Source organism: Cryptomeria japonica, chromosome 5, assembly GCF_030272615.1.
Source record: "Cryptomeria japonica chromosome 5, Sugi_1.0, whole genome shotgun sequence".
NCBI lineage: Eukaryota > Viridiplantae > Streptophyta > Pinopsida > Cupressales > Cupressaceae > Cryptomeria > Cryptomeria japonica.
The window spans coordinates 533,193,620-533,337,798 of NC_081409.1; positions in this window are offsets into that span (position 1 = coordinate 533,193,620).

Consider the following 144,179-nt stretch of genomic DNA (forward strand, 5'->3'; position numbering starts at 1 on the left):
ACACATTATCTATTTTTGTTATGCATAGAGTCTCTACCCAACACCATATGCATAGCCTCATTGGTGAACATCCCAACCTCCTTGCAGACTTATTGGAGGATTGGGTCTTTAACGGAGCCTAAAAAGGCCCTCTGGTCCTCTATAGAAATGGTTCTCAAGCGGATAGGAGTGTCTATCTTAAGAAATCAGATTACCAAATTAAACAACCTGAGCCTATAGATCTAAACCAAAGGTAGAATTTAAATACCGCGAGCTCTGATGATTTATCTACCAAATGGCAAAGGCTAATTGAAGATGAAAGAAGCAGAGATAGTATATAAATAATTACTTCTCTAACTTTATTAATTCCTTTAAATCTTTTTAAATCTTTTGTATCTCTGCAAATCTTTCCCATAAATGCACTAGTGTGAGAAATTGGAAATGGCTATAAACCAGTACCAAGTTGGCAAGTACCACATTGGAAGTCATGGGGATAGAGTGAATTGCAGTTAGTGATTAGAAATATATTAAATGACCGAAATTATTGATCGTGACATTTGATACATGTCTATTGAATCCAATTCGATTTTGGGCACTTTCTAGTGAGCTATGTTCTCTTCAGAAATTTAGGCCAAAATAAAACTTCAGCCATTGATCTACGATCATTGAACGGTTTAAAATCATTGATGGATTTTAGGTATGTGTCAACCTTCACGTGTCAAAGAGGTCACGCTTATTGATACATCATGCAGAGTCCAGACTCAATGTGATATATTGATGTGAAGTGATGTGTCTTGTCTATTAATGGCCATGAATTCATGAAATCACCAATAAATTATATATTTTTCCATAAATAACAAAATATTAGCCAAAACAAATTAAATAATTTTCAAGCGGTGGATAAAAATAGCCAATACATTTAAATAATTTTTCCTTCGGAGTAAAATTTTTTGCCCATACAATTATATATTTTTTCCTTTAAATGAAAATTATTCACCTCATACAATATATATTTTCCCCATAGAACAAGGTATTATTCACCAGAAATTTATGGAATTTTCGTACACTAGAAAAAAATCGGCAATACAAAATATTTTTTTTCCCTATTTTGAAAAAAAATTTCGCCATCAATATGAAAATTTACCCCCCAAAATAAATTCTAATTCACTAGGATTTTACACTTTTGCCCGGGAGGTGGTTTCTTAAAGTTATCCTTGCATAAAATTCAAACAAAAGCACAAAGAACCTTTAAACCTTGCAAGAAGTCCTCGTGTTTCTTGGTTTGAGCCTTCGGTGAAGCCAAGGATGCAACCCTCCCCAGCTTGATTAGGTTGGCCCCTTGTAGGTTTATGGATTTATCTGCACACACAACAACACAATGGTATATGGATGGATGATTGATAGATACAAATTGATAACTAAGTATGGTTGCCGAAATTTGCCTATAATGGTGATGCTCTTGGATATAATTCTAGCTCCATTTAAACAACATGAGATTGTACTAAGAGGAGATGAAAATGAAGGGGAGGAGACCCCAATTTATAGTTTTGAGAAGAAAATAATGGAGGGCTAGGATTGATTTGAGATGAATGGCCAATATTGAAAGAAGGAGGTGAAGTGGATTGAGAGGACAAGGTGAGGGATCCAAGAGATTTGTCATAAAGGCATTTCTTGTCCCCACACTCTTCAAGGTGCATAGGGAAGAGTACCCAATGCACTTTGGAAGAATAAAAGGAATTTAAATTCTTTGGGAAGGGGCTAAAGAATATTAAATTCCAAAATAGAAGATTGCATGGAAGAAAGGGAAGAGAAAAGGAATTAAAAATTCCTTGGGAGATGGGAGTGCATAGGAAAGTGGGAGATTTTGAAATCTTTGAAATGACCAAAGTTGGTGCATTTAAGGTTTGGAAGGTGGGATGAGAGAAGCCATTTATGGAAAGTAGTTGACTTTTCTCTAATCATGATTATGAATGTGCAAATGATTAACAAGACAGATTAGGTGAGATCAGAAAGCAAGTGGGAAAGTTAGGAGAGTTTTATAAGAGGAGAGAGAATGAGTGGAGGAATTAAAAATTGGAGAATAATGATAATGAGGCTTCTAGAAGAAATAATTAGGTTAAGTGGGATTAGAAGAAGTAATTTGTAGGAATTACATGAGTTAATTTAATTAATTAAAATTAATTAACTTAAGGGAACTTAGAAGAATTAATTATTTGGATAACTTTAGAAGAACAAGGAATAATTAATTTATTTGATAAATCAATTATTGGACTCTAGTGACGGGATTAATTAAATTTAATTAATTTTAAGAAGAATAAGAATAACATAATTAAATAATTTAATCATGTAGAAAGGATAAATTAATTAAATATTTAATATAATTAATTTTAGATGTCTACAAGAGGCTTGCATCCATGTTGATTACATGATATATATGTTTGATTTTGTCTAAGAGACTGAACAGGTTTGGGTGTTGTTATGGTTTTTCTTTTCGGTTTTTATGGAGGATATCATACTTGACATAGTTGTCATTTAGAGGTTTATGTATAAGGACATGGTACAAGTTTTAAAATTCACAATGTTTCTATCTTTAATCCTGGTTATCTTCTTGTATGTTCAATTTCAACTTACATTGGATTTGAGGTTTTTTGAAGTTATGTGATCACTAGTTTGTGTTCATGTGTTGCCATGTGGGAGGTGACATGGAGGTTCCTTTATCTCTTTCTTTTTTTGGTTATGGACAACATTGGAGAGCATTGGAGACTTGTTGATGAGGGAAGAACCTGCGACTTGGAAAAAAACATAGCAATAGAAAACACAATATGTTATTTATTATTGATCCAAAAGCACAATCAAATCAAATCTAGAAGCACATTCAAACATATTTATCATTGATTGAAATATATTTTCAATACATGCAATTACAATCAGGAGGATTAAATCCTCATAGGATGCAACACATTACAACTTACACAATTTCTAGAAAATTCCCTTTCTCACAATCCAACTTTTCCCTCCCAAAAACTAATACAGGTTTCCCTAAATGGGTTATAAATAGCCTCCCTATAGTTTGGAGCCAAAAGTACAATTTGAAATTTGAAATTCGGCGGTCTCGTGCCCAAAAATTGAAATTAAAAATTTTGAATTTTGAACCAAATTTGAAAATTACAAACTTTTCAAAAACATGTCCAACTTCCCGAATCCATAAAGTTTGATCTAGTGGTTCAATTTACACATCATTTGAAGCATTGGAAATCTCTCAGAGTGAAGTATGTGCTAAGAATATGCTCTACAAATTCTTGCCATTTACAAGGCTATACGAGGCCATTTAGTGCCTCAAATATATGACTTGGAAGAGATTTCAAGAGATTTTTGGGAAACTGAAAGTTGAATAAATTTCAAATCGTAAATGATTTTGGCCTGATTCCTTCGCTGAAGTGCTTATGTTCCCGTTCTAAAGCTTCCCATAAATTATTGTCTCCATCTTCCTTCAAATTAAAACTTTCTAAAAATAGCAGGTTGGCTAGAAAAAACAACAAAATAATTCTGAAAGAATTTCTTATTTGCCCAAATGGGTATCGAGAAATGCAACATTGAAGGAAAAACCAACAAAAGGATTTTTTTTGGGTGATGCAAGATTGCCCTTACACCACTAGATGCTCTTGCATCAAACACCCAAGGTAGTTTGAGATGTAATGCCCCGCCAGGAACCCTAAAGGATAGCAACACAACAAGGCAACTAAAAGGCGCAATAATTTTTTTTTTTTTTTTTAAAAGATTAAAGGAAATAATCATAACTTTGCTCAATAATTAACATAAGCGGAAGACTAACATTACATCCTAAAGGGTTACCAACGAAGATTACTTCTAAATAAAACCACATCACAATATTAATCCAATCATCCATTTAAATTAAGGAAAGCCAATAACGATTGAATAATTCATATTAATAAATTGATCTCCAAAAGATAGGCTTAAAGAATTACAACATACATACTTCCAAAGATTCATTTATACATAATAGGAAAGATAATTGAAACAATATATATCCCATGAACTTAAATTACAATATTCCATAAATTACATGGCTTCCATAGAACAATAAAATACAAAGGTTACAAGTTGCTGATACAATGACCACATGGGCCTCAAGGTACAAAATCAAGAACAAAGTGCTACACGAAGAAAGAACCAAGATGCACCGGCGAAGCCAATCCTCGCGTGAAGGTAGGAACAAGATATCCGATGGGAAGTGGCACTACCACCCGACCATGTGATCCCATAATGGAACCACCCCACCGTGCTAGGAGATAGCAGAAGACCCTCAAGCAAGCAAGTAAAGTACAACAGTACACATGACTCCGCAGTACACAAGTGACTCGACTCACAAAACACTAGCGACCCTAGAGAGAGAGTGTCATCACATGGCTTAACATGGTTACCCTAGGTAGGTCTCCATAGGTCCCGGCCCCCATCATGGGTTATCCTGGTAACCTCTCCCGAACCCCCGGCTCCATCTAAGCATCATGCGGACCCTACCATCCTTTCGTGAAGACAAGGTGATAGGTTTGCCATTCCAGGCCTTCCCAAACACCTTGAGCCTATACAAGCACTCAACCGTGTACGGGGTACATTATCTTAATTAAATTAATAACTACCCACCCCCTAAACAAATTATTAGGTTATCACTTAATAGCTGACTTTCGAGGGGTTATCTTGCCATCCACTTTGGGTGCGGCCCCCGCTCGAAAGCCACTCTCTCTACTAGGTCACTAACTGGATAAGACTATCTATGAGAACTCTATGGTGGACTAACAATCATAAATTATCCAGACATAACACAGGTGGAGGACTCACAGCCACAAACCCAGGGTTGGCCATTAAGGACATAACACATAATAGCTCACTTCCTCAAGGTTTGAACATCGACACCTGACCAAGGGTAAACATCGACAACATAATGACCATTTTAAACATAATGCGACGACATTAAAACAACTAGACTGCAATTATTAAAACATAAGATCCTACACAAGCAATCTTTCTTTAAGCAGTCAACATTTAAAATCAAATTAAACAAATGTATACAAGCTAATATAAGATAATCCCAAAATAACATCTATTCGACGAATACAATCATCATACGACTATTTTATAATACTTGGATAACAAACACTAATATTAAATTTAATCCAACTTCCCCTTTATTCCAACGTTAATGCTAACCTCCAGATTATTCTATTTATTTTCAAAATATAAAACAATTAAATGCTAATCACTAAGACGAGGAATAATTAATTAATCTTAAACATCGTTATAAACTACAATTAACATATTATTATTATTTAATATTAAATAATAACATATTGTTATTATTGTTTAAATAACAATACATTATCACTTAATATTAAACACAAAATACACTTATTGATTTTATTTAAACCACTAACCAAAATTATAATATCATTTTATTTTTTTTTAAACTAAAAAAAATAATAATAAAAAAAAAGACAATTTAAAAATGCCCAACGTGGGGCCCCCAAGCACCCACGCAGCAAGCCTGCTGTTCCCAGACTGGGGAATGCAGCGCTTGCTGCATCCTCAGTCTGGGGAAAGCAGCAAGGCTGCTGGGAGAGGGGAGTAGCGTGGCTGGGTTGAGCCCAGCTCCCCGCCACCGCCCCCAATCCCAAACACCATTAAAATTTAATTTTTGCTTTCAATTTTTTTTTGTTTTAATCACAATTTAAATTTCATTTTTGGACAAAAACGCCTGAGACAAAATTAAGAGAAACTAATAACAGAGACAGAGGTGAAAACCTCTATTAAAACAAAATTAACCATTAATTTCCCAGCCACCATATTTTTTTATCAAACATACAAACAAAAGATAAATTAAAAGTCACTGGTAATGCCAAATTTTACTAGCAAATACAAAATCTTCTAAGACAAAACAGGGGCAATAAAATTTCATTCAAATCAGCCCAGTTCACTCTAAAATTCAAGTTAAATGGGAATAGAATTAATCTCTAACCTCCAATTGAATTTCTTGGCTCCCAACAAGCATGAACAAGGGAAAAATTAACTCATAACCATCATTTTAACTAGAAATTACCAGGGAGAGGTATTTTATGAATGCTTGGCAAAATTTTGCTAGCATAACACTACTAAAACCCAACAAAATTTCCAATTACAAACAGCATAACAAACCAAGAAATTTCTTGCATAAACAAAGATGAAACAACATGGAGAAAGCTTAAGTTTGGAATTTTGATAACAAATTGATAGAATCCTTCTTCCACAAACCCATGACAAACAAACACTCAACATCCAAAATTCATAAATCAAGCTTTTAAACAAATAACAGAAAATGGAAAGAAAGCAAGGATTTTTTTGTTGAAATAAACAAGGATTCAACCAACCTCTATGATTTCCAAGCAGGAATGGTATGCTTCAGCAGGAATCCCAGCTAGTTCAAACCCAAATCCACCCTTCAAGCAATTTTTCCAGAATTTCTTTCTCCTCCTCCAAAATAAGCATAACCCCCAAAATCTCCTCCAAGGTAAATTAGTAAGACAATCTCTTTAACCTAATTTTCTAGGTTGCAATATTTCTATTTTTTTTTAAAAACATTAAAATCCCACAATTGACTTTCTTTTCTTTTCTTTTTCATATTCCTCAAAACAAATAAATGAAAATTCCCTCTTTTTGAAAATTACATTTTTCATAAATAGCAATTAAATCAACTTTTCTACTAAATAGGAAAACAATGAGTTAGCTTCATTTGCATATATTAAAAGCAATTAACTAATTTATTCTATTTCTTCCGTTGGATCTAAACACGATTACTTTGCCAAAATAAGCAACTAAAAGTTAAAATCTAATAACTAATCAATTAAGCTTGATTCAAGACATAAGGCATAATAAGAAATAAATCGCTCAAGCCGACAAATAATGACAACTTATACTTTAAATAAATAACCGAACCACTATGGCACACAAATCGAGGAAAAGTAAAAAGACTCAAAATTCAAACAAAAGGGATGAACGACCGACTGACGGCACTCACAAAATAAAGACTGAGGTAAGGACTAGGGTCAAAAGCTATCTCCTCCACTCCCATCGGACATATAAGGCACGCTCAGACCTGTGAAGCCAGGTGGAGACGATACCCCGTACCTACCCGGTACTTGTACCTGCAATATCCTGCATCACCGAAGCACACATCCATGCATATAAATATAGAATACACGGCACACACACCGATGAAGGAGAATCGTGACGTTCCCTGTCTCATCGAAACGAGTGAAGGAAAATCGTCCCCTTGCATCCAATACAATAGCAAACACGCAACATATATATGACACATCGCCTAGATAAAGTAAGATGTCAGTACGAGCAATAATCCATGAAATACTAGAAATCACCAATACTGAAATACTGAAAATAACTCATGCATCCAATATCTAGATAAACATGAAATAATATCAAATACGTCTGCAAAATGATGAGCAATAAAGTGCCAACTGAATAGTAAACTGCAACACAAAAACAGTCTAATAAGTCCGATCGAGAAGGGGTACTACATGAGAAGTGACCCTATCACGTCTCAGCTAGTTGAGAGAAACCCAAATGGTCAACCTTTGTCTTAGATGACCATGATGAATCTTCCATAGGCCTTCCTTTCCATTTCACCAAATGTTTAGGTTGTGCTTCCTATTTCTGGTACTCCTTCCCACACGGTTATCCAAGATTGCTTCAATCTCCTCCTTCTCTAAAGTAGGTGCAAGGATTTTACATTGTTCTATTACCAATCCCTTATTTGTGCCAACTTCATAATATTCTGTTAAATCTATAATGTCGAACACATGGGAAATATTGATTCCATCTAACAACTCTACCTCATATGTGCTCCCTAAATCATGCTTCTTCAAAATCTTATAGGTACCAAACTTTTTCATCTTCAACTTATTGTAGGTTCTAGTTGGAAACCTTTCTTTTCTCAAGTGGACCATCACTTCATCCCCAATATAGAACTCCTTTTACCTCCTCTTTTGATTTTCCTTTGCCTTATACTACATATTCATCTTGTTAATGTGCTTCCTCAATTCTTCATGTATGTTCTTAATGTGCTCTGCAAGGTCTTCGACTTCAACACTTGTATTCTTCTCCTAGCCCATCTTCCTTAATTCCGAAGCGGTCCTTGGACTGCCTCTATATACAATTTGGAATGGTGATCTTCCAGTGCCCCTATTGACAAAAATATTATAAGAAAATTATGCCTATGGTAAGATTAGGTCTCATCCCTTGGGTTTATCTCCTACTAAGCATCTCAATAGGTTACCTAGACTCCTATTCACTACTTCAATCTACCCATTAGTCTACAGATGGTGTGTAGAACTGAACTTCAACTCTGTTTTCAATTTCTTCCACGAGGTCCTCCAAAAGTATCCAACAAACTTGGTGTCACAATCTGTCACATCCCTTATTTTCATAATTATTATTTAATAATGAAATTAATTGTTTAATTATTTAATCATGACATGATTTCTTATTGCATGATTTTAATATTTTAAATAATATATGTATTGATTTTTCCTTTAAATCCTAAATATAAATTATATTAATAATATTATAAAAACATGTTTGAAACATATTTTAAATGAACATAATATATTTTTAGTTGGAAAACAAAATTTTATTATTATATTTAATGTTTTATTTTTCATTTTCTTTTAAAAAGCTATATATATATATATATCATGCATGAAATTAATTAATATAAATAAATTAAAACAAAAAAGGAATCTTTTTAAGATAAAAAGAAACTTAAAAAAGTTTATTTTAAAATAATATTTAGAAACTTAACTTATAAAATTCATCTTATATATTAAGAACTTTAGTAAGAAAAGGTGAGAAAGATATGGAATATTTTTTTAAAGAAAAGTAATTTAAAAAAAAAAAAACGAGAGAAGAAGTTTCTTTTTAAATTCTTTTAGAAACTTAAAATACTAAATTCATATTATAATTGTTTTTATGTAAATTATAAAGATCTTTTAAAATATATTAAATATTTTATTAGAAATCATTTATAAATTAAATAGAAAGCATAAATAAAATAGAAACTCTATCTAAATATATTAATATTAGAAATCTTTTATTAATATAATGAATACCTTTTCTAATATATTTAAAAAAGAAAAGAAGAAAGAAGAAAGATCTATAGTCATAAATAAAAGGTTTTAAATTTTAAATTTAAAAAATATTTATAAGAAGATAAAGTTTCTACATAAAGGATAAGAAAAGGTAAGATAAAATAACACAAATAATTATTAAGGAATTTATACTTATTTGGTTTCTATTATGTTTTAAGATAATTAAGATAATATTATTGGAAGGATAAGTTTAGGTAAAGAAACATGTTTTTCTAAGGATAAAAGATGTCTTCTTGAATAAGATAAGAGGAGATGCAATAAAACAATTTTAAAAAACAAAAAAATTCTAATCTTCTACCAAGTTTTCTATTTAAACAATGAATTGGTTTTCATTTGGGTATATAATCTTTGTTTTTTAAGTGCATCAGTAAAACATAGTCTAGATGGAGAAATTAGTAATTAGAGTCTAGTTTTGTTGGTAAAAGGTATAAGCTATAATAAGAAAAATATATTTTTCTTTTCTTTGTGAAGACAAATCTAGTATATTTGCAGGCATAAAATAAATTGATTGCAGAAAGGAAACTGGAATTATTGCATTCAGGGTATATTTAGTGCTTTAAACCTCTTTTAATGAGAGATGTCTAAATTGTTACTCTCAAGAATCTGCATTTTTTTATTATTTTCACTGTTATTTTCAATATGATTGTAAGTGAATAAATAGCCATTATTAAGCACATGCTCTTTTCTTGATTGGCCATTATATGTCTTCATGTTTGATATCCTTATATGCTTTTTATGAGACTCTTACATGCTTTCTTATAGATACTCATATGTATGCAGAGATGTGTTGTAGTATCACCTATGATTCTAGTCTTGTATATTTCTTAAAAAGTTGAGTAAATTGAATTATGGTTCTAATTATTTTACAATTAATAGAGGTTTGGTTGGAAATAAGATACTTGATAAGTTATAAAGTGCATGGATTGATGATATTACATGCATATATAATAATGTAAGATAGGTATGCTTAATATGCATTCTTATGTAACCATGATGTTGTTAAAATAGCTTAAAAATAGGTAAGTCATATTAAACTATTCTATTACTCTTGTCGGATTTGCATTGTTAGTCTACCTCATGCTAGGTCGAGTATCTTTCATATCATTAAATATTCCAAGGAAGTGTAACTACTTCGTGGTAAGGCGGATACACACTCCAACAATGTTCTCACCCGTGATGTGCTTAGGTAGATATATGTTGGGAGTTCCTACCAGGTTTGCCTTCACATTTGGTGCATTAAGTGTTCATTATAATTAATAAAGGTATAAGTTTCCTTACGATTGCCATGTATTTGGCTCATGTATTGTATCTTTATGTCAAAATATAATTTTATGTCTCAATCTTGTATATATTTGTACATGTGGCATTAATGTATGCTTGTGAGATTTTTCCAAGATCAAGAGCTCAATGAAAAGTACAATAGAGAGACAAAATAGATGATAGGAATAAACTGTATTCTATCAAAATGAAAATACTGATCAACTGGATCATCAAAAGTTTTTACATACAATGTAGATGAGCTTTCTTATAAAAGCAAGGCTAAAAGACAAGAGAGAACACAAAGATGGCATGTGGCTCAATGAAATGCGAGGGTAGGTAGTGGTAGGTAGGAGAAATAGTAGAATATTCCACATGAGGTGGAGCACCCACCGAAGGTGGAATTATCGCCCCACAAATAGTGGATATGATAAAGTAATAACAAGATCATACCATAAGAGGTGGAAATTTCCTACAACACACTATCCCAATGTGGCACAAACACCCAAGTGTCTCATATGAAAACTACTATGATATGGATGTACCTAAGTAAACTTAAGTAAGGTGTAATAATATCCAAGATGAATAAATAATTACACCAACACCCCCCCTTAAGTGAAACTTAGGGGAATGCACTTAAGTATACAATGCAACTAAGCAATGCAAGATGGGTCCTGACTACGAGGCCATGTTAGGTACCCATGTACAAATGCAAAATACACACAAACTAGTGCAATCTCTCATAAAGTGGGGAAAGAGAGAAAAACCCAATGGGAAAAAACCCTCCCCCAAAAAGAGAGCTGAAAACTATATACAAAGGAACTCTTAAAGAAGCATGTGAAGGACAAAACCCCATGTGAGGAAAAAGTCCCCCACATATGAGAGAAAAAGAAGAGAGACTAGGTATCTCCCCCTCAATATAGAATCTGCACCAATAGTAGAAGCTTGATGTTTAATGAAGAAATTGCTCCAATGTTCCTCCCCTTAGGAATAAACAAAACCAGAGGTGTATCCATGAAATATCCCCAATCATGAAGGGAGGATGTAGGAAAAAAACTCATGATGAATGAAGTCTTTAAAAACTTCTCAAGTGTCCCCATGTCAATGCTGAAAGTTACCCCCTCCAAAGGTGGTGAACTGCTCCACACTTCAAAAATGGCACCCCAAGATCTAGTGGAGAGGAATGTAGAATAAGTTCCAAAGACTCGCATCTATCCTCTAAAGATAAAGAGACCTCCTCCAACTACTGTACAAAAGTATCCACAATCATGTCAACCTCAAAATAATGATCATGTAGAGAATGCACAAGAGGGTCAGAGTGTTCCCTCGTAACAGTCAAAGAAGGATCTTCTTCATCAAAGATAATATGAATGTCATCAAATATGTCTCCCAAATATGCAATGTAGGACTCCACAAACAAACCTCCAATGTCTTTCAAGTAGTCATCCCAATCAACTAAAGCTAGAAGACATGAAATATCCTACTGCACTGAATCACAAGAAGGTAAAATTGTCACACTAGTTGCATCATTAGGTGCAATAGGTGATGTGATATCAATAGGAGGAGATGAAATACAAGGCTTAAGAACAAGGTCACATGTGAGAATCCCCAAGTTCAAGTACCCAAAGTTCTCCTCAAAATCTGAATCATCAACATAGGAGGAATCAACCTCATCAATAGGACCAAAATGTGAAAAGGATTACAACCGAGATGCATGATCAACCACCCCAGTCTCAATGATATCTCTAGTCTCCAAGTCTCTAATGATAACTAAATCGGGTGTGAACTCCATAGTTTTCCTTGTTGCCCCATGTGTGATTTGATAGATGGAAAGACTATTGTTTCTCAAGTGGGGTACACACAACACATCATTGAAGGAGTTATCCCTAATGGCAATAGATCCTTTCCAAATCACATCCATGTATGCATGTTTGCCCATCAAAATCAGTGGCATGTGGCAAGGCTCAATTGAAGAGAACATAGACTGCAAAGATACCATATGATGAGAAGCCCCTGAATCTAGAAGCCATCTCCCTTAATCATGACTTGTAGTAGCACAAAGAGCTTGTCCATTTCCTTTATCTGTCCCAAAAGAGTGATCCCTTCCTTTATCCTTTTCCTTCAAAGAAGAAGCCAATGTAGACATTCTAGAAGGAAAACTAATTTTGTTCTTCTCAAGAATATGTTTCAATTCATCAATATCCTTCTTGTAACATTGATGTTCATCATGTCTCGACTTCTTGCAATATGCACAAAAAATATTGTCCTTAGATTTCCTCTTAGGTGGGGATGTAGAATCAACTTGTTGTGGAGAGGAGGATTGTTCTCCACCTTGTTCTGGTTTAGACTTTGGTTGCTTTTAGTTCTTGCATTTTCCTTGATTGCTTTGATTCCCTTTATTAGCCACCAATGCTTGTGACTTTGAAGATTTGAGAATCCCCATCTTGGTCAACTTGGATTGCTCAAGTATCAACATCTCCATGAATGCATCAAATGAGGGAGAAGTGTATGAGGAATCTTGAGCTAACCTATAGGTGTGAAAGCTAGATACAAAGGCTACATACTCTGATGGAATTTTATCCAACAAGTTATAAACCAATTGAGAATCCTTCTTGTCAATTCCACAATCCTTTAGCTTTTCTCTTAGATCATTTACTTTTGTGACATAATCTTGGATTTTATTAAAATCCTTGGGATCCAATGTTGTGAGTTCACTATCAAGCTTGTAGCCCTTAATCTCATCAACTTGTCCATATAATTTTTTATAAATATCCCAAGCCTCTTTGATTGTTGTACACTTATCAATGTAAAAAATGAGGTCATTTGATACATACTTTCTTAATGTTCCAAGTTCCATAGCATTCTTAGTGAGCATTTCAATTTGAGCATTAGGATCAGCCTTAGGATCAGGTGGTGCTATAATTGTTCCATTTACATAATGAATGAGTCCTTTTCCCATTACTTTACTCCATGGCTTTATCTTCCATGATGCATAATTATGAGGAGTTAAAAGCATACATTACTTTACTGGCGAATATTCGCCAATGGCAAATGTTTCACGTCAATGACCTGGGAAATGGCAAATATTTTGTCCCGACTGGGGGTGGCCATGTCGCCAGAATATTATCAATTTTCATCAAATTCATGGCCCGATCACCATATGTTTTATGTAATTAAATGTTTCTATGTGAGGATTTCACCAATACAATATATGATGGACATGCTGTAAATTTAATTTGTTTCGCCTACACTCTCTAAGGTTGCCTTAATAGATGATCATAATTCTCCTATAGGCATGTGAAGATTTGTTAGCCAGGAGGACCCAATTCACCTGACATTTTGTCAATGCATGTCTCCATTCACCCCAACTTTCACCAACTATATTGTATTTACCAATTATTTGGATGACCCATAATCACCTAAAAAATTACATAAGTCGTGTTATAGTTACGCGAGATTCACCAAATATTTGTATACCATATAAAATTTCCAGGGAATCAACCATATAAGGATTGGTATAAATACATGCAAAGATCAGATCTATCTCTACACAATCTGGTGGGTTCTAGGCTCTGAATTTTGATCAATAGCGAAGTTTCAAACCAAGGAAAATCATAGTTGTTGACAACATTGGTGACTGCTAGTGACCTAAAGGTGAGCAATCATATTTTTGAAGTGTTATAATATTATTCTAAATTTATCTATATTTGTTTGCACTGTTGAATTCATTTTTATTCAGTAGCGACCTGTCAGTGCCAAGTGGTTAGCTGAGACATTCAAACCTCAGACATCTAGATTGTAGATCCTAGGGCCAATGACATATATTATACTTTATAGTCTATCATTGCTTCTTCAACAAATTGATATTTTTTTGGCAGCCTTTAATTCGTTGGAGATGTTGAATAGGAAGAAGGGTAGGAAACCTAAATGTGGGGAAGGCCATGAGAGGCCAACAAAAAATAGAATGTTGTCTTCATACTTTGGCTTTAAAAAAGATTCTGGTGAAAATCAGGAAGGTACATCATCACAAGTACAAGTACAAAATTTGCAGACTACACTGCATGTTGAAGATGATGGTGAACTTGATATCTCAGATTAGGATGATCTTGAAGAAGATAATCTGGTAGATGCCCAAGTTAGCCAGAATGAAAATAATTGACTTGGATGATAATACCATTGATGATAATGCACGAAAGGGGAAAAGAAAATATAGATCAAAAAAAGATCAAGAGTGGGATATGTCATTGAGGAATTTTCAAATAAATTGGGCATCAAAGTATCCATTCATTCAACTAGTGGAGAATCCAATTGAAGGTGAACCTCCAATAGAATGTAGGTGTAAGATTTGCACTTGGAAACATAAAAAGGAAATTAGGTTGCAGATAAAATTTGACACCATAGAAAAACATATGGGTAAAGTTTATGAAAAATATATGATAGACAGAGTTCAGAAATCAGTGATAAGATGGAAAATAAAGGAGGAATGTAAGCATGTGAGGAATGCCGAAGAGTATTATTTTCATGAGAAAATACAGATGAAGCCTACTGAAGTTAAAAGTTTTATTGAAGCTAGTTTTGGAAAAGCAATGCAAATAGAACAACTGGGAAAAGTTGTTCAGTTAAGTGCTATTTTTTATATTTTGAGCAAAGGGTGTTTTATGATAGATTTCTCATCAATTAGTTGTTCATTACACTTTTTAAAAGTTCCTAACTATCCTAATAGACACTGGTCAGTAAACAGTGGATGGGAATGGGCAAGTGTTCTTGTTGAGGTTGAAAAAGAAGATATAAAGGAAAAAATAAGAGTCAAACTTTATTGCATTTTCTTTAGATGATGTTACGACAGTAGACAATACTTCATGGGTATGCATGCATGTTTATACTATACAGAATCATGCCCACCAACCTCATCTACTATATGTTGCTAAAATGAAGGAGAGTGCAACAACGGAAAATTTATTTCAACTAGTAAAGAGAAGTGTAATTGAATATGGAGGTATAGATGACATGACGATTGCCAAAAAAATGGTGTGTGCTGGAGCAGATGGAGCTTCAATAATGCAAAGTCACAAGAATGATCTTTGTACAAATATTGAAACTTCATTTGCACTGTGCATTACTGCAATTCACTGCATGGCTCATAGATTGAGTCTAGCTTTTTGAGTTGTGAGCAAGTATGCTTCGGTAAAAAAAATTGAAATTTTAATCAGAGAGCTCTACTCACACTTCTGTCAAAGTCCCAAGCGATTATGGAATTTCAACACTTTGCTGATGGAATAACTGATGGGAACAAGCTTCTCAAGGATAATGATACCAAATGGATCTCTTTAGATGGTCCAGCACATCAAGTTTTTTCAGAATATCCATCCTTTATTGGACTATTTCACACAACTCGTGATGAATCAGAGCAACCAAAATTTCCTGACCTTCTTTGGAGGTTAAGTAATCTAGAGACACTCTTAACTTTAGTAGCTCTTCTACCCATGATAGAGGAAATGAGGAATATTATGAAGGCTACCCAAAAAAGAGCTTTGTTTATTGTAGAATATGCCACACTACATAAGATGACATGCATGACCCTCGACAATCACTATTGAAATCAACCAACACTATCTAATGAAAAATTTGTTAAGTGGCAGACACTCAAAGATTTAAACAATCCTGATAACTTTTTACAAATCAGTGCAAATGGGGAGGTATGTGCTAGTGTATGGGGAGCTGAGATACCAATGCACTTGTATGCCACAATCGACCTCAAGGAACCACGAAAGCACCCCAGGAAACAACTAGCAAGAGTTAAAAGGGAATATTTTGACAAGATTGTTGAGACTGTAACTACTTTTGTGAAAGAAAATTGCCTACGATCTTTCCTCACAAATTAGAAGTAGATTCCCTCCTGACAACCTACTCGAAGCCATGTCTATTGTGTTTCCTCAATATTGGACCCTCAACGGTGCAATTGATTTTTGAAGTAAGCAACTGACTTTGATAAAATAATTTTGCATATCCAGAGAATTGAATGGAGTAACTATAAATGGAATATTAGATGAAACTCATCTTTGAGAGCAATCATCTCTTTTTTCATACACTATGAGACAACAATATGGCACAATAGAGAACCCCCATGAAGAAGGATCAGTAAAAAGGCTTTGAAAATATAGAGCTCAGAATGCAGCATTGCATGATTCAATGCTAGAATATTTGAAGCTTGCTGATTTATGTATTACCATGATATTGGGTTCGGTGGAAGATGAGAGAGTTTTCAATGCTTTGGGGTTCCTAAAATAAATCTAAGAAACAAACTAGACAAAATTTTGGAAAATTGCTTGAGGCTTTATACATCTAGGTATGATGTCCACACTTTTCCTTACGATAGGGCACTACAAATCTGGAGGTCCAAATGTTAAAGAAGAGGTTTGGAAAACACTTAAAACCAAAGTGCCAGTGGGACTATTGACTCAAGTACTGGACCTACTGGTAGCATTGAGATGCAGGTCAACAAAGGTATGCAGACTCAAAGTGAAGAAAACACAGACAAGAATAAAGAAAGCTCTGAATTTGATGAGGATGAATGGCAACTGTAAGAGATTGGTATTTATTAATCTTATTACTGTTTCTCAACATTTATATTACAAAAGAATATTATTATGGTTGATAACTTGATGATATTTTATGAGTCTATTAACTTTTTGCAATTAGAATTTAATATTGATTTGTAATTGTATTTTTAAACCTTTTATTTTCAGATTTAAAATAGCATAATAAAATATCATAATGTGTTTATTGATATAGAGATGTTTATTTAGACATGTTTGAGAACTTAGATTTTCATTAATTGTTTCAAAATATAGCCATATGATACAATTCATTCAATACACCACTCTGTGTGATTCTCCATGCAAAAGTCAATACAAATATTTAGAACCCTTTGCAAATGACCTTGAATTCCCTTTTATAGAAACAAGGGAGCAACAACAGCTTCAGGTTCAATTGCAACATGTGAAGACTCAACATCAAAATCACAAACTCAACACAAATTTACATGGCCATCATAGGCCGGATTAGCAATTTAACAACTGCTACATGTCTAATGTCTCCTGTTCAAAAAACAAAGTTCAAAATTAAATATTAATTCAAGCCATGACAAATTAAATATAGATAATAGCAGTGCCCAAAACCTAGTAATCAGAAATAGAGAAACACAGAAATGTTAAAACTTGGGAGAATTTGAGAATACAAATTTACAAGTTGAAGTTTTGCACTATGCATCATAGATTCATAGGATGGATTAGCAATTTAGCAATAGCAAGTGCTGGTTTTTTCCTATTCATAATACAAAGTTATTTCAAGCGATGCCAAATTCCAAACAGAAAAAACATAAAACCTTGAAATTAAGAGTAAAAGAAGAAAACTCTGCAATATATACTATGATTCTTAAGATTTTTGTGCCAGTTTTGTAAGGTGCTCCACTCTTCATCTGATGGAAGGTCAATATTCTATAAACTATGGAAAGTCAACTGCAACTTCATCAACAATCCATATTGAGAAGAGTGTCTTGACATCACTGTTTCACCCAATACCACATTCAGAGTTGTAAATGGTTGGATGAATTCTTGAAATCTTTGGGGAGTTGTGTTCTTAGGAAGCAAGTCTAAATCAGACTTCATTTTAATCTCCATTTTTTTTTTGTACGCTTCTTTTCCAATGAATTTATTTGATGGGTCAATGGTCTTAGGAAAACCAAGTTTCATCAAAGTAGTTGTCTTTTCTTGCATCTTCAATATCTTTTTGCCACATTTCTCCCACTTCTGATGTTTCCCTTAGTTTCTAGCATTTTTAAGGATAGATGATGTCTTAACTATGGCATCAATGCGGCTCTTAATTCCCTTGGATGCCAAGTAGCTGTCACTGGTACTATAGACTACTTGCAGAATCTATTTTGCCATATCCTCTTTTGAATAAACATGTATGCTCTTCTCAATGTGCCCTTTGATTTTCATATAAATTAATCTCAGAGTTTCATTCAATTCAAACCATTCACACAACTTGTCACTCCTCTGCATTATTTGCCACCAAATATTTTCATGTATATACTTCATTGTATTTTTCATATTATCTTTCAATCTATCCTTCGAAGTTTTAATTTTATCATTTGCATTGTGCAGGTCTTCTTTCATTTGTGCACATTTTTTTCTTCCTCTACTTCCTCGTCCAAATGGTTTTCTTTTTCCTTCTCATGCTCCAATAGGTCCTATATTTTTCTTATTTCGACAGTAGCAGACTCATAACTTTTGTATAATTTTTGAAAACTGGCTCTTTCTTCATCAATTTTTTTACTGCTTTTAGCCAGTTTTTCTTTCAGATTCTTCAATTCTGCATCCATCTTTTCCTGCTTTGTAATTTCTACTACAGAGCCTAAATTTTTTATCGTTTTACATAAATCATTGCACTTGTTATCTACTACTTTCCTCTTTGATTTTTCGTTTGCTAGGTCTGCCTGTAACTTTTCTATTTGTTTCTCCAATTAATTTTTCTCTCTCTCCACCTTTAGCAGTGAAGTGTATACCACTTCGTTAGTCCTTTTTGGTGCACTAATTTTGTCCACATTATGAACTTTGGAAAAATCCATTTGGAGGGTGCTAACTTGAAATTCAGAGGGATTTATCTGACTATGTGGTGAATTTTTATCTTTAGTTGGGGGCATAACAACCATGAACTCCATCATATCTTTGTATGGGTCATATGTTGGAAATATCCATTTCATTACAGGCTATTGGTCTAAAACTCCAGTCAGGGCAACCCTATGAAATGCTCTCTTTTTTTTATTTGCATTTGTTGTGTGTTCAAATTTTGTATAGTAATCACAAAATTGAAAATATGGTCTTGCTAAAGCAATTCAATGTTTGAAAGGTGAAATAGGAATAGCAGAGGCTCCAGCTCCACTTATGCCTATGGCTTTAACTAATACATTAGTAGGATTACCAACAACCATTCCTAACCCTATCCCACTATCACTTTGATGTGTAGCTTTTATAATCTTTTGAGGTGTGTGATCTGAAGCTGCAAATGATTGATTTGTAGAGTTAGTGGCACTTGATATAGGATTCTGAATAGTATGAGTATCTACCACTGGTGACCTCTTGTGAGAGATATTTTGTTATTACCCTTGTCCAACACCAAGACAACTAGTATCAGTAGTAGTATCGATGCCAACCCCACTAATCACAGTGGCACTTAACTAAACACTAAGAGGAATACTATCCCCAGATTCCCCACTAGTGGCAGTGGCACTTGATTCACCACCAATGGGAATGCAAGTGGACCCCCAGGGTACAATGAGTTAGTACCTTTCCATGATGAATCTTAAGAATCAAGTCCAATGATAGGTTTAACAAGAGCTTTTGATTTTGAATTTGATGGAAGTTGTACATCAAGTGGATACCAAATGCCTTCTCCTCTAGGACCTAGACCACCACCCTCAAAACCCATTTTTTCCACAATGTTTGCCCCTTTGCTATGTTTTTCTTTCATGGACTCATTGACTCCACCTAATATTTTAGGGACTGTAGTAGTTGTTGGAGTGGGATCAACCTCATACTCATCATTATCTTCACTCTTGTCATATGTTATTGTGGGATGCTCCATATTCCACAATTTTCTAAACTCTTCATTATCGTCAATGGACTCAAATTCTGCACTAGTCTTTGGTTCACCGAGATTCTTCCTCATAGTCTAAAAATCATTTATTTTGGTTTGAGTTCAATAACTTTCTTTACATTCTTGCATAATTGATTTGGGAATAGATTTGTTGGATGGATTAGCAGATTTTTGGTAGAAATTGTAGGACCTCCTATTTTGGATGCCCTGGCCCTCCTCTGTTGTCCTCTATGTGTGTAATGCCATAATTTGTGATGACATTTCTTCTGTTGAAATGTTATTATCAGCAGTAATTTTCACCATCTCTTTTTTTACCTCATCCTAGGAGTCCATGTTTCTAAGCTTTTCTAGCAATGGTTTACTTTAATGTTGACATAACACTGAAGAGTTCCCATTTTTCTTAAGCCTTTCTTGAACTACACTGGTTGGATCATACTACCAGAGACCCTCATCACCAAAGCTAAAAACTATCAAAAAATCATGTGCCACATTGAATGCTTTTCTCTCAAATGTGAACCCTCCACATGAGAAAGGAAAGGAAGGAAATATGCTCTTCTTTTGCTGACCATGGAAGTGCCTATCTGTGATCTCCAACTATCGTACATATTCCAATGCAAATACCCTCTCTCTCACATGTATTGGAAGTTTGTATGGTTTTACTGTTGATCTGTAAAACCTTAACACAGTGTATTCTTCCATGAAGAACCAGTCAACCAATTCTATTTGACTTCTAAGTTGAATGCAATATCTACAAGACACATGCAATCTAGGCATTGGAGTGCTTGTAATTTCATTATACATTGGTGCCAAAAAGAAGTCTACAAAATGTTTGTAGTTCTTTATGTTATCATGCATCCTTATCTTTGGTGTCCATTCATATATTGGACACTATATTCTATTTTGAGCCTTCTCATCAATCTTATAGTTCACAATTTGAAGTGTTGGTCTCGAATATTGCATGATACTTGGATAGAAGGAGATAGCACAAGTAGGATGCAAACCTAAATGTCTTACAGGAACCTTTTTTTATCATTAGTAATTGTTTTGCATGGATTGAACAATGTTCTCAATAAAATTATATCTTACTGGCTGAGCTACACAATGGATATTATAAATCATTTCAAGAATGCTTGCACCCACTTCCCTATCATTTTCCAATCCCATGCAAAATGTCAGCAAGGAAATAGTATCCCCAACTGATGGAACAAAAATGTTAGAATCATAAGGAGGCTTATGATTCTGATCCAACAGAGTACCATGCTTTATTAGAGGTTTGATAAATGAATCTTTGTGACTTGGATCGAGACTCTCATAATTCTCTGTCAGCTTTCGTAGGTCAATTTGGACGTTTGAGTTTTGTGCTTCAAACCCTAGGTTCAACAAACAAGCAAATTCCCCCACATTTATGGATATAATTTCCTCTTTTGTATTTTTATTGACAATTGCTTTTTTATCTTCATCATAATTTTTGTCACAGACCATGACAAAATTAGGTCAAGAGAATACTTTAGGTAACACCATGCTTCCCAATCTAGCATCCCACGATGCGATTTTATTTGTTCTTTGTTTTAACATTGTGTTGAAAACAGTAAATTTTGCCTTGGTTGGATCTGTCGCCTTACTAGACAATGCATATCTAATATCTATGATACACTTTTCACCATGGATAGTAGGCTCATAAATATCATGGTATTCATTAGTGAAACCTGGTGTTTTAACCAATTCGGTTAGGTACATTTTTTTTCACTTGGCTTCCTGTTAAACTACTGCTTCCCATTTTCCCCATTGTTGTTATTGTTAATAATTCAAAATAATGCTAGATACAAACCTCAAAATGATAACCCTCAAATTGAACCATGAGATTAAAAAAGTAAAAAAGGCAGGAATTAGGTGTTCTAGATTTTATCCAAAATTTCTATTTCACTGGATTGGCGTAGGCAGTCTCTGTTGCAACTTTCATTCCTCAATCTAGTAGTTATTTTTGAATCTCCCTCGATTTGTTGGTTTGTCCATTAAATGAAATACGATTATGATTTATGAGTCACTTATTTTGAAAACTCTGAAAAGTACAAAAGTAATACCTAAAGGGCAAAATATCTAGAATCATGTTGTAATTTTATTAATTATTATTAATATCTATTCGCCGCTGAAGGACAAAACATTCATTACTTCAGTCTAAATTCTGAGGACATTAAATGTAAAACATGCAATATCAGGCAAAGTTCTCACAAATGTGTTCACTTCCCACATTCGGGCCGAAATCCACCCTAAGTCATTGATCTATGCTCATCCAACAGATGATGGTATCTATTGTCAGTTGTTGTGGGTCCCATGACTTTTTCCATTTTTTGGGCACGTCACCGCACTCGAGTCACTTTTTTGGACTATTTTTTAAGTCTTTTTAATCCTTCAACTTTTGCCCCAAATAGAGCTTTATCAACTTAATTATATTTAATTAAATGTAAAACATTCAATTCCGGGCGAAGTTCTCAAAAATGTGTTCACTTCCCACATTCGGTCTGAAATCCACCCTAAGTCGTTGATCTGTGCTCATCCAATAGACGATGGTATCTGTTGTCAGTTGTCATGGGTCCCATGACTTTTGCCATTTTCTAGGCACGTCACCACACTCGAGTCACTGTTCTAGACTATTTTTAAGTCTTTTTAATCCGTCAACTTCAACTCGAAATAGAGCTTTATAGACTTAATTATATTTGATTTAGTGTAAAACGTTCAATTCTGGGCAAAGTTCTCACAAATGTGTTCACTTCCCACATTCGGGCTGAAATCCACAAGTCATTGATCTGTGCTCATCCAACGGACGATGGTATATGTTGTCAGTTGTCATGGGTCCCATGACTTTTGCCATTTTTTGAGCACGTCACCACACTCAAGTCACTTTTCGGGACTGTTTTTTTAAGTCTATTTAATCATTTTCAACTTCTGCCTGAAAAAGAGCTTTATAGACTTAATTATATTTAATTAAATGTAGAACTTTCAATTCGGGGCGAAGTTCTCACAAATGTGTTCACTTCCCACATTCGGGACAAAATCCACCCTAAGTCGTTGATCTTTGCTCATCAAACAGATGATGGTACTTGTTGTCAGTTGTTGTGGGTCCCATAATAAGAGACATTTAAAGAGGTGCAATAGTTTTAGATAACTGTTAAATATAATGTTGATATTATTTGTAAAAATATGAAATACAAAAATAGTATAGAACATGAAACTTAGATTCTAGAATAAAAAAAATAACTAAATAAAAATATAAATTTTGATATACAATTTGAAAGGTAAAAGTTTAATATAAAAAAGAAAACATTCAGTATTAAATCTAAAATATTAATTTAAAGTTTAACAAAATTTTAAAAAAATATGTTTATGATATATAATTTTAAAAAGTAGTTTAAAAATATATATTAAAGTTCGACATAAATTTAGTGAAATATAAATTATAATTTAATTTAATAAATAAATAAAGACTAAATATATTAATAAAAGTTCAATATAAATTTAGTTTAATATAAATTTTAATTTAGTATAATTTAATTTAATTTAGTTTAAATTAATTTAATAAACAAATAAAGATTATAAAAAAATTATATGATTGTATTTACAACAAAGTGTATAGCCTCTATGAAAAATCCACCCTAAGTCGTTGATCTAATTGAGTCTAATCGTGTTCTCTAATTGAGTCTAGAATCTTGAATTTTCTTCTAATGACCTTGGCCTTGAGTCTAATAATGTGGTGAATCTTATTGATAAACCTTCACCTCCTAAGGACCTATGCAATATGCATTACCTTTGATCCTAGTGAGACTATTGAAACACCTGATGACCCACTATAAGTCTATATATCACTGCAAAGATCAAAGACATACTCTCACAAGGGGTTCTCATTGATGATTGACCCAACATGTATGGTGAATGTAATAACTTAAGAATATCTTTATACTTTACAATTCCATGAAGTAACATATTGATATGATAAATTTGATTTAGTGGTTAAGATCTTTGATGGTTTCTTTTGTCCTACTATAGGTTCTATTACTCTTCCCATTAAGGTTGGCACTAAGTCCTTAGATGTCATTTTTGCTATAATTCCTATATCAGATCAATTTTGTGTGAAGTTGGGACATCCTTGGTTCTCTTCCATGAAAGCGATCCCATCTACCCTTCATAAATGTCTCAAATTTCTTCATTATGACAAAAACTTAACTATAAATCATAACATGTACCTAGTACCAACCCACACATGCACTAGTTCAAAACTTCAACAACAAGTAAGTTAGAATTTTAATTCACTTGTACATCTTTTTTTTTATATTTATTATATTATAATCAACCATAATCGATGTACAAATAATTAATGGAACGAACTGGATTTTTTATATATATATTAAATATAGAGGAAGAAGCATTACATAAAAAAGACCATAGTATTAAATTTATTTCCATTGTTTAACAAAATATTGAAACAATGTAGCTCATAGACAAAAAAAATTTGCAAAACTTTCATTAATAAAATGAAATAGAAAGCATTTTTATATCCATAAGAGGCAAACTGAAACAAACTAGAATTTGCAAAATTATAATTAATATTTATGTTTTGGAAATTTACAATTTTTACATGTCTGAGACTTGAGTCCTTCAAAAAGTTTAAAGCCAAAATGAGTGAGCCACTAAGCCTGTGAGTTTATGAGGACATAGCCAAAAAAAAACTACTAGGGGATCGGGGATAGGGCACAAGTAGTGGATGGTTTACCCTAAGAATTTGGCCCTCCCTCCATGTAGAATTCTTCAGACAACATAAGCTCAGAGAATTATTCAAGCCAATTATAGTTTGGAAAGTTGTCCAGGAGCAACCATTTCCGGAGAAAATCCGTGCCAATCCGTGCCATTTCTTATGATGCGTCAACTACTCTGCATTCAGGTTTAGAAGAAATGGTTGCCTGGCCACTGGAACTATTTGGTCAGGGAGGAGAAGCTTGGTTAATTCACTCTCCCAAACAATCCCCACCCCTACTTCTACAAGGATGACAACAATAACGTCATCTCTAAGGAAGTCTTCCTTAAACACCTTCCTTAACAACATCAACTCCTCCGAGGTCCAAAAGAGACACCAAGAACCAGGATGTAATGTTCATGTTAACATGGTATCTATTTTCATTACACAAAAAGTTTTTGCCCAACACCATCTGCACAGCCTCATTGGTGAACATCCCAACCTCCTTGCAGACTGATTGGAGGATTGTGTCTTTAACGGAGCCCAAAAAGGCCCTCTGGTCCTCTGCATAAATGCTTCTCAAGTGGATAGGAGTGTCCATCTTGAGAAATCAAATTACCAAATTAACCAACCTGAGCCTATAGACCTAAACCAAAGGCAAAAATGGCAAAGGCTGATTGAAGATGAAAGAAGCAAAGATCGTATATAAATAGTTGAAACTCTTGATTGTAATAATTACTTCTCTAACTGTATTAATTCCTTTAATTTTTTTTAAATCTTTCGTATCTCTGCAAATCTTTCCCATAAATGCACTAGTGTGTGAAATTTTAAACAACTATAAACTAGTACCAAGTTGGCAAGTACCACATTGGAAGTCGTGGGGATAGAGCGGATTGCAGTTAGTGACTAGACATATATTAAATGATCGAAATTATCAATCGTGACATTTGATACATGTCTATTGAATCCAATTCCATTCTGGGCACTTTCTGGTGCATTATGTTCTCTTCAGAAAATTGGGCTGAAATAAAACTTCAGCCATTGATCTACGATCATCGAACGGTTTAAAATCATTGATGGATTTTAGGTATGTGTCACCCTTCACATGTCAAAGAGGTCATGCTTATTGATACATCCTGCAGAGTCTGCAATCAATGTGATGTATTGATGTGATATGATGTGCCTTATCTATTAATGGCAATGAATTCATGAAATTGCTAATAAATTATAAATTTTTCCATAAATAACAAAATATTAGCCAAACCAAATTAAATAATTTTCAAGCGGTGGATAAAAATCACCAATACATTTAAATAATTTTTCCTACAGAGTAAAAATTTTCACCCATACAATTATATATTTGTTCCTTTAAATAAAAATTATTCACCTCCTACAATGTATATTTTTCCCATAGAACAAGGTATTATTCGCCAAAAATTTATGGAATTTTTGTACCCTAGAAAAAAATTGCCATCAATATAAAAATTTCCCCCCAAAAATAATGTCTGAATCGCCAAGATTTTACACTTTTGCCTGGGGGGTGGTTTCTTAAAGTTATCCCTAGTTAAAAGTGGAAATTTAGGAGAACCCATAGCACCAAAATTAAAAAACACAAGATAGAGATAGGCACAATGACACAAGACACCCCCCAAAATTACTCAATCAAGAAACCCCCCCAAAATGATGATTTTGCACTTTATACTTAGTGCGTGTACAATGGGCCACTTGCAAAACAAGGCAAGGTGGAATTTTGATTTAAACTTTACAACTGCCTCAAATAGGCTATAAGACACTCCAAAAAATAATGCAAGTGATATAAACTGAGATCCAAGCAAAATACAAGTACCAAATAGGCCAAAAATGATCAAATACTGAAAGTACATTTTTTACTCAAAATCACTACAAACTAATGGCAGATTATGAAAGTAGACAAAACATTATTCACTTTAAAAAAAATGGCACCTAAAAAGGAGGTCGTATGACCCCAAACGAAGCCTCTGAAGTTGCAAAATTGAGGATTAGACAGGGACAGTCATCAAAAACTTCAAATTGTGAAAAATATGTCCATCAAAATCATAAAATCCCTCCACCACTACGAAGAGAATGAAAAATCAGCCCAAATAAAAAAATTGCACCAAAAAAGGAGAAAATATGAGCAAGTTATGGCCCTCCGAAGTTTGATTGCAAAACTAAAAAATCCCATTGGAGAGGGTAATTTTTTTTTCAAAATACTGCTGATGTAGGCTGACATCAATAAATACTATCTTAAATTGACGGTCATATTCCCATCAAAATGGTCATCACACCCCTACCCATGTTGTACGGATGATGATGTCATCAGTACAGAAAGTGATGTTAGCAATCCCACGTGATAATGTATGAAATTTGATGTGGCAAGTATGATCAGTATGACATGGCAATGACTTTGTGTCTATATGGACATCTAATGTGGTTGTCTGTATGGTGCACTCAATTTTCACCACGTGGTGTCTTGCTGTCATGGCCTATGGAGGATAGCCTGTGTGGCACAACCGTTGAGAAATTGTTTCTGGCAGACTTTCTCAGTGAGGTCAGAAAGGAGGTTGTTGGTGGCACAAAATAGAGGTGACCACTATCAGAAAGGGATGTTGCCAAGTGGGGAGGGTCGACGGGTTGTGAAAACAATAATGACTGAAGTGGAGAACACGATGACACACAGTGGAACACTACTGGGAAAAGCAATCGTTGGCTAGATGAAGATCAGCATTGGAAGGTCTCAGACTGGTGGTAGAAGGGATCAGACCGGTGGTGGGATGTCCTACCAAAAAGGGAAGCCAGAGCACAAGTCTCCAGGAGGGAACATTGTGAATCACCAAAACCGACAGCAAGCACGGGTTCGACAGTAAGGTGGATGGGGAGTTGTCATCGATGTGACTGTCAAGGGAGGATTGTCAAGTAGCCAGCTGGTAGCATTGGGGAGGTCTGCGGGGTCTAAAGGTACTACAGGAGAACAAACTCTGCAAAAAAGCACAGGGTACGGGGGTGGGGGTCACGGGTCCCCTCCCTAATATATTTTTTGATTTTTTACATAATAAAACCTTTTTACAAAAGAATTTCTTTTACAATATAAAAACTACAGAATTAAAATATGAAAATTAAAAAATATTTCCGTAGAAAATAATAACTTTTTTATTATATTATTTTGAAAAAACCGTATCGTAAAGCCTTATAGGCTAATTTTTTCCTCCAAAAATGACTTCTCCCAAATAGGTTGAATTTATACTTAATTTTCATGGAAACGGCCTCCCGGACTCAACCATGATGTCCAAATTGCTATAGGATGCCCCTAAAAAATGCAGATCCCCAAATCCGAAAATGAAGCCTCCAAAAGCTCTCCAAAAAGAGACTAATTAATGAAGCCCTATAAGCTCTGATACCATGTGATATTTTGCCAAGATCAAGAGCTCAATGAAAAGTACAATAGAGAGATAAAATAGATGATAGGAATAAACTGTATTCTATCAAGATGAAAATATTGATCAACTGGTTCATCAAAAGTTGTTATATACAATGTAGATGAGCCTGCTTATAAAGACAAGGCTAAGAGACAAGAGAGCACACAATGACGACATGTGGCTCAATGAGATGCAAGGGTAGGTAGGGGTAGGTAGGAGAAATAGTATAATATTCTGCATGAGGTGGAGCACCCACCGAAGGTGGAATTATCATCATCCCACAATAAGTGGATATGATAAAGTAATAACAAGATCACACCACAAAAGGTGGAAATCTCCTACAACACACTATCCCAATGTGGCACAAACACCCAAGTGTCTCATATGCAAAATACTATGATATGCATCTACCTAATTAAACTTAAGTAAGGTGTAATAATATCCAAGATGAATAAATAATTACACCAACAATTTCCATACGATTGCCTTGTATTTGGCTCATGTATTGTATCTTTATGTCAAAATATAATTTTATGTCTCAAACTTGTATATATTTGTACATGTGGCATTAATGTATGCTTGTTGATGTGTAATTTGTGAATTATGTTAATTGGAAAATTATGGTGGTCACATAAACCTCTAGTTATTTTGTGGATTTATGCATAAGTACTTATAGATTGAGTCAATAGTTTGATAAATGTGGATAAATTATATTAGTAAGGGAGAGAGAGCCTCCCAATTTTTGTTACACCTAATAGGAAAGGGAAATATGTTCCTTGATTTAGATTTAATAGAAGTTAGAAAAAAAATTCTCTTGGGGAAACACCTCTTGTATATATGTTTGTGTTGGGACCGTATGCATATATTTGTGAAATTTATGACTTCTTGGTTTCTCTTGTTGATAGAGCCTTGAAATTATTGGTTATGTTTGTGCATTCTCTTGATTGGAGTGAATGCCCAACTTTTTCTCAGGATTGTGTATCCATTGAATCTGATTGCAAAATAGGAACTCTATAATGCGAGTAATGCATTTGAAGTGAAATGATTGTTCTTCTGCATGTGTAAAGTTAAAAGGAAAGTGAAATTTGTGATTATGTTGCATAATCCATTAGTGTTTGATTCATGCATAATAATATTATAATAATGTACTAAGGCTATAAGTGTTTGCAAATTTAATTTGAACACATGATTAGGGATGATTGATTTGTATCTTTGCATAGTATTGAGTCTTTAAGACTAACATTTTTCATGAGTTTAGGGGTGTTCTTGTTGGCAATATTACATTATAAGGATATTGAGAAGGTTGTTGATGATTATGGACATAATTGATTAAAGATGTTTTACTATCTTGATATTATTATTTTGTCATTGATGTCAAGAAATTGATTTTCTAATTCAGTATGATGTTGCCATATCTTGAGAAATATGATATGAAGATTATAAAGGAGTCGGTAAAGACACAGGAAAGAATATGATGAATAAGGGGATAAGTTATTCAATGGGAAACTACTACCGAGTTAGACAATGATGAGATCTTGATGTTTTAGATTGTTTTAACATCATACATATGCTGTAAAATGTAAAGGTTAATACTATACTATGTTATCAAGCAAAGAACCTAGTCAGTAAACCCTAAGGTTATCACAGTCGGTTAATGAAGACAGAATGTCTACCGAGTGAAGTTTAGTATTCACCAAGTTGTAACCGAGCTATAATAGAATGCATTAAATGTTTACATGTGATGTTTAATGAAAGAAGCTGATGAGCTGGAGCGGATCAATGATTGGCAAGCCATGGAAGAAGTTTGTTAAATGAATCTAAGGCAATGGAAAGTCGGCAAGAAGATCTACAGCTCAGATTGAACCGCATTACCCTAACACAAGTTCCAAGGTGAATGTGCAAGTTCCAAGGTGGGGTAAAACATTTTCAGATTGAAAGATGCAATGAACCTCGACAAGATTGAAGACCTGATGGCTATGATTGATCATGGGAAATGTGATCAAGGAGATTAAGCGGTTAGAAGATTGTTTATAAATAGGAAACTGTGTATGCAGGCAAGTGTATGCACAAGGATGCTACATAGTGATTACCAAGCATAGAAGCTTGAAGACTTGTTAGAATAATAGAGTATTGATGCCCAACAGATAGACAAGATTATTTCTATGTCTAGGTTGTATTACTGTTATTTTGTGAAAGTGACAAGAAATCTCTTAACCGAGTGGACTTAACAGTCTTATATGTAAATCCTCTAACAAGGTGACATTCTGATTGAGTGTTTGAAATCCTTTGACAAGGTCACTTCTAACAAAGTGAAGATCCTAATAGATCTGGTGGAAATCCCTTAACCAGGTCACATCTAGCAATGTGTTTGTAATCTTTAACAGGATTTGCTTTTAACCGAGCATACTCTAGAAGAGTATATTTCTTAGTGGGTTCGAAATCCCACAGTGGTTTTTCCCTATTTGGGTTTCCATGTTAAATCTGGTGTTATGAGGTTTATATTGTTCATATGCTTTTGAGTTTGCATGTTTGACAGTTTTTGGTTATATGACTGATATATATGTTACCAAGGTTGAATCTGATGTTTTTATGGATGATTAAGTTTGTATGATTCACCCCCCCCTCTCATCTTGTTGGCTATTGGATCTGTACTTATATTAAGTATTAGAACTATCAATTGGTATCAGAGCTTTGGACTCCGAAAGGAAAGTTTAAAGGCACTTGAGTTAAAGATCCAAAGATGTATAAGAGGGATGCACCTAAGCTGAATAAGTCAAGTTTCTCTACATGGCAGAAAAGGATGAAGCTACATCTATCAAGAGTTGGAGAATATGCTATATACTATCTGGAGAATGATTTTGTTGCACCGAGCACCTATCCATTGACTATGGAAGAGATAAAGGCAAAGCAAGAACATATTCAAGCAATGATTGAAATAACATCTGCATTGACTGATTCTGAGGTTAATGATCTAGAAGGCTGCAATGATGCAAAGGCAATGTGGACTAAGCTCATATCTGTATATGGAGGAGATGAACATGTTCAAAGAGAAAAAGTTGATAGTCTAAGAGGACAACTTGAATCTATGAGGATGAATGAAGGTGAGAACATAACCCAATATAGTACAAGACTAAAGGAGATTGTAAATCAAATCAAAGGAGCAGGAGGAACTATTGAAGAAAAGGATGTGACAAGTAAGTTGTTAAGAACCCTTCTACATGCCTATGCAATCCGAGTCTCTGCAATCAATGAATTGAGGTATGTACCTAATATGCCAGTTTTCTTCGATGCTACTATTGGTAAGCTACATGCATTTGAGTTAAGTAATTTTGATAACAGTGGGTCATCGGTAAATAAAGTTGAATCTGCATTTAGTTCTTTTCATCTGAATGAATCCAATGATTACAATGAAAGAAAGTATAAGTACTCTGAAGGAGATCACAATGGAGCTAGTGAAAGGTTTCAGAAGAACATGGAGGAGGTACACAAACTGTATGAAGAAATCAAAAAGCAAGAAGAGTTTGAAGCACTATTGGCCAAAGGTTATCGAGAGGCAAAGGTAAGTATAAAGGAAAACTACCTTTGAAATGTTTCAATTATGATAAGATTGGACATATGGCTTCTAACTGTCCTGACAAAGATTTTATTGAAAAGAGAGATTACCAAGATGATAGACAGAAAGATAATTATTATAGAGGACACTGAGACTTCAGAAGAAGAGATAGAAAGACATGCTTAATTGCTGATGAGGAATCTGAAGATGATAAATCAGATGAGACTGACATAGAAGAAGTTGTTTATGTGGCTATCAAGGATGGATCAGATGAAGAAAGGTATGAAGAAAAAGCCCTAATATCTCACATAAACACTAATGATTCTTGGATTATAGATAGTGGATGCTCACATCATATGACAGGAGACAAACACAAGTTTTTTATGTTAGAAGATTATGATGGAGGCTATGTTAGATTTGGTAATGATGCACCATGTCCGGTAAGAGGTAAAGGATCCATAACACTTATTGATAAAGAAATATGCAATGATGTTTATTGGGTTGAAGGTTTGAAATACAATTTGTTGAGTGTAGCACAGCTAAACAACATAGGTTACCGAATAGAATTTCAGAAAGGAATTGTCAAAGTTCATGACAAGAATGGAAAGTTAGCAGCTACCGGGACACAAACAATAGGTAATACATTTCACCTTGACTCAACTCACAATTAGTGTTTGCATGCAAAGATTGATAATACCTGGTTATGGCATAAAAGGTTTTGTCATGTTAGTTTTGATAATCTGATCAAGATAAGTAAGAAGCACAGAGTAAGAGGTCTACCGAGTCTTGAAAAACCTAAGAATGCTATGTGTCGAGGATGCTAGATGGGTAAAATGACAAGATCAAGCTTTACAAGTAAGTCCTACACTTCTAAGGGAATTTTAGATCTTGTGCACATTGATCTTTGTGGTCCTATGAAAGTTCAAAGTTATTATGGTGATAAGTATTTCATATTGTTTGTGGATGACTATTCAAGGATGATGTCAGTAATGTTTTTAAAAGAAAAATTAGAAGCTTTTCAAATGTTTAAGTGGTACAAGGCTAGAGTTGAAAATGAAACATGAAGACAACTGAAATGTCTTAGATCAGATAGAGGAGGACAGTTCACATCTGATGAGTTCAACTTATTTTGCAATGATCATGGTATTAAAAGACAAGTCTCTGCACTGAGAACTCCACAGCAGAATGGAATAGCTGAAAGAAGAAATAGATCTATTGTGGATTGTGCTAGAACACTGATGATTGAAAAGAAGGTTCCACAAACATTTTGGAGAGAAGCAATAAGCACAGCTGTTTACACCTTGAACCGAGTTCAATTGAAGAAAGGTACTTTGAAGACACCTTATGAAATCTGGTATGGTAAGAAACCTAATGTAAGTTATTTTAAGATCTTTGGAAGTAAACGCTATGTTCATAAAGATGATAGAAATGGCAAGTTTGATCAGAAAAGTGAAGAAGGAACATTTCTAGGATATTCTTCTAGAAGCAAAGCATTTAAATGTCTGATCAAATTATCTAACAAAATAGTAGAAAGTGCAAATGTGAAAATTGATGAATTTGCAGAAAGAACTGATGAAGGGAATTCAAAAGAACTGGAAGACTATGATGAATTTGTCTATGTGTAATCGAGAAGTCCTACCGAGATAACTGTTGAAGAAAATGTAGAAAATATCCAGTTACCGAGTGATGAAGAAGATCATACAGAACCTACCGAGCATGTATTAGACAAGTATGTCAGAAGACACCATGCATCAAGTCAGATTATAGGAGATAAGGATGATCCAGTGATGACAAGGAACAAACTGAGACAAAACACATGTTTGATATCTGGATTTGAATCGAGAATTGTGAAAGAGGCATTTAACAGTGAAGATTGGATAAATACTATGACTAAAGAGATTGATCAAATCAAGAAGAATGACACATGGACACTGGTCCCAAGACCAAAGGACAAAAATGTAATCGATACAAAGTAGATCTTCAGAAACAAGCTAAATGAAAAAGGTGAGGTAATTCAAAACAAAGCAAGATTAGTTTGCAAAGGTTATGCCCAAGAAGAAGGAATTGATTATGGTGAGACTTTTGCAGCTGTTGCTAGACTTGAAGGAGTTAGAACATTTTTGGCATATGTTTCTTTCAAAAACTTCAAGGTATATCAAATGGATGTCAAATCTGCATTTCTGAATGGAATATTAGAAGAAGAAGTTTTCATTGAACAACCTAAAGGATTTGTTGAAGACAATAATAAAGATCAGGTATGTAAATTGAACAAAGCTTTATATGGTCTGAAACAAGCACCTAGAGCATGGTATGAAAGATTGCACTCTTATTTGATTAAGATTGGTTTTATAAGGACAAGTGAGAACATCAACATGTACATGAAGAATGATGAAAATGGAATACTAATCTCAACCATATTTGTTGATGATATTATATTTTGTGGAAATGACTCTTTATGCAAGAACTTTGGAAATGAAATGAGCAAAGAATTTGAGATGTCATTAATCGGTGAGATAAAGTATTTTATAGGCTTACAGATACTCCAAAAGAAAAATGAGATTTTCATTACTCAATCCAAGTACATAAAGGAAATCTTGAAGAAATTTGGAATGGAGGATTCAAAACCAGTAAGTACTCCTATGACTACCAACTGTAAACTATCAAAGAATGATGAATCTGCATATGTTGATGAGACACTTTACCAATCTATGATTGGAAAGTTGCAATATGTTGTTCACAATAGGCCAGATATAGCACATGCAGTAGGTATTGTTGCAAAATTCTCTGCAGATCCTAAGGAAATACACATGACAACAATCAAAAGAATTTTCAGATACTTGAAAGGCACTAAAGATTATGGCTTAGTATATCAGAAAGGAAATGATTTTGATTTAAAAGTTTATACTGATGCTGATTGGGTAGGCAAAATTGATGGTAGAAAAAGCACAAGTGGAGGAGCTTTCTTCTTAGGAGAAAGACTAGTGAGTTGGCTTAGCAAGAAACAAGGATGTGTTTCTCAGTCAACAGCCAAAGCTGAATATGTTGCAGCAGCACTGAATTGTACCAACATTGCATGGATCAAACAACCGTTGGAAGGTATAAATGAGAAAGTTACCGAGCCATTAACTATATTCTGTGACAATACTAGTGCCATTAATATTTCAAAAAACCATGTTATGCACTCTAAGACAAAGCACATCTCTATCAAATATCATTATCTTAGAGAAGAAGCTCAACAGAAGAAAGTGGTGTTGGAATATGTTAACACAAAGGAGCAGATAGCTGATATCTTCACCAAGCCACTACCAAAGGACACTTTTGAATATCTCAGAAGTAAGTTAGGGGTCCTACCCCTATCTTTTACTCACTGATCAAGTTCGGTGAAAGCATCACTTCGATGACTCTATTGAATATCTTTTGGGGAGTTGATTCTAGAGTGATACACTTTAGAATGTTTTTCTGAAAGTGTACTAGAATTACTACTGGAATTAATACTGGGATAATACAGAGAATGATATAGGGAATAGGAATTGAAGACAAATGCTCTAACTGAGACTCAGTTGATACACAATAGTAGGCAATAACTTCTTACATAAAGAAATTATGTTTTAGTTCTTTTTGGCATTGTTGTCAAAGGGGGAGAAGACCTACCTAAGGGGGAGAAGACCTAAGGAGGAGAAGACCTACAAAAGGGGAGAAGACTTGAGAAGACTAAGAGAAAAATAGAAGAGAAGTCTAATGAATGGGGGAGAGCATTTCAGAATCATAGCAATCTGAATTTTTTAAAGATCAAATCAATTGGTTTTGCCATCAATGCCAAAGGGGGATATTGTTGGCAATATTACATTATAAGGATATTGAGAAGGTTGTTGATGATTATGGACATAACTGATAAAAGATGTTTTACTATCTTGATGTTATTATTTTGTCATTGATGTCAAGAAATTGATTTTCTAATTCAGTATGATGTTGCCATATCTTGAGAAATATGATATGAAGATTATAAAGGAGTCGGTAAAGACACAAGAAAGAATATGATGAATAAGGGGATAAGTTATTCAATGGGCAACTACTACTGAGTTAGACAATGATGAGATCTTGATGTTTTAGATTGTTTTAACATCATACATATGTTGTAAAATGTAAAGGTTAATACTATACTATGTTATCAAGCAAAGAACCTAGTCGGTAAACCCTAAGGAACCTAGTCGGTAAACCCTAAGGTTATCGCAGTCGGTTAATGAAGACAAAATGTCTACTGAGTGAAGTTTAGTATTCACCAAGTTGTAACCAAGCTATAATAGAATGCATTAAATGTTTTCATGTGATATTTAATGAAAGAAGTTGATGAGCTGGAGCGGATCAATGATTGACAAGCCATGGAAGAAGTTTGTTAAATGAATCTAAGGCAATGGAAATTCGGCAAGAAGATCTATAGCTCAGATTGAACCACATTACCCTAACACAAGTTCCAAGGTGAATGTGCAAGTTCCAAGGTGGGGTAAAACATTTTCAGATCGAAAGATACAATGAACTTGGACAAGATTGAAGATCTGATGGCTATGATTGATCATGGGAAATGTGATCAAGGAGATTAAGCAGTTAGAAGATTGTTTATAAATAGGAAACTGTTGATAAACAATGTATGCGGGCAAGTGCATGCATAGGGATGCTACATAGTGATTACCGAGCACAGTAGCTTGAAGACCTATTAGAATAATAGAGTATTGATGCCCAGTAGATAGACAAGATTAGTTCTATGTCTAGATTGTATTGAACAAATAGGAATCTGCTTTAGTATTTTAGATGTGAAGTTGCAGATAGATTGTATTACTATTATTTTGTGAAAGTGATAGGAAATCTCTTAGGCGAGTGGACTTAACAGTCTTATATGTAAATCCTCTAACAAGGTGACATTCTGATTGAGTGTTTGAAATCCTTTGACAAGGTCACTTCTAGCAAAGTGAAGATCCTAACAGATCTGAGGGAAATCCCTTAACCAGGTCACATCTAGCAATGTGTTTGTAATCTTTAACAGGATTTGCTTATAACCGAGCATACTCTAGAAGAGTATATTTCTTAGTGGGTCCGAAATCCCACAGTGGTTTTTCCCTATTTAGGTTTCCACGTTAAATATGGTGTTATGAGGTTTATATTGTTCATATGCTTTTGAGTTTGCATGTTTGACAGTTTTTGGTTATATGACTGATATATATGTTACCGAAGTTGAATCTGATATTTTTATGGATGATTAAGTTTGTATGATTCACCCCCCCCCCTCTCATCTTGTTGGCTATTGGATCTATACTTATATTAAGTATCAGAACTATCAGTTCTCTAGCGGACCTTGGATGCAAGGTTACATGTAGCTTTTTACTCCCTCCATGTGACTACTGTTAGTCACTCAATTATGTGGAAATATTTCAATTTTGATGACTTATTTTAGTAATTGATAAACATGTAGTAATATTTGACTGAGAAAAATATATTAACTTATAATGTGTCCAAAGATATTTAACATTGTGGGAATTAAATTAAAGTTGAGCTATATGCATACTCATGTGAATTAATTGTTTTAGAAAGGTAGTTCTCTTTATGTGTGTTCTGGGATTTTTGGGATGGGTGCCTATAATGGTAGGAAAATGGTGAATGATAAATCAAGAAGGAAACTACCCTTTCCCTCAAAGAGAGGAGAGTTTTGCTATCGATTACCATTCAAGAAATTTTCACCATTACATTGGAAAGAGGAGAGGATAATCCACTAGATTCAATCTCTCCACACAAAGATGGTAGATTGAATTCTAAATGAATGGGGAATGCTAAGTTGATCTCGTCTTTCTTGTTTGATTTGGAAAGGAATTGATTGAGTTATGTAGTGAAAAAGTGACAAAGAATTGATTATAACTTGAGATCAGAATATGGGATGAAGGTGTACACCTGGATCCGGCAGTAAAATGTCAGGATGAAGTTGCCCTACGAATTTGAAGAAATTTTTCCTAGACCATGACAGGAATGTACACGGTCCTCCGAAAAGTCTACGAAATGAAAAAGGTTTTTTCCGCCTCTACGAACGGAGTCTGAATTTGAAAGTACAGCTGCGCACCTGGAACCTACACACAAAAAAGAGAGGAAAATGGGTTGGGATTGGGGGTTTTCCTTTAGGTCAAACCCCACTTTCGAAATTAACCAAGTAATGAAAGAAAGTACTTGCAAGTAGATGTAAATGACAGACTAAATTGTAAATCACCTCAAGGGAGGTTGTATTAGCAATGTTGATAGAAGTGCTTGTGTAGAATTAAATGTTGAAATCAATCTCCTCTTGAATGGTTGAATCCTTGACTTGAATGCACCACCTAGCCTTGAAGGGAGACTTGAGAATGATCAATGGTGGAAAAGAATTCTTGAATGCTCTTGAACGCTTGATCGCTTATGCATACTCCAATCTTATCCAAATTAAACTTATCCAACTTTAACTTATGCAAATGAGAGGATGGATGCCCCCTTAAATACATGTTTGGTGGATTTGAATTTCATCATGGGCTGACATTAGGGGAGTTTCTTGCCCAAGGTACAACCAATAATGCAACCCTAGGAAGGGTCCTGCCCCAAAATAGGGCAAGGACAAGGGAGCCATGCCCCTGTCCTAGGAGGACAAGGCCACCACACCCCTATCCAAGGGCGGACAGTGGCAGCATACCCCTGTCCTACCCCTTTCTCTAGGGCAAAGTGTGGACGAGGTGATACAGAGGCCAAGGAAGAAGTTGTTTCTGCAAGATGAGCAATCTCCGGTCTCCAATCAGGCTAGAGGATTCAAACTCATATGTGTGAGGACCCTATTGCAGTCAAAAATTGTTAGGGTAACAATTTTATGACACTACATTTATCCCCCACTTTAGTAGGAGTATAAGTGTACGCTAATACTACTGGTAAAGTTCAAGGAAACAAGATTGAAAGACTTTTACCATGTCAAGGAGGTATGATGCACCAAGCCCCCAGTGGACTTAGGATGTTACAACTTCGATTGACAAAGTAAAAGGGATGATCAAGAAGGGGAGAACCATTACTACAAGTAGAAAATTTCCCTTCACTATGAGTCATGAAAGCAAGGATACAAAAGATTACAAAGCAAAACAAGGTTCACTAAGTAATTCTAAGTTTCACATGAATGAAAATATGAGCGAAGTGTATGCCCCCATATTAAAGCAATCACACGCGCCTTATTGGATGCAATTTCTTTAAGGTAGGATACACCCAAGACAAAGAGAAGGGAGGGAGCACGTTATCGCAAGGATTTAGCCCCCAATAGAAGAATAAACCCAAGGATAATGAACACATAACACGAGGTAGAGTCATTTTCCTCGAGGCTAGTATGCTATATGATAACTCATGTATATCATGTATGTATATGCATATTCTTTCATTTGACATTATACATTTCAATTACATACATGAGATACAAAATAATATAATTAAGTGCAATGATGGTCCATGACTTCCTATACCAAGATATAATCTTCATTCCCCAAAGAAGGACACTACCTTAGAAGAAAGGGAAGAGAGGATGTCTTTTGAGTCAACATGAAAGAGACCAAGAAAAGATGTCAATGCTTTTCATCATTTCCAAGTAGACATTAAGGGAACAATAGAAGAATAGGGATACACATAAAATAATGTTCACAAAAGAGCAAGAAAGGAGAGAGAGAAAGATATAAAGTGCTAATATTTCTAATCTAGCACGACATCTACCTCCTGATCTTGCTGATCACTATTTTGGGAAGGCGAGCAACATGCCGAAAGAGAGATATCAAGCACATTAGATGGAGCTATCACAAGATCCAAGCAAGGACTATGCTCATGTTGTAAGTCACTTTGTTCGATTCTAGGAGCTAGGATTAGGGTTTGTTAAAACTTATCCGATAGTTGTTTGTCCACATCAACATACTCATAATCACTATCAGAAGCATTAGGAGTTGTATTGCCATTATGAATAATATTTTCACCCATTTCTTCATCAAAGTTTAGAGAAAGAGGATCAAGAACACGAATAGGAGTACAACCATCACATGTTTTGTGCAACTTATGATTTGGAGATGTTGGTTGAACATCTTGCTTAGGAGAAAAGGTAATCATGTCAACTATTGGAGTCTGAGGAGATTGAATATTTTGAGGGATAGCTTCACGAGCTCAAACATGGTGTCTTCATTGGTGTTCTTTCGTACAATGATTCTGTTGAGTCATAGTGGAAGGCTAAGAAGGAGGAAGAACACTTGAAAAAGTAGGAATATTTCTCTCCTTGATAGTGGAAGGTTGAGGTTGAGGTATTTTTGGTTGAACAATAGGAGAAGCAAGCCTCTTCTCTCGATAAGAGGAAGGAGGTGGAACTGCACCATAGAAAGGAGGAATATTAGGTGTAGGAAGGAGACCAATTCCATCATGAGGAGGATGTATAGGTCTATCTTGAGGAAGAATATTGGTGTTCTTATTAAGAGAAGGTAAAGTCACATCCCTAAGAGTAGGTGGACAATTTTCCTTAGGAGGGAGATTAGTTCTATCTGAGAGGGGAAGAACCTCATCTTGAAGAATAATAGGAAGGTCAAGTGCTGGTGATATAGGTTGACTTAAGGGTAAGATCATATCATTCTTCCATTTTTTATAAGATTGAAAAAGAGAATCACTCCTTGATAGAAGAGATTGAAATTTTTTAGGCCAAAAGAGATCAATAGGAACACCAGGGCTTCTTTCAGATGGACAAAATAAGCTATGGTTCATTGTTATGATTTCTCCATTGTGAGAACATTTAAGACACTTGTGGATTGGAGAAGCAATAGCCTTCATGGAAGATAGCCAAGGATAACCCAACTTCACACGAAATTATTCAAAAGAAGGTATGATAAAAAAGTCAACATCCATGGATTTAGCATGAAATTCAATAGGAAGGGTGATAGAGCCAATGGTAGGACAAGAGAAGCCATCAAATAAATTCACAACCACATTAGAAGCATAATATAGTGGCTTATGCAATCGTAAAGTAAAAAGATACTCTTCAGATATGACATTAACCATGCAAGAGGGATCAATCAGGGCACCATGAGAAGGGATATCCTTAACCTTCACAATTATGTATAAAGGGCCATCGGGTTCTCTAATGGTCTCACTAGGGTCAAATGTAATACAAGGATCCTTAGGTGTATCTTGTGTTTCTACCATATTAACCAAGTTTGGAGCCATAGAGGTGAATTTTGTAGAAGAGAGAGAATTAGGCACAATCTCAATAACATTAGAGGTATGAGAAGGCAAGGGATCAGTGAAAATCTTAAGATTTTGATTAGGAGGAGCTACTAATTTATTCCCTTTATCATTCATACCTACCATAGATATAGTATTACTATCAATCAAGTCTTGAACCTTATTTTTTAATGCAAAACATTTCTCAGTATCATGACCAGGTTGACGATGAAATTGGCAAAAGGAATTGTTATCAAAATAAGGAGATGCAAGTTTGGAAGGATCAATTTGTTTTATAGGAGGATATTTGATAACATTTTTGTGCAACAACTATGACATAATACTATGTAAAGATTCATTCAAAGGAGTAAACTATATTTCTCTTTGGAAAAATTTAGAAATAGAAGGCACACTTGTTGTAGCATTCACATGGTTGTTGTTGATTGGAGCATTGAACTTGATGAATATTTTTGTTGGTTTCAACTTTGCAAATGGTTGTTGAACACTCTCATAGCCATAGGAGTGGATTGCTCCATTTCACTTATAGCAAGTTGATAATTATGGACTGTTGCGCACAACTGCAGAAAGGAAGTAAACTCAAACAAAAGAAGATTTTCCTTGATATCTTTTTGTAAATTAGAACTGAAAATTCTTTGAATATCATTATCAAGTACATGAAAAGAAATTTGAGCACACAAATTCTTATATCTACCAATGAAATCATTCCCTTTTTCTTTAACACCTTGTTTACAGTGCATTAAATAAGTCAAAGTGATTTTAGGACCAATGTTGTTTTAAAATTGTTGGATGAAAGCATTTGCCAATTATTGAAAGGAAGTGATAGAATAAGAAGGTAGAGAGAAATACCATTGTAAAGCCTTATCTCTTAGTGTTCTTGTAAACATTTTTGTGAGAAATCGTTGATCATAAGCAAAATCAGTACAGAAGGTTTGAAATGTTTTGACATGCATAAGAAGATCACCTTTTCCATTATAGAGTTCCAACTGAGGGATCTCCACATGTTTAGGTGGCATAGGTTTAACAATATCAAGAGAAAGTGGGCTCACAACATCAAAGGTTGGCACACTAAACTTGGATTGACTCATGGAAGCAATTTGTTGTTGTAAGGAAGACACGGTTTGAGAAAGGTTGTTGATCATTATTTCGGTGGAAGAATTGATGTTAGACATAGGTGATTGAGAACGTGGTGTGATGTTGTTGAAAGAAGGAATGGACTAAGAATAAGGTGGTGGGACATTATGATAAGTAGGCATAGGTGATGATTGGGTAGGAAAAGGGACACTTAAAGGAGGAATAAAGTTGTTGAAGAAATTTCCCCCTTGTGTCACATTGATTGTTTGAGGAATAATAAGAACACTCATGGAAGACATAGGTAAAGATGGAGGATTAAATGAAGAAGAGGGATTTCCCCCATGACCTATGGTTGTAGGAATGACATTTTGAGTTGAAGTAGCCATGATGTTAGATGTGAAAGTAGGAATACTAGTCATATGATTAGTCAAAGGAATAGAGGAATTGACTTGTGTTGAAGGTTGTGAGTAACCTAGGGTTTCGGCACAACTCTTGATAGGCATGATATTAGAATCAACAATATGTGCAATGTTACACAATATATCAATTCCATTCTTATCACTTTGAAACATGCGTTTAAGACCTTCAATTAATGGAAGAGCTTCACTATTAGGGTATTCTTGGGACATCCATTGTTGAAAGCTATCAAATTGATTGTCCAATGTTGAAAGTTGATCTAAAGAAACCCTAGTTAAAGCTTCTTCTTCATCATGGGATCCATCAATGGGGTGATAGGTGCATGATTAGGATGTGAATAATTAGCATGATCCTCATTAAAGAAGTCAACCAAATTAGGCTCCATCTCCTCAGTAATTAAACCTTGGGAAGCCTTAATTCTAATGCTTCGTCTAATGGGGATAGGATAGGTAGGAAAAAATAGTGGTAAAACTCATGCACTAGAGGGAAAATTTGAATTTTGAATTGTAGGACAAAGCTTACAAATTGATAAATGCAAAATTCAATAAAATAATGATTACACAATTTGAACTTTGTTGAAAATTGGAATTTTAAAATTAGGGTCAAGGGAATACCACTTAATTTTAAAACTAGAATTTTTAAAATTAGGGCAGACTATAATTAACCTCTTAATTTAAATTTTTTTCTTGAAAGCTGAAATGTTGAATTTTGAAGGTATTTCTGATTCTAGAGGGATCAAAAATCGATAAAATCAGCCAATCTTCCAGATTTAGGCTAGTAAATATAGTCATAACAGTCTCCCGAAATTTTGGGAAAAAAGCCAAGGACCGTGGTGGGAACACACATGGTCCAACCAAATTTTCTCAAAATTTTTAAGGATGGATATTACGATGATTTTAAAGCTAACCCCCCAAAATTGGAGAATTTTATGATCTCTAGATGGGCAAAATGAAGGCACAAATGTGAAAATAGGACCCTATTAGGGTTTTGAAGAAAAAGAGGAATTGAATTGGAATTTTAAAAAGGGTCAAACATAATGGATAGGGACACCTTGGAAAATGTTTAGAAATATAAATGTAAATGAAATTGATTTGAAATTCACACAAAATCCAATTAATTTTAAAAATTAGGGTTTGACGACCTAACCACTTAATTTTGAAATTTGAATTTTTGGAAAAAAGGGGGGAAATTAAAAAAATTGAATTGTAGGATTGAAGATGAATCTGGGAACAATCAGAAATTTGAACACTAAATGGAAATCCAATTTTTGCACAAGTTCATGATGTTTTTTAAAAATTAGGGTTTTAACAATTAACCTCTTAATTTTGTAAATTTTAATTACAAATTGAAAAAGACAATGAGGAAATTGAATTTGACAAACAAAGCAATTTTCAGATCTAAGATAACCACAAGCAATTTTTACAAATCACAAGTTCAATTTTGATTTTAAAAACTAGGGTTTTTTAATGATTTAATCACTAAGTTTGCAGAAAGTTGAAACTTGCAAATGAAAAATATGCAATTGTGCTCAAAGGAAAGCATGCAAGATGTCGGGTTCACTGAAATGTAATGGTGGGAAAATGGTGAATGCTAAATTAAGAAGGAAACTACCCTTTCCCTCAAAGAGAGGTGAGAGTTTCTCTATCGATTACCGCTCAAGCACTTTTCACCATTACATTAGAAAGAGGAGAGGATAATCCACTAGATTCAATCTCTCCACACAAATATGGTAGATTGAATTTTGAATGAATGGGGAATGCTAAGTTGATCCCCTCTTTCTTGTTTGATTTGGAAAGCAACTGATTGAGTTATGTAGTGCAAAAGTGACAAAGAATTGATTATAACTTGAGATTGAAATATGGGATGAAGATGTGCACCTGGATCTGATAGTAAAATGTTGAGATGAAGTTGCCTTGCGAATTTGAAGAAAATTTTCCTGGACCATGGCGGGAATGTACACGGTCCTCTGAAAAATCCATGAAATGAAAAGGGTTTTTTTGCCTTTGCAAATGGAGCCCAAATCTAAAAGTACAGCTGCGCACCTGCAACCTACACATAGAAAAGAGAGGAAAATGGGTTGGGATTGGGGGTTTTCCTTTAGGTCAAACCCCAGTTTTGGAATTAACCAAGTACTAAAAGAAAGTACTTGCAAGTAGATGTAAATGAAAGACTGAATTATAAATCACCTCAAGGAAGGTTGTAGTAGAAATGGTGATAGAATTGCTTGCCTAGAATTGAATGTTGAAATCAATCTCCTCTTAAATGTTTGAATCCTTGACTTGAATGCAACACCTAGCCTTGAAGGGAGACTTGAGAATGCTCTATGCTGGAAAAGAATGCTTGATCACTTGTGCATACTCCAATCTTATCGAACTTCAACTTATGAAAATGAGAGGACGGATGCCCCCTTAAATAAATGTTTGGTGGATTTGAATTTTTTCATGGGCTGACATCGAGGGAGTTTCCCACTCAAGGTAAAACCAACAATGTAGCCCTAGGAAGGGTCTTACCCCAAAATAGGGTAGGGATAGGGGCGCTATGCCCCTATCCTAGGAGGAAAAGGGCACCATGCCCCTGTTCTACCCCTTTCTCTAGGGAAGAGTGTGGACGGGGTGATACAGAGGCTAAGGAAGAAGTTGTTTCTACAAGATGTGCAATCTTCAGTCTCTGATCAGGCTAGAGGATTCAAACTCACATGCATGAGGACCCTAATGCAGTCAAAAATTTCTAGGGTCACAATTTTATGACACTACAGTGCTAAATATGGAACCAAAGAGAAGGACGTTCCTCTTTTTTAGGATCTTCTAGATGATTAAAAGTGCTTTGGCCAAATACATGTATCCATTGAAATAGATGGAATTAGCCTAACAAAATGTATTAATATGTTTCTCTATTGTATCCTGATAGTAGGATACATTGCATTTCATACAAACAAATGCATGTAGATATATCAGGTTGCACCAGATTCCCTCTTACCTATTATTTCGAGGTAGCTAGGCATTGCAGGATTGGGTATTCTTCTGGTAGGAAGAATCCTAAGGAAGCGTGAGCTTCATGGTTGGGTGGAAAAGTGCCCAAGCCATTTTCTTGTCTCTTAAACTTGTGAATGACTCATTGATTATATTTTGTATGTATAGTACTTATATTTTCCTCATTAATTAATAAAGTTGACTACAAGGTATGAGGGCCTTACTTATACTATTTTATATCCTAATACCTGTATTAGGCATTCTTACACATGAGGTGTAATATAATATTTTTATATATTATTTATGTTATCTCAAACCATCCCCATATTAAATACAAATTTGAACATTTAATTATTTTATGAAATAGTTAAGGGTTGAGTACCTTATAAATTTGAGATAGTTCTTGTCTTCAATTACTTGTGGAGGACTTTGAGGTCGATGGTAGTCCCAGAATCATTCATATATTTTCATAACATATATTATATATTCTTTTATTTATAACAAGATGGCATGAGAGCCTAGGTCACATGAATAGCTTCGTGGATCCACTAACTTTGTAGGTGATATGCGAGTATGCATGGGAGATTTGTAACACATCTATGTACCACGTGTGAAAGGGTACATATGAATGATTCATCTATTAATTTTGATAAATGATCAAGTTATGATCTAGCTTGAAGCTATTCCTAATGAGAATTTATAATTCTTAAATGATTATCTTGTGTCTTGAAACATTGAACATTAAAATGATCTTTTCATGAGGTATTAATATTTTTGAATGAGCTAAAATTATTGCGAGTATGTATAAGGACATGATAGGAATTTCGGTGAGAAATACATAATAACTTGGCCAACTCATCAAACTACCAAGGTATGGTAAGAACAGGTATGTGTGCATTAATGTAAACATGAACCTATGGAAAAATATGTAAAAATTATTTTGCTTTCTTAAGCATTGAGCTAAGTATTTACTTGAACAAGGAAAAATGTTTTGAGGAATCTTGGTTTTTTATTTTGATTATGGTGCTAACATAGACTAATATTTTGGTATTGCTCCTATGAGTGTGATAGATGGGATGACACATCAAAAGGAAGAGAACATTGTCAAAGAGAGGTAGTCTAACTTTGTGAATTGAATGACAGTAATGGAATTCACACACACTCACTTAGGTTTTGTCCTTGGAAATAAATACTTGATGAATGTGTGTGTTTGCATTACCTTGGATGTTTGTAAGAAAATGAAAGATAGTGTGCATCTATTGATAATGATACTAACCATGTCTAATATGAATATAGTTGACTTGTTTTGGATGTAATGATAAGCTTTTGATTGATGCATCGGGACGATGCATGTTTTAGGGGGAAAGTATGCCACATCCCTTATTTTCATTATTATTATTTTATAATAAAATTAGTTATGTAATTATTTAATCATGACATATGATTTCTTATTGCATGATTTTAATATTTTAATTAAAATATGTATTGATTTTTCCTTTAAAACTTAAATATAAATTATATTAATAATATTATTAAAAATGTTTGAAACATATTTTAAATGAACATAATGAGTTTTTAGTTGGAGAACAAAATTTCATAATTATATTTAATGTTTTATTTTTCATTTTCCTTTAAAAAGTTTTTAATATATATATACACACATACATACACAGATATATACATATATATACATATGTATATGTATGTATACATATATATGTATATGTATATATATGTATATAGATATGTATATATGTGTGTGTATATATATACATATGTATATATGTATGTATGTATATACATATAGATATACACATATACATATATACATATGTATATACATACATATATATATATATACATATGTATATATATATGTATGTATATAAATATGTATATATATACATGTATATACATGTATATATATATGCATATGTATGTATATGTATGTATATACATAAATATATACATACATGTATATATATATACATACATATATACATATATATATATGTATATACATGTACATATATATATATACATATGTATATATACACATATATATACATATGTATACATATGTATTTATATATGTATGTATATATATATATACATGTATATATATATATATGTATATGTAGATATGTATATACATGTATGTATATAAATACATATGTATATATACATACATGTATATAAATCTATGTGTATATATATACATATATATATATATATGTTGGCAGTGGGCCAGTGTCCCTCGTAGGGATTCGTGACATGGTTTAACAACCTCCTGTGGATTCTATAAGTCTAGTGGTTGTATCGGGCATTGATAGGTCGATCTTTTGGTGCAATGACAACCCTAGCTTATAACAAGTGGTATCAGAGCTTGGTCACAGGTTCAAATCACATAGGCCGTGGCGAGTGACGCTGGGAGGGAGATTGTTGGCAGTGGGCTAGTGTCCCTCATGGGGATTCACGACATGGTTTAACAACCTCCTGTGGATTCTATAAATCTAGTGGTTGTATCGGGCATTGACAGATCAATCTTTTGGTGCAACGACAATTGTAGCTTGTAATAGTATATACATACATATATGTATGTATGTATATACATACATACATATATATATGTATATATATGTATGTATATATAAACATAAATGTATATGTATGTATGTATGTATGTATCTATCTATATATCTATCTATCTATCTATTTATCTATAATGCATGAAATTAATAAATAAAAATAAATTAAAACAAAAATGAATTTTTTTAAGATAAAAAGAAACCTAAAACAAAAGTTTCTATTAAAATAATATTTAGAAACTTAACTTATAAAATTCATGTTATATATTAAGAACTTTAGTAAGAAAAGGATATTAAGAACTTTAGTAAGAAAAGGTGAGAAAGATATGGAATATTTTTTTAAGGAAAAGTAAATTAAAAAAAAAAAAGAAAAAAAGGAAAAAAGAAAAAAAAGAAGTTTCTTTTTAAATTTTCTTAGAAACTTAAAATACAAAATTCATATTATAATTTCTTTTATGTGAATTATAAAGATCTTTTAAAATATATTAAATATTTTATTAGAAAGCATTTATAAATTAAATAGAAGACATAAATAAAATAGAAACTCTATCTAAATATATTATTAGAAATCTTTTATTAATATAATGAATACCTTTTCTAATAAATTATAAAAAAGAAAAAAGAAGAAAGAGATAGAGTCATATATAAAAGGTTTTAAATTTTAAATTTAGAAAATATTTATGAGAAGATAAAGTTTCTACATAAAGGAAAAGAAAAGGTAAGATAAAATAACACAAATAATTATTAACAAGTTTATATTTCTTTAGATTCTATTATGTTTTAGGATAACTAAGATAATTATTATTGGAAGGATTCAAGATATGATTGAATGTCTTAATTCACATGTGATTCAACATGGTATGGTGCCTCTTGTTTTTGATGAACTAAAATTGCTAAAAGAAGAGCTTGAAGAAGTTTTGTCTAGAGAAGAAATCTATTGGAGACAAAAATCGAGGGAGATCTGGCTTTCAGATGGTGATAGAAATACAAATTTTTTTCACTCTTCAACAAAAATTAAGAGAAGTAGAAATAGGATATCTTGTATTGAGTATCCAAATGGCAGACTTTTAACAAAACAAAAGGATATTGCTTCAGTGGCAGTTAGGTTTTTTAAGTCACTATTGTCTTCAGAGCATGGAGATCTTCATAATAACATTTCTTCTAATATTCCTTCTTTGGTATCTTCGGAAGATAAAAAAATGTTGATGTCTCCTTTTTCTTTGGATGAAGTTAAGAATGTTGTTTTTGCAATGAACCCTGATAAGGCTCAGGGACCAGATGGATTTACTCCTTTATTTTTTCAGAAATGCTGGGATTTTGTGGGGAATGATGTTTTATTGGCCCTTGAGGAAGCTAGAAGGAATAGGTCTATTTTGAAAGAGCTTAATACTACAATGATTGCAATTATTCCTAAAAAAGAGGTTACCAAGACATTTGCTGATTTTTGCCCTATTTCTTTATGTAATACTTTGTACAAGGTTTTTACCAAGGCTATTTCTTTAAGGTTGGCTAAAATTCTACCTAGGATCATTTCTTTAGAACAAGGTGGTTTTGTTCTAGGAAGGGAGATGATAGAGGGAGCTATAGTGGTGCATGAGGTTCTACATTCTATTTCTACTCAGAGAATCCCGACCATGATCCTCAAATTAGATATGATGAGAGCATATGATAGAGTAGAATGGGGGACGTTGTGTGTTGTTCTACTTAAATTGGGCTTTTCCAAGGCATGGGTCAAATGGATTCATTCTTGTATTTCTTCTGCAAGGTTTTCGGTTCTAATTAATGGCTCCCCTTGTGGTTTTTTCTCCTCTTCTAGGGGTTTGAGGCAGTGGGATCCCCTATCTCCTTTCTTGTTCATTCTTCTAGCTGAAACATACAGTTGGGCTATAAGAGCCACTAAGCTGGGAGGGCTTTGGAAGGGAATTAGGATTCATAATGTTCCACAAAGCATTTCACATTGCTTGTTTGTAGATGATACCTTGTTATTTGGTCAGGCCTCTTTGGGTGAGGCAAGAGTGATAAAGGGGATAATACCGAATTATGCATCCTTTTCTGGTCAAAGAGTCAATGTTGATAAGTCAAAGATTTTTTTCCTTCATGCTTCATAATTGGTTTAGGATAGATTGAAGAGTTTTTGGGGATTTGCATCTGGAAATATTTCTTGTTCTTATCTTGGTATACCTTTCTTCATTAAGAAGGATAGAGTTGATTTTTGGGATAAGATCATTTCAGTTATCTCTAGAAGGATCCTATCCTAGAATCATAGATGGTTATCTTTCCCTAGTAAGATTGTTCTTATTAAGTCTATCCTAAATGTTGTTCCTATTTATCTTATGTTTGTTTTGTAGTCTCCGAAAGTGGTTCTTGTTAGTTTGCAAGATACTCTTAGGTCCTTCCTTTGGAGTAATAATAAATAACATAAGAAACTCCCTCTGGTAGCATGGGATAAAGTTTGTTTCCCTAAAAACCTTGGGGGCACAGGCATTAGGAGTCTGGAAAGTCAAAATTTAGCCTTAGGTGCTAAGTTGGTTTGGAAATTGTATGAGAGACCATTCTCCTTTTGGGCACAAATTATGTTTGCTAAATATTTAAATAACGAACCAAGAGAGTATGTTTTTCAAGTTTCTAATTTACCATCTAGTTCAGCTATTTGGAATTTTCTATGTAAATGTAGATCAGTGATTTTGCTTCATCTGTCATGGATTGTTCATAATGGTAGAAAGGTCAGGTTTTGGGAGGAAGTTTGGAATGGACATCCCCCTTTGGTGAACTCGAGGGATTTCTCTCCTTTAATTTCCACTCTTTCTTCCCTTTGGGGTGTCTTTGTGGCTAATTATTTTGAAATTGAGTGTAGTGGGAATCTTAAGGTGGCAAAATGGAAATCAATTGAGTTTTTAGATATTGATCAAAATGTGAAATTGGAATATGAAAAGATTTTGAGGGAGAGAGTAATAATTCTTTCTGATGCCAACGATGAGCTTATCTGGACAAGGAATATCTTTGGTAAGTACACAGTTAAGGATGGCTATAATTCTCTCTTGGTTGGTAAAGATTTATCTACTTGGCCATACAAGCTATTTTGGCATATGGCTTGCCTCCCAAAGGCTGGTGCTTTTGCTTGGTTAGCAGTGCAGGATAGGGTCCTTACAGGAATGAGGTTGGATAGGTTGGGTATTACTGCAATATTTTCTTGTGTCTTTTGTAATAAAAATTTAGAATCCTCTGCACACTTGTTTCTTCACTGTGATTTTTCCTATGCTTGCTGGCAGTGGTTGTTTGAAAATCTTAATCTATCCTTTGTTATTGGTAAGGATCTCCTTTCTCACTTTAGAGCCTGGTCTCTCCTATTTGCCTCATCTTTCTATGCATTTCTTTGGATTATTTCTCCATCTATTGTGATTTGGAATATTTGGTTAGAGCGTAATAATAGGATTTTTAAACAAACAAGTTCTTCCTTGGCTAAGGTTTTATTGAGGATTGAATTTTCCATCTTTGAAGTTGCTTTGTCTTTTATCTATAAGAATTTGGAAACCCTTACCTCTTTTTCTCATTGGGATGGTATGGTAACTCGAGTTTGGAGAATGTTATCAGTCTTACCTTCTCATGGATCTATTTTAAATAAGACTAATGCTATAAGTAAGAGAAATTTTGCTTGGTGGAAACCTCCTCTGCAAGGGCACTTTAAATTGAATTTTGATGGTGCTTCTCGTGGGAACCTTGGCCTGGCAGGGGTAGGTATGGTAATTTATGATCATAAGATAAGATTTGTTCAAACTCATTGTCATGTGATTGGTTTCAAGTCTAACAATTGTGCAGAATTCTTTGCTTTGTCCTTTCATTTGGATATGGCTATATCTTTGGGAATTAAGGACTTGATAATTGAGGGTGATTCTATGGTTATTATTCAAAGTGTCATGAAAAATAAGTTGAATTGTTGGCAATTACAATATATACTTGATCATATTTTGCAAAAATTAGCTTTGTTTTATTCCTTTTTGATTTCCCATTGTTATAGGGAAGTGAATAAGATTGCAGATTTCTTGGCTAACTTAGCCATTGACAGTGAAGCTAATATGCAGGAGGTAAGTGTGGATGGGATCCCTTCCTCGGTTTTGGAATATTTGAAGTAAAGAAGGGCATAGTTGTAGTCTTCATCAACCTCCTTATTTGGTGTGGCTTTTCTTTGGTGTGGGTTTTACTATGCTTGATCACAATGTTTATTTTGATAGGGTCTCTGATTTTGGTTTCATTTCTGCTATGTGGTATCATTCTAACCAGTGGTTTGGAGAATTGTGTTTCATAGACAGGGGTGGTTTAGACTGTTATTTTTTGGCAGCAATGGATATGCATCCTTCGGTGATCATACTTTAATCTTCCTTCTATATGCTTCTATTGGTGGCTTCCTTTATATCTAATGCGGCTTATGTAATTGAGATGGGTTTTTTGATGTATTATGCCAATGGGCATTTGGTATTGGGTAGAATAGGCTTGTGTTACTTAAGAAATACTGAAGGGTTTTCTTACTGGTTCTTTCCCTTCAGTGCTTTTTGAACCAGACATTGTAAAAAACTTTTAAAATTTAATATAGTTCAGTGGTTCTATCCACTTTTATCAAAAAAAAAAAAAAAAAAAATTATTGGAAGGATAAGTTTAGATAAAGAAACAAATTTTTCTAAGGATAAAAGATGTCTTCTTGAATAAGATAAGAGATGCAATAAAACAATTTCTAAAAAAAAAAATCTATTCTTCTACCAAGTTTTCTATTTAAACAATGAATTGATTTTCATTTGGGTATATAATCTTTGTTTTTTAAGTGCAACAATAAACCATAGTCTCAAAGGAGAAATCATTAATTAGAGTTAGTTTTGTTGGTAAAAGGTATAAGCTATAACAAGAAAAATATATTATTATTTTCTTTGTGAAGACAAATCCAGTATATTTGTAGGCATAAAATAATTGCAGAAAGGAAACTGAAATTATTGCATTCAGGGTATATTTAGTGCTTAAAATCTCTTTTAATGAGAGATGTCTAAATTGTTACTCTCTAGAATCTGCATTTTTAAATTATTTTCACTGTTATTTTCAATATGATTGTAAGTGAGTAAATTGCCATTATTAAGCACATGCTCTTTTATTGATTGGCCATTCTATGTCTTCATGTTTTATATCCTTATATTCTTTTTATGAGACTCCTATATGCTTTCTTATAGATACTCATATGTATGCAGAGATGTGTTGTAGTATCACCTATGATTCTAGTCTTGTATATTTCTTGAAAAGTTGAGAATTGAATTATGGTTCTAGTTATTTTACAATTAATAGAGATTTGGTTGGAACTAAGATCCTTGATAAGTTATCAAGTGCATGGATTAGCAATACTACATGCATATATACTCATGTAAGCTATGTATGCTTAATATGCATTCTTATGTAGCCATGATGTTGTTAAAATAGCTTAAAAACATATAAGTCATATTACACTATTTCATTAGTCTTGTCAGATTTGCATTGTTAGTCTAGCTTGTGCTGGGTCAGGTATCTTTTGTATCATGAAAGATTCTGAAGAAATGTAACTACTTCATGGTAGAGTGGATACGAACTCCAACAATGTTCTCACTCGTGATGTGCTCGAGTAGATATATGTTGGGAGTTACTATCATGTTGGCCTTCATATTTGGTGCATTAAGTGTTCATTGTAATTAATAAAGGTATAAGTTTCCTTATGATTGCCTTGTACTTGGCTCATGTATTGTATCTTTATGTCAAAATATAATTTTATGTCTCAATCTTGAATATATTTGTACATGTGGCATTAATGTATGCTTGTTGATGTGTAATTTATGAATTATGTTAATTGGAAAATTATGGTGGTCATTACACAATCTGAAAGTATACTTTTTGGTAGACCATTTAGTCTTACAACCTCCTTAAAGAATAAATCAGCAATGTGGATAACATCATCGATCTTCTAGCATGGGATAAAATGTGCCATCTTTGAAAACTTGTCAACCACAACAAATACCGAATTATTTGCTCTATGTTTCCTTGGTAAAACAATAACAAATTCCATACTTATATCCTCCCATGGCCTCTTTGGTACAAGTAATGGCTAATATATCCCTATATTTAGGCTTACTCCTTTAGCTATTTGACATATTCTACAACTTTGAACAAATTTATTCACATCCTACATTAACTAAGGCCAATAATAATGTTCACTGATGATGGCAAGGGTCTTATCTCGACCAAAGTGTCCTGCCATTCCTCCACTATGCTTCTCTTTGATCAAGTTCTATCTCATGGAACTCCTCAAAATACACAACTGGCTTCCCCTAAACAACATGCCATCTGGGATTATGAAATCCAACCATCTTGTCCTATCTAAAGTAATAGGGTCCTTGTAAGCTTTCCAGGCCTCTACAAAATTAGGATCCTCGGGAAACAAGTTCTCAAGTTCATTGAACCCAACCACTTCAAATTGCATTTCTATCAACAAAGTTTGCCTTCTACTTAAGGCATCTGCAACTTTGTTAGACCTTCCACTCCATTTTCTTCAAGACAAAAGTGTAACTGTGCATAAAGCTCTGCTCATTTTAAATGTCTCTAATTCAATTTTCCTTGGCTATTCAAGTAATGTAATATTTGATGTTCAGTATAAAAAACAAATTCCTTCAACAATAGATAGTGCCTCAATTTCTTCAATGCCTGAACTATTGCATAGAAATTCTAATCATAAATAGAGTAATTTTTCTTCACATCATTTAACTTTTCACTGAAATATGCAATGGGTTTACCTTCTTGGCTGAAAATGGCTCCAATGGCATTACCATTGCCATCACAATCCACCTGAAATACGTTATTAAAATCTAGAAGGGCTAAAACGAGTTTCTTTGTCACCTTCTTCAACATGTCAAAACTTTTCGCTGCTCCAATACTCCACTTGAACTCTTTTATATCCCCTCTCATTATTTTCATCAAGGGTGCACAAATACTACTAAAGTTTCTAATGAACTTTCTGTAAAAGATGGCCAAATCATGGAAATACCTTACCTCAGTAATATTCCTTGGGGTAGGCCATTCCAAAATAACCTTCACCTTCTCTGGGTCTATTTTAAGACCTTTTACTAAGACAACAAAGCCCAAGTACACCAACGCCTCCTTCACAAAACTACACTTCTTCAAATTAATCAACAATTTATCCTCTCTTAAGTTTTGAAAGACTCTTTGAATATGCATTAAATTCTCATCCAATGTCTTACTAAAAATCAAAATATCATCTAAATACACAATAAAAAACTTGCCCAAAAATTCTTTCAGTACATGAATGTTCTCGGTGCATTGGTTAGCCCAAAAGGCATGGCTAACCACTCATACAAGCCTTGTAGTACCTGTACCCTAATCAGATTCTATTTCGGTTTGACCTTGGTTAGTTATCATGTAATCATGTTATAGTCAGATGTTTTAATTATTGTGCGTACATGTTAATGTGGTTTTCAATCAATTCATATGCAAGTTTATTAGTTCTCCTATTTTATGTTATTAATCTCAGGCTAACACTTTCATTAAGTATATATATATGTATGCATGTATGACTCTTAGTTGTAGGAGATTTCAGGTACAATATCGCATGGGTGCGAGGTTCATCTCCACCTGGATTCACAGGTTTGAGTGTACCTCTTTGGTCCTTAGAGTTTGGATTAGGTGGTCGTAAGACCCTCGTTTGACCATAGTCATTCTCAAGTGAGCGTCGTCAGTCATCGTCGGTATTCCCTTTGGGTGGGTATGCAGGTCGTCTGTCTACTTGGCATTCTTGGGTTGCATGTTTTTGTGTGTGGTTAAATTGAGTAATTAATCCTTAATGTTTAATTTGTGTTTACGCATTAGTAATTAAGGGACTAAATTAAATAGGTTTCCTTTATGCGATTAATCGTTAATTAGAATTGCTCAATTCAAGTTGATAGCAAGTTCGATTAAATGGTTAATTTTAATTGATTAATTTATTTTGTTTATGCTTTTGGAAAGGAAAGATTTAAATTTATTTGAAATAGAATTAATTTAATTCCCTTGGTTTTTAAAAAAAAAAATAGAAAGGTTCATTTTAATTATTTAAGAAAATCAATTTTAATTAGAACAACGAGTTTAGTATATTTTGGATATAGTTTTGAAAGAATGAATTTGGGGATTTTATTTTAATTAAAAATATTTTACCCTCATTAATATTTTGGAATATAAAGATTAATTTTGTTAAAATTGAGAAAATTAGAAATTAAATGAGGAAGAGGCATTTTGGTTTTTCTAAATTAGAAATAAATTGGGTAAAAGTATTTTTATTTAGAAATGAGATTTTTGGTCAAAAACTTTACCATTTAACCTAGGGTTGGAAAAATATGTTTGAGAGATTTTTTGGAAGATGTCTATGTGTGCCAGCCTATTCCTCTCTTTATTTGAGCATATTGATGGTAATTCTTGAGCATAGTAATGATGTATTTTGGAGGATCTTTTGCCTTGTCTTCATGAAATGTAGGTTTGTCCACATGAGCTACCAGATAGTAGGTGTTGGTAGACATGTGGGTGGACCTTAGCCATGTATACCTCTAGCTTACAACGAGTATCTTGAGAGGTACGTCACTATGCGAGATGTGACCTGCACATGCCCTTTTCTATGAGGTACACTACCATGTGGGATACATACATTACACGTCTTCTCCGCTTGGAGTATTGCCACGCTGCGTGATGATGTGATGCGGGGTGATGTCGAGGTGCACACTGCCATGCCATGTGGATGTGTGACTAGGCCGCACCACATGATGAGCTATTGTGACAACTATACGATTGTTCCCTCCTTCCTCATTGGTGGCTAGATGCTAGTCACATAGTGATGTTATGTGCAGTTGTGATATTCTTATTTATTTCTTTGTGGATCGGCAATTTATTCTATTTTGACTTTAAAGGTTTAGCCACGAACCTGCGATCTTTTGCTTACTTGATTTGGTGTTGCAAATTCTGGATTATTTTCTTACCTTACTGTTGAAATTGATGGTTTAATATCTTTATTCATTTGTACTTTGGTGGCTAAACTGGTTTATCATTATTATTTTCATATGTTGGTCTTGTGTTGAAATGTGAAATTCCTCTCCAAGGATGTATGAGATGGTCTTGGTTGAGAGTGTACAAGGAAGTAGATGTAGGGAACCTTGAGGATGGGGGTATGTGAGGATGTGATGCAGCTAGGATCCACTACCTACCTATGTGTGGTGACTATTTCTTGGAGGCTAACCACCGTAATCAACAAGGGATGTTCATGAAGGTCTTGTATGGAAGGTAGCACCACTATGGTGTGCCCTAGCACCATCGAGCCTTGAGTGAGATGTTGGATATTTATGATCATGTTATTGTTATGAGATCAGGCATAGAGATGCTGATCATGCATGTTACCTTTGACTGAGCATTAGACATGCTCACATGTGGCCTTTTGAGTTGTGCATTCCAGTTATGTGGATGGTTATTATGTGTAATCATGGAGTAAATTGTGTTAACTTGTCACTATGTTATGGACACACTAATACATTTGGACTAGATTTTTGACCGAGGTTTCTGACGGAGAAGGTATATTGTGGCCAAATTTGACTTTTTTGAAAAAATGCCCGCATTCGTCGTAATTCCGATGGAAATTTTCCATTTGGTTTCGACGAAGAAGGCATTAGCAATGAGAATTTTCTTTTTTTCAAAAAAGTGCTCGAGTTCATCATAATTCCAATGACAGCGGCCATTACAAAATAAAAAAAGAGGCGGGGAATTCATTTGTGAATTGCAATCCCGCATAGGCGTCTATGGCAACTTCAACCCCCAAGAACATCAAATCCGCGTCGAAGGCAATCCCGTGCAGGAGGTAGATTCAAATTGCCCTAGTTTTTAATTTCATGTTGCAAAAAATATACATATGGTGGTTAATTGTCCTAGTTTAATCTCATAAAACCATAGAACTATGATTGAGGAGTGAGCGTTCAATTTTGTAGCAGCAATCCCTTCGTCCCGTATACGCGCGTGTTGATTGTTCACATGAGATCACATCTCTTTGCAGCATCATATCAAACAATTCATGAGCCTTGTCCATGTTTCCACATTTTGCATTCATGTCAAGTAGGGCATTTGCAAGTACAACACCTAACAAAATTCCTCTATCCGTTATGCTTTGATTGATGTCCATACCCTATTCCAAAGCTCCCATTTTTGCACAAGCAGGGAGAATGTTGTCAAAGGTTGTGGAATTTGGCCTTATGCCTTCCAATTTCATTTGCTTGAAAGTGTCTAAAGCCTTTTCGACAAATCCATTTTGTGCATATCCAGCAATCATTGCAGTCCACAAGACAACATTTCTTTCAGGCATTCTATCAAATAGTTCACGTGCCTTGTCTATGCTTCCACATTTTGCATACATGTCTACCAGGGTAGTTACAACTACAACATCTGACAAAATTTCTCTATCCTTTATGCTTCGATGAATGTCCATACCCTGTTCCAAATCTCCCATTTTGGCACAAGCAAGGAGGATAGTAGCAATGGTCGTGGAATTTGGCTTTACACCTACCGATTTCATTTTTTTGAAAGTTTCTAAAGCCTTCTCAATAAATCCATTTTGTGTAGTTGCAACTACATCTGACAAAATTCTTCTATCTTTTTATGCTTTGATGGATGTCCATACCCTATTCCGAAGCTCCCATTTTGGCACAAGCTAGGAGTACACTAGCAAACGTAACTAAAGAAATGCAATGATCAGCTCCAAAGACATCAAACCACTACTAACAAAACCGAGAGTCTAAAATATGATAGGGAATAGTGTGAGTTGTCCTGAAATAAAATATTTTATTTTAAATTTCAACTAAAACATAATTACTCGGCCATTTAATGTTATTAATAAGTGTTTAATTTATGAAAGAGATAAATGGTTGGCCACAAGTACATGAGTTAGTAAATGCACACAAATAAGTGAATTTGATATTCAAAACTATCTACAATGAATTCAATTCTTGTCCATTAGTCATTTATGTTTGCAATAAGCATTTTTCTTTATTTTTCTTAATCTTTATTCATAGTTATGTGCATATTTCACATTCTATAATTAGGATATCAATTGCTATGGATGAACACTAGCATGATGTTTGTGTTGTGGTATAGGTGCATGGAAACATAATTATGGGATTGTTATATTATAGAGATCATAAATCTAGATATCTCACATTAGTTCTAGCTCTTCTTGGATTGAGTCTAAAGTTGACATACAATCATAATTCCATTATTAGCAGATCTATCCATTTCTAGTAAAGACAATTGAGAAAGTCATTTTGATATTGAGATTTTCTTATCTATTTACCTATTGATCATTATTAAGCCATAATATTTAGGTCTATTTATCTCTCTTGCAAAACCTCTGTAAGTGTCCTAGATTGTCCCTACTACTCACTCTTCAATGAAATAGTAGAGTTCTAAAGATTTGTTGCACAAGATGGTGTTGAACGTATCAATAAGGCTAGCATGGAAGGCATGTTCAAGCTTCCACTTTTACAACTTACAACAAATGATTTGTTGATAGAAAAAATTCTTGAAATAGGAATACAATCGAAAGACAAGTAAGTACATACAAACCTCCTCAGTTGAAAGTAAAATCTGTGTATAAAAAGAGTACATTGAATCCCAATCCATAAACACAATAGAAATATCGATGGAGACTTAATTGGATGTAGCATGTCGCACCAAAGTTGTTAGAGTATGCTAAGCTAGTACATAATGTTTCCTAAAGCCACATTAGTATTTTACCCAGATCATTATCTACCAAAACTAACTATAGTAATCCTTTTGAGGATTCATTTCATGGTGCTAGATCTTCATTTAGTTCCACTTCTTGTTGGAGAAAAGAATAGTTATTTCTTGAGGTAGATGAATATCACATCAACAAAGGACAAGACCCTTTCTAGAATATAACAAATTCTACTCCAATAAAAGATCATGGGGGTTTCACTAGAGATATTGAATAAAAGATAGACTTCTACTACTACATTAAAAGCATTGGCATGTTCTTCATTTATTGATGTAAATTCTCTGTGATGCCACCACAACCAACAAAGGTGTAAAAATTTGTTTGCAATGCATGGATTTTTAGGATTGTCCTTTGAGAAAACATAATTAAAGTATGGAAGCAGGATCTGCCAGCTCCTGAGGGAATCTTGATGAAAAATAATTGTAAAATATTTGGGTGATCTTATATGCAAAAACTCATGCTTCCTGATGGGTTTATGTATAGAAATAAGCATGAATTAAGTGGTAAAGGGGCTTCTGGAAACAAGAGGGACAGAGAGGTAGTGGAAGTGAAAAATTCTGGTGTTGTGTCTACTCCATCTCAGAATGGGAATGGCGAAGGTGTTGTAAGAAGAGCTGAGAAGGGTGTTGGAAGAAGTGGGGGTGTTTACATTCCCCCATTTAAGATGGCTTAAATGATGAAAGATGTGGAAGACAAGAGAAGTGTGGAATACAAGCGCATGACATGGGATGCCCTTCGGAAGAGTATCAATAGGTTAGTAAACAAGGTAAATGCATCTAACATCAAGAACATCATTCCAGAGTTGTTTGCAAAGAATCTCATCCATGGGAGGGGTCTATTTTGTAGGTCTTGTATGAAATCCCAAATGGCATCCCCTGGATTTACAAATGTTTTTGCTGCATTGGTTGTTGTGGTAAATACAAAATTTCCTAAAGTTGGCAATTTGATTTTGCGAAGAATTATTTTGAAGCTTAAGAGGGCATACAAACACAATGACAAGCACATGTTGATAGCAACAACCAAATTCATAGCTCATTTAGTGAATCAACAAGTGGTACATGAGAGCATTGCCTTGGAACTTCTCACCCTTTTACTAGAGAACCCCATAGATGACAGTGTATAGGTTGATGTTGGATTCGTCAAAGAATGTGGTTATTTGTTGCAAGACCTTTCACCCAAAGGTCTCTATGGGATTTTTGAAAGATTTAGAGGTATTCTCCATGAGGGGGAAATTGACAAATGAGTATAGTTTTTAATTGAAGGCCTTTTTGCAATTCGTAAAGCTAAGTTCGAGGGTCATCCAGCTGTGCGTCCAAATCAGTTAACACATGAATTTTTCCTAGAAGATGAACTTGATCAAGAAGCTGGTTTGGATGTTTTCAAGCCAGATCCTGATTTCTTAGAGCATGAGGCAACCTATGAAAAACTGAAGAAAGATATCCTTGGAGATGCTTCTTCAGATGAAGTAGAAGGGGAGAATGATTCAGGTGATGATGATGATGATGATGAAGAGGAAGGTGAGGAAGCACTAAGAATATAGGATGAGATAGAGACAAACTTGGTCAATTTAAGATGTTCAATTTATTTGACAATCATGTCAAGTGTTGATTTTGAGGAAGCTGGTCATAAGCTACTAAAGATCAAGCTTGAACCTGGTCAAGAGAGAACATACCTTCGTTATTATGTTCTTCTTGGGCAAAGATTATGTATGATCAATAAAATTTATGAGGAATTTTTTGATAAGTGTTTTGTACAACAGTATTCTATGATACATAGACTGGAAACAATTAAACTGCATAATGTTGCAAAGTTTGGCCCACTTACTTGGCACAGATGCTCTTCCATGGCATTATCTTTCTTATATACGTCTGACAGAGGAAGATACTACTTCCTCTTCCTGTATTTTTATACCAAGCTTCTCTTGTAGGAGTTGGCAAAGAAGCTTGGTATATTGTTGCATAATGAAAGGTTGACCGATCCAACAATGCATGAGTCTTTTGATTCAATTTCTCCAAAGGAAAATCCCAAAAATTCACGGTTTGCTATCAATTTCTTTACTTCTATTAGTCTTGGTGGTATCACTGAGAGTTTACATGAGTATTTGAAGAATATGCCAAGGCTTGTAATGCAGCAGTAAAAGTCTATTCCTGTGTCAGATGAATCTACCTCTAATGATGATTCTTCTAGTTAATCAGGTTCATCAGATTCTAATACATTAGACTCATATTCTGAGAGTGAAACTGACAGTGAGAGCAGTAAGGAGTCACCAAGAAAGAAAAATAATTCAAAGCATGACTATGAGTATGAAAAAACAAGAAGAAAGAAAAGGTCGAGGGCATCTGACTCGGAGGATGGAAGTGAAAGTGAAAAAATTAGAAGGAAAAAGAAAAGGAATTAAAAATATTTCTAGTCAATTATTCAAGGCTCTAGTAGACATCGTTTTCCTGGACTGTGACAAACAAAAGAATCACTCCCAAGTGCTTTGGTTTTATAATAGATGATTATAAGATGCTACAATGCTGTCTTATGTATTTTAATAGCCATGGGTTTTAGAGTTTTGTACTTGACAAGTAATGGATAAATAGTGTTAGGAAAAGAAAATATTGAAGGCCAAGCGCAGATTGTGATAATACTAGATCAATGAATCCTATTATTTATTGAGTATTTCTTGTTTTTCATGTTGTGTGATGTACCATAAGCAAACTAGAAATCTAAATTCAACAAGATGCTATGTTCAATAATGATAATTTCTATTTTCTTGCCTGTGAAGAAAGACCATGTCAGACAATATCAACGAACAACAAAATAAGGAGACAATTGCTAGATTGTGGTCTAACTTGAAAAGAAAAGGTGATGGAACATGTTATTGTCCATGCAAAATTTGTAAGGGGTTAAAGACTAGAAGACTTCTATTCAAAACAATGAAGAAACATTGTAGGTTGCATGGTCACATTGAAGGTGGACATGATTATCATCCATTGGTAATTTTTTCATTATATCGCGGCGACAATTTATATACATAATAAATCACGTGATGATGAGATCATGATCATGATTTATTTATGTTTATCAATTTTATATAGGTCGAGCACCCCAGAGCACATGGTATGGATCAACACAACCCTAAGAATATGGTTTTCAAAGTGGACGAACATAGAGGTGTGAATATCGAAGCTGAAGATAATGATCCCATGGAAGATGACGATCATGAGTCAGAAAACACAATTGAAGATGATGGTACAAATACATTGATCCATGACACATTTAGTACTCGCGCAGCTGATCATGATGATGAAGATGACCTTGATGTTGTTCATGATGTCCCTCTACTTGAGAAGGCTTCTGAGGCCCTTTACGAAGGCTTGCAGACAACTCTTCTCTCCACTGTATTGTTGTTGGTGAACTTGAAGGTTATGAATGGTTTATCCAACATAACAATGTCATGTATGTTAAGGTATGTCATATATGTCATAATAAATTGTGAATCATGTTGTACCATTAATATTCTTTATTATAACAAATTATATTTTTTCGCTGTAGATTGATAGGTGAGTTTATGTTACCACCATCAAATATTCTACCTCGCTTATACGAAAAATTATCTGTCATTATGAAAGATATTGGAATGGAGTATCAAGAAATAGATGCTTGTCCCAATGATCATATTATATATCACAAACAACATGAATTTCAAACTGAATGCCCTGAATGTCATATCAGTAGATATCGAACATATCAAATAACAAAAAGGGTTCCTCGCAAGGTTCTTCTCTATATTCCCATTATTCCATGTATGCAACGATTATTCAAGTGCACTAGCTTGGCACAATTTATGGATTACCATGCACACAATAGAAGTTGAGATGACATTATTTGAATGCTTGCAGATGGTTTAGCATTTATGAACATAGAGGAAAAGTGGCCACACTTTAAAGAAGAACCTCGTAATCTTTGGCTTTTATTGGCAGTAGATGGTGTCAATCCATTTTGAGAGATGAGATCTGTTTACTGAGTGTGGCTTGTTTTTGTTATCAACAATAACATTCCTCCATGGACGTCAATAAAGAGGGAGCACATAATGTTGGCAATGATTTTTCCAGGTATTTTATCATTTAAATATAGTCATCTAAATTTAATTATAAATATTACAGTAAAATGGTCATAATAATTATGAAATGTTTTTGTTCATTCGATTAGGTAAGTACCAAGTTAAAGATATGAATGTATATATCGAGCCTCTTATCAACGAGCTATTGGAGTTATGGAATGGTGTCACTATGTATGATGTCTCTAGACCAATAGGACAAAGACAATTTCAATTCCATGCGATGCTTCTATGGACAATACACGATGCCCCGGGGCTAACACATTTTTGTGGTATGTTATAGTGTTTAAGTTGTGCATGAACATTATAATTCAAAAAATTATCATATTTAATCCAATTATACGTTATCTTGTAGGTCTTCAAACAAAGGGAAAATTTGCATGTCTTGTTTGTGGTCCAAAGATGAAATCTCGTCATTCAAAAAGTTTAGGAAAGAAGGTGTTTGATGAGTATAGGCACTTTCTCCACAAAAATCATAAGTATCGAAATACTGAAAAACATCTTTTCAATGGGAAAGAAGAGAATACATCAAAGCCACAAAGAATGACACCTCACCTATGGAAGTTGGAATATAATAGAATTAATCATGAAGGTAATGCCATTCCATCTATTGGTTTGTCATAAAACATCTTTTCTATTTTGTTTTGTTTACTAATGATGTGATTGATGATCATGAAGGTTGTGAAGGCATAAATGACCACCTTCCTAAGGGAATAAAAATTTATCCCCGACAATTCAGTAGGTTGCCCTACTACGAGCAGTTACAAATTATTCATTTGTTTGTTAGTATGCATATTGGAAAGAATATAATAGAGACAGTATGGAAAATATTGGATGGAAGGCATGACAAAGAAAAAATTGTCAAAATATGTAGTGACATTTAGGATTCCAATCCTGCAATGATAAATGTCATTCAATCAAATAGCCATGGAGACCAGATTGATATAAGTGAGCTTCCTTGGTTATTAACAGACCAGCAAAGCAATTCTATAAAAGAAGTCATACGAAAAATTTGATTTCCCACAGGATTTGCTGCGAACATAAACAATCTCATATCAAAGAAAAGTGAATTTGGGCTAGGGATGAAAACGCATGATTGGCATACCTTCATTAAGGTAATTCATGTTCTTGTGTTTTTAGTATGTATTTAAGTATTGCACGTACGTGTACTTTTCATTATGTTACAAAAAAATGAAAAGATAAATTTATAATTGTTGCAGTACGTTCTACCTCTATCTCTCCCAAACGACTTCGACAATAATGTCAAGCAAGTCATATATGATCTTGGAAAATACATGAGGTAAGTAGTGATATTTGTTTAGTTTATTGTATAGATATTATATTTGCGATTTGTTTTACTTTTTATGTAATATATTTTTTTGCGTCTTGAATACCTTGTAGGTGGTTGTCATGTAAAGAAATCCATAAAGATGATATAAAATATTGGAAGAGAAAAATTCCTCATTTAATGTGTGAAATGCAAAAGTGTCTACCTCTAGCTTTTTTCAATGCACAAGAATACTACCTCATACACCAAGTTGAGGAGATTGAATTGTGTGGACCTATACACACTAGGTCAATGTGGATGGTTAAGAGGCACTTGAAAGTTTTTAAGGCTTTGGTTCGACAAAGAGCACATCCTGAGGGTTCTATGGTGGAGGGATATATGGTATACCAGACTATGGTGTACATTTCTGAATATCTTCCTAAGTTTGTAGAAAAGATCCACGTGGATCGCATTTGGGATCCCAACACCATTAACAAATTCGAAGGGGAGTACTTGATGGGGAAAGGTAGATTGAGGAAAGTGAGAGGTAATTATAAGATGTTATTGTATTTAATTAATTATTAATCTTCAAAATAAATCGATTGTAAGACGTCTATTTATTTTTTGTACAGTTGGTTGAGAGTGGGATGCACTATATTTGTATATTGCAAACAATCTTGATTGGATGACTATATGAATTGAACGTTGTCAACATTCTGGATGCATGTTAACATAGGAAGGTGTGGCTTCATTGGTTAAAGAAGCACATCATAATGGAGATTCCATTGTTACGCAAAGGGAAATTGATTTAGCATATGGTTTAAGAGATAAACAGGTACATATAAATTTATTAATCACCCATATGTTTATTGACTCACAATGCAATAAATTATACATGTTTGACATATCGCAGGTCAAACACCACAACGCTATGTGCTGCAATGGTCATAAATTTCGCATAAAAAAGTTGGATGACACGAATAAAACTTGTGATTCTAGCATCACTACAGTCTTTGAGGTGACAAATATTTCATCAAGAAATGACATTCATCCTCAACATTCTCAAAATTGATACTATGGCATTTTGGATGATATACTTGAGTGTGACTTTAATTCCTTCAAATTAGTTTTGTTCATTGTCAAATGGTACAGGCTACGATTGAATAAAAATGTTCCTGATAGAACTATTATTGAACACGATAATGGTTTTATAATGCTAAATACAAGGTCATTTGAACCAGTTGGGGATGAGCCCTATGATCTTCCAAGCCAATGTGAGCAAGTATTTTACTCAGAGGTTCCACATAAACCGGGTTGGTCATTTTTTGTTAGACCTAATCCAAGAGGAAGGCCGATAAAGTATAATGTGATGGAAGAAGAAGATACTGAAGAAGTAGAAGAAGAAGTATACATATGTGATGGATTACATGTTTATGATGAAACATGATATGTGATGCTAATTGTGATGCTCAATTACATATATGATGACACATCATGTGATTCTTCTGATGCTTATGATACATATGTATTTATTGTTTATCAACTTACAAATGCAGTAATTCTTATGATGCTCAATTGATGGTGTTGATTTCAGGTATAGTCCTTGTGTGATGCTGTCACTCTTGGTGGGAATAGGTCGTTGACTACAGACATCGTCAACCATTTAGTTGAGGATCCTACATAGTCTACATAAAGTAAAGGTAAGGAATTAAAAAATTTACAATGATTTTGATGACAACATCTTTTTATTATTTAATACTTTTTTTGTCTACAAAGTTCATGTTGTTCATGTTGTGTACTATGTAATTTTGCTAACGTTTTTAATACTTTTTCTTTGTCACAGGCTGACATGGATCCATCACATATCGTAGACAGAGATGTAGCTTGCAACACTTCTACCGAGCAGGTAAACCTCATTGTAATTGTACAAATTAGATAGAAGCAAACTGTTACATTATTATGTTCTTTTTTTTAGTGATTTATATTAATTTTGTAATTGTTAATGATATTCTTGACACAGATGGATGTTCAGGGAAAGGGAAAGGGAGTTACAGTACCTGAGCACCTTTCTATGGATGTGGAATCATTAGGGTTAAACAATGATGACCCTGAAGATTCCACAGACCTTGTGAAATTCTTTAAATTGCCTCTTATAAAAATTAGAAAAGAGATTGTTGCTTTGGCAGCCGTGCATCCTACCACTGATGAGATACGACAGAGGGTGGAATTATTGTTTAAGACAATAGAAAACTTGCAAGTATGTAGTAATGAAAGCTTTAATTATAACAAAAGTTCAATAATGGTTTATATTTTATTCTATTTTATGTCATTAACTAAAATATGTACGTATTGTTTTTACAACAATTTATCTGCCCTCATGAAAGTCATTCCCACGATCAGGGTGTTGTAGGATCTTCAGGTGATGATGATTTTCTTATATTATCACTTGCTTGGCTTATCACTTTGAGTACCCAAAACACATCATACTTGATACTGTCAATTTTCAAAATAAAGGTTCATCCTTGTTTACAATTCTTGCACTTTTCATATATTTAATGTATTATTCTTTAGGTGTTGTCAATGTTACTGTGCAAATGCCACCACCGCCTCATCAGAGGTCACCCTCACCTATATTACCGACTGCAATGTTGGCAACACATAGCATGCAGACATCCTCTAGTGCATGTCATATTGGCCTGCCCACTATTGGTAGATCCCTCTTTTTCTCTATCTTTTGTCATGTGTTTATTTCCCTTCAAGCGTTCTTCCTTGAATTCTAATGCCATTTCATAGTGGATTCATTTTTTACAGGAGGAGATGCACATGAGGATGTGCCACATGCGACTACTGCTGATAACATACCATCATTTCCTGGATCTTCTCGTATTGCTAGTACGGGAATGTTATAGGCCACATTGGTGGTGAGCGACGAAGAAATGCTTCCCTTAAAGATACAAAAGGTTCCAGGTACTTTAAAATTATTATTATATATACTCTATTTGTAATTTACTTTATGATCACTTGTTTTGGACTAATGATCCCATGAATTTTTTGCAGGCAATGATATTTTCTATAAACATCTTAGTGACATTGCATTGCAGATATTTGGGCCCACCATACATAAAAGGTGGTACATCATATGTGAACTAACCCTTATCCACTTTTGATTTCATATCATTGCTAGAATAGTTTTCCTTTGATCCATTTCTTGAACTGTAATAAATGTAGATTCAATTCATTTCTGAATCTAAAAGGTTTTTTTTGCTTTAAAAGGTGGAATGAGCAAGAAAAAAGGTTAAAAGATGAATTGACAAACCAAATGGTTGAGTGGTTTGGAAATGACACCTTTGACAAAACCAAGCTCCTTGAAAAAGTTGGCACATATCTAAAGTATGTGAGGGACCAATAGAGGACCCATTTGGAGAGGAACCTAAAGTATGAGTTTCCCCCCATGATTCTAGAGAGGGAGTGGAAGGACCTGATTTTGGATGCCAAGGAGAGAATTGAAAGGAAAAAAGGAAATACACCACTAGACGCCAGAAGAAGGTACGAGATACTATTAAGAATGTAATTATGTACTAATTAATTACTTTATATTTATATAATCTAACATATTTCAAAAAATTTATAGACTGGGTGACACGTCAAAGGCAACCAAGGCAAGGCAAGAAAAGCATGGGCAACACAAACTCGACTCTGGTGGTTACATGAAACTTGTTGCTTGAATTGTAAGTATCTCATGTAAATGAAATATTGCATCAAAATATTAATAAATTGCAAACATTTTTTTTTATCAAACAATGCAAGCAAAATTCATGGTACTAAGCAAAAATGCAAGGCTCTGAATTCAATAGAGCACCCACAGAAGATGACAAGAGAATTGCCTACTAGCAAGGTTATTCAACCATGGCTGATCAGCTACGAGAATTGAGTGGGCATACGCAACATTCGAGTGCATCCGTCACATAGGTAAATATGGTAAATGGAAGTTGTTTCAAATTGAATACTTTACCAATAATATAATTGATATTGAGTTCCAACATAAAGTGACTATATTTGTTTTAAATAAGCAAGTAATGATAACAATGTGCATGTCATTGGAATGCAGCCTACTAATTGTAAAACACCACCTGCACATGAAGATCCGGATGTGCATCCCAGTAGTGGAGGTATTCATTTGCTATTCAAATTTATTTATTTAGCTATTAATACAAGTATATATATATATATATATATATATATATATATATATATATATATATATCTTAATTTGTAATTAGAGTAGTAATTAATGTAACCTTTTTTGTTAATATTTTAGAGCATGTAGTCGATGGTGAGCAAGTGGAGCATGATCTGGGTACACAACCTCAAGAACGTGATGTTCCCCACTCAGGTAAAGAGGACCACTGTTATTGCTTTAAACAAATATAATTGCAATTGGTGTTCAGCATTAATGTAACCTTTAGTATTTTAACTCCAGATTATCTAGAGGGTGTTCAACATCTTGAGGTTGAGGCTACATAGAATGATGTGTCCCCATCAGGTAAAGAGCACAACAATTATGCTCTCTAAATTAATGAAATACTTGTAACAATAATTAATTTTTTTTTTGAATTTAACCCATTTCTTTTTTATTGCAGAGGACCCCCCTTCACTTCAGTGTCCTCATCCTTAGTATAGGACTAGGCATACATTGACATTATGAGCAGTTGGTGGAACATCTGTAGAGGGGGAAATGATGAAGAAATTGATGTTCCACTTAGTATTTTCATAGCTTCAAAGAAAAAACAAAGAAAGAAATGATTGTAATCTAACTAATTTGATAATGACTGATTTTTATGTGTTAGTGAATGTAATTATGTGCTAATTAATGGTTATGGATGATATGTGTTAATTAATATTGATGAATGTTGCGTGTTAATTAATGTTAATCATTGTTATGTGTTAATGAACATTATGTGATATTAATGAATGAATGCTATATTTTATTAATGGTAGAAAGAATCAATGAATGAATGTTATAAGATATTAACGGGGAATTTAGAGTGATGTTAAGGGGGGGGGAGGGGTCAAATGAGCTTCCACCTTCACGTGGTTGGCCCTATTAAGTAGAGAATATTAAACTATTCTCGAAACCAAGCAAAGCTCAACAAGGTAACACACTTTTCAATATTTCATTATGTTGCACAGTTAATCTTATTTAATAATGTATATTGAATCTTAATTGCAGGGTGCAAGTGGAGCCAACATGAACAACAACACCACAAGTTGCTAGGTATAATGAACTCCCCTATTGTCTTGTCTATCACGAACAATATGAGTTGCTTCTAGTGTTGATATCCAAGGTAGGACTGCAAAAGTTATGAATATGCCTCATCCTTGTAAGTTTTTTTATTACATGTAAGTAATGAATATGCCTCATCCTTGTAAGTTTTTTTATTACTTGTAAGTCATGAATATTTCTCTTTAGTTGATTAAAATTAAATGAAAATATTTAATGAATACACAAAACTATATACATATGCAGGCACACCATGGTTGAGATGGTCCAACTCTCTAGTCTCACTCTACGACTAAGCTCATGCCATATCTAAATCAAAGACATCTCAAATACATGGCTGGTGGAAAGCTGCAAAATGCCATTTTCACACATAAGCAAGACATACACAATTGGGCAAAATCACCAAGAGAACAGTAGAAAGTGTGTTTGAGATTGTATCATGGATGCAAAAAATCTCTTCATTAATCCTTGACTCATGATTTCTATAATACTTCTTTAGACTTCTCATGTCATTTGTTGCACTTCTTCACTATTTTGGACTGAGTTTCAACTATGAATTTGCCTTGACTTATGACTATACCTAGCTTTGTCCTATCTTTTTAAGCTTCCTCTTTGAATTGTGGTTGTAGCTTTGATAATACCTTTTTAATGTTGCACTATTTGTAAGGAGGAAAACTCCTAATGCATGTTGCAAATTGTGTTCTAGTGACTGAGACTAACCTAATGCATCTCAGAATGGCATAAATTGCCAGGATGGAGATATAGCAGATGAGTTCAAGATTGTTGTTGTAGAAATTATTCGATTTCTGTGCTTGAAATTTATGTATATACACTATTTATAGTCTACTCTATATTTCCTACTTAGCTACTCCTATTTCTTTAAAATGAAATGTGAACTGATGAATTGTATTCTATAGATGACCAATGCCTTTCTTCATTGTTTGGGCTACAAAGTCTTTATATTTCTTTAGGACTTATTGTGTAAACTTATGAGACAATTTTTAAACCCACCACCTCTCAATGAGTCTGTCAGTTACATTATTACGAAGCACTGTGGCTTTTCGGCATATAACTGGTAACTAACATTTTTTGTTTAACAAACTGGAAGATAAACAAATTGAGTATTGTCGTCTCATCACCAATACCTATCTGGTATCCATCGGTCCCTTTTTATGTCAAAGAAACCCTAGGCTTTGGTGACTTCCTTTAGTTTTCCATTGAATGCTTTTTCCATCGATATCACTATGCTCCTTTGATCAATGGGTCTGTTGTCTTACTGAAGCCCCTTTTATCCTCTCTTTGTCATCTTCCACCAATAAAGTTGTATCGATGAAACCATGTGTATCAGAGACATGCCTTTTAGTCTCCTCGAAACTCATATTCTCATCAAAATCTTTTTGTTGTCCGCCGGGTTTCATGTCGAAGAGACTTTGGACTTCGGTGACTTCTTTTGTCCTCCCATTGAAACTCATATCCTTATCGATATCATTCATCGATGTAGTTTTCTTCTATTTTATCAATATCACTTTTTCAATGAGAATGCTTCTTTTGGTGAATCTTCTTTATCTTGCATCGATGATATTGTTTCTTTGAAAGCCTTTTCTCATCGGTGGGGGCCACCTCTGATTTCTTTGATACCTTTTGTTGGTGGGACCTATTGTTCTCAAATTCTGATCCCCTTTGATGAGAAAGAATAACTTTGCATGTCAATGGAGAAATCAAGGAAAAAGAACCTTAGAAAAACATATGACAAGGTTTTAATGACTTTCTATGCTTCAAACTTATCCAAAGTTCAAGCCGGTATACCTTATGTGAGTACTTTCACACTTTTAAACAAAATCCACAGTAACCATTATCCAAAAACTAGTGGATCTTATCGCCTTAAACAGAAAACTGAAAAAATATAGGAAAACTTAGGCTCATTTTCAGTGTTGATCCTTAAGAGATTTAGAAAAGAAAACACTAACAGATACCAGTGCCTTATCCAAGCTATAGAGTCATCTATTTTAAAAAAGAACTTCAGAATTAAACATATCCATACATCTCAATCACTTTGGCTTCTACCAACTCCATACATGCCTAACATGTATAAGAATCCTCCCTTGTTATACTAAACAGTGTTCATCAAATTCAAAGTTCCCAACAAATAACCTACTGATAAAGATATTTCTCACGTATTTAATTCCCCTCCTGAAGAAGAAAGCTAAGAAACATACCTATAAAGATTGCATTACAAACCCTATTCAATTGAAATAACCCTAAATTACCCAAATGAAACCAGTAAAATATTTGAAAGCATACCAAAAGACAACACAAATTTTAGGCTCAAAGTTAATGGTCTGTATATTTATATTCAATTGGGAAAATCTTACAAAACTTAGATAGTTTTCTATGAAACACTAGAAAAAACACAGATAAATTTTTGTAGAGTTTCTTTACAAATTCTTGTGATCATTTTTCCTCTATCCTGGTATCCATTTATAACATTATGGATGCATACAATCTTTGGACATCCCTAAGGAAAATTAGTTACAACCATAGCTTCTTTCAAGAAGCAGATACAAGTCTTTTTCTGTCTCAATGGCCTTTTCAGTTGGTAACTCTTCTGCAACATCTTCTAACTGTCCCGGAGCATCTTCCAACTATTTTGGAGCATCTTCCTCTTGCACCACATACATTTTGGTCCACTCTTGGAGCACATCATCAGTAGGCCATGAGTAGCCAACAATCTTTTTCTCTAACTTAAGTAACTATAATGCCCCTACCCTAGTCGGACTTGTAAAACCCGTTTGAACTTGGTTGACTTCCTATGTGGCATTCTTGAATGGTAGGTTAACCGTGATGCAATGTGTAGTTTAGATAATATAAACAATCGTGCATACCTATTATTGTGCTTTTGCATCGATTCTTGTGTAAATGTAATTGTTTCCTAACTCTTGTGATAAATCTCGAGCTAATGCCTTCATTGAATATGTATATGTATATGTATGCTTACATGAATTCATGGGTGCAAGATATTGTAGGTACAACACCGCCTAGGGCAAGGTTCATCTCCTTCGGGATTCGCAGGGTTGAGTATACCTCCTCCATCCTTAGAATTCGGATTTGGGGGTCATAAAACTCTTGTCTTGCCTTAGCCATGGTCAGGTGAGCATCGTTTGTGGTTCATGGGGCTTTCTTTTCATTGGATTGCGTGTCATGTGATTTGGTGGACTTCCTCAGCTTGCGTGCCTTGCGCGGGGTAAGTGGAGTTTATTATCCTAAGTATTTAATTCAATTTAATGAGTAGATGTACGCATTTGTAATTTAGAAATTAAAAAGGTAGTTTCTTTTATATGATTAATCGTTAATTTAAAGAGATCACTTTAATTATAATTGTAGCAAGCTTAAAGCATTTAAATTGAAATAATGTGTTCATTTACGCATTAGTAGTTGAGAAAATTAGAATAAATAGATTTCTTTCATGAGATTAGTCATTTATTAAAAAGGTCGCTTTATTATGCTGTAGCGAGTTAATTTAATAGTTAATTTTAAAAATAACGAATTCAATGAGTTATGCATTTTAGAAAGGAAAGATTTAAAGTCATTTGGAAATAGAAATAAATTAATCATTTTCGCATTTTGGAAGAGAAAGGGTAAATTTTATTATTTAAAGGAAATTATTCTTTTTACTTGTAAAGTTGATATAGTATAAAGGATTGATTTTTGGAAATTTAAATTAATTTAAATACCTAACCCTTGTTAATAGTTCAAAATATAAATGTTGCCTAAAGTAATATGGAGGAATTAAAATTAGAATTAAATAAGAAAAAGAAGCATTTTAATTTTAATAAGAAAAACGAATAAGATGTATTGAATAATGGAAAGGAATGATTTCCATTTCCATTTTCTTTTATTTTCAAAAAAAAATTAATGCCTAAATTCGAAATTGAAAATTAGGTCAAAAAAAAGAGGGTTTCTCATTTAACCTAGTTTTTGGAAATATTTTGGGGGTTCTTTCTTCTTTTTGGAAGTTTTTTTTTGGATGGAAAAGAAAGGGGGAGATTTTGGAAGGATGGATTTTTTTTCTATAGATGGGCTCTTCTTCAAAATTCTTGCTAGGAAAGCTAAAGGAGGTAGGTTTCTTGTTTATTCCTTAATTCATCGTGAATCAAAAAAAAAAAGTGTTTGTTTCTTTCTCATGAAATTCTGTTTGTTTTTAAAAAAAAAAATCCATATTGGTTGTTTTTGGATCATGAATGTTTAAAAGGTTTATGGGTTTTGAATAAATCCATCTGGAAGTTTGTTTTGGGTGTTTAGAAAATCATGTTCTTGCAATAAAATTTCTCATACTACTGTTTTAAACATTCTGGAAAAAAAATATATATTAGTGACTGTGAATGAAAGAAAATTTGGGGGTTTTTAGTTTATTACTGTTTTATTTTTATGGGGTTTTGATTTATTAGTAATTTGTGTAAATCAATCTCCCTGGCCATGATGGTGTTTAATTTTAAAAAAGGAAAAAAAAAAAAATTAAATATGAGAAAACCATGCTGCTGGAAAATGAAATTTTAAAATCTCTGGGAGACTGTATTTTTTTTTGCTGTGTGACTTTTTTTGACAGTAGATAAAAATTTTTTAAAAAAAAATATAAAACAAAAAAAAATTAACAAGAAACCCTCATGCCGGGGATAAACCCCCACCACGAGGTGTAGCGTTTGCTACCATGGTAGCGGACTACTACCAAATGGTAGCAACACTGCCCATGGCAACCGCTTGCTACCATTTGGTAGCAGCACTACCAATGGTAGAGTGAGCTACCATGGGGGCCACGTGGGGTACACGTGGAACCCCCCCCATTGTTATTTTAGTTTTTATTTTATTTTATTTTATTTTTATTTAAAAAAAATAAAATTTACGATATAATAAAATAATTAATTTGGTTTTATTAATAGTTTTTTTTTAAATAAAGTTTTTAAATAATAATTAATTTTTTTATTAATATATATTTAATGTGAAGGCTATTATATGTATTAATAAATAATAAATTTGAAATTCGAACGTTATTAAATAATATGATTAATATATATATATATATTTGAAGGAAATTTATATGTATATATTGAATAGTATTTAACAATTGGTGATTTCTTTTTTAAAAATATTACGATATTCAGGAACAACTTGTAATTCGATCTGATCATTCTGAGAACTTAGAAATGGAAATCTGAAATGTATAAGTATTTTTAAGTTCGTCAAGGGAAATTTTGAAAGCTCAAATGATATGCTAATAGGATCATCAGAAATTTAGTAATGTAACGATTGGAAGTTTGGAAGTTAATGATATCTTCTTTAGTAAAATAAATAGTTTAGTTACTTCCCTTCCCGATAATGAGAAATAGATAATGGAAAATATGGCAAGTTTAATTTATGTTTTTCGCTTGTGTTAAGTATTGGCAAGGCCTTGATAGGTTTGTTTGGACCCTATCATCTGGTTACTTGTGTGGGTCATAGCCGGTCACGTCCCTCGTCAGAGTATTATCAGTCAATAGAGCCTGTAATTGCTTTGATGTGTTCAATTGGATCCTCTTCAAAAGGGATCATTATGTAATTTCCGACTGGGGTGTCTGTTGTATATTGGTTGTTTCGCCTAAGTGGCAAAGATGTAAAAGACATGCAATTATGTATTCCTAACTATATTGAATGTCAAAGGGGTCTTGCAGTTGAGCAGACCCAGAGATGTAGCCCTTTAGGGGTGAACCCCGAGATCATATCCATGTTATGCGATGCCTTGTTTCTTTGATTCACACTTTAAGTTATCATGCATGGTTGCTTTTCATAAGTGTATAATGGGAAATTAATGAAGCTAAATCAAAGTGCACAAAATTATTCATCTTGATAAATGTAGTAATCAGGTTCATAAAACATTGTAAGTATGATTATGGAAAAGAATTTGGTTAATGTTAATTAAAGTAAATAATGGTGGAAGGAATCTCATTAGGATACCATTAATGTTTTAGCTTGATATAAGTTAGTAAATTGATAGAATGTGTATAGGTAACAAAGTTAGTATGAATGTTATAATTTCTAAGTTTAAATCTAAAGGATGAACATCATATAGGTATTTACTTTATCTTCTTAAATTAGTATCGCCATGTTAATTATATTTCGCTTTATTAGATGAATTTACTTAGTTGTTTATGTTTTAATCTTAACAAATAATCCTTACTAGATTAATTTTATAAATGGGTGAACTCAACTAGCTTTCCATAATTATAACCCTAATAAATGAATTTCTTTATGATTGCTAAAATTGAATTGAAAAGGGAAGGATTCATATAGTTGTTTATATCTTAATCTTAGCTAATGTATCTCATCATATTAACTTCATTTAACTAAAAAGAGTGATATGCAATAAGATAATTGTATTTTAATCCTAATGGAAGAACGTCACTATGAACTTATACTTTAAATCCTGAAATGATGAATTTCATCTTGCTAACTATATTTTAATTTAAAGGATGCACTCATGTGTACCACCTTAATGAATTGAGCTCCTTTTATTAACATTATTAAACCTTCAATGAATGAACTCTATGGCTACTTGCACTCTATCCTCCATAAAGAAACTATGACCCATTAGTTGGGTATGCTTGAATTCAAATGATGGAACCTCACTCCATTAATGGAAGTTTAATCCTTAATGAACGAGTCTCATCTTATTAGCCATACTTTTAATATTAAAGAAAGTTATCAGTTGTGGGTGGTTACCTTAAACCCAAACGAATGGACTTCATGATATTTGTCGTATTGAACCTTATGGGTGGCCTCTTAGTTTAATTATGTTTTTAAGTGCATTGAGTAAATAACCTCACGTTGGCCTCCTAACCACCCAAAGTAAATGAGCGCTTCCTAAAATTATAAGATGTGAAATCATTGAACATATATATAATCATGTCTTATGCATTATCTTGTAATTAAGATATCCAGCTTATGGGATCAATTGACACAAGTTGAGTTAGGTGTAAGGTTACGTAATCGCGTTGGGAAACTCCTTAGGTTCGTTTAGCCTTCCACTGTGTTATCTAGTTTTAGATAACTCCAAAATTATCTTAATGTTGTAACTAATCAGTAATACTCTTAACTATTACTATAAAAAAAAATTATTTACACTCTATTTGAGTGTTTTTAACTTAAACCCCTAGGGGTTTCCTGGCGGGGCATTACACTGAGCCCATGTTGCAACACTGGAATCTCTGGTTTCGCTTGTGCCTTAGTTAGTGTCTGTGTGTCTACCTTATGTTGTGTGCTTGTCCAGCTTGATGTGAGGGTGTGATTTAACAAACCCTACTTGTGTGTAACGTGTGCGTTCACACCTTGTTTTCACCTTATTGATGTGGGTGTTTTGGGAATAATTATAGGTGTTTTGTCTGCTTATTGAGGTCTTGGTCTACGATTTCTCTTACTTTGAAAAGGGGTCATATGTACCTTCATTCTTGATTTTTTTTACTCTTTCGACTAATCCATCTAGGTTGGTTGTTAATATCTTGAATCTAAAAGTACAGTATGTTCTTGTTTATGGTATCGATTGGTTTTAATGATTGTCCACTTGAAAGACTAGTATGGCAAATGTGAATTCTTATTATGTAGTACATTGAGTGATTATGACTCTTCCTCTTCTCTCTTTAGTAAATTAAAAGGATTTGATATGTGTAATTATCTCTTATTTAAGTTTTCTTATTGCAAGAGAAAGGATGATATTTCTTGAGCCCTTGGGTGAGCCTCATAACGTTTTTGTGTTTTAGATTGTGAAAGGGATTTGGTTTGGGAGTTAATTTTTGGTTAATGATAGAAAATGGTATGCTTGCATTAAAGGGGTTCTCCATGTGCTTGGTAGAAGTAATATAATTAAATTCCATCTTAAGTAAGGTGCATTAAAATGCGCATAGTGATTTTGTGAAAATTGTTTGTTGTGAAAGGAGTACCAAAAGAGAACATGTTATAGTAGCCCCAAGAGTGTATTAATTGTTTTTATGTGCTTATTCAACTAGTGTGATTTAGGACCTATTAAGAGACGCACCATTTAACTTGCTTTGGATATAGATAATTGTCTTATGGTGTTTAAGAAAGAGTAAATGAAAGAATTGTTGAATTGTATGCATTAAATGTGTAAAATCTAGTAGATAGCTCTTCATTTACCTCCTTGTCGTATTATGAATTTTCAATGTTAGATTTGATGTGTTATTGTATTGTATTGTATTACAAATAGTGATTGTTCTCTAGAAGACTTGTATTACAAAAGAAAATTTGGTTGTCTTGAATTCTTATTCAGAAAGCTAGAACATTATAGTGCAACAATAATGATTAGAAATGTCATGTTAGGATGCTTTGGCAATTTCCTAAAAGGTAGCGAAATGAAAACCATGCAACTAAAATGATAGGCTTATGTCCGAGCATATGGTGTGATCTTGAAATTCTTGTGTATTCGTAGGAAATAGTTGATTTTTGAACTCTTTCCTCCTCTTGCCTAAAATATAGGATTCGTTGTTTTTAAAATACTAATTAGAATGCAGTGACTTAAAGGAAATTCTTATAATGCATGTGAAATTGTATGTTGCTTTGGGCTTCTAATTGAAAGGGGAAAGTTTTTCGTATTGGAAAGGGAATTGCATAGTTAGTAATCTGAATGAAAATGCTTAGGGGAATTGAGAAAGATGTCATAATGATGTTATTTCTTTGTGTAAATTTGATTTGTTGAGAATTTCAGTACGTGGATCTAGAGTAAACTTTATTTAATGGTTCATGTGTAAAGCATAATTAAAACTTCCCTTAAGTATATGTTTTCATAATGTAAAGTACTCCCCGTAAATGTGACTAAACCAGTAATGGTGCTATTCTGTGTGTGTTGTGAGAAAACCCGTACTTGTTTTGTGTGCCCATGGGATGGTGAAGTAATCAACCATGGGGAATATGTTTGCTTATGAGTATGGGAAACCATACCTATCTATGTGATGTTTCTTATTTGTTTCCTTACTGAGTACCAACCCACGGGTTGTTGATAAGTCAGTATGTGAAGGGGTAGTAGTAGAAGTCACCATTCCGTGAATAGTATGAACAGCATACGAGTAATGTCGACCTGAAGCGACTTTAGCTTCCCTATTTTGAGGAAAAGTATAGTTTTGTAATGAACTGTAACATAGGTGTACTCTATACTTCCCCTTGTGATGAACCGATTTACGAGGTTCATGTGTGCCAGCCTAATTCCTATCCTTTATTTTGAGCATATAGATGACAGTTCTTGAGCATACGGATGGATTTTATTTGAGCATCTTTTGGCTTGTCTTCATGAGAGGCGTGTTATTTTTCTTACATGAGATGCCAATGGACTAGTGTTGGTAGACTTGTGGGTAGACCTTAGCCATGTATACCTCTGGCTTACGGCGAGTATCCTGAGAGGAACATCGCTATGCGGAGTGTGACCGGCACGTGCCTTATCAATAGGGTACACTGCCATGCGGGATGCGTCCATTGCGTGCCTAGTTCGCTTGGAGTATTGTCATGCCATGCTGAGACACGATGCAGGATGTAGTAGACATTTCCATGCAGCCTACCGATAGGTATAGGGTAGAGCCATGCCACGTGACGACGTGATGTGGGGTGATGTCGAGGTGCACACTGCCATGCCATGCGGATGTGTGATTTGGCCACACCACATGATGAGCTGCTATGATAGCTAGACGATTGTCCCTTCCTTCCTCGTTGGTGGCTAGCTGCTAGTCACATAGTGATGTAATGTGCACTTGTGATTTTCTTTTATTTATTTATTTATTTCCTTGTGTGCCAGCAATTTATTTTACTTTGACCCTGACAGTTTAGCCATGATCTTGCAATCTTGATCTTACTTGATTTGATGTTGCAAATCCGGAAATTATTTTCTTGTCTTATTGTTGGAATTGATAATTATTATCTTTATTCTTTTGTACTTTGGTGGCTAAACCGGTTTATTCTTGTTGTTTTCGTATGCTAGTCTTGTGTTGCAATGTGAATTCCTCTCCAAGAATGTAGGAGACAGTCTTGGATGAGTGTATACGAGGAAATAGACGTAGGGAACCTTGAGGATGGAGGTATGTGAGGCTGTGAGACAGCTAGGATCCACTACCTACCTATGAGTGGTGACTATCTCTTGGAGGCTAAACACCTTACACAACAAGGGATATTCACGAGGGACTTGTATGGAAGGTAGCACCGCTATGGTGTACCCTAGCACCATCAAGCCCTTGAGTGAGATGATGGATATTGTTGATCATGTATTTGTTTCGAGAGCAGGCATAGAGATGTGGATCGTATATGTTACCTTTGACCGAGCATTAGACATGCTCACATGTGGCCTTTTGTGTTGTGCAAACTAGTCTTGTGGATGGATATTATGTGTAATCATGGATTAAATGGTATTAACTTGTCACTATGTTATGGGGTATAGTCATTGGAAGGTTCTTGTATGTCTGAAAAGTGTAAACAATTGAGTTCTTACATTGTTCTTATTTGTCAAAAGTTAACTTGGTTGTAGAAATTGATATTGGAAGCTAGTTCTATGCGATAAATTTTTATGAAAAGAGATGAATTGGTGAAAGAAAGTGATCTTGAGGGCATATTTTCTTGTCATGTTTGATAGATGAGTATGATAACTGTGTCTATATATTTAAATTGCTTTAATTTGGTGTAATAAAAAAAGAAAATTCTCGTTTCTCTACTATGATTGTGTGTAAATTCTAGAATATTTTAAGATGTGTATGATTTTAGATGCATTCTGTTAATGGATGATGACATTCGTAGAGGATTTATAAATAATGTTTTAAATTGTTGACAAAATATTTATTTGTGAAAATTGATAATTGTAATTGAGTTTCAGGGCTAATACGTGTTGTATGATTTCCACTTAGCCTTGCGACTTCCAGGGGTAAGTCGGAGCCTAGGGGGCGAGAATGTAATGCCCCTACCCTAGTCAGACTTGTAAAACCCATTTGAACGTGGTTGACTTCCTATGTGGCATTCTTGAATGGTAGGTTAACCGTGATGCAATGTGTAGTTTAGATAATATAAATAATCGTGCATACCTATTATTGTGCTTTTGCATCTATTCTTGTGTAAATGTAATTGTTTCCTAACTCTTGTGATAAATCTCGAGCTAACGCCTTCATTGAATATGTATATGTATATGTATGCTTGCGTAAATTCATGGGTGCAGGGGATTGCAGGTACAACACCGCCTAGGGCGAGGTTCATCTCTTTCGGGATTCGCAGGGTTGAGTATACCTCCTCCATCCTCAGAATTCGGATTTGGGGGTCATAAAACTCTCATCTTGCCTTAGCCATGGTCGGGTGAGCATCGTTTGTGGTTCGTGGGGCTTTCTTTTTGTTGGATTGCGTGTCGTGTGATTTGGTGGACTTCCTCAGTTTGCGTGCCTTGCGCGGGGTAAGTGAAGTTTGTTATCCTAAGTATTTAATTCAATTTAATGAGTAGATGTACGCATTAGTAATTTAGAAAATTAAATAGGTAGTTTCTTTTATATGATTAATCGTTAATTTAAAGAGATTGCTTTAATTATAATTGTAGCAATCTTAAAGCATTTAAATTGAAATAATGTGTTCATTTACGCATTAGTAGTTGAGAAAATTAGAATAAATAGATTTCTTTCATGAGATTAGTCATTTATTAAAAAGGTCACTTTATTATGCTGTAGCGAGTTAATTTAATAGTTAATTTTAAAAATAACGAATTCAATGAGTTATGCGTTTTAGAAAGGAAAGATTTAAAGTCATTTGGAAATAGAAATAAATTAATCATTTTCGCATTTTGGAAGAGAAAGGGTAAATTTTATTATTTAAAGGAAATTATTCTTTTTACTTGTAAAGTTGATATAGTATAAAGGATTGATTTTTGGAAATTTAAATTAATTTAAATACCTAACCCTTGTTAATAGTTCAAAATATAAATGTTGGCTAAAGTAATATGGAGGAATTAAAATTAGAATTAAATATGAAAAAGAAGCATTTTAATTTTAATCAGAAAAATGAATAAGATGTATTGAATAATAGAAAGGAATGATTTCCATTTTCATTTTCTTTTATTTTAAAAAAAAATAAATGCCTAAATTCGAAATTGAAAATTATGTCAAAAAACAAGGGGGTTTCTCATTTAACCTAGTTTTTGGAAATATTTTGGGGGTTCTTTCTTCTTTTTGGATGTTTTTTTTTGGATGGAAAAGAAAGGGGGAGATTTTGGAAGGATGGATTTTTTTTCTATAGGTGGGCTCTTCTTCAAAATTCTTGCCAGGAAAGCTAAAGGAGGTAGGTTTCTTGTTTATTCCTTAATTCATTGTGAATCAAAAAAAAAAAAGTGTTTGTTTCTTCCTCATGAAATTCTGTTTGTTTTTAAAAAAAAAAATCCATATTGGTTGTTTTTGGATCATGAATGTTTAAAAGGTTTATGGGTTTTGAATAAATCCATCTAGAAGTTTGTTTTGGGTGTTTAGAAAATCATGTTCTTGCAATAAAATTTCTCATCCTGCTGTTTTAAACATTCTAGAAAAAAAAAATATATTAGTGACTGTGAATGAAAGAAAATTTGGGGGTTTTTAGTTTATTACTGTTTTACCTTTATGGGGTTTTGATTTATTATTAATTTGTGTAAATCAATCTCCCTGGCCATGATGGTGTTTGATTTTAAAAAAGGAAAAAAAAAAAATTAAATATGAGAAAACCATGCTGCTGGAAAATGAAATTTTAAAGTCTCTGGGAGACTGTATTTTTTTTTGTTGTGTGACTTTTTTTGACAGTAGATAAATTTTTTTTAAAAAAAATTTCCAAAAAAAAAAATATAAAACAAAAAAAAAATAACAGGAAACTCTCATGGCGGAGATAAACCCCCACCACAAGGTGTACCGTCTGCTACCAAATGGTAGCAGCACTGCCCATGGCAGCCGCTTGCTACCATTTGATAGCAGCGCTACCAATGGTAGCGTGAGCTACCATGGGGGCCACGTGGAACCGCCCCCAATTGTTATTTTAGCTTTTATTTTATTTTATTTTATTTTTATTTTAAAAAAAAAATTTACGATATAATAAAATAATTAATTTGGTTTTATTAATAGTTTTTTTTTAAATAAAGTTTTTAAATAATAATTAATTTTTTATTAATATATATTTAATGTGAAGGTTATTATATGTATTAATAAATAATAAATTTGAATTTCGAACGTTATTAAATAATACGATTAATATATATATTTTTGAAGGAAATTTATATGTATATATTGTATAGTATTTAACAATTGGTGATTTCTTTTTTTAAAATATTACGATATTTAAGAACAACTTGTGATTCGATCTGATCATTCTGAGAACTTAGAAATGGAAATCTGAAATGTATAAGTATTTTTAAGTTCGTCAAGGGAAATTTTGAAAGCTCAAATGATATGCTAGTAGGATCATCAGAAATTTAGTAATGTAACGATTGGAAGTTTGGAAGTTAATGATATCTTCTTTAGTAAAATAAATAGTTTAGTTACTTCCCTTCCCGATAACGAGAAATAGATAATGGAAAATATGGCAAGTTTAATTTATGTTTTTCGCTTGTGTTAAGTATTGGCAAGGCCTTGATAGGTTTGTTTGGACCCTGTCATCTGGTTACTTGTGTTGGTCATAGCCGGTCACGTCCCTAGTCAGAGTATCATCAGTCAATAGAGCCTGTAATTGCTTTGATGTGTTCAGTTGGATCCTCTTCAAAAGGGATCATTATGTAATTTCCGACCGAGGTGTCTGTTGTATATTGGTTGTTTCGCCTAAGTGGCAAAGATGTTATAGACATGTAATTATGTATTCCTAACTATATTGAATGTCAGAGGGGTCTTGCAGTTGAGCAGACCCAGAGATGTAGCCCTTTAGGGGTGAACTCCGAGATCATATCCGTGTTATGTGATGCCTTGTTTCTTTAATGCACACTTTAAGTTATCATGCATGGTTGCTTTTCATAAGTGTATAATGGGAATTTAATGAAGCTAAATCAAAGTGCACAAAATTATTCATCTCGATAAATGTAGTAATCAGGTTCATAAAACATTTTACGTATGATTATGGAAAAGAATTTGGTTTATGTTAATTAAAGTAAATAATGGTGGAAGGAATCTCATTAGGATACCATTAATGTTTTAGCTTGATATAAGTTGGTAAATTGATCGAATGTGTATGGGTAACAAAGTTAGTATTAATGTTATAATTTCTAAGTTGAAATCTAAAGGATGAACATCATATAGGTATTTACTTTATCTTCTTAAATGAGTATCACCATGTTAATTAATTTCGCTTTATCAGATGAATTTACTTAGTTGTTTATGTTTTAATCTTAATAAATAATCCTTGCCAGATTAATTTTATAAATGGGTGAACTCAACTAGCTTTCCATAATTATAACCCTAATAAATGAATTTCTTTATGATTGCTAAAATTGAATTGAAAAGGGAAGGATTCATATAGTTGTTTATATCTTAATCTTAGCAAATGTATCTCATCATATTAACTTCATTTAACTAAAAAGAGTGATATGCAATAAGATAATTATATTTTAATCCTAATGGAAGAACGTCACTATGAACTTATATTTTAAATCCTGAAATGATGAATTTCATCTTGCTAACTATATTTTAATTTATAGGATGCACTCATGTGTACCACCTTAATGAATTGAGCTCCTTTTATTAACTTTATTAAACCTTCAATGAATAACTCTATGGCTACTTGCACTCTATCCTCCATAAAGAAACTATGACCCATTAGTTGGGTATGCTTGAATTCAAATGATGGAACCTCACTCCATTAATGGAAGTTTAATCCTTAGTGAACGAGTCTCATCTTATTAGCCATACTTTTAATATTGAAGAAAGTTATCAGTTGTGGGTGGTTACCTTAAACCCAAATGAATGGACTTCATGATATTTGTCGTATTGAACCTTATGGGTGGCCTCTTAGTTTAATTCTGTTTTTAAGTGCATTGAGTAAATAACCTCACGTTGGCCTCCTAACCACCCAAAGTAAATGAGCGCTTCCTAAAATTATAAGATGTGAAATCATTGAACATATATATAATCATGTCTTATGCATTATCTTGTAATTAAGATATCCGGCTTATGGGATCAGTTGACACAAGTTGAGTTAGGTGTAAGGTTACGTAATCGTGTTGGGAAACTCCTTAGGTTCGTTTAGCCTTCCGCTGTGTTATCTAGTTTTAGATAACTCCAAAATTATCTTAATGTTGTAACTAATCAGTAATACTCTTAACTATTACTATAAAAAAAAAATATTTACACTCTATTTGAGTGTTTTTATCTTAAACCCCTAGGGGTTTCCTGGCGGGGCATTACACTGAGCCCATGTTGCAACACTGGGATCTCTGGTTTCGCTTGTGCCTTAGTTAGTGTGTGTGTGTCTACCTTATGTTGTGTGCTTGTCTAGCTTGATGTGAGGGTGTGATTTAACAAACCCTACTTGTGTGTAACGTGTGCGTTCACACCTTGTTTTCACATTATTGATGTGGGTGTTTTGGGAATAATTATAGGTGTTTTGTCTGCTTATTGAGGTCTTGGTCTACGATTTCTCTTTGTAGTACCCCTACCGTAATCTACTTCTAACCTTGGTTTAATCTGGATTAGTTTATCGTAATATTATGATTAATGTCAGATGTTGATTTTATGCATAGCTATTGATGTGGTTCTCACACTAGTTGTATGTAGGTTATTCAGTGTACCTATTTTCATGATTTTAGTATCGGACTAACGCTTTCATTAGATTTTATAAATGTATGCATGTATGATCTTTTGTTGCAGGAGATTCCAGGTACGAAGTCGCATGAGTGCGAGGTTCGTCGTCACCTGGTTTTGCAGGTTTGAGTGTACCCTTGTTAATCCCTAGAGTCGGATTAGGTGGTCGTGAGACCCTAGTTGACCTTCGTCGTGCTCTAGTGAGCATCGCCAGTCGTCGTCGGTAATCCCTGTTGGTTTGGGTTTGCGAGTCGTCTGTTTGGTTGGCCTTCTCGGTTTGCATGCATGGTGTGATTGGTTAATTTGATTAATTAGTCCTTAGTAATTATCTTGATTAAATATGCGTTTGTGCATTGATGATTAATGGATTAAATTAATCTAGTTTCCGTTATGTGATTTTCGTTGATATTGAATTGCCTAGTTTAAACTGGAAGTGAATTCGATTAAATGACTGATTTTGAATGTTAAATGCATTATTTATATATGTTGTCGAAAAAGAAAGTTTTGTTTTTATTATCGCAATAGATTGACTGTATTCTGTTGGATTATTAAATTTGAACGGCTAAATTTGATTAATGGAGAAAATCGAATTTTGAATTGTTAAAGCAAGTTAAATTGTTGCTATTGTTGAAAAGAATTAATTTTTAAGTATTATTTTTAAATAAAAGTTTTTATTCCAAAAATAGAATTCTTGGGTCAACTCTTCCATATAACCCAAATTTGGGAAAATTGGAATGGATGGACATTTTGGAGAAAATTTTTGGTGGAAAAGATTTTGGAATGAAATTGGGGGTTTGGAGAAGGAATGATGCTGGATCTGGCAGGTGGGCTCTCATTCAGCCATTCCAGGATTGCGTATTCAGGTAGGATTCCGAATTTGTTATTGGAAAACCAATTGATTGTCCATTTGAATTTGGCTGGAAACTTTCTTATTCCTCATTGCTGTATGGTGTTGAAAACCCCTGATTGTGTTAGGAATGGATGAATTCCATCAAGAATCTTGATGCCAAAACTGATTTCATTGAAAACGGATTTTGTATTAAATCGTATTTATTTTTAAAATCGAAATTTCTTTTCAATTTCGTGCTGGGCGTTTGTGATATTATCGGACTGTGTGGTTTTTAAAAATAAAGAAAAATATATATATCTTTTTCGAACTGTGTTTTTTTTCTTAAGGGAAATGGAAGCATTGATTTTTTATTATGAACTGTGTTCGAATTAAACGTAAAACATTTTTTTTGTTGGCTGGGCGTATTGTTTATTCTTGGCGAGCCGTGGGTTTGGAGTGGAGGGCGGGGAGCAGAGCTCCACCCGCTCCTCCCCTCTCCCCACCCCGCGCTTCCCCCTGTTTCCCCCTGTTTCCCCCTGTTCTTACCCCCGTGGATTCCTGCGTTGGGAGACTACGGCCGCGACGCTGCGGTGGCTGCAGGGCCGCGGTGGCCGCAGGGCGCCGCGGGCCTGCAGGCACCGCAGCGGCGCCGCCGCCTGCGAGTTACCCTGCGTTAGGGTTAGGGCACGGCCCGAACCCTCGCCTCGCTATCTTGTTTCAATGCATTTGTTTCGTTTTAACTTGGTTAATAAAACGTTTTTTTTTAAATGTGTTTTTTTTTATCAATCAAAAAAAATGCTTATCATGTGTTGATTATTATAAAATGGGTTTTCTTCTCTTTTAATGTATGTTTTTCCCATTCAAAAAAAAAAAAGAGCTTACAATATGTTGGAACTTTTTTTTAATGATTAAGTTTATTTAATTCTTAATTCCGATTAAGGTGGTATAATAGTTGCAAATGCTAGTTGAGTTTGATCAACGTTAAATTTATCATAGAACAGATCATTGAGTAATCGTATGGTAGTGAAATACTTATCGTTGGGTATTGAAATTAAACGATATGCTTGGAAAGGATTATCTCCATTTAGACTCTTTCTCTATATTTTTATATTCCGGGATCCGTATTATGCAACTGGGTTTGAAAGTATGGGATTGTAGAGGTCGATTTTAGACCTGTATGTTAATGTCGTTTGTTGGAGATTAAATGTATCCTTGTTTAAATTGCTTAATGGTTGTCTGAATTTGATTAATATGAATTGGTTAAAACTCTTCATGGCTTAAATTTCCTGTTCGATGCTTGAACCATAGGAGTTAGAAAACCAAGAACATCTTAACCCTTGGTGAGATAGATAACTGTAATCGGATTTAGATCTTGTAGAAAACTTGATCGTCTGTAATGATTAAATCAACTTGAGGGAATATTGTCTTTTCTGATTATTGTCTTGCGAGTTTAATTACTGTATTCGCTTTAATTATGAAATGGCATGTTTTGCTTGGTGTAAAGGACCCTGTCGTATGGATGATTTGGTGTTCCTGTTTCAGTCCCCGAATTTTGAGTTGACTTTGGATTGTGATGTTGTCTTAGTTGGTTATATCCTCTTTGAGTGAGTTGAATAATGATTCGTGGTTAACCTTAGTTGTCAGGTCTCTAGTTAGAGTACCGTCAATAAGTGTTCATCTTTGAGTCGTGTTTGACCTGATGATTGTTTCACTCTTCTTGAACTCCGTTCGTCTGACCATGTGTATTCCTTGGTTCGAGTTCGTCTGAGTTAGCCTAGTGTCGTATGGGAAAGTGGCTTTCGATTGGGGGCCGCGCCCAAAGTGGCTGCTGGGTAACCCATCGAAAGTGAGTCTAATAAGTGATAACCTAAGTAGATTAGAAAATAATCTCTAAATAAGATAATGTGCCTCACACATGGGACGAATGCTATCATAGATTCGGCATGCTGTGAGAAGGCCTGAAATGGCAAACTACCTTCCTTGTCTTCACGAGAGGATGTGTGGGTCCACATGAGGCTTGGATGGGCCGGAAGTTCGGATTAGGTTGCCAGGGTTACCAGTGTATGGGCCGGGACCTATGAAGACTTGCCATGGTATCCATACCAGGTTGTGTGATGACACTTGTCCCTACGTTCGCTAGTGTGTTGTCGTTTTGTCCTGTTTTGAGTACCTTTGTGAGTCGTCCTTTCTGTCTCTGCCCTTGAGAGTGTCGGTTTCATGTTAGACCTTGGGTGGTGACGGTTCAGTTTTATGGATGCTCTCATGGACTCTTATGATATTAGCTTGATTATGTTCAGCTGGATCCTGTTCCTTGTAAGGATCGTTTATGTATTTATTGACCGTTGTGGTCGTTGTATAATGTTTATGTATCGCCTTGATGGCTGGATTGTATGGTGTAACCTCTTGTACTCTTAACCTTATTATTTATCCGAGGGGGTCTTGCAGTTGTGCAGACCCGGAGATGTAGCCCTTTAGGGGTGAACTCCGAGATCATTATGGTGTTATGTGATGCATTCTCTTATGTTTCCTTTATTCAGCTTTATCATGTATGTTTAACTTATGTTGGAATGGTTAAGTGGATAATTGGAATTAACTTTAAATGCTTATATTCAGTTCTTCCTTGAATGCCATATTGATCGAATGCATAATTAGTTGAGATGCGATTTATCGCAAATGCATGTGTGTAATCGTCCTTTAATGCAATGAATTGGATTATGGAATAATGTAACTTAGAGTAACGAATCTTACTCAGTTGTTGTTAGGAATTTAAATATGCTTGGAAAGATCTCTTATGCTTTGATGAAATCCTAGTGTATTAGAATGTTATATGTATGGGTTGTAATTTTAAATGAAAAGATTGAATGAAGTTTATGAATGGATCTTAAATGATGAATCTTGCTTGTGATTTATATTTCCATCCTTTGAAGGAAGTTTATCCTGTTTATGAAATTATCTCGTTATTAAGATATTCAGCGTAATGGATTGATTGTGTGAGTTAAATGAATGGTGGAATTGTAAGTAATCTCGTTGGGAAACTCTTTAGGAGTTAGTTGAAGTCTTCCACTATGTAATCTGAATCTTTGATATCTTGTTGCATCTTATGTGTTGTAACTTTAAAAAAAAAAAAATTTTGCACGCTATTCTTGTAATTTTGGCTTATCCCTTCGGGGTTTCCTGGCGGGGCATTACATTTGGTATCAGAGCCCATGTTGCAAACATTGGGATCTCTGGTGTCGCGTGTGCCCTCTATTGGTGTGAGGTGTATCGACCTTATGCGTTTGCTTGTCCTCCTTTTGCATGTGAGTGATTGAGCAGACCTTAGCTAGTGTGTAACATGTATGTTCACACCTTGTTTTCGCCTTCTTGATGTTGGTGTTTGAGTGCCTATTTGTGCATTGTGTACTTTCCCTTCTTGAGTGTTGTACTCTTTAGACTAATCCGTTTGGATTGGTCCGTGCTTGTCTTGAATCTGAAAGTGTGAATCGTGTCTGTTTAAGATTATGATCTAGCTAGTGTTGTCCACTTGAAGGACTTGTATGGCAATTATTGTATGCTTATTTTGTAGAAAATTGAATGATCATCACCATTCCTCTCTTTCTTTCTGGAAATTAAATGATTAAGATATGTGTAATTATCTTTGATTTGAGTTTTCTTGATTGCGAAAGAGAAAAGGTTGTGATTTCTTGTACCCTTGTGTGAGCCTTATGTCGTCTATGCTTTTAGATCATTAAAGGGCTATGGGTTTTAAAAAAAAAATTTATTTTGGGTGATTGGGAGAAAACTGTATGTGTATGTTTAAAGAATTCTCCATATGTGTTTTGTAGGAGTAGCATGATTAAATTCTACCTTAGTAAGGTGCATTGCTATGCGAATAGTTGAATTATGTGAAACTGCTTGGTTGGTAGAAGAAGTATTAAAGGAGCATGTTATTGTAGCTTCGAGAGAGTATTAATGTGCTCCCTGAAAGATTGTTTAATGTGTTTTCCGAAAGATTGTCTTATGTGTTTTATTAAACCAGTTTGATTGAAGAATTTATTTTAGCAAATGCTCCATTGAACTCGCTTTTGGGTATGTGTAATTACCTTAATGTGTTTAGAAAGTGCGGATGAAAAGCTTGTTTGATGTGCGTGCACTAATATGTTTATTTGGGTAATAGCTCTTGCTTATCTTTGGTCGTAATGTGATCTTCTCTAATAGGTTGCAAATTAGGACATGTGTCTATATTGTATTATTATAAGTGAGTGTTCTTATGAGGTCTTGCATTATCGAAAAGATTGTTTCTCTTGATCTCTGTTTTGTTTGGAAAACTAGAACCTCCTGTTGCAACCATAATTATGGGAAAATGTTTTGTTAGGCTGTTTGTCATCCTTCAAAACGGTAGCGAAATGGAAACTGTGTAATTAAATGATAGGCTTATAGTGAGAAATTGTATAATGTAGCGTGATCTTGTTTGATCTTGCGTGTTTTGTAGGAAATAGTTTGGTTATCAAACTCTCTTTCCCTTCTCTTTGCCTAATCATGAGATTTTTTTAGAAATGGTATTAAAGAGTGCGTTGATTTAAATAGAATGCTTATTAAACATGTGAAATCGTAGGTTGCTTTTGGTTTCATAGTGATAGATGAAAGTCTTAAGCTTTAGAAATGAATTTGCTTAGCTAGTAATTTAATTATGAATGCTTAGTGAGATTCGAGAAAGCTATAGGAATGATGTTATTTCCTTATATTATTGTGAATTGTTAATGAATTCAGTACTTGAATCTAGAGTAAACATGATTCAGTTATTTATATAGAAAGCGTAATTGGAATCTTCCTTGAATAGATGTTAGCGTACTGAAAAGTATTCCCCGTAATGTGACTAAACCAGTATTGGTGTTTTATGTGCATTGTGAGAAACCAGTGCTTATCTTGTGTGCCCATGGGTTGGTGAAGTAATCAACCATGGAGAATATGTTGTTTATGAGTATGGGAAACCATACTGTTTATGTAATGTTGCTTATTTGTTCCCTACTGAGTACCAAACCTCGGGTTGTGGGTAACTCGGTATGTTAAGGGGTAGTATTCGAAGCGACCGTTCCTTGAATAGTATGGATTGGCGTGCGAGTAATGTCGACGCGAAGCGACTTTAGCTTCTCTACTTCGAGGAATGATATAGTTGTACTACTAAACTGTATCAAGGTGTACTCAATACTTTCCCTTTGATGAATCTATTTATAGGTTTATGTGTGTCAGCCTATTCTCTTCCTTATCTGAGCATATAGATGGTAGTTTTTGTGCATATTGTTGGATTCTATTGGAGTATCTGTTGCCTTGTCTTCTTGAGAGGCATGTTATTGTTCTTACATAAGTTGCCAACTGGCCTGTGTTGGTAGACTTGTGGGAAGACCATAGTCATGTATACCTCTGACTTACGGCGAGTATCCTTCTAGATACGTCGCTATGCGGGATGTGGCTTGCGCGTGCTTTTACCGCGAGGTGCACTACCATGCGAGATACGTCCATTGTGTGTTTTCTCCACTTGGGGTATTGCCATGCCACGTGACGACGTGATGCGGGGTGATGTCGAGGTGCATACTGCCATGCCATGTGGATAGTGTGACTATGTCGCACCACATGATGAGCTACTGCAATAGCTAGTCAGTTGTTCCTTCCTTCCTCATTGGTGGCTAGATGCTAGTCACACAGTGCTGTTATGTGCAGTTGTGATATTCTTTATATTTCTTTGGGGATCAGCAATTTATTTTACTTTGACTTTGAAGGTTTAGCCACGATCTTGTGATCTTTTTGCACTTTGATTTGGTGTTGAAATTCCGGATTATTTTCTTGCCTTACTGTTGGAATTTATGACTTATTATCTTTATTCGTCTGTGCTTTGGTGGCTGAATTGGTTTATCCTTATTGTTTTCGGATGCTGATCTTGTGTCGAAATGTGAAATTCCTCTCCAAGGACGTATGATACGGAATTGGTAGAGTGTGTGCGAGGAAGTTGTTGTAGGGAACCGTGAGGATGGGGGTATGTGAGGCTGTGATGCAGCTAGGATCCACTACCTACCTATGTGTGGTGACTATCTCTTGGGGGCTAACCACCTTGTACAACAAGGGATATTCACAAAGGTCTTGTATGGAAGGTAGCACCGCTATGGTGTGCCTAGCACCATCGAGCCTTTGAGCGAGATATTGGATATTTATGATCATATTGTTGTTTTGAGATCAGGCATAGAGATGCTGATCGTGCATGTTATCATTGACCGAGCATTAGACATGCTCACATGTGGCCTTTTCTATTATGCATTCCAGTCATGTGGATGGTTATTATTTGTATCATGGAGTAAATTGTGTTAGCTTGTCGCTATGTTATGGGACATAGTCTTTGGAAAGGTTTTCTTATGCCTGGCAAGTGTAACCAATTGAGTTATTTATGTTGCTCTTATTTCATGAAAGTTTATATGGTTGTAGAAATTGATGTTTTGAGCTAGTTCTATGTTATTAAATTTTATGATAAAGATGGATTGGTAAAGGAAAATTGATCTTATGGCATGTTTTTCTGTCATTTTTGATCGATGATTATGGTAATTGTTGGTTACCTCTTTGTAATGTTTTAATTTAGTGTAATGAAAGGAAGGAATTTCCTGTTTCTCTGCTATGATTGTGGATGATTCCTAGAATATCTTTAAGGAACGTCTGGTTTAGATGTATCTTGCCAATGGATAATGGCGTTTGTGAAGGATTTTGCAATTATATTTCATTTATTATGGAAAGTTTTCTATGTGCAATTTGATCTTTGTTGAATGAGTTTCAGGGCTGATGCGTACGATAGGTTCTTCATCTAGCCTTACGACTTCCAGCAGTAAGTCGGAACCTAGGGGGGGAGAATGTAGTACCCCTACCGTAATCTACTTCTAACCTTGGTTTAATCTGGATTAGTTTATCGTAATATTATGATTAATGTCAGATGTTGATTTTATGCATAGCTATTGATGTGGTTCTCACACTAGTTGTATGTAGGTTATTCAGTGTACCTATTTTCGTGATTTTAGTATCGGACTAACGCTTTCATTAGATTTTATAAATGTATGCATGTATGATCTTTTGTTGCAGGAGATTCCAGGTACGAAGTCGCATGAGTGCGAGGTTCGTCGTCACCTAGTTTTGCAGGTTTGAGTGTACCCTTGTTAATCCCTAGAGTCGGATTAGGTGGTCGTGAGACCCTAGTTGACCTTCGTCGTGCTCTAGTGAGCATCGCCAGTCGTCGTCGGTAATCCCTGTTGGTTTGGGTTTGCGAGTCGTCTGTTTGGTTGGCCTTCTCGGTTTGCGTGCATGGTGTGATTGGTTAATTTGATTAATTAGTCCTTAGTAATTATCTTGATTAAATATGCGTTTGTGCATTGATGATTAATGGATTAAATTAATCTAGTTTCCGTTATGTGATTTTCGTTGATATTGAATTGCCTAGTTTAAACTGGAAGTGAATTCGATTAAATGACTGATTTTGAATGTTAAATGCATTATTTATATATGCTGTCGAAAAAGAAAGTTTTGTTTTTATTATCGCAATAGATTGACTGTATTCTGTTGGATTATTAAATTTGAACGGCTAAATTTGATTAATTGAGAAAATCGAATTTTGAATTGTTAAAGCAAGTTAAATTGTTGCTATTGTTGAAAAGAATTAATTTTTAAGTATTATTTTTAAATAAAAGTTTTTATTCCAAAAATGGAATTCTTGGGTCAACTCTTCCATATAACCCAAATTTGGGAAAATTGGAATGGATGGACATTTTGGAGAAAATTTTTGGTGGAAAAGATTTTGGAATGAAATTGGGGGTTTGGAGAAGGAATGATGCTGGATCTGGCAGGTGGGCTCTCATTCAGCCATTCCAGGATTGCGTATTCAGGTAGGATTCCGAATTTGTTATTGGAAAACCAATTGATTGTCCATTTGAATTTGGCTGGAAACTTTCTTATTCCTCATTGCTGTATGGTGTTGAAAACCCCTGATTGTGTTAGGAATGGATGAATTCCATCAAGAATCTTGATGCCAAAACTGATTTCATTGAAAACGGATTTTGTATTAAATCGTATTTATTTTTAAAATCGAAATTTCTTTTCAATTTCGTGCTGGGCGTTTGTGATATTATCGGACTGTGTGGTTTTTAAAAATAAAGAAAAATATATATATCTTTTTCGAACTGTGTTTTTTTTCTTAAGGGAAATGGAAGCATTGATTTTTTATTATGAACTGTGTTCGAATTAAACGTAAAACATTTTTTTTATTGGCTGGGCGTGTTGTTTATTCTTGGCGAGCCGTGGGTTTGGAGTGGAGGGCGGGGAGCAGAGCTCCACCCGCTCCTCCCCTCTCCCCACCCTGCGCTTCCCCCTGTTTCCCCCTGTTCTTACCCCCGCGGATTCCTGCGTTGGGAGACTACGGCCGCGACGCCGCGGTGGCCGCAGGGCGCCGCGGGCCTGCGGGCACCGCAGCGGCGCCGCCGCCTGCGAGTTACCCTGCGTTAGGGTTAGGGCACGGCCCGAACCCTCGCCTCGCTATCTTGTTTCAATGCATTTGTTTCGTTTTAACTTGGTTAATAAAACATTTTTTTTTAAATGTGTTTTTTTTTATCAATCAAAAAAAATGCTTATCATGTGTTGATTATTATAAAATGGGTTTTCTTCTCTTTTAATGTATGTTTTTCCCATTCAAAAAAAAAAAAGAGCTTACAATATGTTGGAACTTTTTTTTAATGATTAAGTTTATTTAATTCTTAATTCCGATTAAGGTGGTATAATAGTTGCAAATGCTAGTTGAGTTTGATCAACGTTAAATTTATCATAGAACAGATCATTGAGTAATCGTATGGTAGTGAAATACTTATCGTTGGGTATTGAAATTAAACAATATGCTTGGAAAGGATTATCTCCATTTAGACTCTTTCTCTATATTTTTATATTCCGGGATCCGTATTATGCAACTGGGTTTGAAAGTATGGGATTGTAGAGGTCGATTTTAGACCTGTATGTTAATGTCGTTTGTTGGAGATTAAATGTATCCTTGTTTAAATTGCTTAATGGTTGTCTGAATTTGATTAATATGAATTGGTTAAAACTCTTCATGGCTTAAATTGCCTGTTCGATGCTTGAACCATAGGAGTTAGAAAACCAAGAACATCTTAACCCTTGGTGAGATAGATAACTGTAATCGGATTTAGATCTTGTAGAAAACTTGATCGTCTGTAATGATTAAATCAACTTGAGGGAATATTGTCTTTTCTGATTATTGTCTTGCGAGTTTAATTACTGTATTCGCTTTAATTATGAAATGGCATGTTTTGCTTGGTGTAAAGGACCCTGTCGTATGGATGATTTGGTGTTCCTGTTTCAGTCCCCGAATTTTGAGTTGACTTTGGATTGTGATGTTGTCTTAGTTGGTTATATCCTCTTTGAGTGAGTTGAATAATGATTCGTGGTTAACCTTAGTTGTCAGGTCTCTAGTTAGAGTACCGTCAATAAGTGTTCATCTTTGAGTCGTGTTTGACCTGATGATTGTTTCACTCTTCTTGAACTCCGTTCGTCTGACCATGTGTATTCCTTGGTTCGAGTTCGTCTGAGTTAGCCTAGTGTCGTATGGGAAAGTGGCTTTCGATTGGGGGCCGCGCCCAAAGTGGCTGCTGGGTAACCCATCGAAAGTGAGTCTAATAAGTGATAACCTAAGTAGATTAGAAAATAATCTCTAAATAAGATAATGTGCCTCACACATGGGACGAATGCTATCATAGATTCGGCATGCTGTGAGAAGGCCTGAAATGGCAAACTACCTTCCTTGTCTTCACGAGAGGATGTGTGGGTCCACATGAGGCTTGGATGGGCCGGAAGTTCGGATTAGGTTGCCAGGGTTACCAGTGTATGGGCCGGGACCTATGAAGACTTGCCATGGTATCCATACCAGGTTGTGTGATGACACTTGTCCCTACGTTCGCTAGTGTGTTGTCGTTTTGTCCTGTTTTGAGTACCTTTGTGAGTCGTCCTTTCTGTCTCTGCCCTTGAGAGTGTCGGTTTCATGTTAGACCTTGGGTGGTGACGGTTCAGTTTTATGGATGCTCTCATGGACTCTTATGATATTAGCTTGATTATGTTCAGCTGGATCCTGTTCCTTGTAAGGATCGTTTATGTATTTATTGACCGTTGTGGTCGTTGTATAATGTTTATGTATCGCCTTGATGGCTGGATTGTATGGTGTAACCTCTTGTACTCTTAACCTTATTATTTATCCGAGGGGGTCTTGCAGTTGCGCAGATCCGGAGATGTAGCCCTTTAGGGGTGAACTCCGAGATCATTATGGTGTTATGTGATGCATTCTCTTATGTTTCCTCTATTCAGCTTTATCATGTATGTTTAACTTATGTTGGAATGGTTAAGTGGATAATTGGAATTAACTTTAAATGCTTATATTCAGTTCTTCCTTGAATGCCATATTGATCGAATGCATAATTAGTTGAGATGCGATTTATCGCAAATGCATGTGTGTAATCGTCCTTTAATGCAATGAATTGGATTATGGAATAATGTAACTTAGAGTAACGAATCTTACTCAGTTGTTGTTAGGAATTTAAATATGCTTGGAAAGATCTCTTATGCTTTGATGAAATCCTAGTGTATTAGAATGTTATATGTATGGGTTGTAATTTTAAATGAAAAGATTGAATGAAGTTTATGAATGGATCTTAAATGATGAATCTTGCTTGTGATTTATATTTCCATCCTTTGAAGGAAGTTTATCCTGTTTATGAAATTATCTCGTTATTAAGATATTCAGCGTAATGGATTGATTGTGTGAGTTAAATGAATGGTGGAATTGTAAGTAATCTCGTTGGGAAACTCTTTAGGAGTTAGTTGAAGTCTTCCGCTATGTAATCTGAATCTTTGATATCTTGTTGCATCTTATGTGTTGTAACTTTAAAAAAAAAAAATTTTTGCACGCTATTCTTGTAATTTTGGCTTATCCCTTCGGGGTTTCCTGGCGGGGCATTACACTCTTACTTTGAAAAGGAGTCATATGTACCTTCATTCTTGATTTGTTTTACTCTTTCGACTAATCCATCTGGGTTGGTTGTTAATATCTTGAATCTAAAAGTACAGTATGTTCTTGTTTATGGTATCGATCGGTTTTAATGATTGTCCACTTGAAAGACTAGTATGGCAAATGTTAATTCTTATTATGTAGTACATTGAGTGATTATGACTCTTCCTCTTCTCTCTTTAGTAAATTAAAAGGATTTGATATGTGTAATTATCTCTTATTTAAGTTTTCTTATTGCAAGAGAAAGGATGATATTTCTTGAGCCCTTGGGTGAGCCTCATAACGTTTTTGTGTTTTAGATTGTGAAAGGGATTTGGTTTGGGAGTTAATTTTTGGTTAATGATAGAAAATGGTGTGCTTTCATTAAAGGGGTTCTCCATGTGCTTGGTAGAAGTAATATAATTAAATTCCATCTTAAGTAAGGTGCATTAAAATGCGCATAGTGATTTTGTGAAAATTGTTTGTTGTGAAAGGAGTACCAAAAGAGAACATGTTATAGTAGCCCTAGGAGTGTATTAATTGTTTTTATGTGCTTATTCAACTAGTGTGATTTAGGACCTATTAAGAGACGCACCATTTAACTTGCTTTGGATATAGATAATTGTCTTATGGTGTTTAAGAAAGAGTAAATGAAAGACTTGTTGAATTGTATGCATTAAATGTGTAAAATCTAGTAGATAGCTCTTCATTTACCTCCTTGTCATATTATGAATTTTCAATGTTAGATTTGATGTGTTATTGTATTGTATTGTATTACGAATAGTGATTGTTCTCTAGAAGACTTGTATTACAAAAGAAAATTTGGTTGTCTTGAATTCTTGTTCAGAAAGCTAGAACATTATAGTGCAACAATAATGATTAGAAATGTCATGTTAGGATGCTTTGGCAATTTTCTAAAAGGTAGCGAAATGAAAACCATGCAACTAAAATGATAGGCTTATGTCTGAGCATATGGTGTGATATTGAAATTCTTGTGTATTCGTAGGAAATAGTTGATTTTCCAACTCTTTCCTCCTCTTGCCTAAAATATAGGATTCGTTGTTTTTAAAATACTAATTAGAATGCAGTGACTTAAAGGAAATTCTTATAACGGATGTGAAATTGTATGTTGCTTTGGGCTTCTAATTGAAAGGGGAAAGTTTTTCGTCTTGGAAAGGGAATTGCATAGTTAGTAATGTGATTGAAAATGCTTAGGGGAATTGAGAAAGATGTCATAATGATGTTATTTCTTTGTGTAAATTTGATTTGTTGAGAATTTCATTACGTGGATCTAGAGTAAACTTTATTTAGTGATTCATGTGTAAAGCATAATTAAAACTTCCCTTAAGTATATGTTAGCATAATGTAAAGTACTCCCTGTAAATGTGACTAAACCAGTAATGGTGCTATTCTATGTGTGTTGTGAGAAAACCCGTACTTGTTTTGTGTGCCCATGGGATGGTGAAGTAATCAACCATGGGGAATATGTTTTCTTATGAGTATGGGAAACCATACCTATCTATGTGATGTTTCTTATTTGTTTCCTTACTGAGTGCCAACCCACGGGTTGTTGATAAGTCAGTATGTGAAGGGGTAGTAGTAGAAGTCACCATTCCTTGAATAGTATGAACAACGTACGAGTAATGTCGACCTGAAGCGACTTTAGCTTCCCTATTTTGAGAAAAAGTATAGTTTTGTCATGAACTGTAACATAGGTGTACTCTATACTTCCCCTTGGGATGAACCATGTAATGCCCCGCCAGGAACCCTAAAGGATTGAAACACTACAAGGCAACTAAAAGGAGAAATTTTATTTTTTTTAAAAGATTAAGTGAATTAATCATAACTTGCACAATTAAAAACATAAGCGGAAGACTATCATTGACATCCTAAAGGGTTACCAACGAAGATTACTTCTAATAAAAACTACATCACAATATTAATCCAATTATCCATCTAAAGTAGGGAAAGCCAATTACGATTAAATAACTCAAATTCATAAATTGATCTCCAAAGATAGATTTAAAGAGTTACAACATATATACTTCTAACAATTCATTTATACATAAGATGAAAGATAATAGAAACAACATATATCCCATGAACTTAAAATACAACATTTCATAAATTACATGGCTTCCATAGAACAATATGGTACAAAGGTTACAAAGTTGCTGATACAATGACCACACGGGCCTCAATGGTACAATATCAAGAACATGAGTTGCTACACGAATCAAGAACCAAGATACACCGGCGAAGCCAATCCTTGCATGAAGGTAGGAACAAGATATCCGATGGGAAGTGGCACTACCACCCGACCATGTGATCCCATAATGGAACCACCTCACCATGCTAGGAGATAGCAGAAGACCTTCAAGCAAGCAAGATAAGTACAACAGTTCACAGGACTCCGCAGTACACAAGTGACTCAACTCACCAAACACTAGCGACCCTAAAGAGAGAGTGTCATCACATGGCTTAAAATGGTTACCCTAGGTAGGTCTCCATAGGTCCCGACCCCCATCTTAGGTTATCCTGGTAACCTCTCCCGAACCCCTGGCTCCATCTAAGCATCATGCGGACCCTACCATCCTTCCGTGAGGACAAGGTGGTAGGTTTGCCATTCCAGGCCTTCCCAAACACCTTGAGCCTATACAAGAACTCAACCGTGTACGGGGTACATTATCTTAATTAAATTAATAACTACCCACCCCCTAATCAAATTATTAGGTTATCACTTAATAGTTGACTTTCGAGGGGTTATCCTGCCATCCACTTTGGGTGCGGCCCCCGCCCGAAAGCCACTCTCTCTACTAGGACACTAACTGGATAAGACTCTCTATGAGAACTCTATGGTGGGGCTGACAACCATAAATAATCCTGACATAACACAGGTGAAGGACTCACAGTCACAAACCCAGGGTTGACCATTAGGAACATAACACATGATGGCTCACATCCTCAAGGTTTAAACATCGACACTTGACCAAGGGGTACATCAACGACATAATGACAATCTTAACCATATTGCAATGACATTTAAACAACTAGACTGCAAATATTAAAACACAAGATCCTACACAAGCAATCTTTCTTTAAAGCAGTCAACAACATAAAATGCTCGCAATAAGGATTTTTGGAATTAAAGAAATTGCATCTATTTAACATAAAAAAAACTGATGAAGTCACATGTCTAATAAGGTTGAATTGGAACCACATTTACGATTTTAAACCCCCAACCAGTTGATGATGATAAAATTACAATTTACCCAAATCGACTATAACCAAGTCAACATTTAAATCAAATTAAAAAGATATATATATATATAAGCTAATATAAAATAATTCCAATATGATACATATTCATCGAATATAATACCATATGATTATATTACATTACTTGGATAACGAAAACTAATATTAAATTTATCCAATTTCTCTTTTATTCCAAAGGTTAGTAATAACTTCCATATCATTTTATATATTTTCCAAAATACAAAGAAAATAAATCTAATCACTAAATAGAAGAATTATTAATTAACATTAATATCCTTATAACTAACAATTAACTTTAATATTATTATTTAATATTAAATAATAACGATATTATTATTATTTGAATAACAATACATTATTATTTATTATTAAAAAGAATTAACTTTATTTATTAAATTTTAACAACTATACATTATTATATTATTATTTTTTTTTTTAAAACTTAAAAAAAAATAAAACAAAATTCTAAACAAAGCTACGTGGGGCCCAAAGCTCCCACGGCAGCCAGTGCTGCTATCCCCAAGTATGAGGAAGCAGCGCTTGCTGCATCCTCAGACTTGGGGAAGCAGCGCTGCTGCTAACCCAAGCTGGGGAAGCAGCGCTAGCTGTAGGGAGAGGGGGTGTGTGGGCTGGGTTGAGCCCAGCTCCGAGCCACCACCCCCAATCCCAAACTAAATTTTTTTTTTGATTTTATAAAATTAAATTCTGATTTGAATTAAAACATCTGGGACAAAAAAAAAACATCTAACAGAGATAATCTCTGTTAAAAAAAATAACAAATAATTTCTCCAGCCAAATTCTCTCTTCCTTTTTTTTTTTTTTAAACATTACAAACAAATAGATATAATATAGAAGTCACTAGTAATAAAAATTTTACCAGCAAGAAAACTTCTGAGACAAAACAAAGGCAAGAAAAATTTCTCCAAATCAGCCCAATTCATTCATAAAATTAAATTGAATGGGAATAAGCTTGATCTCTATTCCCCAATTGATTTTCTTTGCTCCAAACAAGAATGGACAAGAGAAATTTAACTCATAATTATTATTTTTTAAACTGAAAATTACCAGGAAGAACCATTGTGTAAAAGCTTGGCAAAATTTTGCCAGCATCACTCTACTAAAACCCCAAAAAAACAATATCTCCAACTACAACCAACAAAAGCCATGAATTTCTTACACAAGAAAAAATGAAGAACATAAATTAAATTATGAAATTACTTGGAGAGAGTTTGAGTTTGAAATTTGGTGACCAAATTGATGGGATTCTTCTTCAACAATCTCATGGCAAGCAAAGACTCAACACCCAAAACTCATAAACCAAGCTTTAAACAATAAACAGAGAATTGGAAGAGAGCATGGATTTTTAAACATAGACAAGAAGGATTCAACCAACCTCTAGAGTTCCCAAGAAGAAGTTGTGTGCTTCAGCAGAATTCCAAGCTAATTCAAAACCCAAATCCTCCTTTCAAGAAATCAAGAAATTTTTCCAGAATTTGTTTTTCTCCTCCAAACAAGCATATCTCCTCCAAAAATCTTCCCCGAGGTAAAATAGTAAAACCATGTTTTAACCTAATTTTCTAGGTTGAAATATTTTTCTATTTAAAAACATTAAAATAAAACAATTGACTTTTTTTTTCTTTTTCATATTCCTCTAAAATGAATGGGAATTCCCTTTTTTTGAAAATTACATTTCTCATATTTAGCAATTAAATCAACTTTTCAACTAAAATGGAAATCAATAAGTTAGCTTTATTTCTATTTATTAAAAGCAATTAACTTTATTTATTTTACTTCTTCCATTGGATTTAAACATGATTACTTTTCCAAAATAAACAACTATAGCTTTAAATCTAATAAATTAATCAATTAAGCTTGGTTCAAGGCATAAAGGCATAATAATGAATAAATTGCTTATACCAACAAAGAATGACAACTTAAACTTAAATAAATAACCGAACCAATATGGCATGCAAATCGAGGAAAAGCAAAAAGACTCAAAATTCGAACCAAAGGGATGGACGACCGACTAACGACACTCACAAGAGTAGACTGAGGGTAAGGACTAGGGTCAACAGCTATCTCCTCCACTCCCATCGAACATATAAGGCACGCTCAGACCTGTGAAGCTAGGTGGAGACGATACCCCGTACCTACCCAGTACTTGTACCTGCAATATCCTGCATCATCGAATCACACATGCATGCATATAAATATAGAATACACAGCATGCACACCGATGAAGGAGAATCACGACGTTCCCTGTCTCATTGAAATGAGTGAAGGAAAATCGTCCCCTTGCATCCAATACAATTGCAGACACGCAACATATATATGACACATCGCCTAGATAAAGTGAGATGTCAGTACAAAGCAATAATCCATGAAATACTAGAAATCACCAGTACTGAAATACTGAAAATAACTCATGCATCTAATATCCAAATAAACAGGAATTAATATCAAATACGTCTGCAAAATTTCGAGCAATAAAGTGTCAACTGAATAGTAAACTACAACATAAAATCAGTCTAATAAGTCCGATCGAGAAGGGGTACTACATTCTCCCCCCCAAAACTAGGCTTACTCCTAGAAGCCTAAAACAGATAAGAATAGAGCTCTCTCATCTTCGCTACATCCTCCCATGTCACCGAGGTCTCATCATTTGGGTCCCATAGGACCCTTACCTGGTCGATGGTGCGACCCTTGAGGGTCAAATCCTGACGCTGAAGAATGCGCACGGGCTCCATGGAAAGTTGCCCGTCCTCGACTTGCAAAGCATTCCAATCAAGAACATGAGTCACATCTGGGTGATAAGGTCGAAGAACTGAAACATGAAAGACATCGTGGATGCGGGATAGACTTGGTGGCAAGGCAAGATGGTAGGCAACAGGTCCTATCCTCTCAAGGATCTCAAACGGACCAACAAAACGAGGCGCCAACTTAGAAACCTTTCCATAACGGATCGGACTCTTTCGTGGATGCACTCTCAAGAAAACACGGTCGCCAATAGAAAACTGACGATCTACCCTGTGAGCATCTGCATACTTCTTCTGCCTATCTTGTGCAGCTACCAAATGCTCATGAATCCGCTCTACCTGCTGCTCCATCTCTCGAAGAATATCTGGGCCTATAAGCACCCTGTCCTCTAACCGATCCCAACTCAATGGAGTACGGCAAGGACGACCATACAATGCCTGAAAGGGGGACATACCTATGGAGCTATGATATCCATTGTTATAAGCAAACTCCACTAGATAAATATAATCCTCCCAACGCGACTGCTGGTCCATAACATACATGTGAAGCATGTCCTCTAAAACCTGATTCACACGCTCAGTCTGACCATCTGTCTCTGGGTGATAAGCTGAACTGAAGTTCAACTGAGTTCCCAAAGCATGCTGAAGTGAGGTCCACAATGCTGAGGTAAAGAATGGATCTCTATCAGAGATTATCCGCCTCAGAATCCCATGCAATCTCACATCTTCCAAGAAGACACGAGCCACCACTATTGTTGAATAGGAAGCTCGGATAGGAACAAAATGAGCAACCTTCGTCAACCTGTCAACAATGACCATGATGGTATCATGACGACGTGAAGAAATAGGCAACCCAACAATGAAATCCATGGAAATGATGTCCCATTTCCAATCCGGTACTAAATTAGGCTGTAAAAGCCTTGCCGAGTGCTGATGTTCCACCTTCACTCGCTGACATTCCAAACACTTTGACACAAAATCGGCAATGTCACGTTTCATGCCAGCCCAATGATAAATCTGTCTAAGGTCTGCATGCATCTTCTTGACACCTGGATGTGCCGAATAAGGTGCATGATGGGCCTCAGTCATGATCAAAGTGCGAAGACCCTCCAAAGGAGGTACGTAGATCCGGCCAAGATGCCGTAGAAGGCCATCCGCCTCAAGACTAAACCCAGAAAATCTACCCTCTAAAGGCCTTCCGGACTCCAACACGGCTCTAACATCTTGATACCAAGAGTCCTGAGGAAGAACTCCAAGAATTCTCTGCCTCAAGTCCACTCCAAGGGACAATGCTGAAACTTCATGCCGCCTACGACTCAAAGCATCAGCCACTACATTCTCCTTCCCCTGAATATATCGAACCTCAAAATCATACTCACAGAGGAATTCCATCCACCTTCGCTGTCGAGCATTCAAGTTCAGCTGCGTGAAGATATACTGCAAACTGCGATGATCACTATGCAGCTCAAACCGACGCCCTAACCGATGCCCTAACAGAAAGTGACGCCACCTAACCAATGCATGCACTACAACTGCCAACTCCAAATCATGAACTGGATAGTTCAACTCGTGGTCCTTGAGTTTGCGAGACTCATAGGCAACCACACATCCATCCTGCATAAGCACCGCACCTATACCTTCTAAAGAGGCATCTGTGCATACCATGAACTCTCTAGATGGATCAGGGACTGCCAAAATTGGAGCACTGACAAGGAGTTCCTTGAAGGAACGAAACGCTGACTCACACTGCTCTGACCAAACAAACTTCTTCCCTTTCCTCTGAAGAAAAGTAATCGGGTGACCTATTCGGGAAAAATCTTTAACAAAGCGACGGTAATATCCGGCATAACCCATAAAGCTCCAAACCTCTGAAACATTGGTCGGCACTGGCCAATCCACTATGGCTTGGATCTTTGAAGGATCCACAGATACACCCTCTCCTAAAAACACATGACCAAGATAGTTCACCTCAGTTTGGAAAAAATCACACTTCGCCAAATTGGCATAAAGCTGATTCTCCCTCAAGCATTGCAAAACTTGTTGCAGGTGACCCTCATGCTCTTCCATAGATCTAGAATAAATCAATATATCATCTAAGAACACAAGAACAAAATGATCCAGGTATGCACGAAAAACCTCATTCATGAGGCACATGAAAACTGAAGGCCCATTTGTCAACCCAAATGGTACTACTGTGAACTCATAGTGACCATAACGAGTGCGAAATGCTGTCTTATGAATGTCTGCATCATGAATGCGCAACTGATGGTACCTAGGTTTCAGATCAATCTTAGAGAACACCTTGGCTCCCTTCACCTGATCGAAAAGATCATCAATACGAGGCAATGGATATCGATTCCGGATGGTTACCTTATTCAGCTATCGGTAATCAATGCATAACCGAAGAGAACCATCTTTCTTTTTTACAAAGATAACAGGCGCACCCCAAGGAGAGACACTAGGATGAATGAATCCTTTGGTCAACAATTCCTCCATCTGCAACTTCAACTCACTCAACTCCTGAGTAGTCATCCGATATGGAGCTCTCAAAATAGGTTCTGCAGCAGGAACCAAGTCAATGCGAAAGTCTATGTCTCGCTTCGGAGGCATACCAGGAATCTCCAACGGAAACACATTAGCAAACTCTCAAAGAATAGGGTGACCATCAAGAGCGATTTCTCGACTCTCTCCCTCATCCATATCCTCAAGAGTTACTGCAAAAAGCTGTCATCCTCTATGCATACACCGCTTAAGTTGCATAGCGGAAATCATACGTAAGGATATCGATCTCTGAACTCCAACGATCCCCACTTTCCTGCCACGATCATCTAAACACTCTACTGTCTTCTGACGACAGTCCACATGAGCACTGTGAGATGATAACCAATCCATCCCCAACACTACTCCATAAGATCCCAAAGGAATGACTAGAAGGTCAACAGAAGTCACAAAAGGACCTAGATCCAACTCACAACTAGGAACAAAGGCATCTACGAACACACGCACTCCGGTAGCCAACTCTACTTGCCACCTATCTGCCTGCTTAGCAGACGTGAGTCCACATCGCTCCACAATGGACAAAGAAATAAAAGAATCCGATGCACCGGAATCAAAAAGCACTGAGATAGGGATATCACACAACACACCTACGGCCTCAATAACTGTCCCCTGATGCTCAGCCTGGTGGTCATCAACCGCTGCAAACACTCTATGGGATCTACCAGCATCCCCTACTGTAGGCTCTGATGCAGCTGGCCTCTGACTCCCCATCTGGTGGGAACGTTGACGACACTGCGTGGCTATATGGCCATACTGCCCACAAGAGTAGCAAGCTCCTCTACCTGGTCCTCTACCTCCAGTCAGCCCACTGGATTGCTAAAAGTTTCCCCTGCTAGGGGCCTGAGATGCACTCTAAGAAGACTATCCTGGAAAATCCTGTTTGGTCCTCCGCCAGTTCCTGTTCCTCCTATGATGAGGGTTGCCACCTTGCTGGCCCTGAGACTGTTTCGATTTCTGCTATTGCGGTTGCTGTTGCGGCTGCTGCTGCTGTCCACCCTTAGCGGTTGCTGTTGAGTATACCTCCTCCATCCTCAGAATTCAGATTTGGGGGTCATAAAACTCTCATCTTGCCTTAGCCATGGTCGGGTGAGCGTCGTTTGTGGTTCGTGGGGCTTTCTTTTCGTTGGATTGCGTGTCGTGTGATTTGGTGGACTTCCTCAGTTTGCGTGCCTTACGCGGGGTAAGTGGAGTTTGTTATCCTAAGTATTTAATTCAATTTAATGAGTAGATGTACGCATTAGTAATTTAGAAATTTAAATAGGTAGTTTCTTTTATATGATTAATCATTAATTTAAAGAGATCGCTTTAATTATAATTGTAGCAAGCTTAAAGCATTTAAATTGAAATAATGTGTTCATTTATGCATTAGTAGTTGAGAAAATTAGAATAAATAGATTTCTTTCATGAGATTAGTCATTTATTAAAAAGGTCGCTTTATTATGCTGTAGCGAGTTAATTTAATAGTTAATTTTAAAAATAACGAATTCAATGAGTTATGCATTTTAGAAAGGAAAGATTTAAAGTCATTTGGAAATAGAAATAAATTAATCATTTTCGCATTTTGGAAGAGAAAGGGTAAATTTTATTATTTAAAGGAAATTATTCTTTTTACTTGTAAAGTTGATATAGTATAAAGGATTGATTTTTGGAAATTTAAATTAATTTAAATACCTAACCCTTGTTAATAGTTCAAAATATAAAAGTTGGCTAAAGTAATATGGAGGAATTAAAATTAGAATTAAATAAGAAAAATAAGCATTTTAATTTTAATCAGAAAAACGAATAAGATGTATTGAATAATAGAAAGGAATGATTTCCATTTTCATTTTCTTTTATTTAAAAAAAAAAATAAATGCTTAAATTCGAAATTGAAAATTAGGTCAAAAAACAAGGGGGTTTCTCATTTAACCTAGTTTTTGGAAATATTTTGGGGGTTCTTTCTTCTTTTTGGATGTTTTTTTTTGGAAGGAAAAGAAAGGGGGAGATTTTGGAAGGATGGATTTTTTTTTCTATAGGTGGGCTCTTCTTCAAAATTCTTGCCAGGAAAGCTAAAGGAGGTAGGTTTCTTGTTTATTCCTTAATTCATTTGTGAATCAAAAAAAAAAAAAGTGTTTGTTTCTTTCTCATGAAATTCTGTTTGTTTTTTTAAAAAAAAATCCATATTGGTTGTTTTTGGATCATGAATGTTTAAAAGGTTTATGGGTTTTGAATAAATCCATCTAGAAGTTTGTTTTGGGTGTTTAGAAAATCATGTTCTTGCAATAAAATTTCTCATACTGCTGTTTTAAACATTCTGGAAAAAAAAAATATATTAGTGACTGTGAATGAAAGAAAATTTGGGGGTTTTTAGTTTATTACTGTTTTACCTTTATGGGGTTTTGATTTATTATTAATTTGTGTAAATCAATCTCCCTGGCCAAGATGGTGTTTGATTTTAAAAAAGGAAAAAAAAAAAATTAAATATGAGAAAACCATGCTGCTAGAAAATGAAATTTTAAAGTCTCTGGGAGACTGTATTTTTTTTTGTTGTGTGACTTTTTTTGACAGTAGATAAATTTTTTTTTAAACAAATTTCCAAAAAAAAAAAATATAAAACAAAAAAAAAATAACAAGAAACCCTCATGGCGGGGATAAACCCCCACCACAGGGTGTAGCGTCTGCTACCAAATGGTAGCAGTGCTACCCATGGCAGCTGCTTGCTACCATTTGGTAGCAGCGCTACCAATGGTAGCGTGAGCTACCATGGGGGCCACGTGGAACCGCCCCCAATTGTTATTTTAGCTTTTATTTTATTTTATTTTATTTTTATTTTAAAAAAAAAATTTACAATATAATAAAATAATTAATTTGGTTTTATTAATAGTTTTTTTTTAAATAAAGTTTTTAAATAATAATTAATTTTTTATTAATATATATTTAATGTGAAGGTTATTATATGTATTAATAAATAATAAATTTCAATTTCGAACGTTATTAAATAATATGATTAATATATATATTTTTGAAGGAAATTTATATATATATATTGTATAGTATTTAACAATTGGTGATTTCTTTTTTTAAAATATTACGATATTCAGGAACAACTTGTGATTCGATCTGATCATTCTGAGAACTTAGAAATGGAAATCTGAAATGTATAAGCATTTTTAAGTTCGTCAAGGGAAATTTTGAAAGCTCAAATGATATGCTAGTAGGATCATCAGAAATTTAGTAATGTAACGATTGGAAGTTTGGAAGTTAATGATATCTTCTTTAGTAAAATAAATAGTTTAGTTACTTCCCTTCCCGATAACGAGAAATAGATAATGGAAAATATGGCAAGTTTAATTTATGTTTTTCGCTTGTGTTAAGTATTGGCAAGGCCTTGATAGGTTTGTTTGGACCCTGTCATCTGGTTACTTGTGTTGGTCATAGCCGGTCACGTCCCTAGTCAGAGTATCATCAGTCAATAGAGCCTGTAATTGCTTTGATGTGTTCAGTTGGATCCTCTTCAAAAGGGATCATTATGTAATTTCCGACCGAGGTGTCTGTTGTATATTGGTTGTTTTGCCTAAGTGGCAAAGATGTTATAGACATGTAATTATGTATTCCTAACTATATTGAATGTCAGAGGGGTCTTGCAGTTGAGCAGACCCGGAGATGTAGCCCTTTAGGGGTGAACTCCGAGATCATATCCGTGTTATGTGATGCCTTGTTTCTTTAATTCACACTTTAAGTTATCATGCATGGTTTCTTTTCATAAGTGTATAATGGGAATTTAATGAAGCTAAATCAAAGTGCACAAAATTATTCATCTTGATAAATGTAGTAATCAGGTTCATAAAACATTGTAAGTATGATTATGGAAAAGAATTTGGTTTATGTTAATTAAAGTAAATAATGGTGGAAGGAATCTCATTAGGATACCATTAATGTTTTAGCTTGATATAAGTTGGTAAATTGATCGAATGTGTATGGGTAACAAAGTTAGTATTAATGTTATAATTTCTAAGTTGAAATCTAAAGGATGAACATCATATAGGTATTTACTTTATCTTTTTAAATGAGTATCACCATGTTAATTAATTTCACTTTATCAGATGAATTTACTTAGTTGTTTATGTTTTAATCTTAACAAATAATCCTTACCAGATTAATTTTATAAATGGGTGAACTCAACTAGCTTTCCATAATTATAACCCTAATAAATGAATTTCTTTATGATTGCTAAAATTGAATTGAAAAGGGAAGGATTCATATAGTTGTTTATATCTTAATCTTAGCAAATGTATCTCATCATATTAACTTCGTTTAACTAAAAAGAGTGATATGCAATAAGATAATTGTATTTTAATCCTAATGGAAGAACGTCACTATGAACTTATATTTTAAATCCTGAAATGATGAATTTCATCTTGCTAACTATATTTTAATTTAAAGGATGCACTCATGTGTACCACCTTAATGAATTGAGTTCCTTTTATTAACATTATTAAAACTTCAATGAATGAACTCTATGGCTACTTGCACTCTATCCTCCATAAAGAAACTACGACCCATTAGCTGGGTATGCTTGAATTCAAATGATGGAACCTCACTCCATTAATGGAAGTTTAATCCTTAATGAATGAGTCTCATCTTATTAGCCATACTTTTAATATTAAAGAAAGTTATCAGTTGTGGGTGGTTACCTTAAACCCAAACAAATGGACTTCGTGATATTTGTCGTATTGAACCTTATGGGTGGCCTCTTAGTTTAATTATGTTTTTAAGTGCATTGAGTAAATAACCTCACATTGGCCTCCTAACCACCCAAAGTAAATGAGCGCTTCCTAAACTTATAAGATATCAAATCATTGAACATATATATAATCATGTCTTATGCATTATCTCGTAATTAATATATCCGGCTTATGGGATCAATTAACACGAGTTGAGTTAGGTGTAAGGTTACGTAATCGCGTTGGGAAACTCCTTAGGTTCATTTAGCCTTCCGCTGTGTTATCTAGTATTAGATAACTCCAAATTTATCTTAATGTTGTAACTAATCAGTAATACTCTTAACTATTACTATAAAAAAAAAATATATACACTCTATTTGAGTGTTTTTAACTTAAACGCCTAGGGGTTTCTTGGCGGGGCATTACAGTAACCTTTTCCAAGAGTTTCTTATTTTCCTCACCTTTGATTCCAAAAAACCGTAATGTGATTTTATCTTTTCTATCTCCTCAATTGTTTTAACAAACAGAGAGGTGCCATCTTTGTTAACAATTTCATTTACCCTTAAAGACAAATTATCTCCCAACTCATCAAGCCATACCTATTTGTCCTTCAACTAATTTTGGCTGACAAAACCCCTAGGAAATAATTCAAATTTATGCTCAGTATATTCTTTCCTGTACAAGTTAGCTTTCCTCTCTACATTTGCTCTTCCTTCCGCTAACTTGGTCAAACCTTTTACCAACTCACATGTGGATTTGATAGTAACATCAGATCCTGCTTCATCATAGGATGCACACATAAGTTCTAAATCCACTTCTCTTAGCATCCACTTATTCAAAATAGGCTCTAAAATAGCCTTGTCCTCATTTAACTCACACAGAGTGTCTAAAATTTATTTCATATTAGTGTGCACAGTGGGGGCCTCTGCTGTATCAGCAAAACTCAAAATGGTGGCCTTTACCTTCTCTTCATACTTACTTGCAAACAAGGCTTGAGCCTATTTCATTTTTTCCAACTCATGTTGAAAAGTCTCGGCTGGTTGAAAACCAGAAGGCATAGGAGAAGGGGGGAATTCTATAATAGGACTAGTAGGTGGAGGTCTTGCTGGACAAGAAGAGATCGCTAGGGTAGATGACTCACCTCCTTGGTGTTGTCCTACCAACTGACTCTGAAGTCTAGCAATAATAGTATCCCTGTTAGCTACCTCCTTTTTGGCTTCATTATAAGCCTTTAAAATTGTCTCCAATTTGACTTGGAGATCAACTTTTTCCTTTTCTTCTTTCTCATCTACTGTCACATTAAACTTTGCAGTTTCTAAGACTGTACTGAGAGCTTCTACCACCCCTGTATCCTGGACTCTTTTTACTATCATACCTCCTAGAAGATTAGATCCCAAGGTATCTTTACTTCTTCTACTTTCATCCCTCTTGAGGGACCACATGACCAGAGAAGCATTACCTTTGCTAAATGTCACTCCCTTCATTGGCTTAGTTTCTTTTCTAACCGCTTCAAGAACCAATGCATCTGCTATATCCCATTCAGGGAGGATTAGAACACCAGCCTTTGACAGCATCTCTCTTCTAGGTTCAGAAGTGATAGATTTGAATTCAGCCATCATTTCTTTTATAACCTCTTCTTCCACTGAATTTGTATCTTTGTGAGGTTGCTCACTCATTCTCTTTTCACATCTAGCCTTGAATTGTTCAATGTTTTGTTTCCATACAAATTGCATGAAAGCCCATGTTGTGACAAAACTGCTATCATCTAGAAACTCTTCACTAGCTTGTTTGACAGTGAGGTCTAATTCCTTTCCCTTTAGCTCACCATCAGTTATATTCATTTTAGCACTAGGTGGCTCTTCCGACATTCCCTCTTGGGTCTCATCATAGGTGTATGCAATTTCACTGAAACTCCCTAACTGTAGCAATTGTTCGGCCACTGCTTGCTTATCTCCATGTGAATAGGGGATTGAGATGGAGAGTATTGAGGCTCATCAGTTTCAACTTCCTTCCCTACTCTTTTCCTTTTAGGAGAATCTTGAATATCAATGGCATCTTCAATGGCCCTTTTTCCTCTTGAAGTGGAAGGCTCACTTGTCACTGGCATCATCACAGTATATTTAAATTTTTTATGCATCATATAATTACCAGGTGGGATAGCCTTAGCAAAGGCAAGCTTAGCTAAGACCAATTTAGCCCTATCAGGATCATTTTGCATTATAGCCTCCCTTTTTTCTTTCAGGGTTTGCATTAGGTCTTCAAAATAAAGAATTAAGAATTTAACCTTCTCTTCAAAAGGGGTAAAACTAGAAAGAGGGTCATAGCTAGAATCAAATTGATGAATAAAATCAAGTCCTCTTTTGTCTACAACCCACTTCTCCTTTCTTAATTCCTGCTCATCTAAGCTGAATTCATTTCTAATTAAATCTTCAAGAAATTGAAATTGGTGAGGCCTACTTTTACATACTGCCCTCTTTTTTAACATGCCATTTAAGAAATCCTCAGGGTCTACACACCTTGAAACTACAATTGACAACATATATGGCTTAAAGAATTCTTCAAAGTATTTCCAGCCACCTTTGGTAATTACAAAATGATGGGCCATGGTAATAGTTGGGAAAATGGTCCCTTTACCCCTATTGGTTAGCTCGGCCTCTTGTACTCCTCCAATCTATCTCAACACTTTTGCAATCCCTATCTTTAATGGGACCTAATAGGGCAGTAGATAGGGGGTTCCTCTGAAGCCATATACTCTGAAAATAGTAGAAACAGGGTACAAATACATGTCTCCCTAGTTGTGAACAATCTTGATAGCTTCTACAAACTCTTTAGGCCTAAGGAATTCCAAAAGAGCCTTAGGAATCCTAGGGTTTTCTGCACATAAAAGAACTCTAATCTTAGATGCAAAGCATCTATCAAACTTCAGAAAACTAGCATCCTCTCTATCCCAAGATAGAATAGTGCTCCAAAGTTGCACAGACATCTCCTCTTTATCTTTAACCTTGACCAAATCCATATCTTTTGCAAAATAATCAGCACCTTTGAACAAAAACATGTGCATTAATAGGGAGTACCATCCAAATGGCCTATCCACCTTACCATTTTTAATCCCTACAAGCCCTACATGAATAGCATCAGTGAGGTATGGGGCAAAATCAAATGTTATTGCCAGAGAAGGGTTTAGAATTTGGGCAATCATCAGCATATAATGGGTTGGCATATGTTTCTCAGCATCTTCTCCAAAGATTTGACACAGTGTCCAATACATACCCTTAGCTCTTAAAGTAAACAAATTCAGGGAAAATGGTTCCATTGTACTGGGGCCTACAACTATTAACCCTCCTATTTTAACAAAGAATTCTCTCAATGGGCCACTCCTAAGATGATCTCTTTGTACATTGTAGACTTGAGTTAATGCTTCAAAATCAATAGGCTCAAGATAATTTGAAGCTTCACTAAGCTTGAAAACATTTCTAAACTCATCATCTTTGATTTCAACTAGGGCTGATCCCTTTATATTTCTGATACATCTGGCAGCAGGGTCATAATTCTGTGCGATCAGGGTCAACAAATCTACATCCATGAACACACCAGGGACCAAAAGCTTCCCCAGATCTAGTTCCCAGATGCTATTCAAAGGGGCAAGGGCATGTCTTTGACCAAAACCAACTTTGAAAAGAGTTAGACCTGATATCCCTATTTTAGGGTCCCTTAACCAATTTCCTTTGTCATACAAGCCATCCCCAATTTTCAAATGAGGGTTTTTTGGTACTAACTCTTTGGCCCTAGCCCCGACATTAGTTGACATGGTTAACTGCTCTAGAAAGTCATCACAGATGTTTTTGTCCTGATAGTTCACCTTTCCTGTCAATTCTTGTCTGGGTGCCATTTTGAAAGTATGAAACTATGCCAATTATCAATCAAAGCAATTCTTTAATAGAACAAAACCACTATTCAACAATTTTCAAGCAATGGGTAAGCAAAGAACAAGAAAACTTGATTTCGGCTTGAAGAATTCTACTCTCCACCAACTTTCTCTACAACAACTTCTTTGAAATGATATCTTCATTCAATTGATGTGAGAGTATATATGGCAATTAGGCTTCTTAACTATGACATTAACACCGCATGCTTCGGCCGTCCCTTCAGAATTGAATTCATGAAAGAATTCAAAAATTTGGCTCCAACGGGTCAAAACTATCTTGAGTATTTTTTCTTTTCGCTCTTTCGCTATTTGCAGAGCATAAAACCCTTGCATGTTCATCTAGCGAAGTCACGCCAATTGTCCGATCAGATAGAACTTGCACTGCTTTTACCTTTTGACTTTTCCTCATTCGGCAATGGGCTAAAATTCCTTTCGCTATTTCATGAACGATAACCATTGTGCACTTTAACCCAGTGAAACCGTGCTAGCCATCCATTCACATAGAACTTGATCAGTCTTTATCATGTCCTAACCTAATAGTTTACCTCACTAACTACACACCAAGCAGTTAAGGCTAACAGTCTTCACTGTTTTGCGAACGGTAACTATCCTGCTCCTTCAGGCTACGAAATAGCACCCACTTTTGGATCTTCCTCGAGATACCCGCTCTTTAACAACTTTAATCTAGTAAATGTGGGCCCTCTAATTCAGTGCTATCCACCCTAGCATTCAATCTCCTAAGAAACCGACATGGCAACTTCTTACTTGCCAAAAAACTTCTATGGTATCCACTTCTAAACTGTCACCTGTGCCTAACAGGTCACCTCTTCGTTGGCGGTATGATTCAATCTATCTATTGGGCCCACCACCTGGTCACCAAGTTTATTCTTTTATTTACTTAACCTCGAGGCCACGTGTGACTTTCTGATTTGCCACCTAAACCACCTGGACCGCTAACTGGACTGCCATGTCATTTCGCTACTTCGCGAAGGCTAAAACTTGAGCACCTTTTGGCCACGAATCAACGTGGGTTGTTGATCATTCTCTGAACCAACTACTCTTTACTCTTTGGAAAACCTACCTGCTTCTGGGACCTGCCACTTTTCACTATTTCGCGGACGGTAAAACTCGATCATCTTCATCCCACAAAACCACGCGATCCGTCCGATCAAAAGAGAAATGATCGGTCTTTAGCTTTAGCTTTACTACCGCGTGGACCCACTTTCCTTTTCACTAGTTCACGATAGGTAACTCACGATCATCTTCATCCCATGAAATAACGCAGGCCGTTAGATCTCAGGGACTTGCACTGCTTTTATTCCTTCTATTGACCACCTCGCCTGGGCCTACCATCTTTTTGCTGCTTCGTAATAGGTAAACCAAGAGCATCTCCTGGCTATGAATCAATGCAGGCCGTTGGATCAACAAATAGTTGCATGACACTTACAAGGCCCGATAAACATTAGAAAAAAGGCAAAGTAATAGGCGTATAAAATTTAAAATATTTAAGGGACCGCCTAAGTAAATAACAATGGGGGGACACTTCTCATGACAAACGGACCCATCACTTAAGTGGTAAAAAGTAACGCAGAATTAGAACCAGGTTTTTACTCAGACAACTTGAAGGTTATAACTTAAAACCCTTAAACCTTCCCATTGGCTTACAAAAAAACGGAGGTAACAAGGCCAATACCAGACTCAAAATTTCAACAAAATTAGCCAATTATGGACCGAGAACATCCATTTTTAAAAATAGTGATAACAGGACCATCTCTTTCGATGAGTCTTTTTGCACCGATAGTGTTATATCCTCAAATACCTTTTCTTGTCGATGAGAACCATCTCCACTTTCCTCGAAATATTTTATCGATGGAGTTACTATCTTCAATGAGTCCTTTCTGAAGTTGATTGGTGTTTTCTTTCTTCGATGCCCCTTTTATATCGATGAGACATCACCGGGTCTCATCGATACTGTTTGAATCTTAGATACTTCGATAAAATGCTTTTAGACTTGTTCGATAACTTATGGGTTATTACGGTATCAATGAAAATGATGATTTCTTCCAAAGAGAGATGGCTTCTATGATTTAATTTCTCAAATCAAGATATTTTACTTAATTCAGATTTGATGCTCAACAGAATGACTACACTATCACCAATTTATCTTGAAGATTTGACTACTCTTTAGATTATGATTATGACTGTCATGATATTTCATGTGGCTGCTCTATCCCCATATGAAACCCTTTGTTCCCACAAATGAATGCTTTGAACTTGACTGCAACTTTATTGTGATCACTATCTTTGTACAGTAAGCTTGCTACTTTCTCAACTTTTGATATATTGGGGGCTCCTAGGATGGTTTCTATCTTATAGTCACAATACCTTGCTATAATTTGTAGCTATTGTATGTTTATTTGTTTTCCACTCTTAACTCATAGTTCAACCGAATATGGTTCATCTTGGAATCAATGCACATCGGTTATAATCAGATTATAACCAGTCTCCATGGTTGCAAGACTTGAAGAAGGATTCTTATCATCAATTAGATGCATACTTTTGGGAAAATAGAAAGACAAAAAATATATTAGAACCGTATTTTTTGTTGAGTCATAATATGATGTGTTAATTTAGCTAAATAAGGGAACCAATGTTGTATTAGGTTTAATTCCATGATGACAGTTGAAGCTTGTTAGAGATATGGGATTTGTAGCAGTTAGCTTGTTAGGTTATGTCACAATCCTATGAAGGTCCTTGTAAACCGTTAATGTCAGTAGACATGAGACTGTTATGTAACAAATTGGATCAGCTAAACCTAGAAGTTCTGTAACCAAGGAATCAACTGACTCAAGTGTATGTTAATTATCTTATGATGGTCATTTATGACCGTTATTCTTAGTAGACACCATTATTCTTAGTAGACATTAAACAGTTCACTAGATAGTTGGTTAGTAAACTAGTGAGCTAGTTGGCTCAAGTGTATGCCAGATGTGGAATATTACATGTGGTATCAAAGAAACCAAGTTTGACATTGAACCTCAGGCTTTCCACCTATAAACAAAACTATATACATATGCAGGCATACCATGGTTGAGATAATATGCAGGCGCACTATATACAAAACTATATTCACAAGTAAATCTTTTATTCAAATCCACAATATGAAACACATAGTTTTACTGGAAGAACACAAGTAACCTTATCTCCTTTAGATAATATCACAAGCAACTGCCTATAGAAAGATGTAGTAATCCACAACATATACACAAAGGAAAGATGACTTATTATATTATGTATGTTCGCAAAATGGTACAATAGTAAGCCTAAGGCTATATTCTACTTCTTCTCTAATGATCCTTATTGTTACAAAAGTTCCCTCATTTATATGAGGGTATATATTGTCACCAAGCATCGTGGCTTTTTAGCACATAACTATTAATTATCACTTTTGTTAACAAACTGGAAGATAAACAAGTTCAACATTCCTATGTGTTGAATGTACTTATCATCTTTATACATTAGAACGTCATTGTTTAGTGTCCTCATGTTGCTTTTTGTCTAGAACTGATTGGATAGAATATGGTTAACATAAAGTGACAATTCTTTGTCCCGATCCAACTCTGCTACTGCTCAATTATTCTCATCAATGAACTCTTGTTTCCACTGTTCAAACAATACTAACTCACCATTACTATAAAAAGAGGGCACCCTAGGGGTATTCCCATCGTCCAAGCTCTTTCCTTAATTGATTTGCCAATTCATCATGGGACTTCATGTAAGCCTCAGCTTCAATTTTCTCACCTGGATTAATTGGACTATTTTCATTCATCATGTCTTCCAACCGAGACCTGAGCCTTTCATGCTCTTTCAAATCTCTGACTGTTCCAGTGTATGTTTTCCAATAGATTTCTGCAACTTGCATCATACTTCTGAACCTATGTTCAATGATCTCCAGAATCAACTTATCCATCTTTTGTTGTACCTTTACTACTTGTCGAGATGTCTTTTTGGCCCTGTTCCTCCAATACATAGCATTTGTCAAGGCATCCATGCAATCTCTATCAGCACCGTATGCCATCCTTGTTTAACTGGTACCTGTATCAATCTGAAGCAATCTTGCTTGTAGCCTCTATTTTTCTTCATCAGTTTTCTCATATAGGCTTTTGTATATAGAATTTTCTCAGACTAGAAACTATATTTGATCTTGGTTCAGTTTAGCGACATCCAAATTTAGTTTGGCAGTTGTTCTAGGGTCAGTCTTTCCAATCTGCTGCACCATCAAATGTCCAAAAGCTTCTTCTGTATCAACCAATATAGGTCTTTTATCTTTGGGATAGATAGCCCACTATAGAAGAGCCTTCTGATCTAGATCATATCTTGATCCGGATCATATCCCGATCCTTTAAAGAGTTTATCAATCTCTTTTGGCATCATTTGCCTACTTGGGTCCTTTTTCTTGAGGAATCCATCAAACAACAAGGCAGAGTTCATGTCCCATCCAAAGTATAATAGAACACCAGCTTCCTTAAGCAACTATCTTCCCTTCTCAAGTGTCATTTATCTCATCACAAGATCCATCTCCTCTTGTAAAATTTGAAGCTGCTGCTCTTCTTCACTATTTCTCATGTTATTCCTAATTTGAGATCCTTTATGTTGATAGAGGAATGCAGTGAACTCCTTGGAAGCAATGAAATCACTATCAGCAATGAAATCCTCGTGCTCCAGGAATCTGATGTCAACCACTTCTTAGACATTTAGTTGTCCTATTTCCAAGTCTATCGGTGTATCCTCTTCATAACCAGGAGGGTAATCCTCTTGAGGAGTGAATGAAATGATGCCATATGTGGAAGTAGGAGACATATGAGCCAAAGGCTCTGTATTCCTAATAGTATCAATGTAATCCCTAAAAACATGAGGTGGGACTCCCTCAAGTATTTCCAATTCATGCTCCACAAGTTTGTTGGCCAACTCCAAGGGGTCTTCAATCTTTTGTAGCACGTTCTCATCCATTTTCCTTCTAAAAAGCTTCCATTTATAAGCCTGCATTGCTTTCTCAAACTTTATTTGCTTCACTCTGGCCTCTTCTCTACCAATGTTCTTAATGAGGTCATCTGGTAGGTAAGATTTATGCTCTCCAGCCTTCAGCTTTTGTGATGAATGGGCTATCCTTATGTATCCTTTTGATCAAAATTGGGCCTTGGATCCCCCATAGCCATGCCATAATAATCCAATTTTGTCTGCAGCAAGCCATAACTCTTTGAACTTTTCACAATAAAATCTAAATATACTAACAACCCAAGTACAATTGATTGTTTCCCATGGCTTGTCAGATGTTTTGTACTCACTATTGACAGTTGCCTCACAATTTTCAAACAAGCCACTCTGTTAGGGACTATAAGTGGTAGTAAGTATGGTCTCCCTTGGAACTCGTATACCCTGACTTGTGTGCAGTCTGAAAAACAATACCAATCTCCCCAATTGCGTTCAATTGAGGGATCTTCAGCAAAATCTTTTGGTCTTAGGAATCTTTGAACCTCTGGTGCAAGGGCATGATCGCACGGGCATCCCAACAGTCTATATAATGGATTGATAAAGAACTCCTCAAAATTCCAATATTGATTATTCACATACCTCTGGTCCCATGAAGAAACCCATAGTTGCACTGGTTTTCTCATCCCAGCATTGTCATATGTCCTAACACATAACTCTTCTGGCCATAACCCTTCATCTTGGCCCACATACAATAGCATATGCATAAATAAGGAATAATGCTTGAAATGAACATTGATGACATCCCCCTTTAACTTTTCTAACCCATGATTCAAAACCTCAACCAAATAAGCAGAAAAATCAAAGAAGCGAGGGTCCTTAGACTGCAAATCGGCACAAATGACCATGGCTGCAATATCCATCAAAGGATGGGATTTTATCCCTAGCACTTGGGCAACACAGTAATAGGTATACTTGAAATATGGATGGAAAGAGTTGACATCATAGGGAGCTTTGTCATCCTGACCTAGCGGAACTAAGGACCCTGCATTCCTAGGTCTATGTAAAGGGAGTCTCCATCTTTTGTAAATGTGCTCTAGGTTAAAATATTCACTTGTTAACTTCTTGAGGTCAATCAATTCTTCAAATCCCCAATCCAACTTGAACATGGTGTCAATAATCTCCTTTCTGATTACAAGAGTTGGCTCACCCATGTAGTTATATATGGTCCTAGTTTTAGAGTCATAATTGTTTGCCAATGCCTTCATGAGCTCCACATTCACGAATACATTAGCCACATCTAACCTTCCTAAGTTCAATCACCATAAATTGTTGATAGGTTGAAGGGAAACTCTTCTATTGTACCCATATATGAATAATTCATACCCTCTCAATTCTATCCATATGTCTCCAAGATCCTCAAACTGGTCCTCCAGGCCTTCCTCATCAGCTCTAATCTTCTTGAACCTCAAACTGGATGATGGGCACTGCTCAATCAGGTCCTGGGACAAAGAACGCCCTTCCCTTTCCTGTCTTTTAGGTTTTTCTTCTACAGCGATAGGTTCTTTTCCCTTTCTGGTCTTATTAGTTTTAGATGATGATTCCATTTGAATTTAAAAAAGAGGTCTGTGTGCAAACAACTTGGAATTACTAAGCTTTATCTATGAATTCACCTAATTCCTGCTTTCAGTTCTGTAGCATCCTAAAATTGCGACACTTGCAATTTCAACTGCATTCGAGTCTTCATGATGGCGGCACAACGTTGAACCTGAATGGAGACCCTGAAACCTGCTTGTGACACCAAAAACTGCATTTTTCTACACCCTGGCCTGATCCCTCCTTGCACCCTGCTGTCCTGGGAGGTGGGACCATGGCGCCCAGTGCCCTGGTCCTTCAGGACTAGGGCACCCAGCGCCCTGGTCCCCCAGGACCATGGCGCCCACCGCCTTGGTCCCTGGCCCTATTTTGGGCCCGGTTTCTTTTGGGCATCGGGTCTCTAAGTTTGCAATTCGGGAAATATTGTTTCCTAGTTGACCTAAGGTCGGGAAAATCAGTCTATCAGCCCTAATTGACAAGTATATAAACTACATTTCCTCTCTCAAAAAGGGAGGAGGACATATGTGAGCAAGGCGCGAAAGCGATATTCAAACATTCAAACATTCAAACATTCAAGCATTCAAGCATTCCTTCAAGCAATTGAGTATTCTAAGTCTCCATTCAAGGCTAAGTGTTGCATTCAAGACAAGGATTCAACCATTGAAGAGGAGATCACTTACAACATACAACATACTACATACATTACACCTTCACATGTAAGAATAAAAACATTCTTACAACAAGGTATTAGTACTTGTTTACATTACAAACATTTACATTTACAACATTCTCATTTCTTGGTTAATTCCAAAACTGGGGTTTGACCTAAAGGAAAACCCCTCATCCCTAACCCCCCAATCGTCCTCTCTTTTCTGTGTGTAGGTTGCAGGTACGCGGCTGTAATTGAAGATCTAGAATCCTTGTGCAGAGACGAACAGATCCACCTTCGTTTCGTGGATTTTTCGGAGGACCGTGTGCACGCCGGGCGCCATCGTCCCATCAACTTTCACTCAAATTTGCAGAACAGTACCGTCTCGACATTTTATAGCTAATTCCAGGTCCGCAGCTTCATCCCATATCCCTATCTCTGTTTATAAATGAATCTTTCCTACTTTACATGCATTCCTAGTTCAATCATTCTATCTACATTCTTTACAAAAGAGGGTATCCTTGATGTCTTAACCCTTGAAACTCATTTAGAATCCAATCCTGCATTGCGTGGGATTGGATCTTGTGGGTTTCAACCCCTCTTTTGAATGTAAAGTCCCTCCTAAGTGAAAATCATCAACCCTAGTGACTCTCCCTTCTCTCTCCTTGGAGTTGGGGAGGGGAGAACGACTAGGGTTTGATTTTTCCGCTTTACATTTTGGTGAACCCGACGTGAACATCCTCATTCTGATTATTCATGGTTAGATCTGAAAAATTTTCTTCCTTAATTACATTTCCATGTTTGATCTTTTGCAAATTTTAGAGGCTAATTGCATAAAAAACCCTAAAATTTTCTTTTTAGTAATTGAGCTTGTGAAATGTTTAATTGTTAATGCTTGTTTCAGATCTACCCTTCTATTGCAAATTACCAATTCATATTTGTGCTTTAATTTTGAAAATTAAGTGGTTAAGTGTCAAAACCCTAATTTTTAAAACCTTCTTGATTCAACCTTTGACTGATAATTTGACTGATCAAAACACCTCCAAATCGGCTGTAACTTTGGATTCCGCAATAAAATCACAATATCTTTCATCCCTGAAAATTTGGAAAAAAGTTGCGAGGACCGTGTGCACCCCGAGCGCCATCCTCCCCGACATTTTTTCCGAAATTTTGGGAGCTAGATCTTACTGTATTTTTCTGCTAAAATCTAGAATTTTGGTTGATTTTATCAATTTTAACACTTTCAAAATTAAAGTCAAAGTTGGTCTAGCAATTGCTTGGGTTGAGGCTTCTAATCATTCAAAAATTGTTGAAATTAAAATTCATATCAAAATTGTGTTTCTTACAGTCCTAAATTTGAAAAGTGTGTTGGCATTCATTCGAAATTTCAGTGCTTTATTCAAATTCTTGCAATTTGTGACTTTTGAAATTAAGTGTTTAATCGCGGCAACCCTGATTTCCACTTTCAAAATTGAATTTTGTGTGAAATTGAGTCAATTTTTAATTTTCAAAACCTGCATTGCTTTTAGTATTCCCTCTAAAATCATAAAATTCAAAATTTTAGTTTCCCTCTCTTTTTCAAAATTCAAATTTTGCATTTTTCAACAATCTTGGTAGGGTTCAATTTTGAGATTGCAACTTTAATTTGGCCTATCTATAGATCGTAAAATCACTCAATTTTTTCAGATTATCTTTAAAATCATTATAACTTTCATCCCTGAAAATTTTGAAAAAAGTTGCGAGGACCGTGTGCACTCCGTTCGCCACTGTCCCGGACATTTTTTCCAAAATTTCGGGAGATTGTCTTGATTGTATTTAACAGCTTAAATCTAGGAGATTGGCTAATTTTATTAAAATTTGCTACCTCTAAAATTCAAAATCTTCTCTCTCTCTTTAGTGCATGAGTTTTACAACAATAAGCCCTACTTACACTATTCCCGTTAGACGAAGCCTTAGAATTAAGTCTTTCCAAGGTTTAATTACTGAGGAGATGGAACCTAATTTGAATGGCCTTTTTAATGAGGACACGGGTAATTCCTCTAATCCTCTTAATGATGAAGAAGCTCTCCATGAGGTTTCTATAGAACAACTTTTGAAATTGGATAACCAATTTGATGATTTTCGACAATGGATGTCTCAAGAATACCCTGATAGTGAAGCTCTTTCATTAATTGAGGGTCTAAAATGTATGGTTCAAAGTGATAAGAATGGAATTGATATTTTGTGTGGTATTGCACACATTGTGGATTCGAATGTGATGCTGATGAAAAGTTGTGCCGAAACCTTAGGTTATACACAACCTCCTACTCAAGTTAATCATTCTATTCCTTTGACGACTCCTATTGCTAGTATACCTTCTTTTACATCAAACATAATGACTACTTCGATACAAGACATTCCTCCTATGATCAATAGTCATGGGGGCAATCCCTCTTCTTCAATCAACCCTCTGCCTTCACTCAATCCAACTTCTTCATTCATTCCTTCAATGAGTGCTCCTATTATATCACCACAAATGAACATGACGCAAGGGGGCAATTCGTTTAATCATTCCATTCCTCCTTGTAGTGTTCCTCCTTTCCAATCATCTCCTATGACTAACTATCATAGTGTCCCACCACCTTACTCTCTACCTTCTTTCAATAACATAATACCTCCATCACAATCTAACACGTCTAATATGAACTCTTCGACTGAAGCGACCATTAACAATCTTGCACAAATTGTCTCTTCTTTACAGCAACAAATTGCCTCTATGAATCAATCTAAGTTTAGTGTGCCCACATTTGATGTTACGAGCCCACTTTCTCTGGACATTGTTCGAGCTATTCCCCCTAAACATGTTGAAATTCCGCATTTGGAGCTTTATAATGGTAAGGGTGATCCTCTAACACATGTTAAGACATTTCAAACAATATGTACCGATTTTGCTTATGACCAAAGGTTGCTTGCAAAACTATTTACTAGAACATTAAGAGATAAAGCCCTACAATGGTATTGCTCGTTGCCTTCTTATTCTATTTATTCTTTCGAACAACTTGCCAATGCTTTTATTCAACAATTTCAAAACAATATAAGTCCTAAAGTTACTTTGATTGATTTAATGCATTGTAAACAAGGTGTTAAAGAAAAAGTGACTGATTTCATTGGTAGATATAAGCATTTGTATGCTCAAATTTCCTTTCCAGTGCCTGACAATGATATTCAAAGAATCTTTATTTCTAATTTACAAAAAGATATTAGAGAAAAACTTTTGTTTTCTGAGTTTACTTCTTTCCAATAGTTGTGTGCAACTCTTCACAATTATCAACTGACTGTGAGTCAAATGGAACAAGCAAATCCTATGGCTCCGAGTGATAAGGGTGATAGTAGTCAACAACCATTTGGGAAGTTTAAACCGAACAGAGAGGTCATTAAATTCAATGAAAACATCATCAACAACAATGTGAATGCAGCATCAGGTGTGCCTCCTATTTCTAAGTTTTTTAAGAAAGAAAGAAAGTTTACTCCTTTGAATGAATCATTGCATAGTATTATGAATAAGTTATTGGAACAAAATGTGCTTACTCTTCCTCCTATAAAGCAAATAGATCTTGCAAAGATTAATTCACCCTATTTTGATAACAAATCTTTTTGTCAATTTCATCGTCATCCTGGGCATGATATTGAAAAATGTTTTGCTTTAAAGGGTAAAATTCAAGATTTGATTGATAATAATACTATCTCTGTTTCTAGTATGAATGATAAAGGCAACACATCTGTAGCTCCTCCTAACCAAAATTTTAAAATTTTTACTGATCCATTGCCTTCTCACACCTCTAATGCGATTGATACTACTGATTCCTCTGTCTCACCTGATGATCTTTTGTCCATGACTCTGAATGTGATTAACTTTGTGGAGCAGCAGAAAATCCCTAAAGAACCTTCCATCACATTTGATTCCAGTGAAACTATTAGGGCACCTGATGGTCCTTTATATATAGTTGCAAAAGTCAAGAATACACCTTGCCATGGAGTGCTTATTGATCCTTCTTGTATGGTTAATATCATTACTGAAGAATTTCTTTCTACTTTGCAATTGAATCAAGTGATCTATGATGAAACAAATGTGGTTGTGAAACTATTTGATGCATTTTCTTCTCCTGCAATTGGTTCTATTACATTACCTATTGAGGTCAATAACAAATCCCTTGATGTGGACTTTGCTATTATTCCATCATCCGAACAATTTCGTGTGAAGCTAGGCTATCCTTGGTTATCTTCCATGAAAGCTATTGCTTCTCCTATTCACAAGTGTTTGAAATTTCTCCATAATGGTGAAGTTGTTACTATCAATCATAGTCTCTTTAAACCTGCTGAAAGAACTTCTAGCATTCCTATTGATTACTTTTGGCCTAAACAATTCCAATCTCTTCCACCGCGAAGTGATCATCTTTTCAAATCTTATCAAAAGTGGAAAAAAGATATGATCCTATCTCTAAGTGAACCTAGAACACCCAAACTTGACATTCCTATCGTTCTTGAGAAGGAAGTTCTTCCTTTGAAAGATAAAACTAATGTCTTTCCTCAAGAAGATTCCCAACCCATCCCTATGAATGTGACTATGTTTATGACTAATAAACTTCCTAAAAGTAGACCTATACCTCCTCATCATGATGGGCTTGGTCTCCTTCCTAAACCAAATATTCCTCCCTTATATGGAGCAGTTCCTCCTCCTTCTTTTTATAGAGAGAAGAGACCTTCCTCTTCTCCTATTATCCAACCTAAGAGACCACAACCTAAACACCCAAGTGAAAAGGATGAGAACATTCCTCTTCCTCAATCTTCTCAACTTCCTACTAAGATTAGATGAAATCGTTCTGCACGTGAACGCCAACGAAAGCGTCATCTTAGAGCTCAGGCAGCTGCTTCTCAAACTTTGCAATCCCCAAAAACACCTTCAGCCAGTATTATTCCATTTTCTCCTCAGCCGAAAATTGAGCCAAAATCTCCTAAACATAAGATGCATGATGGTCTTGATCCTGTGTGAGTTAAAGATCCTATTTTTATAAATCTTGATGATGATATAGATGAAAATGTTATTCATGATGAAAGTGTTACTCCTATTCATTCTGATAGTGAATATGAATATGTTGATGTTGATAACCATTTATCTAACGAATTTTCTAAAGCACTTATCCTAGCTCCTAGACAAGAACAACGTGGCTCGGAACATGAACATAGCCCTTGTTTGGATCTTGTGATAGCTCCATCTGCTGTGTTGGATGTTCCTCCTCTAGCGTGTTTCCTACCTTCCCAAAATATTGATCAGCAAGATCGGGGGGTAGATGACGTGCTAGACTAGTTCATTAGCATAGCAGATTCTCTCCTCCTCTCTTGATCTTTTGTTACTTCTTCTATGTGTTATTCTCATTCTTCTATTTGTTGTCCTTAGTGTTGTCTACTTGAGGACGATGCAAAACATTGAGATCTCTTTTGGTCTCTCTCATGTTGACTCAAAAGACACATGTGTTCCCTTCTTCTAGGTGACCTTCCTTGATTGCGGAATGAAGAACAATTATGCATACATACATATGATATACATGAATTATCATATAGCATACTGACCCCGAGGAAAGTGAAGTCACCTTGTGATTTGTGTTTTGTGTCTATTATCCTTGGGCTTATCTCACACTTGGGGGCTAAATCCTTGTGATAATGTGCTCCTTTACCTTCTCATTTCTTATATGTATCACTACCTTAAAGCAATCACCCCCGGTGAGGTGTGTGCGATCACTTTAACGTAGGGGGGCATACACCCCGTTCATATCTTTTCAAGATACTTGAAAGTTTCTTGGCGAATTTAGCTTTGCCTTGAAAATTTTTGATATCTTTCTTACATGACTCATAGTGAGGGAACCTTACTACTGACAGTCATGGTTCTCCCTCGTGATCTTCTCTTTTACTTTGTCAATCGAAGTCGTAAGATCCTTAGTCCACTGGGGGCTTGGTGTATCTTGCCTCCTTGACGTGGTGAAAGTCTTTCAATGTTGTTTCCTTGTACTTTACCGGAAGTATGAGCGTATGCTTATACTCCCACTAAAGTGGGGGCTAAATGTAGCGTCCTAAAATTGTGACACTTGCAATTTCGACTGCATTTGGGTCTTCACGATGGCGGCGCAATGTTGAACCTGAATGGAGACCCCGAAACCTGCTTGTGACACCAAAAACTGCATTTTTCTACACCCTGGCCTGATCCCTCCTTGCACCCTGCTGTCCCGGGAGGTGGGACCATGGCGCCCAGTGCCCTGGTCCTTCAAGACTAGGGCACCCAGTGCCCTGGTCCCCTAGGACCATGGCGCCCAGTGCCTTGGTCCCTGGCCCTATTTTGGGCCTGGTTTCTTTTGGGCATCGGGTCTCTAAGTTTGCAATTCAGGAAATATTGTTTCCTGGTCGGCCTAAGGTCGGGAAAATCAGTCTATCAGCCCTAATTGACAAGTATATAAACTACATTTCCTCTCTCAAAAAGGGAGGAGGACATATGTGAGCAAGGCGCGAAAGCGATATTCAAACATTCAAACATTCAAACATTCAAGCATTCAAGCATTCCTTCAAGCAATTGAGTATTCTAAGTCTCCATTCAAGGCTAAGTGTTGCATTCAAGACAAGGATTCAACCATTGAAGAGGAGATCACTTACAAAATACAACATACTACATACATTACACCTTCGCATGTAAGAATACAAACATTCTTACAACAAGGTATCAGTACTTGTTTACATTACAAACATTTACATTTACAGCATTCTCATTTCTTGGTTAATTCCAAAACCAGGGTTTGACCTAAAGGCAAACCCCTCATCCCTAACCCCCCAATCATCCTCTCTTTTCTATGTGTAGGTTGTAGGTACGCGGCTGTAATTGAAGATCTAGAATCCTTGTGCAGAGACGAACAGATCCACCTTCGTTTCGCGGATTTTTCGGAGGACCGTGTGCATGCCGGGCGCCATCGTCCCGTCAACTTTCGCTCAAATTTGTAGAACAGCACCGTCTCGACATTTTACTGCTAATTCCAGGTCCGCAGCTTCATCCCATATCCCTATCTCTGTTTATAAATGAATCTTTCCTAGTTTACATGCATTCCTAGTTCAATCATTCTATCTACATTCTTTAGAAAAGAGGGTATCCTTGATGTCTTAACCCTTGAAACTCATTTAGAATCCAATCTTGCATTGCGTGGGATTGGATCTTGTGGGTTTCAACCCCTCTTTTGAATGTAAAGTCCCTCCTAAGTGAAAACCATCAACCCTAGTGACTCTCCCTTCTCTCTCCTTGGAGTTGGGGAGGGGAGAACGACTAGGGTTCGATTTTTCCGCTTTACAAGTTCATCGCCTGTGAATTCCTTAATGCTGTGTGCTTTGATGTTGATCCACTACTTATGGCATATTTAATCAGTTAGTAATGGCCGTTTTGGACAAGTCACTCGAGCACACGTTTGAATTTAATAGCAATGTGACCTTTCGTGGGATTTGTTTTTTATTTTTGCGGCAATCAATAATCATTTCGATTAGGATATGTCTTTCGATCATTTGTTTCTTTAGTCCATCAATCTCTTTGTTTCTATCAACAATACTTTTGTTTTGAATATTACTTCGATCAAGTATTTTTTCCCTTCATCAAAATACTGTATTCGGTCGGTATGGCTATCTCCTCATTAAAACATATCTGATATCCATCGGGTCTTATGTCAAAGAAACCTTGGGCTTCGGTGTGCTCCTTTATTTTTCCATTGAAATACTTCTTTCATTGATATCACTATGTCCCGTCAATGAATGAGTCTATTATCTCACCGATAAAGTTACATCAGCAAAACCATGCATATCGAGAACATGCCTTTTAACCTCCTTGAAACCTATATCCTCATCGATATCTTTTATCAATATAGCTTCCTTTTGTTCGATCGATATTATTCTTTCGATAAAAATGCTCCTTTTGGTGGGTCCTTTTTATGTTGCATTAATAGTATTATTTCCTTGAGAACTTTTCTCGTCGATGAAGACCCTCTCTGCTTTCTTCGATATCTTTTGTCGATGAAGTTATTATCTTTGGTGAGTCCTTTGTGGAATTCATTAGCGTTTCCTTCCTTTGATGGCTCTTTTATATCAATGAGACATCGCTGGGTCTCATCGATCCGAATTCAAAAGGTATCGATGAGACCCAGCAATGTCTCATCGATATAAAAGAGCCATCAAAGGAAGGAAATGCCGACATCGATAATAATAATAATTTTTTTGATAAAAATAATCATCGTCGGAATTACGATGACTACCAAGCTTTCGATCGATGATGTAATCAGCGGACATACAGCATCGGCAGAGTCCATTGGATTATCATATTTCCAACGGGTATTGCATCGTCGACCAATCCGACATGGAGTTTTTGATGGTTGATTTTGTCGGCACTCCGATGAAAATTCGTTGCAAATCCGACAAACGGCCATCAGAAATCAGCTCCGAATGTACTAGTGACATAGTCATTGGAAAGATTCTTATATGCTTGGCAAGTGTAAACAACTATGTACTATATGTTTCTCTTATTTATCGAAAGTTAACTTGGTTGTAGAAATTGAATTTTGAAGCTAGTTCTATGCGATAAATTTTTTATGATGAGGATGGATTGGTAATATAAATTTATCATGATGGTATGTTTCTTGTCATATTTGGTAGATGAGTATGGTAATTGTTGTTTACCTCTTTGTAATCCATTAACTTGGTTTAATGAAAGGAATAAAATTCTTGCTTCTCTGCTATGATTGTAGATAGTTTCCTAGAATGTCATAAGAAATGTATGGACTTAGATGTATCTTACGGATGTATAATGGCATTCGTAAAGGATTTAGCAATAATGTTTCATTTATTTATGGAAAGATTCCTACGTGCAATTTGATATTTGTTGAATGAGTTTCAGGGCTAATGTGTGCGTCATGTTCTCCGTCTAGCCTTATGGCTTCCAGGAGTAAGTCGGAACCTAGGGGGGGAGATTGTAGTACCCCTACCCTAATCAGATTCTAATTTTGGTTTGACCTTGGTTACTTATCATGTAATCATGTTATAGTCAGATGTTTTAATTATTGTGCATACATGTTAATGTGGTTTTCACATCAATTTGTACACAAATTTATTAGTTCTCCTATTTCATGTTATTAATTTCAGGCTAACACTTTCATTAAGTATATATATGTATGCATGTATGACTCTTGATTGCAGGAGATTTCAGGTACAGTACCGCATGGGTGCAAGGTTCATCTCTGCCTAGATTCCTAGGTTTGAGTGTACCTCTGTGGTCCTGTAATGCCCCGCCAGGAAACCGCGAAGGGATAAGCCAAAAAAACAAGAATAGAGTGCAATAATTTTTATTTTTTTTAAAACTAAACCACATAAGATGCAACAAGATATCAAAGATTCAGATTACATAGCGAAAGACCACGACTAACACCTAAGAAGTTTCCCAACGAGATTACTTAAATTTCACAATTCACTTAACTCACACAATTAATCCAATAAGTTGATTACCTTAATAACTAGATAATTCTTAATCAGGATAATTTCTTTCAAAAGATGGAAATATAAATCACAAGCAAAGATTCATCCATTAAGGTCTATTCATAATCTTCATTCAAGCTTTTCATAAGAATTACAAGCCATACATCTAATATTCTAACACACTAGAATTTCATCATAAACATATGAGATCTTTTCAAGCATACTTAATTTCCTTAATAACAACTGAATATATTCCATTACTCTAAGAACATTCTTCCATATTCCAATTTAATACATTTTAAAAACGATTGCATACATGCATCTACGATAATTCTCATCTAAACCACTTATGCATTTGATCAAAAAGGCATTCAAGAAAGGACTACATATAAACATTTAAAGCTAATTCCATTTATCCACTTATCCATTCTAACATAAGCTAATCACACAAGATAAAGCTGAATAAAGGAAGCATAAGAGAATGACATCACATAACACCATAATGATCTCAGAGTTCACCCCTAAAGGGCTACATCTCCGGGTTTGCTCAACTGCAAGACCCCTATGATAAAGAATAAATTTAAGAATACATGAGGTTACACCTTTACAATCTGGCCATCAAGGCGAATTATAAACAATATACAAACGACCACATCGGTCAAATAATACATAAACGATCCTTGAAAAGGAAAGGATCCAGCTTAACATAATCAAAGCTAATACAAAGGTCCAAAAGAGCATCCATAAGACTGAGCCATCACCACCCAAGGTCTAACATGAAACCAATACTCAAAAGGGCAGAGGCAAAAGGATGACCCACAAAGGTACTCCTAATAGGACAAAACGACAACACACTAGCGAACGTAGGGACAAGTGTCATCACACAACCTGGTATGGTTACCATGGCAAGTCTTCATAGGTCCCGGCCCCATACACTGGGTTACACTGGCAACCTAATCTGAGCTTCCGGCCCATCCAAGCCTCATGTGGACCCACACATCCTCTCGTGAAGACAAGGATGATGGTTTGCCATTTCAGGCCTTCTCACAGCATGTCGAGCCCATGTTAGCACTCGTCCCATGTGTGAGGCACATTTATCTTACTTAGAGATTACATTCTAATCTACTGATAGGTTATCACTTAGTAGACTCACTTTCGATGGGTTACCCAGCAGCAACTTTGGGCGCGGCCCCCAATCGAAAGCCACTTTCCCATACCACACTAGACTAAACTCAGACGAACTCAAAAAACCAAGGAATGCACATGGTCAGATGAACGGAGTTCAAGAAAAAGGGAACAACCAACTGGTCAAACACGACTCATCATTCGACACCTACACAAAGGATATGACCAATTACGACACAACCACAAAACAACAGTCAACTCAAAACTGAGGACAGAAATAGGTACCCCAAGTCAATCCATACGACAGGGTCCTAACAAACAAAGCATGACTTGCCATTACATAAGCAAAAGCGAATACAGAAATTAAACTCGCATAGGTAATATTCAGCAGATACAATCTTTCTGAATTGATCTAAACATTAAAAGTCGATCAAGCTTTCTACAAGAGCTAAAAGAGATTACAGTTATCTACCTCATTTAAAATATAGGTTGTTCTTGATTTTCTAACTCTCTAAGGTACATTGCATCGAACATACAAAAGATACGCCATAACGAGTTCTTAAACCAAGTTCATATTAATAAAACTTAGACAACCATTCATCAATTAAATAAGATACTTAATCTTCAATTAAAACATCATTGACATACTGGTTTAAAAATAAATCCTACACACTTGTGTTTTCCAGAACCAATACACACTATACAGATCAAGGAATTATACATATTTAGGGAAGCCAAATAAAGAACATCCATTCCCAGATTAACAAATTGTTTCCTTGAGCATATAGAGAAAATTACAGAAATTAACTATTAATAAATGAATGTATTTAATAATCCGCGATTGATTAAATATAATTAAATTAATAATTAATACAAAATAGACAAATTAAGTATTTAATTACCAAAATACGCATTAAAAACAAGATGAGTTCGAATATTAACTATTGTATATATTTTTTTTTAAAAACAATATACAATAAATTAATAACCAATCATACTTGAATTTTTTTACTTAAATGCCAATATTTATAATAATCAAAACTTAATTAAAACATCAAACATAATTAAAAACTTAATTTAAAATTAAATTTAATCATATTAAACTATAATATATATATATTTTTTTTAAAAATACATTAAAAAAATGTTTCTTTTTTTATACAAAAAAAAATAACATAAGTATGGGGGAGGGTACCCACGTGGACCCCCAGCACACGCTGCATCCCATTGGGAGCACGCAGCCCCCAAGGGAGAGCTGTTGTTCCCAAAGGGAGCACGTAGCTTCCCATGGGAAGCGCTGCTGCCCAATGGGCACGCAGCACCCCTCCACGTGGTGGGGTACTCTCCCACGTGGTTGGGGTTTCCCATTTTTAATATATAATTTATTTTTATTTTTTTATTTATTTTCATTTTCCAAACAAAACTGTTTACTGTGTTTTACACAGTCTAAAAAAAACAGTCTCCCAGAGACTAATAGAAATATTTATATTTTTTTTTTTTTTTTTTTTATTAAAACCAAAACCCCATTGATATATTTTTAAACTACCCAGAACAGGGAAGGGGAAAATTTCTCCAAAAACCAACAACATATTGGCCAAATAAGATTGATCTTCACAAATTTAACATCTGATCTGCCAAACCCCCAGCTAAATTTCAAATTTTATTTATTTTAAATCATTCTTAGCAAGCCAGAAATTGATTTGAAAACAAAGAATGAAATCAAAGAGGGATAATTTCAAGATCTTATTCCCATTCTACTCCAATAATCAATCAAACCGATTTTTCAATAACAAATTCACTTCTTTCAACCAGAACAGTAAATTTTTTTGGCAACAAGAACACAATTTAGAATCCTACCTTCATAGGCAATCCTGGTAGAGATTTGCTGAAGAGCCCAACCTGTAAGCTCAAGAATTCCTCCTCCTTCCAGAATCCCCAAAATTTCAACCAAAAACTTTCTCCAACAAAATATTTTCCAAAAAATGCCCATCCTCTCAAAAATTCCCAAAAATATTAGGTTATAAGGAAGAGTTGACCAAAATTCCATTTTTGGAATTAAAATTTTTATTTAGAAATAATTCTCAAAATAATTCTTTTCCAACAATTACAATAAATTAAATTGCTTTCCAATTCAGAATCGATTTTCTCAATTAATTCAATTTAGCCTTTCTAATCTCAAAAGCCAACAGAATACAATTAAATCTATTGCAATTAAATACAAAACTTTCTTTTTCGACAGCATATACAAAATGCATTTAATATTCAAAATCAGCTATTTAATTGAACTTACTCCCAATTTAACATGAGCAATCCAATATCAATGAAAATCGCATAACGAAATCCTGATTAATCTAGTCCATTAATCTCTAATGCACAAATACATATCTAATCAAAATAATTACTAAGGACTAATTAATCAATTTAACCATACACACCAAGCACGCAAATCAAGAAAGTCAACCAGACAGACGACTCGCAAACCCGAACAAAAAGGGAATACCGACGATGATTGACAATGCTCACTTGAGCACAACTAGGGTCAACTAGAGTCTTACGACCACCTAATCCAACTCTAAGGATTAAAAGAGGTACACTCAAACCTGCAAATCCAGGTGAAGACGAACCTCGCACTCATGCGGCGTTGTACCTGAAATCTCCTGCAACCAAGAGTCATACATGCATACATATATAAAATTTAATGAAAGCGTTAGCCCGATATTAATACCACGAAATAGGAACACTAAACAACTTGCATACAACTAGTGTGGGAACCCACATCAACAGCTATGCGTTAAATCAAACATCTGACTATAATCATAATATTAAGATAAACTGAACAAGATTAAACTGAGATTAGAGATTGATTAGGGCAGGGGTACTACATTCTCCCCCCCTAGGTTCCGACTTACTCCTGGAAGTCGTAAGGCCAGATGGAGAACATGTCGTACGCATCAGCCCTGAAACTCATTCAACAAAGATCAAATTGCACATACAAATCTTTCCATAAATAAATGAAATGTTATTTTAAAATCCTTTACAAACGCCATTATCCATTGGCAAGATACATCTAAATCCATACATTTCTTAAAATATTCTAGGAATTATCAATAATCATAGGAGAGATACAAGAACTTTCTTCCTTTTATTACACCAAATTAAAGCATTACAAGGAGGTAAACAACAATTACCATAATCATCTGTCAAAAATGACAAGAAAACATGGCATCATGACCAATTTCTGTTACCAAAACATCTTTATTATAACATTTTATTGAATAGAACTAGCTTCAAATATCAATTTCTACAACCAAATTAACTTTCATGAAATAAGAGCAACATGAATAACTCAATTGTTTACACTTGCCAAGCATAAGAAAACCTTTCCAATGACTATGTCCCATAACATAGTGACAAGTTAACACAATTTACTCCATGATACAATTAATAACCATCCACATAACTAGAATGCATAACACAAAAGGCCACATGTGAGCATATCTAATGCTCGGTCAAAGATAACATGCACGATCAACATCTCTATGCCTGATCTCATAACAACAATATGATCATAAGCATCCAATATCTCACTCAAAGGCTTGATGGTGCTAGGCACACCATAGCGGTGCTACCTTCCATACAAGACCTTTGTGAATATCCCTTGTTGAGCAAGGTGGTTAGCCTCCAAGAGATAGTCACCACACATAGGTAGGTAGTGGGTCCTAGCTGCATCACAGCCTCACATACCCCCATCCTCAAGGTTCCCTACATCATCTTCCTCGCACACACTCTACCAATTCCCTATCATACGTCCTTGGAGAGGAATTTCACATTTCAACACAAGACCAGCATCCGAAAACAATAAGGATAAACCAGTTCAGCCACCAAGGTACAGATGAATAAAGGTAATAAATCATCAATTCCAACAATAAGGTAAGAAAATAATCCAGAATTTCAACACCAAATCAAAAGTGCAAAAGATCACAAGATCGTGGCTAAACCTTCAAATTCAACATAAAGTAAATTGCTGATCCCCAAAGAAATAATAAGAATATCACAACTGCACATAACATCACTATGTGACTAGCATCTAGCCACCAACGAGGAAGGAAGGAACAACTGACTAGCTATTGCAGTAGCTCATCATGTGGTGCGACATAGTCACACTACCCACATGGCATGGCGGTGTGCACCTCGACATCACCCCGCATCACGTCGTCACGCGGCATGGCAATACCCCAAGCGGAGAACACACGCAATGGACGTATCCCGCATGGTAGTGTACCTCGCGGAAAAAGCATGCACAGGTCACATCCCGCATAGCGATGTATCTAGAAGGATACTCACCGTAAGTCAGAGGTATACATGACTAGGGTCCACCCACATGCCCACCAACATGTACTAACTGGCAGCACATGTGAATAAACCTACCTTTCATGAAGACAAGGCAAAGGATCCTCCAAATTACACCATCACTCTGCTCAAGAATCACCATCCATAAGCTCAAATAAAGGAAAGGAATAGGCTGACACATATAAACCTATAAATAGATTCATCAAAAGGGAAAGTATTGAGTACACCTTTGATACAGTTTCATAGTACAACTATATCATTCCTCGAAGTAGAGAAGCTAAATTCGCTTCGCGCCGACATTACTCGTACGCCAATCCATACTATTCAAGGAACGGTTACTTCGAACACTACCACTTAACATACTGAGTTACCCACAACACGAGGTTTGGTACTCAGCAGGGAAACAAATAAGCAACATCACATAAACAGTATGGTTTCCCATACTCATAAGCAACATATCCTCCATGGTTGATTACTTCACCAATCCATGGGCACATATAATAAGCACTGGTTTCTTACAATATGCACGAAAACACCAGTACTGGTTTAGTCACAATCACGGGGAGTACTTTTCAGTACGCTAACATCTATACAAGGAAGATTTTAATTATGCTTTCTATATAAATAACTGAATCAAGTTTACTCTAGATGCAAGTACTGAAATTATTAACTATTCACAATTACATAAGGAAATAACATCATTCCTATATCTTTCTCAAGTTTCACTAATCATTCATAACTAATTGCTAGCTAAGCAAATTCTTTTCCCAAAGAGGACTTTCATCTATCACTATGAAGCCAAAATGCAATAGTACAATTTCACATGTTTTAAAAACATTCTATTTAAATCAATGCATTCTTTAATACCATTTCTAAAAATCTTATGATTAGGCAAAGAGAAGGGAAAGAGAGTTTGATAACCAAACTATTTCCTACAAAGACACAAGCTCAATCAAGATCACACTATAATATAAAATTTCTCACTATAAGCCTATCATTTTAATTCCACGGTTTCCATTTCGCTACCCTTTTAGAAGGATGCCAAACAGTCTAACAAAACACTTCCAATAATTATGGTTGCAACAAGAGGTTCTAGTTTTTCCAAACAAAGCAGAGATCAAGACAGGCAATCTTTTCGATAATACCAGACCTCTTGAGAACACTCTCTTATACTTAATACAAAATAGACACATGTCATAATTTGCAACCTATTATAGAAATCACATTACGATCCAAAGGTAAGCGAGGAGCTATCAACTAAATAATACATCTTAATGCATGCACATCAAACAAGCTTTTCATTCGCACTTCCCAAACACATTAAGGTAATTACATATACCCAAAAGCGAGTTCAATGGAGCATTTGCTAAAATAGATCCTCAATCAAACTGGTTTAATGAAACACATAAAACAGTCTTTCGGGGAACACATTAATACTTTCTCAAAGCTACAATAACATGCTCCTTTTAATACTTCTTCTACAAACCAAGCAGTTTCACATAATTCAACTATTTGCATAGCAATGCACCTTACTAAGGTAGAATTTAATCATGCTACTCCTACAACATACACATGGAGAATTCTTTAAACGTACACATACAGTTTTCTCCCAATAACCAATATGAACTTTAAAACCCATAGCCCTTTTATTATCTAAACACATAAGCATCATAGGGTTCACACAAGGGTTCAAGAAGTCACAGCCTTTCTCTTGCAACAAGAAACTCAATCAACGATAATTACACATATCCTAATCATTTTAATTTTCTATAAAAATAAGCATTCCATAATTGCCATACTAGTCCTTCAGTGGACCACACTAAGCTAGATCATAATCTTAAACAAACACAATTCGCACTTTCAGAATCAAGACAAGCACGGACCAACCCAAATGGGTTAGTCTAAAGAGTACAACACTCAAAAAGGAAGGTACATACGACTCTCTTTCAAAATAAGAGTAATCGTAGACCAAGACATCAATAAGCACATAAAGCATGATCAATCCCTCAAAACACCAACATCAAGAAGGTGAAAACAAGGTGTGAACACACACGTTACACACAAGTTAGCGTCTGCTCAATCACTCACATGCAAAAGGAGGACAAGCATACACATAAGGTCGATACACCTCACACCAATAGAGGGCACACGCGACACCAGAGATCCCAGTGTTTGCAACATGTGCTCTGATACCAAATGTAATGCCCCGCCAGGAAACCCCGAAGGGATAAGCCAAAAAAATAAGAATAGAGTGCAATAATTTTTTTTTTTTAAAACTACACCACATAAGATGCAACAAGATATCAAAGATTCAGATTACATAGCGGAAGACCGCGACTAACACCTAAGAAGTTTCCCAACGAGATTACTTAAATTTCACAATTCACTTAACTCACACAATTAATCTAATAAGTTGATTACCTTAATAACTAGATAATTCTTAATCAGGATAATTTCTTTCAAAAGATGGAAATATAAATCAAAAGCAAAGATTCATCCATTAAGGTCTATTCATAATCTTCATTCAAGCTTTTCATAAGAATTACAAGCCATACATCTAATATTCTATCACACTAGAATTTCATCATAAACATATGAGATCTTTTCAAGCATACTTAATTTCCTTAATAACAACTGAATATATTCCATTACTCTAAGAACATTCTTCCATATTCCAATTGAATACATTTTAAAAATGATTGCATACATGCATCTACGATAATTCTCATCTAAACCACTTATGCATTCGATCAAAAAGGCATTCAAGAAAGGACTGCATATAAGCATTTAAAGCTAATTCCATTTATCCACTTATCCATTCTAACATAAGCTAATCACACAAGATAAAGCTGAATAAAGGAAGCATAAGAGAATAACATCACATAACACCATAATGATCTCGGAGTTCACCCCTAAAGGGCTACATCTCCGGGTCTGCTCAACTGCAAGACCCCTATGATAAAGAATAAAGTTAAGAATACATGAGGTTACACCTTTACAATCTGGCCATCAAGGCGAATTATAAACAATATACAAACGACCACATCGGTCAAATAATACATAAACGATCCTTGAAAAGGAAAGGATCCAGCTGAACATAATCAAAGCTAATACAAAGGTCCAAAAGAGCATCCATAAGACTGAGCCATCACCACCCAAGGTCTAACATGAAACCGATACTCACAAGGGCAGAGGCAAAAGGACGACCCACAAAGGTACTCCTAACAGGACAAAACGACAACACACTAGCGAACGTAGGGACAAGTGTCATCACACAACCTGGTATGGTTACCATGGCAAGTCTTCATAGGTCCCAGCCCCATACACTGGGTTACCCTGGCAACCTAATCCGAGCTTCCGGCCCATCCAAGCCTCATGTGGACCCACACATCCTCTCGTGAAGACAAGGATGATGGTTTGCCATTTCAGGCCTTCTCACAGCATGTCGAGCCCATGTTAGCACTCGTCCCATGTGTGAGGCACATTTATCTTACTTAGAGATTACATTCTAATCTACTGATAGGTTATCACTTATTAGACTCACTTTCGATGGGTTACCCAGCAGCCACTTTGGGTGTGGCCCCCAATCGAAAGCCACTTTCCCATACGACACTAGACTAAACTCAGACGAACTCAAAAAACCAAGGAATGCACATGGTTAGACGAACAGAGTTCAAGAAAAAGGGAACAACCAACTGGTCAAACACGACTCATCATTCGACACCTACACAAAGGATATGACCAATTACGACACAACCACAAAACAACAATCAACCCAAAACTGAGGACAGAAACAGGTACCCCAAGTCAATCCATACGACAGGGTCCTAACAAACAAAGCATGACTTGCCATTACATAAGCAAAAGCGAATACAGAAATTAAACTCGCATAGGTAATATTCAGCAGATACAATCTTTCCGAATTGATCTAAACATTAAAAGTCGATCAAGCTTTCTACAAGAGCTAAAAGAGATTGCAGTTATCTACCTCATTTAAAATATAGGTTGTTCTTGATTTTCTAACTCTCTAAGGTACATTGCATCGAACATACAAAAGATACGCCATAACGAGTTCTTAAACCAAGTTCATATTAATAAAACTTAGACAACCATTCATCAATTAAATAAGATACTTAATCTTCAATTAAAACATCATTGACATACTGGTTTAAAAATAAATCCTACACACTTGTCTTTTCCAGAACCAATACACACTATACAGATCAAGGAATTATACATATTTAGGGAAGCCAAATAAAGAACATCCATTCCCAGATTAACAAATTGTTTCCTTGAGCATATAGAGAAAATTACAAAAATTAACTATTAATAAATGAATGTATTTAATAATCCGCGATTGATTAAATATAATCAAATTAATAATTAATACAAAATAGACAAATTAAGTATTTAATTACCAAAATACGCATTAAAAACAAGATGAGTTCGAATATTAACTATTGTATATATGTTTTTTTAAAAACAATATACAATAAATTAATAACCAATCATACTTGAATTTTTTTACTTAAATGCCAATATTTATAATAATCAAAACTTAATTAAAACATCAAACATAATTAAAAACTTAATTTAAAGTTAAATTTAATCATATTAAACTATAATATATATATATTTTTTTTAAAGATACATTAAAAAAATGTTTCTTTTTTTATACAAAAAAAAATAACATAAGTATGGGGGAGGGTACCCACGTGGACCCCCAGCACACGCTGCATCCCATTGGGAGCACGCAGCCCCCATGGGAGAGCTGTTGTTCCCAAAAGGAGCACGTAGCTTCCCATGGGAAGCGCTGCTGCCCAATGGGCACGCAGCACCCCTCTACGTGGTGGGGTACTCTCCCACGTGGTTGGGGTTTCCCATTTTTAATATATAATTTATTTTTATTTTTTTTATTTATTTTCATTTTCCAAACAAAACTGTTTACTGTGTTTTACACAGTCTAAAAAAAGCAGTCTCCCAGAGACTAACAGAAATATTTATATTTTTCTTTTTTTTTTTTTTATCAAAACCAAAACCCCATTGATATATTTTTAAACTACCCAGAACAGGGAAGGGGAAAATTTCTCCAAAAACCAACAACATATTGGCCAAATAAGATTGATCTTCACAAATTTAACATCTAATCTGCCAAACCCCCAGCTAAATTTCAAATTTTATTTATTTTAAATCATTCTTAGCAAGCCAAAAATTGATTTGAAAACAAAGAATGAAATCAAAGAGGGATAATTTCAAGATCTTATTCCCATTCTACTCCAATAATCAATCAAACCGATTTTTCAATAACAAATTCACTTCTTTCAACCAGAACAGTAAATTTTTTTGGCAACAAGAACACAATTTAGAATCCTACCTTCATACGCAATCCTGGTAGAGATTTGCTGAAGAGCCCAACCTGCAAGCTCAAGAATTCCTCCTCCTTCCAGAATCCCCAAAATTTCAACCAAAAACTTTCTCCAACAAAATATTTTCCAAAAAATGCCCATCCTCTCAAAAATTCCCAAAAATATTAGGTTATAAGGAAGAGTTGACCAAAATTCCATTTTTGGAATTAAAATTTTTATATAAAAATAATTCTCAAAATAATTCTTTTCCAACAATTACAATAAATTAAATTGCTTTCCAATTCAGAATTGATTTTCTCAATAAATTCAATTCAGCCTTTCTAATCTCAAAAGCCAACAGAATACAATTAAATCTATTGCAATTAAATACAAAACTTTCTTTTTCGACAGCATATACAAAATGCATTTAATATTCAAAATCAGCTATTTAATTGAACTTACTCCCAATTTAACACGAGCAATCCAATATCAACGAAAATCGCATAACGAAATCCCGATTAATCTACTCCATTAATCTCTAATGCACAAATACATATCAAATCAAAATAATTACTAAGGACTAATTAATCAATTTAACCATACACACCAAGCACGCAAATCGAGAAAGTCAACCAGACAGATGACTCGCAAACCCGAACAAAAAGGGAATACCGACGATGACTGACAATGCTCACTTGAGCATGACTAGGGTCAACTAGAGTCTTATGACCACCTAATCCAACTCTAAGGATTAAAAGAGGTACACTCAAACCTGCAAATCTAGGTGAAGACGAACCTCGCACTCATGCGGCGTTGTACCTGAAATCTCCTGCAACCAAGAGTCATACATGCATACATATATAAAATTTAATGAAAGCGTTAGCCCGATATTAATACCACAAAATAGGAACACTAAACAACTTGCATACAACTAGTGTGGGAACCCACATCAACAGCTATGCGTTAAATCAAACATCTGACTATAATCATAATATTAAGATAAACTGAACAAGATTAAACTGAGATTAGAGATTGATTAGGGCAGGGGTACTACATTCTCCCCCCCTAGGTTCCGACTTACTCCTGGAAGTCGTAAGGCCAGATGGAGAACATGTCGTACGCATCAGCCCTGAAACT